At 33.6% G+C, this 144,179-nt stretch overlaps 8 protein-coding genes and 1 pseudogene across 11 annotated transcripts; all 9 read left to right on the plus strand.

The window, feature by feature from the left end:
• The first annotated feature begins 5,720 nt into the window (after window positions 1-5,720).
• On the plus strand, window positions 5,721-12,681 carry LOC115953397 (dihydroxy-acid dehydratase, chloroplastic-like). Of its 2 annotated transcripts, XR_004083690.1 has the most exons (15): window positions 5,742-6,352; window positions 6,776-6,847; window positions 7,394-7,441; window positions 8,837-8,991; window positions 9,085-9,279; window positions 9,365-9,476; window positions 9,645-9,714; window positions 9,804-9,862; window positions 10,041-10,164; window positions 10,274-10,344; window positions 11,192-11,293; window positions 11,822-11,902; window positions 12,069-12,227; window positions 12,313-12,442; window positions 12,547-12,681. XR_004083690.1 is itself a non-coding variant. In XM_031071032.1 (14 exons), the coding sequence occupies exons 1-14, from the start codon at window positions 5,822-5,824 to the stop codon at window positions 12,361-12,363; spliced, it is 1,830 nt and encodes a 609-aa protein (XP_030926892.1). In that variant the 5' UTR covers window positions 5,721-5,821; the 3' UTR covers window positions 12,364-12,681. The 2 variants fall into 2 exon arrangements, 1 of the variants encoding a protein (XP_030926892.1); XM_031071032.1 differs by having other exon boundaries at window positions 5,721-6,352; window positions 12,313-12,681.
• Window positions 12,682-24,123: 11,442 nt separating this feature from the next.
• On the plus strand, window positions 24,124-35,607 carry LOC115953138 (stomatal closure-related actin-binding protein 3-like). 2 transcript variants are annotated; one of them, XM_031070657.1, is made up of 13 exons: window positions 24,124-24,412; window positions 26,197-26,499; window positions 27,015-27,143; window positions 28,877-28,969; window positions 29,611-29,751; window positions 29,916-29,984; window positions 30,915-30,998; window positions 31,834-32,014; window positions 33,215-33,331; window positions 33,515-33,573; window positions 34,418-34,552; window positions 34,761-34,910; window positions 35,309-35,607. In XM_031070657.1, the coding sequence occupies exons 2-13, from the start codon at window positions 26,215-26,217 to the stop codon at window positions 35,339-35,341; spliced, it is 1,476 nt and encodes a 491-aa protein (XP_030926517.1). In that variant the 5' UTR covers window positions 24,124-24,412; window positions 26,197-26,214; the 3' UTR covers window positions 35,342-35,607. The 2 variants fall into 2 exon arrangements, with proteins under 2 accessions (XP_030926517.1, XP_030926518.1); XM_031070658.1 differs by lacking the exon at window positions 24,124-24,412 and adding an exon at window positions 25,046-25,112.
• A 4,515-nt stretch (window positions 35,608-40,122) lies between these two features.
• Window positions 40,123-43,010, plus strand: LOC115954271 (G2/mitotic-specific cyclin S13-7-like). The gene is made up of 9 exons (XM_031072182.1): window positions 40,123-40,227; window positions 40,847-40,988; window positions 41,075-41,135; window positions 41,230-41,469; window positions 41,556-41,681; window positions 41,789-42,037; window positions 42,120-42,278; window positions 42,396-42,568; window positions 42,670-43,010. The coding sequence occupies exons 1-9, from the start codon at window positions 40,191-40,193 to the stop codon at window positions 42,800-42,802; spliced, it is 1,320 nt and encodes a 439-aa protein (XP_030928042.1). The 5' UTR covers window positions 40,123-40,190; the 3' UTR covers window positions 42,803-43,010.
• A 327-nt stretch (window positions 43,011-43,337) lies between these two features.
• Window positions 43,338-45,959, plus strand: LOC115954272. 2 transcript variants are annotated; one of them, XR_004083870.1, is made up of 2 exons: window positions 43,338-45,236; window positions 45,808-45,959. XR_004083870.1 is itself a non-coding variant. In XM_031072183.1 (2 exons), the coding sequence occupies exon 1, from the start codon at window positions 44,475-44,477 to the stop codon at window positions 45,162-45,164; it is 690 nt and encodes a 229-aa protein (XP_030928043.1). In that variant the 5' UTR covers window positions 43,338-44,474; the 3' UTR covers window positions 45,165-45,211; window positions 45,808-45,959. The 2 variants fall into 2 exon arrangements, 1 of the variants encoding a protein (XP_030928043.1); XM_031072183.1 differs by having other exon boundaries at window positions 43,338-45,211.
• Window positions 45,960-61,503: 15,544 nt separating this feature from the next.
• LOC115951603 (protein FAR1-RELATED SEQUENCE 5-like) lies at window positions 61,504-62,043 on the plus strand. Its single transcript, XM_031068775.1, has one exon. It carries the CDS (start codon window positions 61,504-61,506, stop codon window positions 62,041-62,043), a length of 540 nt encoding a protein of 179 aa, XP_030924635.1.
• Window positions 62,044-74,789: 12,746 nt separating this feature from the next.
• Window positions 74,790-77,733, plus strand: LOC115953951 (pyruvate kinase, cytosolic isozyme-like). Its single transcript, XM_031071787.1, has 3 exons — window positions 74,790-75,026; window positions 76,006-76,467; window positions 76,790-77,733. Exons 1-3 carry the CDS (start codon window positions 74,790-74,792, stop codon window positions 77,579-77,581), a joined length of 1,491 nt encoding a protein of 496 aa, XP_030927647.1. The 3' UTR covers window positions 77,582-77,733.
• A 14,436-nt stretch (window positions 77,734-92,169) lies between these two features.
• LOC115951604 lies at window positions 92,170-93,700 on the plus strand (annotated as a pseudogene).
• A 26,079-nt stretch (window positions 93,701-119,779) lies between these two features.
• Window positions 119,780-125,110, plus strand: LOC115954026 (geraniol 8-hydroxylase-like). Its single transcript, XM_031071879.1, has 2 exons — window positions 119,780-120,730; window positions 124,228-125,110. The coding sequence occupies exons 1-2, from the start codon at window positions 119,852-119,854 to the stop codon at window positions 124,831-124,833; spliced, it is 1,485 nt and encodes a 494-aa protein (XP_030927739.1). The 5' UTR covers window positions 119,780-119,851; the 3' UTR covers window positions 124,834-125,110.
• Window positions 125,111-139,408: 14,298 nt separating this feature from the next.
• On the plus strand, window positions 139,409-143,942 carry LOC115952196 (geraniol 8-hydroxylase-like). Its single transcript, XM_031069273.1, has 2 exons — window positions 139,409-140,311; window positions 143,111-143,942. The coding sequence occupies exons 1-2, from the start codon at window positions 139,433-139,435 to the stop codon at window positions 143,714-143,716; spliced, it is 1,485 nt and encodes a 494-aa protein (XP_030925133.1). The 5' UTR covers window positions 139,409-139,432; the 3' UTR covers window positions 143,717-143,942.
• The last annotated feature ends 237 nt before the right edge of the window (window positions 143,943-144,179 follow it).

Below are 144,179 nucleotides of genomic sequence, written 5' to 3' on the forward strand. Positions count from 1 at the left end.
GGGATACAATCCTAGGAAAGGTGGGATCTGTCAACCAGCAGTTTTGAAACTTAAAAGGCCTCTTCCTACCCATGCAGTGAATAGGTAACATATCAAGCATAACAGGATAGTGATCTAAGTGACATCTTGTAAGGTGAACAACCTCAGCTTCAGGATACAAAGTACACCAGCTAGCATTAACAAAGAATCTATCAATTCTTTCTTGGATGAGGGCTTGAACTTCTCTTTTGTTAGTCCAAGTGAACCGAGGACTAGAAAACCCAATGTCAATCATCCCACAATTATCAAGGCATTCCTTAAAAAGAAGAGACCTATTCACACTCACCGCTCTTCCCCCAAATTTATCCTCATTAATGAGAGGTTCAGTAAAATCACCCGCTAAAACCCAAGGCATATTATACAGCTTAGCTACTTTATTTAAATTTTCCCAAAGAATGTGTCTTTCAGCAATCCTAGGACTAGCATAAAAAGCAGTAAATAACCAGCTTAAGTTAGAGTTTAATACCTTAACAACGGCATGAATTTCCTGCTCGATGCTGGATAAAATAGAGACCTCCACCCTATCAGAGTTCTATAGCATCTAGAGCCCACCAGCATAACCGATAGTGTCAGTATGAAAGGCCTCATCAAATGGGAGTCTACTCAAAATATCTTTAGCCCTATCACCCCCAATTTTGGTTTCCATCAACACTAAAATCGCCAGATCATGATTTTGAACCAGTTTTCAGACATGACTAAAAGAGGGCTTCAGAGAACCTCTGTAATTCCAAATGATAATATTCATTAGGATTCGATGATGTGGGGTGGGACATTCATCAAAAGGGGGCAGAGACTTCACCTTCTCCCTCAAATTCCATCCTATCCTCGTCCTCATTTCCCACACCACACAACGCTCCTCTTCTGGTGAAGGTCTATCAGTTAGGACTTGCCACCATGGAATCATCGCCTTTTTCCACGCTAGGACTATCAGAGCTTGTCTTCCCTCCCTTACACACGTTTCTATCAGCGATAATATATCTCTCCAAGCCTTCAAAGCTTCTCGTTGGACCAGTCCCTCACCTGAGTCAGTTTTGCACGGATTACAGCTATCACTACCTCCGCTAACTCCATAACCATCACTTCCACGTTGATTACCCATCGTTGACCCGGACAAACTTGAAAGCTGAAGTTCATTAGTAGTTCTCGGCCTTGCCATTACCTCCCCTTCTTGCTTTGAAACTCCATCACAACTCGGTTTGGGAGTTGTTTGCAACTTGTTTGCTTTCTTAAGCTTTTGAGGTGTGAACTAAACTAACTCCTCCCTTGCAGCATTTGAGGAAGAACCTTGTGAAGCCCTTGTACGTGCAATGGCCTTTTTGTCCTTAACAGAGGCATTATGCTTTAGGTTGGTAGGCCTTACCTCAAGTTCAGCCTGCAGTTGCTCATCAATCCATTTGGACACTTCTAGGCTTTTAGTCAATGACTTGTGGGCCTATTGGAAGCCACTTGGCCTTAAACTCCTGATTGAACTAGCAACTTGGGCTTGCTTACCTGCTTTGGTGGAGACAACTTCCTTTTGACTTCTCTATTCGACTCAACCCCAGTGCTTGGATTACTTGCTGTGAACTTGAACCTGGCATCACTTTCAGCCTTTCTTTGCTCTTGTCGTAGCCTATCGTTATCCATCACAACTTGGGACCCACCACTTCTCTGATTTTTCTACGTATGCCTTCTACGTTCCACTACAATCCACGGACCATATGTCCTTTCCTGCCCCTCCTCAGGCTCATTCCCATGCACGTTCTTGGTCTGCTTTGCTCCTATGTACAATCCCTCAGAGACATGCTTAACACATGAGCCATCCCTGGCCTCCCTGTCACTCTCCGATGCCACCTCTCTCATGTCTTTTGACGGCAAGGCTTGGCGAATCGTGTATGGATAGTTTCCCCTCCTATGCCCCATTCTTCCGCATGAGAAACAAAGTTTTTGGATGCCCTCATAGCAGACCAGATGTTCAAACTTCCCAATCAACACGGTTATCACCAAAGGCTTATCCATGTCTACCTAAACACAAAGTCTTGCAAATCTACCTGTCGCTTCATTCGTAGTATATGTGTCAACTCTAAGCACATTACCAATGGATTTTCCAATCTGCTAAAGGACTTCTGAATTGTAATATTCAATAGGTAGTGTATTTAATCTTATACAAACAACCACCAAAGTGACATTCATCGTTGTAGGCCGGAAATTCGATTCCCATAGTCTGATGGAGAGAAAATGCTCTCCAATAAAGCAAGGTCCCCTCCTGAGAATTGTTTCATAATCTTCCTTCAAGTAAAAATGGGTTAGGAAGAAACCCTCTTCCAAATCCACACAATCCAGTCTACCAGTAGGTTTCCACATAGAAAGCAGCTTATTTTGTAAAAAACTTAACCCAATAGCCCTTCCATAAACCTTCACAATAAGAGCTTTGGTCCATGGGTTGCGGATTCTCTGTTTAAAATCTTTAGAAAATTTAACAGCTACTAGACCTTCATGAAGGTTTTCAACATCCTCATCGAATCCATCTTCATCCTCCATGCTATCATAAAAACAAAACGCCTGAGTGTATGCACTTGGAATATCCCCAATGAGTTTATCCCTGAAGGAGCCTGAATCAGTCCTTGTTTCTTACTCATGAGTAGGACACTTCACTTTCTTGTTGCTTCATACCAGCTCTTCTTTCTCTTATGTTGAGAGCGTAGGAGAGCCCATATGCCACAAGTGTCAAATTTTACTTCTTCAGTTCTTCATTCTTATCCTAAAATGCGATGGGTGCTTGGCGTTGCTAGATACGGCCATACGAGCAACAACTTTAGTGGGCTCCCTTTTTAGTACAACTAGGTGATGTCTTGTACGATACGTGGAGTAATTTACAATTTTATTTGAAATTATATATATATATATATATATATATTAAGACTTGTATATAATATTTATTTTGTTGTATAATATTTATATTTGCCCACAATATTGTTGAATACTTTGAAACTTGATTTTCTTAATTCATTTTTATTTTTAAAAAATTGTATAACACTATAGGACTATAACATATTATAATATTTATTGTTAAAAGTAAATTTTTTTTTTTAAATTGATTAAATGATTTTGAAATCTGTAAATAAGAATTTAAATCATAAAGTACTTTTATATCCTAAAATCATATAAATTTCAGCAACCTTCCAAACACTTCCTTAAACACTTAATTCATTATCTAAATGAAATTAAGGAAATCATTTGTAAGTATCAACATAAAGAGAATGTGATTAAATAAAGAAAATGGATTGTCCAAAATGAGTTACAACTTGCAAGTGGGTTGGGTTACAAGTTGGGTTGATCGGGTATTTTTTCACATTCAGGAAAAAAAAAAATCTTCATCTTTCTTTCAATTCAATAAGAGAACAAATAGCAAATTACTCAAAAATAAAATTTAAATAATACATAAATTTTTAAGTTTACATAATTTATAATTCACTAATGATATTATGTTACAAAAGACGGAAAAAAAAAAAACTAAATATTGTGGAACATAATTTTTTTTTTCTTTTAGCTTCAGTAATTCACCACTATAGACTATAGATACTCAATGTGCATGTGAAACCATGAAAACTAAATATTGTAAACAATATATTGATATGTGGGGAAAAAAATCACTTTAAAAATGTGTCGAGTTTGGGTCAAAGATGGGTTGACCCAACTTGACTTATTAAGCAGGTTGGGTATAGGTTGACTTGATTTTATTTTAGGTTTGGTTGGGTTATCAGATTTGGGTCCTGTAGGGATAAAGGCCCAGAATGACATGTCAGGCCTTGGGCCTTTGTTCGGAACAGCTGAATTGTCCGAGGAGAAGCAAGTCGTTATCAGGATTTCCCATTGAGAAACATACAAATGAGGGACGAACGGAATGTGATCCGAGAAGAGGCTCCTCCTCGAATATGATAAAGACAGCTCAAGCACATATTCCAGCAACTTAGACAACCCTCCAAGAAGCTCCAGCAATAGGAACGTGTCTAATGAATGTGCAAGAAAGAAGGGAACTCAAAAATATCTAAGAGAAAGCTGTTACCACCGTATTAAATGCACTACAACTACTTTTCTGGCCGCATTTATGTGGAGAAGACTTCTGAACAATGTTATCTCGGCGAACGCAACTCACAGAAAGCCAAAGAGGGTGTCTAATGGGACAGGTATTTAAATAAGGGCTCAGATGAACAACAAGTGTAGGATCAAGATGGCCCAGGAGGGCTATATAATGTGAAAGACCCTCCATGGAAAAGGGGGACGGAAAAAACTATAAACAAATCTGTAATAGAACTTTAAGCAGAAAATATTTAAGAATCAGCATCCTTGGATCAATCTGAGAGCATTATTCCTTAACAAGCTTCTATTATCTTTCTGTTTTTAGCATTAAAATTTGTTTTTCTGTTACCTGGTTCATGCGAGCCCAGTTTTCCAACCCACTCTTTACAAATTTATTGTTTTGGGCTTAAGTCTATACATCTGTTGGGCTAGAAACCTAAACCTGGTCCGTACAGGTCCAATTTTGCCAAATCTAGCCTTTTTGTGCTTGCTTCAACAAAATAAATGAAAAATTACTCATTTCAACCTTCTCATTGCCCAATTACTTATCTTTTCTCAGTAATTAAATAACATCACGTTTTGGGTTTTCAATTAACTCAATTGGTAAAATCTCTGATGGTTGAATAAGAGATCTAAGGTTCAATTCCCGCCTACACCAAAAACCGACTGATATCTTGGTCTGATAATAAAAAAATTATTATTAGGAGCAAACGCCACATGTTAAAATTTTCTCTAAAAAAAAAATAATATCATCACGTCATATAATATAATATTAAAAAAACTTATCTACAAACAATATTTTTTCCAATCACTCATAAATTCATTGGTGATTAGGTTTGACAAAAATATTACTACACTAAAAAAATAAAAATAAAGTTTTTAAATATTTTACATGAGCCCACATAAATAATACAACTACAATAAAAATAAATAATAATAACATCACGTCATATAATATAATATTAAAAAAACTTATCTACAAACAATATTTTGTCCAATCACTCATAAATTCATTGGTGATTAAGTTTGACAAAAATACAACTACACTAAATAAATAAAAATAAAGTTTTTAAATATTTTACATGAGCCAACATAAATTTTACCAAATCCCCCAAATCCATAATTTTATTTGCCATTTTTTTACAAGATTTTCATTTTCGCTAAATTGACTCATGGAATTAATTTTCATTAGCTCTTATGGACAGAAAAATTATATGATCATCACGTAACTATTGACGTGAATCACCTTACGAGTCTTCAATTTGATTGATACAAAAGAATTGCAGCCCCAATTGCCCAAAAGTCCAAAGGGCATTTTTTTCAAGATGCTAACTATATAATATTTTTACAACAAATTATAGGTAGTTAATTGTTATTAGTTCAAATTTAAACCTATCACTGAGGTTACTTTTTTCCCCCAACAATAACAACCAATAATAACCTATTACTTAGAATTTGTTGTGAAAATATTGTAAACATAACATTTTTTTTTTTTTTTATCCACTTTCTACTTTTTAGATACACCTTTTTAAATCTCATAATACATTTTCACGAAAAAAAAAAAAAAAAAAAAAAAAAAAAAAAAAAAAAAAAAAAGAAGCTTCTTCAACAGTTCCATTTCCCCCTCATATATAAAACACAGTCAAACAAACAAATCAAAACCCCGCACGCCTCTTCAGACACCCTAATCCCCTCCCTAAACCCCCAACTCCACTCGCCCACAATGCAGGCCACAATCAAACCCCAAACCCCACGCGCCGCCTTCCTCATCCCCAGACCCACCACCAAAAATGTCCCCCACAACCACCATAGAAGACTCTTCACCATCCGAGCCACCTTAACCCAGCAGCAGCTGGATCAGGAGGCGAAGAAGACTATTAAGCTGAACAAGTACAGTGGTCGCATCACAGAACCCAAGTCCCAAGGTGGGTCCCAAGCCATGCTCTTAGGCGTGGGTCTCTCCGAAGAGGACCTGTCCAAACCTCAAGTGGGTATCTCCTCCGTGTGGTACGAGGGTAACACTTGCAACATGCATCTCCTTAAACTCTCCGAAGCTGTCAAAGAAGGTGTACGACAAGCTGGGTTGGTACCGTTCAGGTTCAACACCATTGGTGTCAGTGATGGTATCTCCATGGGGACCAGAGGCATGTCGTTTAGCCTTCAATCCAGAGACCTCATTGCTGATAGTATTGAAACTGTGATGAGTGCACAGTGGTACGATGCCAATATCTCCATTCCTGGTTGTGACAAGAACGTGAGTTTCAAACTTCACTAATCGCATTTCTTCTAACATTATTGCATTATTAAGTTAAAATTCAATTTTGTCCTTTAACTTTTATTTCAAATTGTCAAATTGAGTTCAATTTTTATTTTTTTCTGTTAGCAAATAATGCGGTTTAAACATTTTTTTTTTTTTGATTAATATTTTGACTGAAACATTCATGAGACGTGTCATTTAATATATCTTTTCGTTTGATGATTATTATTCTAAAAAGAAAAAAATTTAACTGGATTCATTTGCTAATATATTTGGACAAAATGATCAAATTGACTCGATTTGATGAAGCGAGAAACTAAATTGTCAAGGGACTAAATTGAAGGCTTGTTGGGCATGGACTGGATTAGTTGTTTCTTGTCTCATTTTACATTTTTAACGTAATATTTTTTTTTTTGGCAGATGCCTGGTACAATTATGGCAATGGGTCGGCTTAATCGACCAAGTATCATGGTTTATGGTGGAACTATCAAGGTTTGGGACTTCACTTTTCACAATTTTTTTGATTTTGCTAATATTGGTGTGCAGTTTTTTTTTTTTTTTTTTGGGAGCAAATGACTATTCTCCCGAGTTTGTACCAGTTAATTACAGGGAAGAATTGCTTGGGGGTGGCCCCAATATGCTGGTTAGGAATTTTGAAAGCAAGACCTCATAGATGTCATGAGGCCTTGGAAACCATTAGACCGACCCCTTGGGGTTCACTTTTGACTACTTAATAATGAAGTAGAAGTATCAATTATCTTTGAGCATAAATGGGAATTCTACTAATAAAACATAGAAAAGAATACACTTGATGGGAAATGTTTAAGATTTGTCTGTTTCTGTATTAGTGTTTTAATGAATGAGATATGATGATCATATACTGTATACTTGATCACATAGTTTCTGTTATTGTTAACTATTTACTAGAAATGTTTGACCTTTTTGTTCATTTATCCTTATTCAAATTGTAGCTGGTTGGAGAGTAGATGGATTTTAAGTTGCTAATAAAGTATCTTCCTTTGATTGTTTCTATTGCAGCCTGGTCATTTTCAAGGCAATACTTATGATATAGTGTCTGCATTTCAGGTAAGCATGCTAATTTTCAGGTTTCTGGGTTCAAGTTATAAATGGTTCAATGATGTGTATAACACAGACATTAATTTTTTTTTTCTTTTTTACTGTTATTTATTCTTCTTATTCTGCCTCTTGTGTGAAGCCTTTTTTGTCTCGAGTTGAAGCAACTAAGAGTGTTAAAATTTTCTCTTTAGGTCCAATAGATAACCGGAATATTTTATTCTTTTGTCTGCACAGTATTTTGAAACATAAACGTAATTTATTTTATTGTGTTGATTAATCTGGGTATTATAACTTTAGCAATATGAAGGGACAGGTTTGACCTTTTTTGGATTCTCTAGTGTAATCTGATAGTTGCCAATTGTCAACCCAGCTTAGGGCAATTAAGTTCGCAAAACTTCAGTAGAGGAAATGCTACTTTTATGCTACATTCTGTAGGATTTTGTGAGTCACAATCCTGTTTCCACAACTAGTTATGTGAGTCGGAGAAATGCACCAAAATGTAATAGTCCTTTTTCATTTTGTTTTGTGAAAAAGGCACTGCACCTGTACAAACTAGTACTGAACTGTGTTGTAGCACTTCTTTAACATCTAAAGATAATATATTAAGATTGCGTATATTCAGGTTATGCAGATGTATAATAGAAAGAAATAGACATGAAAAATAGGGCTGGGCATTTAGCTTGATGTGTCTTTCCCATGTTACATTTGATGTTTCATTACATTAGATATAGGAGTGGCTTCTTGCATGATAAGTTATATGGAAACTTAGTCTAAAAAATTTAAAAAAATGAATAATTAGAATAAATAAAAATAATTCAGTTTATGGAAACTGCTTGCTTTTGCATTTACACTTCATAGGTTATGTTATGACAACATATGGGTTGTGAAATAGTTGATAGGAGATATAATGTTTGACTTTAGCAATGTGAATGTGGTATGTTGGGAACTTGGAATCATATATTTGTACCTTCAGTTCTAAACTCAATGCAAAATCTTATAAGAGATACAAATCACTGACTGTTATTGCATTAGGAGGGAGGGACCTTAACTCATGTAGCTGTGGTGGACTGGGTGTTTATGTGTGATATACGTGTCCATGCTTAGAAAGGTGCCTTTGTAATGCATGACATATGCTGCTCCATTATCAAAAGCTTCTTTGGAAATCTACAACTTAATAATTAAATATTGATGGCTTAAGTAGCTTTATGCACTATTTGATCAGATTTTAATGTCATTTAATTAACTTGTTAAATACGTATATCCATTTGTACTTTGTGATTGTGTGGATATGTATAGCCATAGCTTATGAAAAATAAAAATAACATGTGACATGTAAAGGCTGTAACTCGTTCTTCTGTTACCCAAATAATGCAACTTGTTCATTTCTCATCTTAATTTCTGTAGTGCTATGGAGAATATGTAAGTGGATCCATAACTGAAGAGCAGAGGAAGAATGTAATCCGTAACTCCTGCCCTGGGGCAGGTGCTTGCGGTGGTATGTATACAGCCAATACCATGGCCTCTGCTATTGAAGCTATGGGGATGTCTATTCCTTACAGGTGGAAATTTGTCTCTGCCTGATCACTTGAATTGGCATCAGTTAGCATAGTTGTTCTTATCTTCTTATTTATTTATTTATTTTCCCCTGAAAGCTCTTCGACACCTGCTGAAGATCCATTGAAGTTGGATGAATGCCGTTTAGCTGGAAAATACCTTTTGGAATTACTAAAAATGGACTTGAAACCACGAGATATTATCACTCCAAAATCCTTACGTAATGCAATGGTTATTGTCATGGCACTAGGTGGCTCTACAAATGCTGTTTTACACTTGATTGCTATTGCAAGGTGAGGAGAGTCTTTGGTACCAACTTTCCAGTGCATACTATTGATTGCATGACATTGAAGTTTCTCATGGCAATATTCTTGGCAGGTCTGTTGGTCTGGACTTAACTCTTGATGATTTTCAGAAGGTCAGCGATGAGGTTCCATTTCTTGCAGATCTTAAGCCTAGTGGAAAATATGTCATGGAGGATGTACACAAGGTTGGCTTTTCAAAAAATATCTTGTCTTGTGCTTTTAATTCACTGCTTCTATTAAAGATGGCAGAAGACACTTCTTCTTTTTTGGTTTTTTGTGTGGATAATTTTTTTTTAATATACGTTTTGGTTTAATTAGTTTATCTATGTTTGGTTTAATGATTGTATTGATAGATTGGAGGAACACCTGGAGTCATTCGCTACCTTTTGGAGCTTGGATTTTTAGATGGGGATTGTCTGACTGGTACATATATTTGGGTTTTTGCAGTCATGAGAATATGTACTTTGTTGTAGTGATCTTATTATTAACATAAAGTTATTCTCTTTTTCTAGTTACCGGGAAGACTGTGGCTGAAAATGCAGCAAGTTTCCCTCCCTTGGCCACAGGGCAGGTTTGATGGCTTTGATATTTTATTTATTTATGAGAGCTAATGATTGCAATGTCTTGTTGCTTTTACTATTGATAAATGAAATGCATTTGAATTTTGAAGAAAAACATTTTATGCTGTTATTCCTTTGCTTTGCTTTGCTTTTCTTTTTTATTTATTTATTATATATTTTTTTATGCAGGATATAATAAGACCTGTGGAAAACCCCATAAAGAAAACAGGCCATATCCAAATATTATATGGAAATCTTGCACCAGATGGTTCCGTAGCAAAAATCACTGGAAAAGAGGGGCTTTATTTCTCTGGTATTATTTTATGTTCTACTTTTGGTCTGTTATTCTTGAAGTTGCATGTTATATAATTCAAGTTTACTGTTTGGTGTGCAAAAATATTTATCACAAAAATGCTCTCCAGGCCCTGCACTTATCTTTGAAGGAGAGGAATCTATGATCGCAGCTATCTCAAAGGATCCTCTGAGTTTTAAGGTTTGTGTTCTAGTCAATATTGTTGTATAATGCTCAAATGGCACCTGATTCCCTTGCAAGAGCGAGGTGGGGGGTAAGATCGTGGCTTTAAGGTCCACGGGGTACACATATAACATACCAATAAAAAAAGGTCAGAAACCAAAGTTACTTGATTGAATGCAAAGGTTTGGAGAAAACTGGGTCTCTGTTATACCTCATAGTTAACTTGGTTATGAAAATTTTTGCCCCTTTTATCAAAAGTAAGAGGAAAGAGGGGGGAAAAAAAACCTTCTTGTATACATGAGTTGCACCACCTTTTGTATATTTTCAATGACATGACTTAACTAAAAAAACAAAGAAAAAGAAAGAAAAGACTTGGATTATTAGGCTTGTTTCTTAGTGAAAAAAGAGCATCATAGCTGAGCACTGTTCTCCCAGAAATATGATTCTCCCAACTGATCTTTTGCGTAAGGATATCCATTAAAGTGATAAGTATATTAAAGTTCTCTTGAATTGTCTGAATTTTAGACATCTGCTAAAGGCTTATTATGCCCAAAGGACTAATTTTATTATTCATTTAATTATTTGGGTCCTAGGTTTTGCTCATCTACATTCTGCAAATTTTGAAAATTATTTAATTGCACCACGTGTGATGCTTTTTCCTGTGATACTATTATTTATTCTGCAATTAACTTATTGGTGATTGTCCATTACATCCAAATGTAAGTTAGCTGCATTCTTCATGGACTTTCTAGGATTATCTGTTCTGGTTTTTCATTTGTGCAGTAACAAGATGTTACCATGGAAGTTGGAACTCAGATGTCATGATGGGATTCCTAATTTATTGTTTTTGTTTGTCATATTCCAGGGAAAGGTAGTTGTTATTAGAGGAGAGGGGCCTAAGGGGGGACCGGGCATGCTTGAAATGCTAACACCAACAAGTGCAATAATGGGAGCAGGTCTTGGGAAGGTATGGTTTTATTAAATCTCAGTTTTGCCTTATGGACCGAATTTTCCTCCAAACAGTTAGGAGGAGCATTCCTCCAAACTAATACGTAGCAACTCAAATAACGATTTGTGTATGTTTTTAATCACATCACTTACTTAATCGTCATGTGCCTTGTTCAAATGACTTAATAGGCCATGTGATAAAAATGCACTTGGATGATCATCATTTGGGGGAAAACTGTCCCTGGCTTATTCTGTTCTTCAGTTCTTGTCATAAACTGTGTCAAATCATTAGCCTAAACTTTTCCAGATCGCGAGACTTCTTAAAATAAACATTACTTTGTTGTGTTCAAATTATAGTGATCTTAATCAATAAAGTGACTTCAAGGTCCTGAATCTGCTTCAATCCCTATGAATTGGTTACTTTTAGATATAAATATAACCTTCTCTCTCATCTGTTGTTATGATCATTTTATAAATTATGCAACTTGAGATAAGTGTTGTTTCCTGAGAATGATGTTTCTTTGGATTCTGCTTTTGAATGCTACAGGATGTTGCTTTGTTGACGGATGGTAGGTTTTCAGGAGGTTCACATGGATTTGTTGTTGGCCACATATGCCCTGAAGCACAGGTGCACTATCTTTTTATTCATACTAGAAAGATAACAACAGAAAATAAATAACAGAGTTCAATTTTTTTTTTCCCCTTTTTGAGGAAATAAAAACCAACAATTTTTCTTCTTTAAAAAAGAAAACGGATGACCTACAATACTAGAATTCATTGTGAATTGTTTACAGGAAGGTGGTCCAATTGGTTTAATTGAAAATGGAGACATCATCAACGTTGATGTTCAGAATAGGAGAATAGATGTTCAGATAACAGATGAGGAGATGGAGAGGCGAAGAAAGCAATGGACTCCGCCTGCTTACAAGGCCAAGAGTGGAGTTCTCTACAAGGTATAAGAGATTTCTGCATTGACATCCATATTTTTGTGACTTCTTGTTGCATATTTTAAAGGAATAACATATTGTTTCTTTCCAGTACATCAAGAATGTACAGCCGGCTTCAAGGGGATGTGTGACTGATGAGTAGTAGAGAGGACATATTATCAATGCCATATAGAGTGTGCACAGCGAGCTTGAATTAGTACGGTGCCATAAAACTGCATCAGGTACCATATTGCGGCTCCTTTAGGGTATCTATCTAGCTCTAGGTTGTCAATTTCATTGTGTTTTTTAATTGTCTTGAGAACTAGTTATTCTCCCCCTTTTGCAGGGCAGTTGAGGAGTTTTATTTTTGTGTGGTTTTTGCTTATTGCGTTTATGGTTTTTTCCCCTAAGTATGGATTTTGTATTAACTTGCTTTGAAGCTGATCAACTTCATTGCTTTGTGACTTTTGTTTTTCTCTTCCTTCACTGCTCTACCATTTCTGGTTTTTTTTCCTCCATATGCCGGGAGCAAGAGATACCATCCCCTTCCAAACACAAGCTAGATCTGGCCCCCCACCAAAAAAAAATCAGGTTGGCACAATTTCATTGGTCAATTGAGATGGAAATCATTGGCTCATGAAAATCCTTGGAAGTTGAAACATATTTTTATTAACAAAATTGGACAAGTGATATGTTAAGTTCCTTGGCACCGGGCGGAACACATAAATGCAATTCACAATTTCTACCTATTCCAAACTTGTCTTTTAATTTTTCACAAGAAAATTAGATCTCCACTAAATCTAATAGAGATTGAGAAGAATGCCACTGAATGGTGAGGTGAGGGGTGATGATGAGGTTTAGGAGGGATGATGATAGGCAAGATGTGCTTGAATTTGTTGGAAATTTGATATTTGATTGATGATTAGGGACTTAGACTTCAAGACCTACTCTTGTGAGAATTGCATCCTAAGCAAACAAAAATTATTCGGGCTTCTTCTTCTTGGTAACAAATCTCATGGAATATCAATTGTGGATAAATATTCCTAAATAAAGGTACTTGCAATAAGGTATCACTTAATTTTTCATAAGAAAATATGAGGTTTATTAAATTAAAATAAACTATATTGGTCCAAAAATGAAAACATGTGGCATTATATCGAAAGAAAGAAATATAAATTAAATTGTTATGATCCTAGTTACAATCTAACTAAATAAAATTATAGAGGAATTGTTACATGGATATGTTACCAAATCTATATTTTTCGAAGGCTACAACGGTCAATCCAAACAATCTTATGCAATTAATTTACATACACCCATAAAAGAGAACATAAAAATATGGTGTAAAATTATAATTAACAATAATAATAAAAATTATAATCCTAAAGCAAAACATAGCGAAATTCACAACCATTGTTGAAACAAATAGTAAGCTAACCATAATTTTAGTAAACAAACTATCTAAACATAAAGGATATGAGGATGGCTATAATGCTGATTATGTGAAAATACCAAAATGCAAGCTTAAATGTTATTTCTATGATACATGGCAGTTTTAAATATAAATTATTATATATAATGAAAAAAACATGTGAAAACCTTTTAAAACAATTATTTCATGTCACCCTGTTGCACATGTACCGATTTTGTTTCATGATTACTGATTTTCATCATTTTATGTGAGATGAATACATGATCCTATTCTACATTGTATATATGACATATTTATAATGCATGAGAATCGATTTTTATTTCACTTTTGCCATTATCTTACGTTACCCAATGTCAAGAACCTAATACTAGAAATTAAAGGCCTAAATGAAAATAACATTAGTTATATGAATTATTTTTGATGGATTATGAATTTTTCTGAAAAATATTTGAATTTGTTAAAGAGATCAGGTTAAGAAATCAAACAGACGCTAATACTAACTAATTACCAAACCCTGGTTGAATGGTTGCAAGTTATCATCTCAGTTATTACAAATCTTGGTACTTAGATAAAGTCAATTATTTTTTGTCATTAATTTTTCAAATTTTATGGTTTTATCCTAAAATATGTTATAAACATATAATCAATCACATAATAAAAAAATCTCTAACCATATCATTTATCACTAGATTCATGATAAGTTACTTGTTCTATATTTCCGAATTTGCAATTGTTTTAAAAAGCTGAATATAGGTTATTTCACCATCACTTCACCGTTGAATGCGAGTTACTTTGCTATTATTTTAATGTGAAATACTTCAACATTGAATGCATACTACTTTTGGTGTGCATGCAAACACAACACTCGAAAGGTGTGGCAGAATACCACTTCTTCAAATTTCTACTGCCTTCACTACCAAACTGTATCTCCTAGGATTCAATGTTTAGGTCCCTTTGCACACTTGGGTTGCTAATTAGACCTCCCAATGAGTATTTTTCCTGTGGCATGACCAGGATTGGCTTCCCCAAGTTTTATTGGACCTGCGGCTTTGGATTCATAGGCTTAGGCCACCATGGGTATCTGCTTATATTTCGCCTTTTGATACTTAGGCCTTGTTGGCAAATGTCTTAGTTTGGACCTTGTCCCTCTTAAGAGTCCACATAATTTGGGCTTCTTTTGAGTTTGGCCTTGTTATAGCGTGTGCAAAAATGATGTTGGAATATAGGTTCACAGGTCTTACTCAAAATTAATAGATATTATATAATATCGCATTTATTTATATAAAGACTATGATGGTGTTTATCAAAAAAAAAAAAAAAAAGACTGATGGTGGGAGTTTCTAGAATTAAATATTGGAAACTCTCCATTAACATAACAAAACTCCCACATCTTTTCATTTCCTTAATAAAAGTTTTCTTCCCTGGACCTCATGGTCCGGGTTCTCAAAAAAAAAAAAAAAAAAAAACATCAAGATGGACCAGCAGTTTAGAACCCATTACTTTTGATTTGGCGTTACCCCATTATAGTTTCTCAAAGCTAAAGCACCTTGAATAATAGTAAGCAACAAAGAGTATAAAGTAAATCAAAGTATAAAACAAGGTTCAACCTTCAAGGAGATAGACACACAATCCTCCTTCGAAGCATTTAATCGCCTCGAGGTAAAGAGAGTGATTTGCTTTCCTTTTCCAGCAAACTCAGCTTTCAGGGCCCATTTTCTCGAAGCTATACACACAACTAAAATAAGCTACAATTGTCAATTTCTCTCTTTTAATGCATTGGGGGCTAAAAATTCGGCCAGGGGCCACATATTAATTGGTATATACATATTTTCTTTTGCGTACATATTTCAATTGGAAGTATTTAGAGGCTCAGATGTGCATGTGACATTACCAGACATTTTTAGCAGAGTGTGACATTACTTTACTTGATCCCTTGAACAAGGTTGCTCCATTACATGATGAAAAGAAATTGCTTGGGTTCAGTACTCCAGTGCACTGAATCTTATACGATGCAAATACGTGTTTAAAATTTATCAAGTGTCTATGACTCTACGCCATGAGAGACTTCACTCAAACTCGGGTTTCAGATGTACATCATGGACCAGCAACTCGGTACCACCATAGGGATGGGACCTGCATTTTCATGGGTTGGGACCTAAAATATTGCAGCTTGGGGTTGGAGTCATAGGACCCTACCATGTGCTTGTGTTGAACATTGCCACCACCTAATGTGTTTTACCATAAGATAAAGCATTCCCGTTATGGAGAAAAAGGTTTATAGACCCAACTGACCTCTAAACCCCATAATTGCTTTTAGGACGTTAAATCAAGAAAAAAGAAAGAAGATAGGGACTTCTAGATTGCCACAGACTTTGAGCTGGCATTTGGGCATGCTTGGGGATTTTTGGTCAGTTCTAAATCCAAATTCCTTAATCCTAATCTATAGGCCCATAGGCCATATCCAATTTGTCAATTCTATAGTCTATAGTCTATACCATTAGGTAATTACACCATACTATAATTACTCCCAAGACTCGTCAAAATTATCTTACAAAAGTACAAATGCTTTGAGGATCCAAAAAAGTGGGAACAAGATTAAACGAAGAAAAATTGGAGCATCAACTTATATCTGTTTAAAACAATGGAAAATTTCAATGAAAAGTCATATTTTTTAGAAGTTAGGCTAATTAATATGTTATCAACTTATCATAAGTCAATAATCATAAAGACTAGTTTGAAAAAAAATGAACAAAATTGAAATTTGGTTGAGAATTTGAAACTCAAATTGACATTGACCTAACATATGATTTCATATGTAAAGAGACTTATAACTCAACTAATATTTTATAATATTTTTAACGGAAACATCACGATTTAAATTCTCATTCTCGAGATATTAACTAAGAAATTTCAAACACGGGATCTTATAGATCTCATGAGGCCTTAACAACTATTATATCAACCCCGTGATTTGGTTCAATTTATTTAGGACAAAGACAAAAAATTAGTGAAAAATATGCAGCCTAAAAATCCTAGATTAGCAAAAAGGTCGCAGCTTAGATACAAAACAAAAGAGGGCACACGGGGTTGATAAAACGTGAGAAGCAGGGGCCCGCGGCAACAAATTTTGGCGGGTTTAGGGGCATTTGGGTATGAACCTGGGATTCCTGGGGGGGGCCCACCATTGCTAGCGTTAATTATGGATGCAAACCCCCTAATGTTAGATACTCATGATTAGGAATAATAAGTTAAGTTATTTCTATTTTTATCACCAACCAAATGTTCCCCCCGCCACAACTCTCATTATAATAAATAATGAGGATTTAATTAAACAATCTTTTATCCTTAACCCTAAAGCATCTATCTATCTATGTCACTTTTGCCGTTATTATATCTATTACAACAATCATTTCAATTAGATACCTTACTTCCTTAAGGTCACGCGCCCTCTAAAATTATCAATGTGGGCTTGAGATATATTAATAGCTTTTTAAAAAAATAATTTTATTGAAAAACAAGCACACATAAGGGAGGCGATGAGATATTATGAATGGTTGAGATTGTCAATAATACATATAATACATATGATGTTATGGTTTTTTTTTAAAAATAGAGTATTATACTTTCATCTACGTTTATGTATGCATGACCTACGAATTAATTGACAGCTTCCATATTTTTCCAAATAAAAGATTATGACTAAGAATCTTGTTGTGGATATTATTTAATTCTTTTAATTCAAATCCCACTTATTGTATGCAGAAAAATTATATTATAAGGCGTCGATAGAGATAGCAATGGAGTGAAGCTACAAGATGGGATTGGATCATAGATGCATCATCATTGGCTTGTCACCTCTTTGGAGCGAGAGTGATAAAGGTCATTGGTGGGATGGGTTGGAGATGTTTTGCTTTCTTTTAGAAGGTGACTCTAGTATTGATGAGATTGAGATGTGAGAGAAAAGAGAGGAACGACGTTGCAAGAGAGAGGAATAAGTTATAAAAACAAAAAACAAAAAAAAAAATTTATATAAAAGAACTAAACTTATTAATTAAAAAAATATATACACACTTGGAATGGTGTGTGACTAGACAAAATAAAACAAGTAAAATCTATTCTCATGGTAACATCTCTTTAAAGCAAGGAAAAACTCGCGTGAAATGAAGCAGGTTGGACGGATGAGACTTTTTTGTTATTCCACAATTGATAGTGTTAAGAATGATTTGAAAAGTAATCTTAAGGAGAGGCCCATTCTATTGATTAAGTTGGAGAATAACTTGGATTGTACCCAAAAAAAAAAATGAAGAAAAAAGGACTTTATGCACTAATTAAACAGGTTTTACCGTGGAGCCAGCTATATAATGGACTATAGAATCCACAAGAAAAAGGTTTTACCGTAAGCCGACTTGTTAATCCCAAAATAACAAAGTTGAGTCACCTGTTATCTTATGATTGAAGGGTACATATCACGCGGTCACAAAGTGTTAGAATTTTCATTACCACCGCCATGGTTTTTCGTATTAGTGGGTATATACTCAATTGAATGTAATTACTAATTCGGTGGTTGTTCTCAAATTAATATATATATATATATATGAAAATTACTTGATTAGCATAATTACAGGAACACCACTGCCTTTTGAACCCAGATTATAGTGTATTATTGGCTCTGTCTACATATATTCCGGAGCCTGCAAAAAGGTGTAAGAAAGAAGAAAGAAAATGGAACAGCTGGAGTCTATGAAAAGTCCTTTTCGTGCTTTTATTTTATTTCGGACCCAAGTTAATTAAGCTAAGAAATTGACAAGAAGGTGCCAAGTTTTATTGATGATTATGTACCTAATTTTTTCTACAAACATTGATGATCATCTTTTAATCTTGAAGCCAACTTTTTTTGATTTATGGAAGTTTATGGCTTAAGTTGCTTATTCTAATAATTAGTGATTATGTACCTAATTTTTTCTTACTTTTGTTAGAAAAATGTCTAAGTTTTATTGAGGAATCTATCCTCAATATGATTACTTTCTTTTTTCTTTTCATTTCCAATTTTGACTTGACTTACGGGTCAAAATATTACAACGCAAGAGTGTTTATATATATATATATATATATATATATATATTATTTTTTCTATAGTTGGATAGTTCGGAAATGAGAGCTTAAATTTGGATATCTCCGTTGAAAAATAGAAAAGTTTTGGTTTAGTTACATGTTTCTTATTAGTGACAAGAATAGCTATAAGAAAAAAAAAAAAAAAGGAAAAAGAAATCCAATTGTAAAAATCATAATTGGCAAAATGGACTCTAGCCAATTGCTGGGAATCCATGCTTCATGCAAATTCTCTTTGTATTCTATGATCAATTGCGTATATGAAAGTATCAAAGAAAAAAAAACTTTACAGCCCTCTTGTATTATTATATTGTGTTAACTTGTTTCAAAAGCTCCTATATATATATATATATATATATATATATTTTTTTTTTTTTTTTCGTTCTTCTAATATTCTTTGATCTTTGCTAATCCTTTCGATGTATCTATTTTTTTAACCATGATATGGTAAGGTCACACTTTTTTTTTTTTAAAGAATCTGGTAAGGTCACACTTATTTGGTCAGATTTGGATTCTAGAAGAGGCTAACGTATAAGAAAAAACGCTTCGCTTCGCTTACCTTTTCACACCGTTTCCACAAAACAAGTTAAAAAAAAAAATTTGTAAAATTAAAGAGGATATCAACTTTGACCAGCGCATGTTCATTTTCGGATGAAATGAAAGTAGGGGTGGTCCGTTTGGTGCAGTTTGGGTCATTTTTAGTACCATATTTTTTGGTGCAGTTTAGCTAAATTCATAATTGCACTGTATTTTATTTTTGCGGTCATATATAGGGTGTGGTGTATAAAATGCGGTTTGAACGGTTTGAAGTTAGTATATTTTTCAAATTTTAGGTTTTTTCTATCCAGCTCAAAACTAATTTTTCCCTTGGGCCAAGTTTTTAACTATTGAGCTAGTTTTTCTTTAGGGGCTGGCTTTTCTAGTCAACACTTACTAGGGTTATCAAAATTTTTTTTTTTTTTGAAAACTAGGGTTATTAAACTATTAATAATATATTTAATGTTAAAAATAAATAAATATATTAATATATAGAGAGGATGCGGTGCGTTGCACTATTATTAAATATATTAATAATATAATTAATGTTAAAAATAAATAAATATATTAATATATAGAGAGGGTGCGGTGCATTGCACTATTACTTGCAGTGCAGTGCGATTATGCCATTTTGCGGGCGGTTTTGATGCGGTTTGGTGAACACCCCTAAATGAAAGTATTTTAAGGATGGAATCCTAATCATTTTTATCTTGTAATCTGACTTGTATAACCATAATGTGATTCTAATTATCTCATACAAAATTAACAATATGATTTGCGCTCTATTTGTTTCAATGAAAAACTTTATATGAAGATATTTTTTTCACATTTTTCTGCGTTAGGAGTATATATATATATAAAAAGTCAAAGGAAAATTATCTTTTAACTTCCCTTATTTAGCTTGGTGTGAGATATAATTTGTTTAAACTAAAATTTTTAAATAAAAAAAAAAACTATATTTCACACAAAGTTAAATAAAAGAAGACAAGAGACAGTTTTTCAACTCATTTTTAAGGCCATTACTAAATATAAGAAAATGACATAGTTTTCTAAAACATGCTTTTTTGAAAAATGATTTATTTTTAAAAAAATGTTAACGTCAAAACAAATCTTGATGAATGTAAACATATATAATTTTATATGACAGTTTTAAGTTCATTCACCCCGATGATTTTTTAGGTAGCCATCCTTTTATCTTTTCTAAAGTATAGGGGTTGCTTGATTTGAGAATTGGAAAACTTTCTAATTTCCAAAGTTGGTGTTCTTACCACTGTCCTCATGCATGAATAATGAATGAGATGATTCACATTTACAAAGTTTCTCTACCCAACATTTTCAACATCGACAGGAACGTTTTCCTAATAAAGTCATGGAAACCATATTGGTTCCTCATAATAAGGTATACGAGTCTATGAACAAGCAAGCTGGCAAAGAAAGCATATTTCATCTTTTCATATTTTCCAAAAGCATTTTATTGGATAGGAAATAGATCAGGAAGCGCCAAAATCCAACAACCACTTAGAGCGTTATCATTGGTGGTGGCAAAATTTTAGCAATTTGGTACTACAAAAAGCTATTTTATTTATTTTCTAAAAAAAAAACTATTTTATCTATTTTACCACACCACTTTATAAAACATCCAACATTAGTGATTTTATTTTAATATGCAACACAATAAAGTTATATAAACAACACAAAGATGGTTGTGCACAATAAAGAACCTAATATAATATTATTTTTTTGTTTAGCATTTGAGCTACAGTGCACGTACACGCAAATATGGCTGTGCATTGCAGCTCAATAGCCAGAAATTGTGGTTTTTCCTCCACTGATGCAGGAGCATTTTATCATATTTGATTAGTAAATTTAGCATTTTAGCAATTTGCCTCCACCAATACTAATACTCTAAGTCCAAACTGTAAACTAATTATTTTGTCACATTATTTAATCTATGGGTCTGTTTGGATACGACTTATTTTTGCTGAAACTGAAAACTGAAAATATTGTAACAAAATAATTTTTAAATGTGTGAATAGTATCGTGACTTGTGAGACATATTTTTAATATTTTTAAATGCATGAATAGTACATGAACAGTGTGTGAACATTGATGAACAATACATGAACAGTAAAATTTGTCTCTAAAAGCTGAACGTGTGAAAAAAAAAGAAAAAGAAAAAAAAAAGAGAGGAGCAAAACGTAAATGTCAAGCATGGACAAACGTGGATCCAAACGGCGCTTATAACCATTTTTTTTCCTCCAATTCCTTGGCAAAGTATGTCATTTGTCATCATATGTATAATCTCAAATAACAATAAATCTTGGCGATGGACTTTGACACAATCAATTCTAATACACTAATTATTATTGCACATGCTAAGTTATAAACAGCTGTATACACTAAACACAATTTCACAATTTTTACTAAAAATTATAGTATTTTCAAAACATAATTTCAGCTGCCTATTTCGTATATACCATGTGTAATTATCAGTTTATCACAGCTCATTTTAATATTCTCCAAGAAAGTAAAAGGAATAAACTTTGTAAGAATTGACCAATTACACCGATTGAGAGAGACAGGCTGTGTTACTACTCTCTTTATACCCTATATCCACATGCCACAAAATTCCATGCAATTTCTGAACCTTATGAGCATGTTACCTTGGACCCATCAGGTAGTTTAATAGCTGTAGTGTTAGGTAGCCTGTAAAATTCCCAGGTATCTCTTTCTTTCTTTCTGGTCCAACCAAGACTCTTTTATAACCTGACTACATAACAAACAATTTGATACCACTGTGACTATCCAAATCAATGCAAAATGTTGTTTTCGTAAATTCCGACATAACTATGGGTTGTAACATAAAACAACGCACTTTAACCAAGGGCACGCTCCGCCAAACCCTTCCAATTACTTGACCCACGCGCACTACTGCACGCGCCCACTATAGTCACTCATTTTTATTTAAAAAAGTTAACCGATATATTGATTAAGAAATATAGTTAAGCTAACGAGTACACTTAGAATATTAATTAATAATCAATTTTAGGAAAATTTTGACACTATTTTTATAAGGAATGAAAAGAATTGTTAAAATATTAATTTTTTTTTCATTTCCCATAAAAATTTTCTTTAAATGGATTATTAACCAATTCTTTAAGGGTATTCGTTACTATTTCCCTAAGTAATATTAGTGTGCTTCTGTATTTGAACCACTTTTTCTCTCCCTTGTATATGTGGGCAATTGTCTCACATTATTTAAGAAAGTGTGTTATGTGTAGTATAACTTGTCTCACTCTCCCTTAAAAGTTATCATGACTTTTGAGTGGAATTATGGTGTACCTTTGTGTTAGAACCTATTTCTTTCTCTTTTGTGTGTGCGTTTGTTTCTTAAAAAAAAAACTTTTAAATACTTTTCATAAATAAATAAACAAATGATTATTTTTTTGATAGCTTTTGATATTATCATAAAAGTAGTATCAAATTTTTTTCAAAATAGTTCATTAATAAATGCTTTAAGGGTACTTATCAACGAGAATATTTTTTTTTTTTATAACTAATTGATAATTGGTGCATGCACATGAACATAAAATAAAAATATTTATTTTTTTAAATATGAAATTCAATAATTATGATGATTGTTAATAAAAATTTATTATGATTATACCTTGCTCAAAAAAAAAAAAAAAAGAATCTTTAGTATTAAGCATTTATTATGATTGTGCTATTTAGTCAGAAATCCATACAATGTAGGAAAAAGTTCAACATAATATGATTTTTTAAACTTTTTTTCTAAATTTAAAATTTGATAATTATCTTTTTTTTTTTCCTTTTTATAGAAACAATTTGATAATTACCAGTTAGTTTAACTGGTAAAATCTCTAATGGTTGAATAAGAGATTTGAAGTTTAATTCTCATCTACACCAAAAACTGATTGATGTCTTGGTTTGATAATATATATTGAAACTCTCTAAAAAAAAGAATTATATTTTTTAGTATTATACATTTATTATAATTGTGTTGGACGTCATAAGTTGAAACTTTCTTTATTTCAAAAAAATAAAAACTTTCTTAAAAAAAAGAATTATATATTTTAGTATTATACATTTATTATAATTATGTTGGACTTGGACCTACTAGTATATGGAACTATATGGTCTACTATTTTTTTTTTTTAAAAATGATGTATTAAGATTCTAATAAAGGTTTTAAATATAGAATGAAATTTAAATTCAACATTATAATATCTAATATCTATAAGGCCTCAAAATATTATAAGATTAATCAAAAGTCAAATGACTTCTATTGATTGTAGGTTTAAATAAAAATCATTTGCCATAATTTTTTCACAAGAATTAAGGTTGCAAGTTAATAATTTTTAATAATAAAGTCATGTTATTCCATGAGTCTAGATAAAAATTAGTGGGTTTCAATTAGTTTAATTGGTAAAATTCTAATAATTGAATAAGAGATTTAGGGTTCAATTTTCATCTACACCAAAAATCAATTGTTGTCTTGATTTGATTATCAAGAATGAAAACTATACGTTGAAACTCTCAAAAAAAGAAAAAAATAGAATTAATACATTAATAACATATCATCTCAACCATACCAAATTTGTTACCAAAAATATTAAGCATTACTATAAAGTATAAACCAATAAACCATCGAATTCCCATTAACCAAAAAAAAAATCAAGTGAGGGAGGTGGGGACAGCGCGTGGGCATGACAGGCTTTTGCTTTTTACTGTTTCACCAGCAACTTTTTACAGAGTGAGCATGATGAGGTAAAACCCATAAAAGAAAAAAAAGCAAGAAAAAAAAAAAAAAGAGACATTGTACTCAAGTTGTTGGAGGAGGAGACAGAGAGGTCAGAGACAGAGACGAGAAGGCCTTTGCTTTGCTTTTCTTTTCCTTTTGAAAAAGCAAAGTTAAGAAACAACCCCTTTTAGATTCTTCTGCTGCTTCTTCAACTTGTCCTACTACTACTACAACCTTATTATCTCTTTACTCTCTCCCTCTCTCACATATATACTTACTTATCAGACTGCTTGGAGAATCTTTGTTAGCAATGGACCAGCATTAACATATATTTCTATGTTCTTGTGAAACATTGTTTTATTTTTAATCTTGGTAAGTGTTATTTCTTTTTTCTTTGATTGCATTGTGTTTATTTTTTCCTTTGTTCATCTGGGTTTTCAGCATTTGTTTAGTACATAAAACTTTGAAGCATTTGGGGTGTCAAAGTGGGGTTTTTGAATCTGTGCTTAACTTCTTTTTATGATTTTCTGTTTACTCTTGTTTGTTTTTCTCTCTCTGTTTTCACTTTTTAGTGCTGGGTTGTTGTTCTTTTGAATAAATTTATGTTATGCTTTATCAAAGAATTATGATAACAACTCTGGTTTCTTCTTCTTCTCCTCCTCCTCCTCCTTTTTTATTTCATTTTTTCCTACTGATGAAATTTTTGTAGATGGATTAAAAATTTGTTGTTTGGAGAAACTTGTAATTTTGGTGAAATGTAGTTGAGAAAATGAAATTTGATAGTTGCATGCATGAGTAAGAAGTAAGAATTTGTTGGGGGTACCAAATTCTCTTTCTTGTTAGTATTTCACATTCATGCTGATATCACTTCAATTAATGCTTTTACCATTGTTTTGTTATTTCTTTTTATTGGGTGAACATCTAATGGTTTTAATTTGATTTCTTATAAATTTTAATTGGGGTGTAATTATAAGCTTTTTTTTTTAAAAAAAAAGTATATTTGTGTTTCCTTTGTTTATATTAGGATGTGATTTTGAGCTCTAGGATTTTCTTGTTACCAAGAAGCTCCAAGGTCAGTGTTTTTCTTTTCATTTTCTTCTTAATTTTTTTTTTAAAAAAAATATAAATTTTAAGATTATTAGTGATTTGGAAGTTTTGAACGGGTTTTGAACATTCTAGTTCTAAAAGTAATATATATCGTGATTTAGAATTTTGTAATTTCCCAAAAAAAAAAAAAAATATTGGCAACAGTTTAATTGAAATTTTATTTGGTTCCAACCCCCATCATGAATACCAGTTAGCTCACTGCATCACGATGTTCTGTTTCACTAATTTATCTCCAAGTTGAGTGAGCTTCCTTATTCAATTATCAATATGACCTTCTTCTTAGTTATCTAGCACTCTTTCTGTTCAATCCCTTGGTTTCTTATAGCCTTTGTTCTTTTCCATATTAGCACGATGTGATATTCTTTCTTGTTTTGTATGCAAACGAAATAGATGCACTAGCACCAGTAACAGTACGGTTTGGTCTGCCATTCTCGCTATGATGTACATAATTACAATAATGGGTCTTATGCAAACTGATGATGCAACACATAAAGGGTAGAACAGTAAGGTTATAATAATTATAAAAAATGGAAAGAGCTTAGATCATGAATTTGGCCTTCACTTGAATGGAAAGTATTATTGCTAGAGTCATTCCTTATTTGTGAAGTTAAATCCCTTAAATCACGGTTCTGGCTTTCACTTGGGTGGAAAGTATTGCTGCCATTTGAATCATTCCTTTGTTGTAAGACCAAATCTCTTGAATCATGCATGCATTGGTCCGTTACTAGTATGTAAGCATTGGTTATTCAAAATCAACCAATCATGACTCATTCAAAAAAAGAAAAAAAAAAAAAGAAAAAAAGAAAAAAAAAGAGAGACCATGTGTGATGAATTAATGTCTGATTTAAATTTTCATGTTTAGAAAAAATGGGCATTTGCATAACTTTTGTGGTTAAATTTTGGTGCAGAATGTAATGTTGTCATTCACAATTTAACATGTATGTGTGTGTGAATGTGCTCTTACTTTAGATTAAGAGCATTTGATGATTCCAAATTTAATTGACAGTCTGACATATGATATTGTTGTTTATTTTGCTTCTGATAAACAGAGAATCTAAACTGAAACAATGACGAAGATCAGTCCTGAGTTTGAAGAGGAGATGCAGACAGAAGAAGTCCTTCAGGTTTCAGTTGATGTGAGCTTTGCTTCTAATCATTTTCCGAAGTATAAATTAGGAGCTGACAATCAAATTTTGGAAGAGCCAAAAGAGGACAACCATGGTCCATCCTTGAAGGAGGTTGTTGAACAGGAAACTGTCAGTCTGTCAGAGCAGCATAAGCGTCTCTCAGTTCGTGACCTTGCAAGTAAATTTGACAAAAACTTGTCTGCTGCTGCTAAGTTGTCTGATGAGGTTCCCAAACTTTGCCACTTGACTATGGGTTTTATTGTAATCTTAAGCTTCTTTCCATACACATATGCACATTAGATAATAATCAGTCTGACATTCAACATAGCTTGTTTCCAACTTCTTGCGATTAGCTACTCAATTTGCCCCATTCAGCTCCATATCGGACCTTTCCTGAGTTAAGGCAAAGGCTGGCTTTCTTTCTTTCTTCCCTTTTTTTTTTTTTTTCGGTGTGTTAAACTATCACGCCTCTGTTCTAGTTTGTGTATTTGTTCATTTAGCCTTCTATTTCTCTTGTGGAATATCAACTTCTGATAATGCAAGATGAATAATCAATTGCAATTATATTCTTGAAATGTATTTTGTTTTGCTTTGTGCACGAGTGTTGTTTTTTTTCCTCAGTCTCACAACTCAAGCCTAGTTTATATCTTTGTCCATTTTGTTCTCTTTTCCCCTGGTGTGGAAGAGTATGAACTTCTGATAATACTAAATGAATTGCAATGGGTTTTAATGAAATTCAGGCAAAGCTTAGGGAGGTGGCTTCTTTGGAGGGACATGTTCTTTTGAAGAAGCTTAGAGATGCATTAGAGTCTCTAAGAGGCCGTTTGGCAGGACGAAACAAGGAGGATGTGGAGAAAGCTATCTCTATGGTTAGTTCATACTTTTTCCTCTGTTTGTTTTACTTATTTAAAAAAAGAAAATTTTCTTATTCAGATTGGTGCTTTGTGTGATTTGTCCTGGAGGTTCAACTTGGATATAATTGATAAATTTTTCTGGTTCAATCTGTTTGTGTGTTTTTGAATGATGTATATGGTAGATATATATGGGGCTTGCCCTTCCATTTTGTTTGATTGATATATTAATTGTCTCTTCATTATTAAAATTCTAGCAAGCAATACATAGTGGTGGTTCCATTTGGAAGGGTTGAGCTAGATACTTTTTGGACCTTTGACATTTTAATGTAAAGGGACTACTCTAAAGGCTCAAACCTATGGGATTGAGATCCTCTAGAGTTCCTAGAGTAAATTCGTCTTAGAATTCTTAAAATCTCAACCATATAGTATGCACTTGTGCTTGCTCTTATGCATATTCGCAATAACGTTGATTAGGTAGACTACAAGTGTGTGTGTTTCTTAATTCCTAAATTATACATTATATTCGTTTTTTTTCAGTCATTCTTACTGACACATGACAGTTCAAGTGGAACAAGTACTTATTCGGTCACTTTAACTAATGTTTGTGAAATGAGAATATTGTGTTTATTTGAGGGTCAGCGTGGTGCTCAAATAACCAGACTCCTTGATGCAGCCATGGAAGATTCATTTGTTATTACTTTGCACCTTCATTGATTCCAAGATTTATTTAGTGGCTCACATGCTACATCATATTAGGTCGAGTCTTATATGGTTTTGAAAGTAAGTCATTAGGAGTCTAGGATTCAAACAATTTTCAATATGATTGCATAATATAAGGATTTAAATCAAGGGATTTAAAGAACAATTGCTAGTATATATTGCATGATATAAATTTAACAACAAAAGATTATTTGAGCTTTGGTAATTTGACTTTAATAATAAAAACTAGTGATGTTATAAATTTGACATGATATTTTACATCTAATCATTTCAAATTCTCATATTAAGAAAGCTCAAATCCTTTTATAAATTTCATCAAAAGTAAAAAAATTATTTTTTTGTACTTTATTCATTTCATTTAAAATAAAAATTGAAATACCAACCCCTCTTTTTAAATACTTCTATCCAAATGAATCATATGAGGAAAATTTTTTTTTGGTAATTGAGTTGAGCCTAGAACTTTGTAGGAGTTTCTAAGTGTCTTGGGTTTATTTTCTTCAAGTGCAAGTTTGTTTTCATCTGGATTTTATTAATTTTAGCTTAGCAGTCAAATTAGAAGTTATAATCCTAGTAAAAGAAACATAGTTCTTGTATATATGTGTGTGTGTGTGATCAACGTACTCAAATAATAGGAATGTTGATAATGGAATTATGAGTGTTTCGTGTTTTTGAAGGCTTTGGTGCCTATAATGTTCTCTCTGTTTCTTTTTCTTTTCTGCTTTGTTGCCCCTGGTAATGTTTTGTAATTGTTCACACAGCCCCTAAACAGTCGCAAAATTGTGCACCTCAAAATCATAACTTTTCCTATCTTAAAGCCACCACAAGCGTATGTTGATTCCCTGAATCTGTCCTATGTCACACCTCCCAGCCCCAAAAAAAAACTCTCTTTTCTTCTCTCTCTCTCCCCCCCTCCCTCTTCTAATGACATGCTCCTGAGTGCCTTTGGCACATGAGGATGTAATCCTCGATTATTGTGTATGCTATAATTACAATCTGGTATTGTCTTCAACTGTAGTCTCATTGTGCAGGTGGAAGCTTTAGCAGTTAAGTTGACTCAGAAAGAAGGAGAATTGATTCAAGAGAAGTTTGAAGTAAAAAAGCTAGCAAGCTACCTCAAACAGGTTAATTAATGACGTTCCATATATGCATATAGAATAATAGTTATTACAGCTCCATCCTTTTTCATAACTTATGTTTCTACTGCGATTCATCTTATTGAATTTAGAGCCTATAAGGATAATAATTACTCATTGGTTAGTGTCTTATATTCATATGATATTACACTCAGACTTGTTGGTTGGTGCATGTGGACTTGGATATAACTTGAGCACATTGCGTCGATAGTCAACCCATGCCCAATGGTCTGAGAAAACCAATTTTGCTTAGGTCCAAACTTGATTTTCTATTTGCTGAAGCCATCTTTATGACATAATATCAAATTTTAATATGTAAAGTTCTTATTCAATTTTTTTTGTTCATCTATCTTTTGTGTTCCTTTAATAGTATGCTATTGTTAGCTTCTACAAATGATTCCTTTTCCATCTAGCTTTTTCCATTGGCAATAAAGGAATTGAATACTTCAGGGATTGACTTTAACAACCATCATCCTTTTACTTTACTAAGTTATTATAACTATTATTCATGGAACAGTTTTTCGCAGATGCACACTTTTAATATAGCTTTTCTTATTCATTTTTATTTTCTTTTATGTATATGATATTTTATATTTGTCCTTGAATTCAGTTCATTCCTTCGTCTACAGGCTTCTGAAGATGCAAAAAAGTTAGTTAATCAAGAGAAATCTTTTGCTTGTGCTGAAATTGAGAGTGCAAGGTCCGTAGTGCAGAGAATTGGAGAGGCCCTTGAAGAACAAGAAAGAAATACCCAGGCTTCTAAAAAGCAGGTTTGAATGGGTTGTTTTAAACTTATATGTATCTTCAATTTTGCTTACCTTTTATGTATTCTAAATTTCTAATAATGAAAGGGACATTGGTGACAAATCAACAACGTGTTGTTTAGATTTGACGAGGATAATTTTGTTTTGTATTTGCTTTTCCATACCATCAGGATGTGGAGGAACTAATAGAGGAGGTTCAAGAGGGAAGAAGAATAAAATTGTTGCATCAGCCAAGCAAGGTGCAATACTTTTTCTACTAAGCTATGTTTTTGTGTGCGCGCGCGCGCACACACATATAGTCAAATATCATGGTTCAACTTCTTAATTTATACACTTAGTTGATAGCAAGTCTAATTAAGGAGTGAAACAATAAACTTTTCAAGAGTTTGTGCGCAATGTTCTTCACAAGATATTGTGCTAAAGGGTAGAAGTGGTTTTCTTTTGAAATAAAACATTTGCATGCTCATCTCAATTATGTACTAGTCTACAGACCTTCTCTCTCTCTCTCTCTCTCTCTCTCTCTCTCTCTCTTCTAACAATTGAGAGACACTGCATTTGGTTTTGGCTGATGGTCACAATTAGGGTCAGATTTTGTCATAGTAACGCACAATTGGATGAAAACATTTGCACAAACACTGACATTAGTGAATTTTTCATTCATTAATATATTTGATTAAGTTAGAATTATTTGATAGTTTATATATTTCGTTATCATAATTGTATTATAACTTAGTTACTTTATATTAATAGTATAAACCTACTCTTTTTCTTCCCTATCAAAAGAAAACCTACTCTTTTTATTCCAGAGTTTGTAGGTTTGCCTTCAAAAAATTGTGGCTACTTCCAGGCTAATGTCAGTGCTTGTGCAAATGCTTATTTATTTATTTAAAAAATTTTATTTTCTGCATTTTGCTCCCCTCAATATCTACCATTTATTATGATTGTACACTAAATAGGTAATAACGATGTATGCTGTTAACTGAAATTTTTTTACACATTCTTTAGCAATAATTTTATTCTATACATATTTCATTATTGTTGACATAATAAGGATATGCCTTACTCTGCATAATTTCTGAAATTTTTTAGTTACTCATCTGTGGTTCACTTATGTAGTTTGAGATAGATTTTACCTTTTCAAATTATGAAGAGATGCGTTATGTTTGCAGGTGGTTGACATGGAATATGAGCTTCGTGCACTAAGGGCTCAAATTTGGGAGAAATCTGTATTTTCGGTTAAGCTTCAAAAAGAGGTTTGTTAACTATCTTGTTTTTACTTTTCACAAATTTTATTTGATATTTTTTCCTAGCCTTAACTAAGAGAGTTTATGTTTGGCTATATCACTGACTTGGTTAATATATCCAAACACCTCTTTTGCTTCTTGAAGCTGAAATGAAGGTGAATAAGTTTGTTCAAATTGAGTTATTTTCAGATTTATCTGAATTTGTATTTCAAAAATAAATTCCTAAACCTTCAGTTCATGACATGTTTCTGTACTGCTTTGCTAATGTCTTGTCTAATTGTTCTAACAAACTTATGATCAACAAGAGTAATGGACCCAACTTCAACTGGTTACATTGAACTTGGTCTGATAATGACTACATTTTTTTTGCTTTGGGAAACTGTACACCAAAGGAGAAAATGACAATAAAATTTACAAAATAGTGTCACCTAGCTTAGTGCTAACATTACATACATCAAACAATGACATGTAACTAATGGGTTCGGGTCCTCCCTACCAGCTTTTCTCACCCTATGTTTAGTTACATGTTGGCCAATTATATATTTTAGGTATTATTGAGTTGGAGTATATGAGTGAGACCTCTGTCATTATGTATATAAAACTTTCTTTTCTTAATTATTGGGAAGGAAAATTATGCTAGCTGTATATTTTTCTAGCTGTGTAGTTCCAGACTATGTTTTGACATCTGATTAATTTTGTCAATCTGAGTGCAATTATGACTACATTTGACATCTGATCTCTTTTATCAATTGTTTAATCATAATATATTATTTAATAATTAGGAATGCAAGAAAATTTGTTCAAGATAGTTTTATGAAAGATCTCATATCCTTTCCATTTCCAGCTGGCAATACGCAAGAGGGATGAGGAGAACAAATTCCGTTTATATGTCTTAGAAGGTTCTGAAAATTTAGGTTCATATCTAAAACTAAAGCCTTGCTCAGACAAGGCTCCACAACTTCCAAATTGTTCAATTCAGTGGTACCGCCTGTCATCTGAAGGCACCTGGAAGGAAATTATTTCAGGTATTTATGCAATAATTTTTCTCCAACTTGTGATTGACCTCGTGTGCTCAATGTGAATTTTTCTCAGTAGAATCAGTTCATATGATTAAACATTTGACATATTTAGCATTGTGGTATATCCTTACCTGTCTGTAAATTATTCCTGCTTTAGTTATCTGTTTGATTATAATGTAGTGCATGTTGTTCCTTTTGACATTCACTTTATAGTGGCTTGAGTTAAGGTTTAATGAAAAAACCAATTTGTCTAAAATCGTCGGTTTGGACCTTCTCACCCTTGTTATAAGATGAAAGAAAAAAAAAAATTCTTTCACTGGTAGTACCCCATTACCATTTTCAGCATTAAAAAAATAATCCAAAGTGTTAACAGATCTAGGATTTCCTTGTCCCTTTAAGGAGGAAGATTTCATTTGCACAGCTGCTAATACGATCCTATAATCAAAAGCCATCTATTATGGAATGTCTTATCCAATTCTTCTCATTTGAAAACTCAAACTAGGCTATATATGTATCATATTATAATATCACACCAATGTTTCTAGCATCCAGCTAGTAAGTTATGCTACTAATTTTCTAAATATCTATTGGAGCTCATAACACCATTTATTATTTTGTAGATGTTATTCTAATGTTTATTCATAACTCGTAAAGTTGACTGTTTGCCATAAAAGAACACAATATTTTATGATATGAGCTCATCCCCCTTAATTACCTGTAACCATTTAAACGAAAGAGTGGAACTTTTTCTAGTGAAACAAATCTTGTGAAATAATCAATCTCAATATGATACCATGGCATAATGGGCCAATTATACGAGTTAAAGGTGAATTTTATGATAAAATGTTTATCAAACGTCTCCATTGGTGGAACATTTGCCCCAAATACTTAGATTATTAATAAGTGAGCCAAAAATGTATAACAAACATACACTAACACTGCTTCTCATGTGCAAACCCACCAAATAACCCTGAACTATAATGGGCCATGCAAATGTAGAACTGAAGAAATTACCAGTAATAGGGGTAAAAATTAAAATTCACTTAAATTTGATCACGAGGTAAAGAAACTAACAAAATAAAGTGCAAAAACCAAATGACACAGCATGCTAGTTGCAACTTCTAACTGGTAAAGTTTAGTTTCAGTTGATTGGGTATTTGGGTTACATCTTTCTGTCTTAAGTGGTTCATCTTTCCACTTCATCAGGTGCCAACAAATCCATCTATGCTCCAGAACCCTTTGATGTTGGACGAATCTTACAAGCTGAAATTGTTTCAAATGGCCAAAAATTGACAGTCACAACTTCTGGTCCCATTGATCCAGGTTGGTTTTGATCATAAATCTTCATGTAATTTCTGCAAATATTTTTACTTATTTCTGGTATTAATTTTGTAACCTGGATCAAATTGTCTGATTAGGGGCTCTTATAGGTTTTGGCTCGGTACATCCTATTTGATGCTTAGAGATGTTGAGAAAAATGAGGCTAACTAAAATTTCCTTTAACAGCTGCAGGACTTGGAAGTTATGTAGAGACGCTTTTACGAAAATCTAACACTGAATTCAATGTATGTTGTCCTACTCATTTTAGTTACTTCCAGTGCCTTATATGTGATGATTCTTATTGAGCTAATAATGAGTATTTATTGTTTACTACAAAACCAAAATATGCCAAAAAATCTAAAACAATGGTGTCTTGTTCAATTACTTTCTAATTGATTTGTCCACCACACACCTTTAATCCTTTTATGCTTATGATTTGTATGCTAGTGATTGAGCCAATGGTAATATTCTGATCTCTATGTTTCATGTCATGCATGTGTGTTCATTTCTTTAAAGACAGTTTTTTAAGATGGAGATTTGAAGACTCTCTCTCTCTCTCTTTCTCTTCCCCATCAGAAATTGCTCCAAAAGAAAGGGGAGTTTCTTTGACAGTACTATATATTTTGGGGCCAATCATGGTCCCAACAGGTGGTTTTCACTCCCTTATTTGGAGTGTTATCTCCACATAGATATAAAAAAATCAGATTTGATTAGGGATACTCTATTCCCATTTGCGATATTTAATTGGCAAGGGGAAATTATTGTCTCTGTGTAGTTAAGTTATTTAGAATGCTGAGTTCTGCTCCAGGACCATAACTGATGCAAAGTAGATCTTGGCTCAAAGACTGTCACGTATATAATGTGACATCTCTATTGTTATTTGCTTGGAATAATGTGGTTCTGTAACACCTTTTGGATGATCAAAACTTGAACATAAACTGTACAGAAATTTGTCCATGAATTCTTAAGAGTACATTGTTTTAGTTCTAATTAATTCATGAAAATGTGGACAGAGAACCATGGTATCGCGGCTAGGACTGGTCTGCGCAATTTAGTTCTTATCAAGTTTTGACATTTGTTGTTTTATAGGTAGTTATTTCCCAGATGAATGGACAAGATCACGCATCACACTCTGTTCATGTATTTCATGTGGGAAAGATGAGAATAAAGCTCAGTAGAGGATGGATTACAAAGGCTAGAGAAAATTATTCCTTGTCAATGCAGGTAATCTTTATAGCTGGCAATTATTTTGTCTTCACTGGATTTTCTAGTCTTTATAGCTGGCTAGAGAAATGATCTACTATTAACGGTCTTTCCTTTAAGACTGAGATTTTCCATTGAAACTTTTTGCCATTATTTTTTTCCATTGTAATTTGTATGAAGTATTCTCACGTAGAGGAATATCTTAAACTAATTCTTTCCTGACCTCTAGCTATGTGGAGGTAGAGGTGATATTAATAATTCAGCCAAGGCATTGTTTTGGCAAGCAAGGAAGGGCCTCTCGTATGTATTAACATTTGAATCAGAGCGAGACAGAAATGCAGCTGTTATGCTTGCCAGGAAATATGCTTTTGATTGCAATGTATGTATCTTTTTCCTTTTTGCATTTTACTAATGTCTACTTTCATTATAGGTGTCGTCAACTATTTCTTACATGTGATAGTGAAACTTAGTGGGACATGGGAAATTTAAGCCCCCACTGAGAGCCCACAGAAAGATTGGCTTAAGTTTAGGCCCCACCCCCTTTCACCCCAAAAGTTCTACCCAAAAGATGTGCTTCTAGCTTAGGTTATCATATCTTGTGAATTTTTATAGATTTTAATCACCATGATCAATCAAGTGCTTAGCCCTATATATTTTGCCTTTCTGTATGCATCACCAAATTCAAAAAAGGGCTCAGTGGAAATTATTTGCCAGTGTCCTGCTATGTTTTTTTTCTTCATATGGAGTTTGAAATGGGAAAACCTTTAATGATGACAGGTCATGCTTGCTGGACCGGATGATCAAGTATAGAAGTTAACATTACTGACTGAGTTTTTTTAATATGCAAGTACAATCAGATTTTCACTGTGTGAGAGTAAGATGTGTGCATTTGTCTTGTCATAAGATCCATCTTTGTTATAGTAATTGGGCTTGCACTAATAGGGTTGAATCATTTTAGGCATGGTTTTTTGTTTGCCTAATCATTTGTTGTAACCAATTTACCATTTCAATATTAATGGTTTCATTTGTGCGTTGTGGCTGATTTGCATATATTGGCAGTTGTGTATATGTTGGCACATTTGCACCATGAGATGGCAATTTCTTTTGAAGAATAACTGTTTAGGTGTCTGACAGCCCCTAATCAATTCGTTTTTGTTTTTTGTTTAATTTTTAATTTTTTACCTTCTCGTTTTTATTTGGCAACAGTAATTAATTTTTTAATTAGATGAATATTAGACATATATTGAGAAAATGACTTTTATTTGATTTGTAGATTATAGAAAGTTAACTACATTATTTGATTTTTCAAAAGAAAAAATGCAAATAATTCAGAAGCCAATGTTGATAAGGCGGCACTGCGAACTCCTGATGTTGATATCCCAAATTTGAAAATTCTCAAAACAATTTTTTTTATTTTATTTAAATTGAAATTAATGAACTTGATATTAGATCGTTGAAGTGTGATCCAGAATTGCATCCACAAATATGGGATTACCATGTTAATCAATGTGATAAATCAATGAATTTTTATGGGAAAAATGCCCTCATACCTCCTGAACTTTCAATTACTTGTGAAGACATCCCTTGGACCTTTATATTAGTCAATTTACTCTATAAACTATTCACAATTGCCAAATCAATACATTATTTAGTCTCCCATTAAATACTAATAGAACATACATGCAGACTTCAAAAAACCAAATCTAATCCATGAACCCAATGATAGAGGAGAGAGAAACCTTGGGGTCAGATAAGGTTTAGAGAGAGAGAGAAAGCCCATTAAACTAGACCAGCCATTTGTCTCACCGGAGCCGGAGTTTGTTTCCCACCCCGTCCAACTCCTATGCAAGTCAATTAGGCCAGCGTAGAAAACTCACAACACAAAATGCAAAATCAAATCAATATCAACACAAAACACACCCATTTGCATAATCAAATCAGCCATCTGCATTTTCAAAACAACATCAACTAAATAGTAGAAACCTAATAAAAAGTGAAAAAAATTAAAAGGAAAGAAAACCATAATAGAGGTAATGATTGAAGCAAACATAGATCTAACGTAATATTTGAAATTCCAAATAAAATACAAAAAAATCAAACACCAAATCCCTAATCGACATAAATGTCTTCTTTAGAGCTTACAACCAATTAAACCCAAGTCTTGCCACCAAAAAAAAGGAAAAAGAAAAAAAGAAATGCTCAATTGCAAATGCTAGAATCATTGAAAGCATCCAATGCTAGAATCACTGAAAGCATCCAAGGAGGCCAATGAGCTTGCTGGAAAGCCTTGCTCAAACTTGGCGCCAAGTATCTTAGACTACATTCTGATCTCATCATTGTTTACCATATCAACTGGGTACTTCTCTAAGACCATGGCCCTCACCTTAAGATGATTCACCACTAACATGGCATTATAGTATTGGTCACCCCTAATGGGCCATGCCAAGAGTGGGACCCACACACAATTGCTCTACAGTAGAGTTCAAAGCACAATGAGATACAAATCCACCTGTTGATGGATGACTCAGTATCAACAACTGTGGTGCCCATCCGTGTATTATCAAACCCTTCTTCCCTACTTTCCCATCCAACTCATTATTAGGAAAATAATTAGATCTTTTTTGGATGACCCATATTATCAAACCCTTCTTTAATTGAACTTGTTTTTCATAAATACAACTAAACAAAGCTGGTATTTGAGGTGAGTGTACTAAAATTTGGTTTGGTTCAATGGGCTTTGACTCTGGTGAGACAACAAATGGCTGGTTTTTCTCTCTCTCTAAACCTAACCCTAAAGTTTCTCTCTCCTCAACCATCGGATTCATGGATTAGATTTGTTTTTTTGAAGTCAACATGAGTCTTACATGACTGTTCTGTTAGTATTCTAATAAGAAACTAACTAATGTATTGATTTGGCAACTATGAATAGTTTATGAAGTAAATTAGCCAATATAAAAGTTCAGGGGGTATTTTGGCCAGTAGTTGAAAGTTTAGGAGACGTCAGGGCATTTTTTCCAATTTTTTCGATTCATACTTTGCCATTGTCTCAAGTTCAAATCCTGGTTATTCCCTTCTTAAGAGGGGATTCTAAAGCATTGAATGACTATGGTGCTAAGGGAATGGTCACTATTGTTGTCAACTGCGGTGATTGGGATGGTCTTTGGACAAAATTGACATACAAATCTCTTTACATAAATAAAACCCCCTCTTTCTAACAAAATAAGAAATAAATTAAAATAATTGTTGAATCAACTTTTTAATTGTTTAGTTGGCATTTCAATTGACATAGCCTTGTGTGATTGAACCAACTTATACATAATTTTAGGATTTGCACATTAAGAGACTGCATATGATATGCTCCCATTCAGATGATTTTCAGCCCATGTAATTGGTCGGAAAATATTGGGTTTTTGGAGGGTATTCTAAATTGTAAGGGAAGTCTCCCATTCAGATGGAACCTAGTAGTTGCAACAAATAAAATTAAGGAGTAATAGGATTTTTGTATTTAAGTAGCCATCTACTTTCCTTTTTTATTGCCGAAAGTACAATGAGTAGTTGTTCTCTTGAAGGTTATATCTCCCCCTTCTTTACAACAATGTTCTTAATTCTTATTTATAGCCTTTTGCATGCGGTTGATTTTAACATATTTACTAAATCAAGTGGAATATCATTGGATCACTTTGGTGGCACTAAGGGTTGAAGTTTTGCTGTTTAGCAAAAAATAAAAAAAAGGGTTGAAGTTTTACTGCTAAAATTTATATAATACAAAGCTGAAATTGGTACGTGTTCACAGCAAAGTCCACCTAGCAGATGCAGTAAAATCCAGCTATCAATTGTCTAAATTTCCAACACCTAGTTGCTTTTTCTAGAGAAACATATAACGAACACAAGTTAAATTATTAGACACCTAATTAGAGTATTCAACAAATATATATATTAGACACCCAATTGATAGTCTTGTGGGTCCTGGGATGTCTCTTATGAGATTAAAATTCTAAAAAAATTTTAGAATAATTTTATCATGGAGTTTCTAAAATTTTATTCATTCATATTGAAATAAGGGGATTTGATTTTGACACTTCATCAATATTTAAACAAATATCGGCAATCACCATTTTGGTATTTATTTAATCCAATCCACTTATTTTAGAAATGGATGGATAAGATTTTAGAGATTTCATAGTGGAGTTACTCCAAAAACTTTAGAAGATCTAATCTTCTCATGTGTTTAATGTTTGTATAAAAATTCTTTCCAATATCATCCCTTTTTGAGGACTCACAGAAATACCTTGGAGGTTAAAGCTTGCTTACATTCTTCTTGTGCTATAATGAATAAGAAGTCATCCTAAAACTTTAATGAAATTTTGTTGTTATTATTAATCTTTTAAGTAAGTTTCGATATATAAAATTTTATACTATTTTTCACAACTGGTAAGTTGGCATTTTGTTATTATTCGATAATAAAAGTGATGTCAATAATGTTCCTATATGAAAGTGGTACACTAATCATAATTTGTCACCTCCACACAAATTATGAAAATTGTTATGTATATATAACATTTTTATAATTTTTGTTAGGGTTGTTTTGATGTCTAAAATGTTTTTATTTATTTATTTATAATAATTTAATTATTAGAGCAATTGGGAGAAGGGGAGTTGATGTTTATTCTCTTAAACTCTCACATTTTTAGCATAGGTAAGATATGATCTTAAATTTTTTACGAGATGATAATAAATTTTATTATATGTTCGTTTGTAAATGTTTATAAAGTATCTTTTTTTAAAGTCCAATTTATTTTAATAATTGGGGTTTTAAACATTATACCTTTTTTTTTTTTTTTGTCTAAAAGTTGTATGTAAACAAGTTGGAAAAATAAATAAACTTAACAATAGACCATAATGAAAATGCACTAATTTTTTTTTTTTAAATGCACTAAACTTATTTATACCATTGGCCAACAATTTTTCTACAAATTAAATGGTCTGGTTTTTTATTAAAATATTCAACCCAAGGTTTAATGACTCAATCCCTTTTCAAACCCATCCTAAGTTTTGACCCACCAGTCCTCTTGAATAAAATAGTATTTTGCCCATTTGGCTAAGCATGAATAGACCAATTTCACATGCCTATGTTCTATTAATAGGAAAAATAATATTCACATTGAATTGGCAATGCCAGCGAAGCTCACCCCATTAACCCTGTCAAAATGTTATAACACCACTATACTATCCTTTTCCAAACCTGCCACATAACCCTACAAGATTAAACAGCGCTCCACCAATCCACGTGTCTCCATTTGACACTAATTGCACAGAATTTTTGATACCACCCCGTCTCCCAAAGACGCACGCCTTATTTTAACCCTAACACGCCAACGGTAAGATAAAGAAAAGTGAAGAGCCTCCAACGGCTAGAAATTCCATACCCCATCTACAGCCGTTGGATTAAAAACAGATCGAACGGTCATAATTCAAAAATAAATTCGACCGTTGGGCATAGCTCTCCTCCACTTCACAATACAAAAAGGCAACCGTTTCATTCATTCGAGGTTCTTCTCATTCTGTACTCGTCAGAGAGAGAAAAGTGACCCAGAAAGAAGATCGTAGAGAGAGAGAGACACACACACACACACACACATAATTTCTCAAGCACTTTGAAATGGCTTCAAGACCCATTGTTCCACAACAACCCCGAGGTATTCCTTTGCTCTCTTTCTCTTTTTCTTGAAGATTGGTAATGATTTTTCTTATGTGAATATGAGACTCTTTTTGGGTTTTCGATTAAAGGTTTGTCTTTTGATTAGTAGTATAGTTCATTTTTGTTTGATACCCATTTGTTAATTCGAACTCTTATGGGGAAAATAGTACGGATTTGATTATTCTCGGTGGGTTTCTTTCTATCTAAAATTATTTTCTTTATTTATCCGTTTTGATTTTGATTTTTTTTTTTGGGGAGTTGGCTAATCTTTGATTTGATTTTTAAATATTTATTCATCTTTCTTTGTTTTTCTTTCGCCTTTTTATTCAGATTTATCTGGGTTCACTGAGTTTTTATTCCCAATTGTTGATCTTGATCCAAAGGGAACGTTTTTCATTTTTTAATGGTTGTTTGTTAAAATTTTTGTTTGGCTGCTGAGAAACCTGACAGGAATTAAAAAAAAAAAAAAAAAAAATTAACTCAGGATCAAATTAAAAGACTGATGGGTCTCTTTCCTCTACTCCTGTCACCAATCTTTTGCTATCTGATATAACCAAATTGCTTTCCAGGTGAAAGTTATGTTCTTTCTTATTGAAATTTCCTTTCAATTTTTATAGGAGAGGCAGGAGTTGGAGGGGCTAAGCAACAACCGAAGAAGAATGTTGCAGGCGAAGCAAGAAACCGTAGAGCACTTGGAGATATTGGGAATTTGGCAACAGTTAGAGGAATTGAGGGCAAGCCTAATCGTCCAATCACAAGGTTTCTCTCGCTCTTCATCTCTCTTAATTTAATATTGCTGTTGTTTTTCTTTTCTTCTTGTTGAATTTTTCTGTTGCCCTTTTCAGGAGTTTCTGTGCCCAATTACTTGCAAATGCACAAGCTGCAGCAGCTGCTGGAAACAACAAGGTTCCATTCCCATTCATCGTTTCTTTCTTCGTTTTCTTTTTTGGAAATTGAGAGAATATCTGATTTTGAATATTGTGTTTGTCTGATTTTGCAGAAACAAGTTTGTGTAAATGTGGATGCGGGTAAAAAAGCCGGTGGGGCACCTAAGCCGCCTCAAAAGAAAGCCACCGTTAAACCAAAGCCAGTGGAAGTGATTGATGTAAGCCCGGATACACAGGAGGATGATGCTAAGCCTAAGCAAGAGAATAATCCTATCATCAAGAAAAAGGATGGAGAAGCAAGATCTGGAAAGAAAGCACATGCTTTTTCTTCAGTCCTCACTGCCCGCAGTAAGGTGAAATTTCAATTCCTCCTTCTATTTTGTTGTTTGACTGTTCTTCAAATTTGGGGTACTAAAAAAATCTGATCCTATTTTGTTAGGCTGCTTGTGGTCTGACTAACAAACCGAAGGAGAAGATTATTGATATTGATGCAGAAGATGTTGGTAATGACTTGGCTGCTGTGGAATACATTGAGGACATTTACAAGTTCTATAAACTAGTTGAGGTATATATAAATTATATACATATTTTCCCATTTAATTAACTTCATTCTATGTCTCTCAATTTGGTTTGATTGTACGTAACCTCTAATATATTATGTATGTAATGCAGAATGAGAATCGCCCTCATGACTATATCGACTCGCAGCCTGAGATTAATGAAAGTATGAGAGCAATATTGGTGGATTGGCTGATAGATGTGCATAGAAAGTTTGAACTTTCGCCAGAAACTCTTTATCTGACCATCAATATAGTTGACCGTTTCCTCGCAATTAAGATTGTGTCAAGGAGGGAATTGCAGTTGGTGGGCATCAGTGCCATGCTCATGGCCTCTAAGTATGAAGAAATCTGGCCCCCTGAGGTAATAATGGATTTCATTACTCATAAGATGTGCATATAAATTGTCAAGCTTGACTGTAAATTGATACTTGTGTTTTGTGCAGGTCAATGACTTTGTACACCTTTCAGATAGAGCTTACACTCATGAACAGGTTCTGACTATGGAGAAAACTATTCTTGGCAAGCTAGAATGGACCTTGACTGTGCCTACACCATATGTTTTCCTTGCCCGTTTCATCAAGGCATCCATTCCTGATAAAGAAGTTAGTACTCTTTTCTAATTCTAGCACATGCTTCTGAATTTTGTGTGAACCTAAAAAGTTTGTTTCTTTGTTTTCTTATTTTGCTAAAAAATGTTATTGTTTCAATTGTATGTATAGTTGGAAAGCATGGTCTATTTTCTTGCTGAGTTGGGTATCATGCATTATACCATAATGTATTGCCCCTCGATGATTGCTGCCTCGGCAGTCTATGCGGCTCGTTGCACTCTAAAGAAGACTCCTTGGAACGAGACCCTTAAACTTTACACTGGCTTCTCTGAACCACAATTGATGTAAGTTAAATTTGCCTATGCCTTACTTATTTTTGCTTTGTCCCTTCTAGTTTGTGTGCTCATGATTTATATATGGCTTTCCATTTTGTTTCTAAAACCAGGGATTGTGCTAAACAACTAGTGAGCTTCCATGCGATGGCTGGGAAAAGCAAGCTTCAAGCTGTGTATAGGAAGTACTCAAATCCGGAAAGAGGAGCTGTTTCGTTGCTTCCACCTGCTGCTCTTTTGCTGTAAACAGAACATTGTTTCATCAATCACATTGCTTTATGTGAGATGTCGCACCATTCACTTTGCAAAATTGTATTGGATTCTTAGATTCTCTCATTGTAAAGGCCCAAAGAAAGATTCATTCGTTTATGACTTTCAAGTTACTAGAGTTTATTGATTGTTAGCTGAACTGGATAATTGGAAATGAAAGAAACAAAATTGTTTTCCTCTAAAATGTATGGTCTCCACTGATCAAAAAAATCCAATTATTCCTTAATTAAATGAACTGTTTTTAACCCCATCTCAAACGCTAGATGAAAATCTTTTTCTCAATTCCTGAGTTTTGATATCCTAATCGAACCAACATTGCAGATCTCTTGTATTTAAAATTTGGAATTTCATAATTTTGACGATCGGTGACTTCTTACATGTTAATTTTTCTTTCTTGATTGGACCTTTTTTTTTGGTCAGTTTTTTAAAAACCAGAGATTTGGGAACTGTGCTGGTTAATGTTGCAACTGGACATAGGTCCCATTTGATAAAAAAATTGAAAAAAAAAAAAACTGGACCCCACAACTTATTTTAATATTTTTTTTAGCTGAACATATGTTTCAATTCCACCATGCTGCAGGATCTTAGGTAGTAATTCCAGCTAGCTGTACCCTCTCTTTATGTGGTCCAATGGAACCAGGATGCCCAATCAGTAGTTGGTAAGACAAATGGGCTCAATAAAGAAGATGGAGGTAGCCCAATGAAGCCCAAAAGCTATCCCAAAAAAAAAAGAAAAAAAAAGAAGAGGCAAATGGAAGAAGCGTATGGTAGTAATTCCAGCTAGCTGTACCCTCTCTTTATGTGGTCCAATGGAACCAGGATGCCCAATCAGTAGTTGGTAAGACAAATGGGCTCAATAAAGAAGATGGAGGTAGCCCAATGAAGCCCAAAAGCTATCCCAAAAAAAAAAAAAAAAAAAAGAAGAGGCAAATGGAAGAAGCGTATGTGTGAGGAAGGTAGGTACCCATGGAGATACAATCTCAATTGATGAAATGGCGGTGGTTGTTAAGCAGCACCGCCAAGAGCAATGATCGCCCTAGGATGGAACTGCTAAGTGCTTGGGAACCTTCGAACAGTTAGAGTGTTGTGCCAATTTGTGCAATAATGGGATCCCAAAATTGTTTTCTTATTGGAAACAAAGTTGAAGTTGAAAGCAATGAAGAAAGAAAAGGAAAAAGTTGGTTTCTCAAATGGATTGATTGTCCCTAGTTTAGGTAGAAGTGGTGGGTTAATTTTGATGTGGAAGCGAGATATAACAGTGGAGGTACAAGGCTATTCTGGTAGCCATATTGATGCGATTGTAACTGACTAAATGGCGTATTATTGGATTCTATGGGCAACCTATGACCCATTGGAGGAAGGAATCATGGGACCTTCTCAGAGCCCTGAATAGGCAGTATCAGCTCCCTTGGCTATGCTTTGGGGACTTTAATGAAATCCTGTTAGTAGAAGAAAAATGGGGAGGAGCCTGAAGACCCTAAAGGTAAATGGAAGATTTTAGAGATGCCATTCACCATTGCAAATTCAGAGACCTTAGGTACTGTGGTCCTGACTACATACGGTGCAATATGCAAGAGAGGAAAACAGAGTGTACCTGAGGTTAGACCGAGCTCTCGCAACCCCTGAATGGACTGATCACTACAAGGATATGAGAGTGCACCACCTGGTAGATTCTACTTCCGACTATTGTGCTTTCCTGGTGGCTGATTCTATAGCTATGCAACATCCTAGAAAGCGAAGATTTTACTTTGAAGCCATGTGGACGAGAAGGGAAGAGTGCAGAGAAATTATCAAAGCAGCCTGGGGTGAAGGTATGGGCCTAGAAACTCTGAATGATATAGTTGCAAGACTGAAGAACTGTGCTGATGATATATCAAGGTGGAACAAAGCTGTTTTTGGTCAAGTCCCAAAGAAAATTCAGAGCAAAAAAAACGCCCTTAATAATTTGGTACTCAGAGATAGAGATGGGAGCTTGGGCAGTGAGATCAATGACCTTATGGACAGTAAGGAAATTATGTGGCATCAGCGATCTAAGGTGCAATGGATGGGCTTGGGGGACCGAAATACAAAAAATTTCCATTCAAAAGCCTTTCAAAGAAAAAAGAAGAACATTATTTCTAGAATTATGGATGGGAATGGAAACTGGTGTGATTCTAATGAAGGCGTTGCAAATGTGGCTGTTTCTTATTTCACAAAGCTCTATACTACCTCCCACCTAAGTCGCATAATAGAAGTCACTAATGCAATTCTGACTAGAGTATCTGGGGAGATGAACCAAGACCTTATCAAAGAGTTCACTAAGGAGGAAGATCAAAGAGTTCACTATGGAGGAAGTTGAAAGAGCCTTAAAGCAAATGCACCTGACAAAATCGCCAGGACCCGATGGTATGTCTACCCTTTTTTTCCAAAGGTATTGGGATGTGGATGGTAGTGATGTTACTCGAATGGTATTAAATGTTTTAAAATCTAATATGTCTATGCTTGAAATCAACAAAACATATATCACCTTGTCCCAAAAAATAACAGTCCTACCAAAATGTCAAAGTTTAGGCCAATAAGCCTAAGCAATGTGGTCTATAAGCTCATCTTAAAGGTCTTGGCCAATCGCTTCAAGGTGATTCTTCCTCAAATCATAACAGAAAATTAGAGTGCCTTTTTATCTAAGAGATTAATAATAGATAATGTACTAGTTACTTATGAACTCATGCACTATTTGGAACATAAAAGAGATGGGAAGGATTGTTATATGGCAGTAAAATTAGATATGAGCAAGGCCTATGACATAGTAGAATGGGGCTTCATTGAACAAGTTATGGAAAAAATGGGTTTCCATGAAAAGTGGATAAATCTTATCATGCATTGTATTACCACAGTCTCTTATTCTATTATTATCAATGGTGTTGCACATGGTAGCGTTATTCCAACTAGGGGTCTTCGTCAAGGCGATCCCTTATCATCCTATCTCTTCTTACTATGTGCAGATGGCTTCTCCTCTCTCATAAATGAAGTTGCCAGGAACCATATGATCAATGAGATGTCCATTTGCAGAGGCTGCCCCATGGTCACACATCTCTTCTTCGCTGATGATAGCATTTTATTTTGCAAGGCCAAAAACCAAGAATGTCAAAAACTGGTTGAAATCCTTAATCTATATGAAGTTGCATCGAGACAAAAGATTAATGCGAACAAGTCTTTTGTTTTCTTTAGTCTTAATACTCCAGAAGAAAAAAAGAATGAGGTTCTAAATATCATGGGGCCCATGCAGGACTCTCGACACAATAAATATCTTGATTTCCCATCCATTATTGGTCGATCTAAAATTGAAGTATATGCCGAGGTTAAAGAAAGAGTTGGGAAAAAAATTATCCGAGTGGAAGGAAAAGATGCTGTTAATTGGGGAAAAGAGGAGCTTATTAAGGCAGTTACTCAGACAATCCCAACCTACACCATGAGCTGCTTCCAACTCCCTAAGGGCTTGTGTGAAGAAATTGAGGGGATGATGAGAAGATTTTGGTGGGGACAATGAAGGGAGGAATCGAAGATTGCTTGAGTCAGCTTGAAGAAAATGTGCAAATCAAAGCTTAAGGGTGGTATGGGTCTTCGAAACCTCCAAGCCTTTAATTTGGCTATGATGGCTAAACAAGGCTAGAGATAGGGGTGTGCAGTCAACCTGCCATCCCACCAAAACCAACCCGACCTATCGAGTTGGGTCGGTTTTTAAGGCTTGGTGGGTTGGGTTGGATTACAAAATTTTTTTTGATAGTGGATCGGGTTTGGTTTCGGTCATAAAATTTCAAACTCGCCAAACCCAACCCAACCCAACCTGACCTACCCATATATTTAATATATATATTTAAAATATATTATATAATTAATAAATTTTTTTAAATAACTAGCTCTTCCTATCCTATATAAAAGTCAATTAGTTCACACAAACCCTAGTAAATTACTATTGGAGTTACATTGATACTAATCTTTGAGTTTTTTTAATATATTTATATTTACATTTTTTCTATTCAATTTAATAATAATAATAATAATAATAAATTTGTCCAACCCATGGGTTCAACCCGACCCATGTGGGTTGGGTTGGACTTATGTGATGGGTTGAATTTTTTTTGACCCACCATGGTGGGTTGGGTCAAAAAATTCTCTTAACTCGACCCATGCACACCCCTAGCTAGAGATTGCTGATGAATCCACACTCCTTAGTAGCTCAAATTTATAGGGCTAGATACAATCCCCATGGAGATGTCCTCAAGGCCAATCTTGGATCCAGTCCTTCCTACACTTGAAGGAGCATAATGAGTGGACTTGAAGTAATTAAAAGAGGAACCCGATGGAGAATTGGGAATGGAAGATTGATCCACATTTGGGAAAATAAATGGTTGCCCACCCCCACAACATACAAAGTTATCTCCCCTCCTTTCACTTTTGATGATTTTCCAGTAGTCTTAGCACTCATAGACAGTGATACTAGAAGATGGAAAGCAAATTTGATCAGGTCGTTGTTCCTCCCTTTTGAAGCATCCACGATCCTCAATATTCCACTTAGTTATAACCTTCCAGAGGATAAACTTATTTGGGTAGGCAATACAAGAGGAGTATTTACTGTGAAAAGCGCTTATTATATAGCTCTTAAAGTGGTAGAATCTACTGAGGAGGGAGAAAGTTCTTCGGGAGACTGTAGAACTCCACTATGGAAGTGAATGTGGCACCTAACCATACTAGTGAAGATGCGTATTTTTTCTTGGAGGACATGTATGAATGAATTATCAACAATGCTAAACCTACAAAGAACAGGAGTGAATTGTTGTGAAACACGCCCCAGTTGTGGTAGGAAAGCAGAGTCCGTCTCCTATACGATTCTCAGATGTGACATTGCTAAGAAAGTTTGGGAGTATTGGATAGAATGCCCAGTGGTCTTTCAACTTGAACCTTTCCATATAGCTGACACGACCCTAATGATCCTTGCAAAAGGAACCTCCCAAGATCTAGAGATATTCTTTGGGACAACATGGTCAATCTAGTATAATACGAAACTCGCTGTGTTCGAATCCACTTGCCAATTCCCTACCAAAATCTGGAACTTTGTTAGAAGATATGTACAAGACTAAAGGAAGCTTTAGTCCTCTTCTCCCCAAACCAGCTCGTGTTTGAAAAGAAATGGAATGTGCCCCCTCCCGGAGTATTTAAAATCTATGTAGACAAGGCCACTTCGGAAGGAGAAAGAAACTCTAGTGTGGCAATAAGGGACTCTTTTGGGGAAGTTATAGCTGCTTGCTGCAAATACCTTCAAGGTAAATTTTTTGTTCTTGAGGTAGAAGCCTTGGCTATTGAGTGTGGTATCTTGTAGGCCTAAGACTTGAAGTTGACAAATGTGATAGTTGAGTCTAATGCTCTTTTAGTCATTCAAAGAATCAACTCCATGGAAACAAAAGGCTATTTTGGCCATTTGATTCAAAGCATCCTTGGTCTCCTTATTTCATTCAAAAGCTGGAAGTTTAAGCACTTGAAAAGGGACTACAACAGAGTCGTGCATGAGCTAGCCCAATTTGCTAGGCAAGCTGGAGTTTCACAAGTTTGGAAGGGGATTTCTCCCCCTGTTGTGCAACATCTTGTTCAAGCTGACTGTAGCTAATCTACTCCTTGCGAAACTTGTAATCCTCTTTGTTGTATTCCTTTTCTTGGTTGAATGAAATCACATCATTTTCCAATAAAAAAAAAAAAACAAAAACAAAGTGGTCCAACTATTCAATGATATGCTCATATCACTAGTGGCTGACCTCAACAAAAATCTATTGAAAGCTAATTTTATCTTCATATTTCAATAATTTCATAAATACTACTAGTATTGGATACACATGTTCTTGATTTTAAGGTTGATTGCGTAAAATATTAACAGTCTTTGCATCTCTTTTGCCATTGGTATAGATTTTCTTCTTTTCCTTATGAGATTGAGATGGAATTTTGTGACATGTTCCATGGTTAATGATGCTTCTTGCTGTGAACTGTTAGGAATTGGACAGTTCCAATGCTTTCCTTTCAGAAATGGATGTAATAACAGGAGCCAATATATTTTTTGGGATGCAGCCCATCCAATATGAGTTCTAAGTGGGAAAGGCATACAGAGCTCAGTTCACATTACCATCTTAACCTCCAAAACGACAAAAATATCTTCAAAATCTCTAATACAATTGAAATACCCTCTAAAACCACAAAAATGACATTAATACCTCAAATGCATTAAAATGTAGAAAATTATCCTTGAAATCTCTAAATAACCACAATATGCCTCAAAATTTCGGGAATCACCTTAAAACTTTTAAAAGTCACACACACGCACACAAACTTTCAAGGTTTATTTTGGAGGTTTTGGGTGTTTAAAAGTATAAAAGTGAATTTATAAGTTTAATTGATAGTTGTTGAGGGTCATTTGTGAGAATCCAGGTAGAAAGAAGAAAAGTGCAATAACAAGGGCAGTAAAGAATTGGCAAGCAGATAGCAAAACCATTAGGCCCAAGCGGCAGGGATAATGGGTCACAGACCCATGAAATAAACAAATGGGTCTTGAAGAGGCAAGTGGGCTTAAAGAAGCCCAGAAAGAGAGAAATAGCATCCCATGGGCAGTGTATGATGTAGAAAAGTGAGAAATGACTGCCGCAGGTCCAAAGTAATGCAAACTAAGAAAGTAAGGAGTTTGTGACAAGCCCACGAATCCCAAGGATGATAATAAGGTAATTGGGCCAAATAAGCCCAATGAAGTTAGTAAAAGCCCATGAGAATGCTGAATTAGTAAAAGGGCCAAAGAAGCCCAAAGAAAACAAGTGGGCCAAGGATGCCCAAGAGAAAGACAAAAGGGACACATGAGCCCATAAGTAAGAAAAAACCAGTGGCCATACCAAGCCATTGGGGGAAAGAGCAAATGGTTGGCCTAAAGAGGCCCAGCAGGATTGAGTCATTACAGCAGGAATAACAGAATAATATGGCAGGAAATGAGGGAAATCAAGAAGTGGGCCAAAGAAATATAAGGTTTATCATCAAATAAGGCCTAGCTTCTAAGAGGAGTGGGAAATCAAAAAACAGCCCACATAAAAGGTCGAAGAAAATGGACGGCAGGCTATGCAGGCAAGCCTCCAGACCACAGCAGACGAATGGGCAGCAGGTAGATTTTGGACACATATGGAGGGAAGGCACGCGCAAGGCCCAGGCACCACCAGCCTGTACCCAGCCAATACAAAGTATGGTGAGGTCGGGGGTCAGAGATTCAGAGGGAAATCAAGAAGTGGGCCAAAAAATATAAGGTCTATCATCAAATAAGGCCCAGCTTTTAAGAGGAGCGGGAAATCAAAAGGCAGTCCACATAAAAGGTCAAAGAAAACGGACTGCAGACTATGCAGGCAAGCCTCCAGACCACTGCAGACGAATGGGCAGCAGGCAGATTTTGGACACATATGGAGGGAAGACACGCGTAAGGCCCAGGCACCACTAGCCTGTACCCAGCCAATACAGAGTATGGTGAGGTTGGGGGTCAGAGATTCAGAGGGCATGGTTTGGTGCTGGGGAGAGGGGAAAAATCTATTTTTGAGGTTTCGACTCAAGCTCTTTTGGGGAGGTGTCCTGTTGGGATGACTTACTACCCAAAAGAGTCAAGCTGAGTTGGAACCACTAGGTGCATGCCATGAGGGATAGGGAGAGAGAAAGAACTCAGACCGTAGTAGGAAAGGGGTGTCACGGCAGACAAGCAAACAAAATACTCTTTTTTGTCTGGTGATGGGGGGGGTGGCATACAGATGGAACAGTGATGGTTGGCCAGTACACCCAGACCAAACAAAGGAGGTGAAGGGATAAAACAATAAAATCCGATCACGGTATGCACTATAAAAAGAGGGTCTTGCCGTGAACAGAAAAACAGAGCAACAACGGGACCTTGACTAAGAAATAGGAATTTGAAAAGAGAAACCAAGAAATAGAAAAGGAAACGAGTGGGAAAGAAAGAAAGAAAGCAACCAGAAAGAAAACAAAGTGAGAATTAGAACTACAGGCACGCACCGGTAGATTGATTCCTTCTCTCCCTCATGAAGTCCTGCTCTCTGTGAAAACCACAAAGAGCCTCTATGCATAAACCACTCAGGTCCGTTTCCCTCAGGACAGTTAATCTCCACGGCAGGACTTTTCCCTGAGAGATTAATTGCATTGAGAAGGAACGTTCTTTCCTCTCTGGCTTTGCTCTTGCGGACCGGACTTTAGTTGATTTCCTAACATTCTGATCAACCCATACATATTAATACTTGTTCACTTCTGTTCTGTTCTCTTCCTTCCGTAAAAATGATTATTATTGCTGCTGTAATTGTGTTCAAGGGTTGTTTGGTCATTTCCCACTGAGTGGCCAGATATTTTATTATTATTATGTCTGTTTGCCACAACTTGTCTGAAACAGTTCTGCCTGTTGTAAACACATTCCTGGCAAAGCTGGCCTAGTTTGCGCACAAGCCGGACTAACTTGAGTTGCAGATGGACCGGTCCCAACTCCCTTATCCAGAAAACTTGGGCCTAGTGCTACAGGAAGTAGCCCAACACCACTAGCACAACCCACCACTTTACAATAGTTTTTTTTTAAAAACTTGTTTATTCTTTTTGTCATTTCACTGTTATTTTCATTGGGCTTATTATTGTAATTTTCAATAATTTTACTTTGATTGTGCTTATCGTTTTAAGTTTTTTTTTTTTTTTTTTTGAGATAATATAGACAGAAGATATAGGGAATGAGGAAGGAGGGAGTGGGAAGACAAGACTTACCACACTAGCACTTACAAAAAGGCCTAATCTTTGTAAGTACTAGCGAGGCTTAATTTGCTTATCTTTTTAAGTTGATTTTAATTATTTTGTATTAATATTTTAAAGTTGTGAATTAAAGTTTTGTTTCATATCTATATACAAATATAATAAAATTTGTGATTTTTCATTCGAGCAAAATGTCTAAAAGTGTTTTTTTAGAGCATTTTCAAAAACACAACCAAATACCAACAAACATACATTTTTTTGCAAATTTTCTAACAAAACATTTATGATGGTTCTCTAGTAGAATTTTTATTTATTTATTTTATTTAAATTTTCCAAATACGATCGTAAACAAACAAGTACTTAAGACCATTTTAATTGTCCAAATACATTGATGAAACAAATATCTCCACTATAACAAACCCTGATAAAACTTGATGTTGGATTTCCAATTTTCAAGGACCAAGACCAAAGAATCCTGAAAGAAAGAAGAACTAATTTTTTTTCAATCAAATTGACCACTGTCACAAAACATTAACAACATGATGATTTTAAATTCATTTAAAAAATATTTGGAGTGGGGCAAATCAAGTACTCCTTGAGAATTCCGATAAAAAGAGAGAAAAAAAAAAGTGCTCCTTGAGAATTGAGATAGTAATATAGTATATCAATTATTGTATAACCCATGTATATGCACAGTATAATTAAAAAAATTACAATTACACACATATCTGGGTTCAAATTATACTTAATGTAAGAATGACAAAACTTAAATACAGTATTTTAGGTGTTGTTCCTTAAGTTCCTCTCTTAGGATTTAGTCTTGTGGCTACTTAATTAAAAAATACACTTTCTTCCCATAAAAAAAAATCCATGTGCTAAAATCTTAAAAAGGGAACCTAAAGAATCGCACCTAAGTATTGTACCTAAGTCTTGCTCATGTAAGAATTACACATTTTTTAAGTTATAGATGAGTTTTACTCTCTCTCTCTCTCTCTCTCTCTCATTTTTATTTAGTTTTTTTGATATACACATGAGTTTACTCTTTTTTATTTATTGAGTTTTTGATGGTTTATTTATATTACACTATTCATTTTTTGCACAACTTTAACTAACCTAAAAAAAAAAAAAAAATTAAATAGGACATGTAGCGCAAAATTAATTAGACAACAATTGGAATCCAATTTAGAATCTAATTAGATTTTCTCTCAGTTTTGGCTTTAATTATATATATATATATATATATATATATATGTATGTATGTATGTATGTATGTATATAATAGTAAAAATAAAAACTCAAACTTGCATAAGAAGCCCTTCTTATTCATCACTCCCCATTTTTGAAACAAAGAGGAAGAAAAATGCTCTCTTCTCCGCCCTGGTAATTATTATGGGGCAACAAATTGCATAGAGCTAGACAGAGGTGGAATGCTTGGACTCGATCTTGCGAATCTACCTTTAAGTCTTGGTCTCAAATCCACCATTTTTGCATTACTTATTTCACATGTTATTTTATCAGATGTCTCATTAGGTAACAACATTGGTTGGGAAATTTAGTTACTCTATAGTATGAATTGGTAACATACTGTGGTGTGAATGTGGTAACATTTATTACTCATTTCTATACAAAAACTTCTCTCCCGCCAAAACCACACTTAAGCCCTATAAATAGATTAACCTTCCTTACATTCCCATTCACACTCACTAAACACCTCTCTTTCACAAAAAAAAAAAAAAAAAAAAAAAAAAAAAAAAAAAAAAAAAAAAAAAAAAAAAAAACCTATGTTTCCAAAATAAGCCAAATTGATTTTTTTTTTTTTCTTTACAATCTCCATTCCTCAGGCTGTCACCGAGTAGGATTTAAGTTAGGGTTTGGTTACTTTAGTTTCATAAACAAGTTTACATTCATAAAGTTAGTAAGGGTGATGTAGGGACATCTCATAAGAAATACGTGTTCTGCGGTAGCAAGCCTGAGGAAATTTGGCAATCAACGAGAATAAATTGAGTGATGGAAATTCGTGGCATAAGTTTAAAAGCGAAATATTGGGAAACCAACATATCTCAAGGATTATCTCTCATAATTGAAGGTTAACAAAAAGCTGTCATTCAGAGAAGTTCTCATTAAAGCTGTCATTCAAGCCATACCAACGTACACTATGGGTTGTTTCAAGCTACCCAAAGGGTTGATCAAAGAGCTAGAAGTCCTTATTAGGAAGTTCTGGTGGGGCTATAATGATGATTCAAGGAAGGTGCATTGGGTTAGTTGGGAGAGGTTATGTGATGCAAAAGAAGTGGGTGGAATGGGTTTCAAAGAAATTGAGAAGTTCAATGACGCCCTCCTTGCTAAGCAAGTATGGCGGATGATGCAAAACCCGGAGTCCCTTTGCTTTAGGGTCTTCAAAGCCCGTTTCTTTCCAAACTGCTCTATTCTTGATGCCAAGGATTCCAATACCGGATCCTATGCATGGAAGAGCATTCTTGGTGCTCGGGATGTTATTAGAAAGGGTATGGTGTGGCGTATTGGGAATGGTCAATCTGTTCAAATTAAGGAGGACAAGTGGCTTCCGGTAAAACCAAGTAGAGTAACCCTCTCCCCCCTCCCCTCTGTTGTGGCGGAAACTAAGGTGAGCTCTCTTATCAATCCAGAGTTGGGTGTGTGGAAATCTGAGGAGGTTAACGGGTTTTTCTTCCTCATGAAGCTTCTTTGGTATTGGGGATTCCACTTAGCCACAGAAAACCCCCTGACCGTGTGACTTGGTCATGCACTCCATCTGGAGAATATAGCACAAGCAGCGCCTATAAATTGCTAGCTGCCTTGACTTCAACAGCCCATGCAAGTTCATCCAATCAGGCCTCTTAGAGAAGTTTTTGGAAAGGAATTTGGAAGCTGCAGGTGCCCAACAAGATTAAACACTTTGTTTGGAGAGTTTGTAACAATGCTCTGCCTACCAAGTGTAATCTGAAGCGGCGTCATATTACAGAGTCGGACTTGTGTGAGTTGTGCAAAGTCACTCCGGAAGATGCCCTTCATGCACTGTGCTTTTGCAGCCACGTAGCCCCTGTGTGGCAACCTTTCCACTGGTTCCAAACCATGATATCTCCCCCTCCCCTTAATTTCTGTGATTTACTTAACAAGCTTTTGCAGGTTCGGGATGATCTCAGAACAGAGTTGTTCGCAACAATTGCTTGGTGCTTGTGGAACAGACGAAATGCTCTTCATTTTGGACGCCCAGCTAATCCCATGGCGAATATCAGTTCCGTTGCTGGCGCACTGGTACAGGAATTCATTGCTAGCCAGATTCCAGAAATCCCTATCCATCAACCTTCTGCTCGGCATCAATGGCGCCCTCCAGAACCAGATATAGTCAAAGTGAACTTCGATGCGGCACTCTTCAAACGGACGAACTCAGCTAGTATTGGCATCATCGTGCGTGATTGGAGAGGAGTTTCCCTTGCTGCCTTGTCCATGCCTATTCCGCTATCTTCATCAGTTGCTGATATGGAAGCGCTGGCCTGTCTCAGAGTGGTCCAATTAGCAGCAGAGTTGGAGTTTCAATGCGTAATCTTCGAAGGTGACTTGGCCACAGTCATTTCTGCAGTAAACCAGGGGTCTTCACTACTATCTTCCTTTGGAAATATTGTTGACGATATTCGGTATTTACTTCCTAGTTTTTCCTCAGCTACTTTTAGTCATGTCAACCGCACTGGTAATTTAGTTGCGGATGCTCTCGCAAAAAAGGCTTGTTCCAACGTTGGTAGCCAAGTTTGGATGAATGCTTTACCTTCAGACATTGCTGTTTTGGTAGACTTTGATGTTCATTAGTTTTATTTTCAATTCAATAAAGTCCCAGGCTTGAGGTCTGGCTTCTCAAAAAAAAAGAAAAAAAACTTGGAATTGTTTGGTTTTTCCCACACTACAAATTTTGGGATTCTATTTGATATATATATTTATACAAATTGATACAAGCTTTTGTAGTGTGGGAAATCAAGTTTCAACTGCTCAGAATTCCAATTTTCTCAATCGATAAGAGAAAGATTTTTATTTAGAGAGTTTTGCAGAATTTTTATTACAATTTGAAAAGATGCATTCAAAACAATAAATAAAGATAAGATAGAAGATTTCTATTATCTAGTTACTCCTTGAATTGAAGATTTTTGGTACTCTTTATTAATTAACTTGTGTATTACGTGACTATAATCTTGATATCCAATTAAATTTGATATTCATCCACATGTCTACTGGATGCTACTTTAAGCCTAAATTAAACAATTAAATTTTGTACTTTTTTTTTTTTTTTGAATGATAGTACAAATAACACTTAATGATAGGTTCTTTTGTCACATTTAATGGTCCCTTCATATTATTGTCACATTCAATAGTACTAATATCACATTAGTAATGCAAATTTATTACTTACATCACATTTGATGATCCCCTAATAATGCAAGATACCAAATTACTGCGTAATTGGTTTGTAAGTCACATTCTTATCAGATTCCATTCCTATAATCTATCATTCTAATATTTGTTTATTTATTTATAAAATAATTATAATAATTAGTTAATTCAGAACAATCTTCGTAATAATTATAATTTTAATAATAAATTCTCCCAAAATAGTCAAAACATGAAAATTAAGAAAATAACCATGAAAATTAAGGATCTCCAAAAATGATATTTAAAATCTATATAATGAGAAAATACCACAAAACTTCAAAAATGACCAAAATACCCTCGTTAACATATAAAATGGCTACAATACCCCTAAAAAAATCTCTAAAAGGACTGAAATATCACCAAAGCATAGAAAAACAGTCGTTTTGCACATCAACTACTGAGAGGAAAAATGCTGCACAAGAGGGCTAATTTTGTAGCCAAAAAGCTACATAGTATGAATACTGTTAATTCCTTATATTTATTGTGTCAAATTTGCAATGCAACATATTAAGGTTAAAATTAGGGAATGGTGGGTCCAAAACACTGCCTTGGCAAGGCTTCACGTCATTAAAAATAATGACAGGCCTAAAAGTCGTACTAGCATTCCATCTTGTCCATTTCATTTAAGTACCTTTTATTGAACATCTGATCATGATAAGCATTCTAGACTTTACACAAATAGAACTCTCCCTTCCTAATTTTTAAAAAATATCATTTATTAGAACAAGCATCACAACATGCATCCAAATTATTAGAAATGTAAATTGAAATTTTATAATTGGCATGGTGTAACTCAAGACAACATCTTAATGTACAACTTAGGAAGAGGGATAAAACATGATGTGACAGTGATGCATCAAGTAAATATCTGATACTAGTGCCTCATAGATGCCATTGATTATACAGAGAATATGTAATTTACTCCTAAAAGAAAAAAATTATGTGCATGATAGTAAGGATGGTCTTTGGAAGGAATCTCCATAATAACTAGAAATTGGCTTGTTGTAGCTATCTACCAAAAGCCTTACCATATTTGCATCCTAACGATCAAAACATTCAAGATCCACAGACAACACTTTCAAAAATCAATCTGAAAGCTTTAGGCCTTTCTTCTCCTGATTAACCGAAAGGGTATCAATTTTCACAAAGACCAACATAAAGCAAAATAAACCCTACACAAGAACATGGGAAATCTAGCACAAATTCAAAGAATTTTACTCATCATTTTTTTTTTCAACAAACGGCCTTTAAATATAGGGATTGAAATATATGATAGTCAATGAGTTTGGATTGCTCTAGTTAACAATGGGAAGTATAGACCATATTGCAGTAATAGGAACACAAATCTAGAATATTATAAAAGAAAATTATGGCTTATAGTTTAATTGTGAAGAGAACAGATAAATCCAAATATATGTAGGAAGGCGATTTCTCCCAACAAGCAAAATGAATAATAAATTCATAATACTTTACTTAGATGTCCTAGTCAATATAATTCATGTACTTTAGAAAACTGAAGAACATATAAATTCTTGGCACATCTGGATATGGCATCTCTGCTACTGTCGAGATGATAATTTTAATTAACCAAATAAAGTAAAATGAAAAAAACTTATTGGATTTGGGAAGGATCGTCGTTTGTCAATATTAAAAAAAACTTTCGGTTATCAGATACACCTTTGACCTCTAATATCTTCTCATGGATTGACAATCCACAAATAGGAGTTGAGTCATAAGGTTGATTCCTATTTCCCATATCTTTCCATTGCTCCATTCGACGGTAGTTGCATGCCTCACCTATCTCGCATTAAGGATTAAGAGATTCTCAAATAACAATGACACGTGAGAAAACTTTGAGAAATACCCTATTCTTCTAGATTAATTTGAATGTTTAATAAGTATATAAAACACTATAAACGTTTAGACCTCCAATTTCCAAAATATCAATTCAAGCTTATTATCAAACAATTAATGTGCGGAATTTGAACATAAGCATATAACAGAATTGATAAACAATTTCAACCAAATAAAATCATATTCACAACAGAAATTAAATGGCAAAGATTAAGGGAAGAGAGATGCAAATATAAGGACAACACAATGTTGTGTTATCGAAGAGAAAACCGAAATCCTCGGTGTAAAACCTCTCAGCTGCCCTCTAAACGGTAAATAATCCACTAAAGAATGTACTTGGGATACATGAACAGCAGAAGACTCTCCAAGCCTAATCTACCTAGTGTACCTAAGCCCTCCAAGCTAGTACTCCAATGAGATTACGCTGAACCTATTTCTTCTTTAGCTTATCGGATTCTTCTATAGCCCATAGCATCAACCAATATGAAATTGGTCCCTTCCTAATTGTTTCCCAAGCACCAAATGGCCTTCTCACAAATGTGGGTATGGTGAGAAAAGGTTTTGTTAATGTACCTCTCAAGGTTGTAACAATGGAGAGGGTGAGAGTAAAGGAATTTGAAGAGTCTCTATGTGAAGATTGAGGATGAGTCAATCTTGTTTTTCTCTAGGGTTTCTCTCTCAAAATTTTCTCTAGAAGCTCTCTACATTTCGTGGGTATAAGGGGTATATATACTAGGGTGAGAGTGGAATGCAAAGAGTTAGTTTTTCAAAACAGAGTTGGCTGCCGGCTTGGCCTCGCGACTTGACTGAGCCGTGAGTTCCAGCTGCGAGGCAACTGAATGGCCAAACTGGATTTTTTGTCCTGTAGTACTACAGCTGACATGACGGTTCAGCTTCTCTACATACTTGGCATGTGTGCAACTTCTGGCGGCTTGCAAGTCACGAACTACCCGCGAGATCCAATTGTAAGTCCTTGCTTCTTTGCACAATTTTGAGCATTTCTTCACACTCTTTCACACGCTACCCTTACATGATTCCCATCTAAATACAGGGTTACTAATTGCTAAAATACAAGTAAATTTGGCACGGAATTAAGCCAATAAGATGGTTGATAAAATTCAATCTTACATAATTGATCCTTGTACGAAAAAGATTAATTAATTGGAGACTAAATCTTGACCAATGTACAGTATTAATAAATTGATTGAAGACTTTCCTTATACTTCTTCTCCTAACATGCACTATAATAAAGAATATATAATATAAGAAGGAATCTTAAAAAAAAAAAAAAAAAAAAACCCATATACTATATAATAAAAGTTGAGTTATAAAATTTGTGGTTATGCTATGTGACCATCTTTGCTTTATAACAAGTGTTTAGACTCTTATTAAAACATTGTATTACCTAAATTTTAAGAAATTTGAAATTCTACTTCAATTAAAATTTTATTTCCAAAACTTTCAAATAATGTAAACTAAATTTAGTATTTATTTTACTTATTTTGGTTTTATATCATAATTATTTTTAAATATCATAAAATTTACGTATATATATATATGTACACTGTACTTACGCGAAGTGACTCTCTCTCTCTCTCTCTCTATATATATATATATATATATATATATATTCTTTTTCCAACTTGCATGTATGCATTTCAAAGGGCTATATGGAATCAAAATCTTTCATACCATTTGCCAACCTCTATCTTTATCACTAGCCAAATACCACCACACCAACCTTTGCCATTGCCATTGACAAGAGACGACCACCAACCTCACCAGCACTATGAGATGATTCAAAAGTTGTTCGAATAATACGTTCAACCTTAGACTAATCAAACTTCCAACAAAACCTTATACAATAAAATGGGATCTATATCTTAAAAAAAAAAAAAAATTAGAAAAAAAATTTAAATATTTGTTTAGGTAAAAATAAATTTTAATATTTAATAATATTTTATAGTAATAAGAATAGTTTGTTACTAAATACCGACCATGCCTAGAGTTTAGAAGGATTCGATGTTACCAGATCTAACGTAGTTTGAAAAAGTGATAAGAGCAGAATTGGACTAATTTTTTGCTTTGATTGCGAATGCTTTTGGACCGGCTTTTGATAGAACCAGAGGATGTATACCTAACTGATTCAATCTTTTGCATATGTTTCAAAAATTAAATATTAAATAAGAGAGAGTGTGTGGCGGAGATTGTTAGTGGTGTAGATGACAAATTTAACCTTTTTTTTTTTTTTTTTCTTATCTTTTATTTTAGGTAAGTAAAATAAAAGGTTTGAGATCCTGTGCGATACCTAGAGTATTGCACGGTTTGCAATAGCACAAATCCCAACCATCTATTTAATCTAATGACTCATTATTTTTATACCTCACCAAAATTAAAAAGACGCTTTTACCCTTAAAATTTTTGGAGTCCGGCCGTTGTTGATACGTGTGAGCTGTGTTCATATTTGATAAAATCAAATTTCTCTCTCTTGCATTTGAGCTCCTCTACCTCTCCCTCAACCCGTCGTCATTGCTGCCAGCATCACCCAACTCAGATCCATCAGCCAAAACAAAGAAAATACTGCATCTTACCATCTGAAATTTTTTAATCCCTTAACACTCACACTCACACTCCCTCTTTCTCTGTCTCCAAGTGTCTCAACCCGCCGTCACTGTTGCCAGCATCACCTAACTCAGACCCATCAGCCAAAACAAAGAAAATACTGCATCTTACCATTTGAAATTTCTTAACCCCCAAATAGTCACACTCACACTCTCCCTCTTTCTCTGTCTCCAAGTGTCTTAACTCTCAAGGATTGAAGCTCTCTCTGAAGCGACGCAGCCAATGGCCATATTGGTGGTTCCAACGGTTCTTGGCCATTGTATTGTTGGAAAATCCCTAAAATCCCCCAAGTCATCGCGGGCCTATCTTTGATTCCTAGGTTGCTTCCAACATCAAATGACTCAAGGAGGTGAGTTCTCTCTTTTGTATACATTGAATCAAAATAAAATTATTTTTTGGGTAAGTAGAGAGTTGGGTTTAGGGTTAGGATAGTTGGGGTTTGATTTTAGTTCAACTAATGATATATATTTCACCATGGAATCATTATTTAGTTTATGTTTTGAGGAATATTTTTGGGTAGTTTTTTTGCTGAAACTTAAATATTGTACATTTTCAAATGGATATGTGAAATATGGTCTAGCAAAATTATAGAAATGGATGGTTAGTGGTACAGGGGATTTAGCTAAAATCCCTATTTTGCTTAGTTAGATGTTACATTTGTTGAATTCTATGCTTTTAGGTCTTAGATGTGTTTAAATTATAGTGTTTTAGGTATGATACACTTAAACAGTTTATTGTGAAATTTTAGCTTGAAACTGTCATTTATCAATTGGGTCATCATCTCTCATGATCATATATTGGTCTGTTGTAATTCTTATATATGATAAGCACAATGCTGGTACAAAAAATTTCAGCTTTTATTTTCAATGAAAAACATTCATTCTTCTATATTTATAATAGTAGATAATTTTGTACATTTGTTAATTACAGGAGTATTCTTTAATTCATTGCATAGTGTGGTGAGAGAATTCTCTTAAAACATGGATGCCAATGTAGATTTGAATCCTAGAGTTGGTATGAAATTTGATACGTTAGAAGATGCATGGGAATTTTGGTTAAAATATGGAAGGCAAGTGGGCTTTGATGTTAGAAAACATTACATAAATAAAAGTAAGAATGATGGTAAGGGAACATCAAGGGGATTTGTATGTGCAAAGCAGGGCATTCGAGGTAAAGAAAAAGAAGATATGATTTGCACTCGTAACCGAGATGAGACAAGGACTAATTTTCCTGTAAGGCTATATGTTTCATTAGTGCGAGTAAGTGGAAAGTTTAAAGAGTTTGATTTTGTTGGAGAACATAATCACACTCTTCATCTATCAGAAATAGTTTATATGATGAGATCTCAACAAAAAATTTCAGAAGTTCATGCAGGATTGATTGAGTTAGCATCCTCTTTTGGAATCAAGCCAAAAGCAGCACATGAGTTGATAAATAGAGAGGCTGGTGGGAGAGCTAATCTTGGATTCATTGAGCTTGATAAAAAAATTACCTTAGAACAGGACGGCAAAAAAACTTGATATATGGTCAAGCTGCATGTTTATTAGGGTACTTTCAGGAACAATTAACTAAAAATCCATCCTTTTAATATGGAGTACAATTAGATAACATTGAGCAGATAACTAACATTTTTTGGGCTGATGCTAGAATGGTTATTGATTATGCTAATTTTGGTGATGTGGCGACATTTGACACTACATATGGTACTAATAAAGAGCTAAGACCATTAGGGGTGTTTACCGATTTCAATCACCATAGAGGGTTAAAGGTTTTTGGGGTTGTTCTTTTATATGATGAAATGGCAGAATCAATTAAGTGGTTGTATGAATGCTTCTTAGTTGCACATACAGCTAAAAGACCTAAAACAATTTCTATGGATCAAGATCCTGCAATGGCAGAGGCATTGAGTGAGATAATGCCTAACACTTACCATGAATTATGTTCTTGGCACATAATGCAAAATAGGATAAAACATTTGGGGAATTTTATGAAGGATGGTCTTCTTTTTTTCAAGTTTTTAAAACTTGTATGTTTGAGTTTAATGATGAAATTAAATTTGAAAAAACTTGGGAGGACATGATTGACACATATGCCATACATGATCGTAGTTGGTTGGATACTATCTACAAATTGAAAGGAAAATGGGCAAAGTGTTACATGAAGAATGAATTTACATTGGGAATACGAAGTACCCAACTCAGTGAAAGTTTGAATGGAGATTTGAAAGATTACTTGAAATCTGATTTGGATGTGGTAGAATTTTTTGAACATTTTGATTAGGTGATTGAGCAAAAACGAGAAAGAGAGTTACAAGTTGAATTTAATGCTAGGCAAAAATTTCTTCAGTTGGGCTTGAAAAATTCTCCATTGTTAAAGCAAGCAGTACAGGTGTACACACCTATAATATTTCGAATGCTTCACGATCAAAATGACCTTGCATCAACAGTAAGGATAAAAAATCGCCAAGAGGAGTTGTTAGTGCATACATACACTATTGAGTTTATACATAAGCCTAGTGAGTTCATAGTCTCTTATGACACTTTAGATAAGACATTTTCATGTAGTTGTAGAAAGTTTGAAATTGTTGGGATTTTATGTTGCCATGAAGTCTTCGACTTCCTTGATATAAAGACAATTCTTGATATGTACATTTTGAAAAGATGGACAAGAGAGGTAAAAAGTGGATATATCTTGGACAATAGGAGAACAAATGTGGAAAATGATGTCAATTTGAGTGTTACACAGTGATATAGAAGATTATGTCTCAAGTTGGTATGATTAGCTTCTTGAGCGGTAGACAATGAAGAGGCATTTGCTTTAATAGAGAAGATGATAGAGGAATATGAAAAAAAGGTTGAAGACATTGCAGCAAAAAATGCGGTTAGTCATCAATTGCCCCATCAAATGCCATTATGTAGTGGAACAGAAAATCTTGATCTTAACCAACATTTGGAAGATTTGGTTGAAAGAGAGAAAGGTCTTAAGAAAAAAGAAGGTCGTAAGGGTGGAAAACGAAAGAAAAGTTGGGTTGAGAAGCAAAAAAAAAGGGGGGGGGGGGTAGAGTTGAATTAAATGATGAGGTTAGCCAATAGTTTTCCAAAGTAAATTTTATTTATTTATTTTTATCTCTTACTAAGTTTCCATTGTTTGTAAACTTTTATATTGTTATCACTAATAATATATATATATATATATATATATATATATTCTCAGATAGGAACTTGGTTTTGCTCCTAACATGCAATACAATAATTATGGCTTACATGGAGAACAATATTTGCATCAAGTAAGAGATTTTTTTTTTTTTTTTTTTATTTGTAGTGGAATAACTTAATCATTTGTGAAGTTGGAGGTTGTACTACACTTGCCTTTTCATTTGTGAATTTATTAATAAGGTTTTCTTTTAGTGATATAGTGGACTTATCCTGTCACTTTTTCCACGCCAATGATGACATCTGAATTGGGACCAATCCATAGTTTCCAAACTAGTTTCACGTCATTCTTAAAGGTAAACATACTTGTTTACATGTTTTGCACTTATAAGTAATTAGATGATTTCTTAAACTCTCTCTTATAATCATTGTGATTACATAGGCACCATTAACTCCATTATTGTCTCAAGTATCAAATCTTGCGGATGTTAGTCAGGTAAAATGTAAATGTTTTCATACATGAAATTTTGAAAAAACTTACATGTTTACTTGTTTTGCAATTATAAGTAATTAGACGATTTCGTAAATTATTTCTCTTATAATCATTGTGATTACAAAGGCACTATTAACTCCATCATTGTCTCAAGTATCAAATGATGCAGTTGTTTGTCAAGTAAAATGTAAACATTGCTTTAAGTGACTATCTTCCCTCAGTTAAGCTCTGCCAATCTTCCCTACTTTTTTTTTTTCATGAACTAGTAGATTTGTGTAATGTATATTCATGTTTTAAGTGACTATCTAGAAAATTTTGAATTGGTGGATTTGAAGTTTGTTTTTCTGATTGATTTGTATTACGAAGTTTCTATTGAAGTGGCTTTATGCGTAAGATTTAAGTAGGTCTTGGTTGCCAATCAGGTAGTTGATGGGTTGGGATATTGTTATGGCTTGGCTGTGTGTTGTCTTGTTGACTAGTGATTTGGGTTGGCTCTTTGATGGTTGATAGTGATGGATGATTTAGGTGTGGCCGGCTATTGATTGTCTCTTGGCTATGCACACCTGGCAATGGTTGATTTGGGTTTTGGCTTGGCCTATGGTGAGTGACTTTTTTAAAAGGCCATTCCTAACTGGCCTTTTGTGTGAGTTCCACCTATAACAATTTGGTGAGTGACTTATATTTTTGGTTGAGGCTAGTTTGGTTTTGGTCCCTCAAATTTAAAATATTTAGTTTTAATTCTTACTCACCAAATGAATATTGGTCAAGTAAAAAATAAATACATGTGTTTATATCCTCTCTACTCACCAAATGAATAAACTTATTTGTTTATATATACACATAGGGATATGAAGTTAGGTTCAATTAATTATGGACTAACTCCATGTGTTGTAAATACAAATGCTTGCTTGCAAACACCACACTCTTTTGGTATGTAAAAAAACTAATAAATGGTAAGTTCAATTATAGTGAAATTTTCTCATGTTTGTTTAAGTTTAAAATGTAACTTGATTTTTTTTGACATATTTTTAGGCTAATATTGATTTTGCAGTATGATGGATAACATTTTTTGGCAGTTTGTTTGATAGTATATTGCAAGGTGGACATGGTAGCATATTGCACAGTGAACAACATTTTTGGAAAACTTTGTCTTGGACAGTTTTTTGGACAGCAATCTGACTGTTTAGACAACTGATTGCACATGAAGCAAATTTTTTGGATAATTTTTTGTAACTAAAGAAGTTAGTCAAACATGTTAAATATATTAGATTGTACAAGTGCATGTTTGAGTAACTTTTAGTTAAACATTAATTATATATTCAAGTGATTAATATTTTTAAATGCAATGTTATTGTTCATTTTTAGATCCCTTAAAACACAACCAGATTAACATAGTTAATTAGCCAAGTGATTACTTAGTCAAATTATCATATCTAGGTTAATATAAATATATCATATTATGCAAAGCAGCGGAAATATAAATAACACAATGATATGATGACCCAGGAAAACCAAATCGGTAAAAAACTTGTGGAGGATTTAACCTAGTTATCTTCGAGGTAAAACAAATCCACTATGAAAGAATTGAAGTTTACATAATAGCGACTTAGACAACTAACATCTTATTGCTACCTCGAGTAGGAAACTTACTACCACAACCGTGTGATAGCTCCGAGTCCACGGACTACTTCTTTCTTGGATTCACAGCAAGTACAAGCATTCCCACTTATGTATCTTTAAGCTCTTGAATCAGCAACTGAATTGATCATCAAACTCTTGACGTCAATCTTGAGATTGGAAACACTAAGTGTATGTGAAGACAAACACTTCTAGATCTCACAAAAGATTCACACACATAGCATAAAGAGCAACCTCAAAATGTGGCTAGGGTTTTCCCTTTTATACTTAAGGCAAAGCATAAAACCCTATACTTCAAACAAGCTTGGGATGAGTTGGAAAATTCTGCAGAAAAACAATCTGTACAAACCTCGATCAATCGAGTCTAATCCTCAATTGATTGAGCCAGGCAGATTTACGCAGTAAATCCTGCAGAACACTTGATTCCAACTTTACACTTAAACACACTTTGAGCAAGTCTAAAACAAGACTAAACATTTTGATCATGATTTGCCAACATTACAAATTGAAGTTCTAATACATTTAAACCTAAATTCTTAGAACCCAACAGTTATATACTAAATCCTGTTCCTTTTTTTCAAATGCAAGTAATTAATACTTTTATGCTTCAACACATATACATGCTTGATTCTAGAAGCTCCTTGAAGAGAACTTGTTTAGGAGACGGGTAGAATGAATGAGAGATTTCCAATTTCATATTAGATTTGGTGCTATTAAGGGCAAAGCTGGTTAAATAAACTAACATAGCTCTAGAACTATAATAGGAGAAGTTTGATCCAGGACTTGATAGTTCCTAACTCTGAATATGGCAGAGAATCTATACATTACTCTTTGAATGTACATCGATTTAGCATAGAAAAGAAATTCAAGGACAGATAATAGATGACCAAAACAATATTATATTATTATTTTCAATTTTTATTATCTATAGACATATATGATATATATAAATTTTTTTTAGCAAGAATGCTTTCTCTGGCATTAAAGTACTGCTAAGCAAGTTTAGATTACTGTTGTAAACATATTTGATTTAATCCACTGTCACTATTTTTGGAAGATGTACAATTCTATTATACTATTTTTGTATCGTGTTGGTAGATTTTTAATTCTAACAATAGAAAGAGTAGCAATATGGGATGACATGCAATAAACCACATTTTCATTACTGTGGCAAAATGAAATTGGCTACTAATTATTTGAGGCACTAAGAAACAGAACCATCTCCAAAGTAGAGAGAAAATTATCTGACTACAATCAAGTAGTAGTTTGTTAGACAGAACTATTCTATGCACAAAAGGAAATGCATGAACTGAAATTTCCATTGAGAACCATGTAGATAGCTAAAAAGGATCTGATTGACAGAGTAAAAAACTCAGCCAGCTAAGTGTTTTCCCCATTTAAAATTCACTCAAAACACTAAAAACTATAGAAAGATGATACAATAAAAATATGAAAAATAAAAATAAAAATAAAAATCATGAATAAAGCCAGCTTCACAGTAGGTTGAGTAGGCTTCATGGTAGGGCTTGGGCCACTTGGTTCTATGTCATCTTGCAATGTTGAAAAAAAAAATTCAAGTACTTCAATAACCATAGATTTTTTATTTCTATTTTTTTTTTTGTTACAATCATTGCAGTTAATAATAAAATCACCAAATTTTAGAAGATGATTTTGAACCAAGAACCTAGAATATTTTGGACATGCACAAACAAACATATAAAAATATGTAATTCATTACCTAAAATTTGAGCTGGACTTATAAAGTATGACTAGTAACAATTCAAAATAGCAAAAAAATTCCTCACAAGTTCTTCTTTCAAAAGCCATAGATTTAATGTATAAAATGAACTACAACTGGCCAAACATATTATCCTACCAGAATAATACATTGCGGCATAATGCATGGTCAATCCAAATTTAGGAAAATAACACGCACTTAAGAAAAATTAGGACAAAAAAAGAAAAATGTCATAAGGATTTTTAGAATAGCTCGTGACCAAGCAATAGAATTTCTAGTTTAAATCAAAGAAGAAAAAAAAACTCCTAAAATTGCTCAAGAGATAACAACAACAACAACAATAACAACAACCACAAGAAGCAAGGCAATAGCAAAAATCAAAGCAAAGGGAAAAAACATCAAGAAGATTAATGCACTCACCCATTGCAACTTTTTTACACTAATACATGCAAAGCCCATCCAACCACCATTCATTGGTTTCAAATCCAAACAAAAGCTATAACCATTACACCAAGGACACACAGTCTCACCATCAAACAGAAATTCAATCACAGCATATTCAGCCATTATAGAACCAATTTAAATCCAAAAAGACTAAGGTTAAAGAACCAATTTCATTATAGAAATTATAACTAACAAACTTCATGGCTAATGATTTGCATCTGTAGCAGTTTTTGAGGATGCCAGGAAAATTGAAAATCTGAAAAAGTAAAATTTGTATAATTAAGAATTTGCTACCTATTTAGTTTCTTCTATATCTAAGGAGTGACACTTGATATGAATCATTCAACACAATAAAAGCATGCCTTTTTAACAACACATCTACAAGAAGTCCTTAAATTCAATTTTATGTAATTAACTCCAAATGAGATTATGTGCTGTCAAAAATTTTCTGTGAAAGCCTTTTAGTGTATTGAACATTCATGCTTTGGTTAAATATCTCATAAAGGTTCAAACTTTCATCATTAGGAACCTGATAATAAGCCCATTGAATACAAATTACAAGGATTCAATCATTTTTAAACAATTGACAAAAATGCAAGCAATATAAGACTTGATTTCAATTCCTAAGCTAAAAACCCAAAAAAGAGAAAACATAATTAAATTCAGCCCCAATGAGACCTTTGAATATTTTCAATATCCATGGCAGTTTTCATCAAGCATAATAAAGCTATGTAAAATCTACACTAAATTCCTCCAAAGGCCTTAAGTTGAGCAACCACAATCACTATTTTTGGAAGATGTACAGTTCTAATATACTATTTTTGTATCACGTTGGTAGATTTTTAATGCTAGAGAAAGCATTTTTAATTCCACAATCACTATTTTTGTATAAAGCATTTTTAAACAATTGACAAAAATGCAAGCAATATAAGACTTGATTTCAATTCCTAAGCTAAAAACCAAAAAGAGAGAAACATAATTAAATTTGGCCCTAAATCAATCAACAAAATTGTGACACCATTATTTACTTTCCTTCCTTTCCTAGCAACCAAACAAAGTTTATTAAAAAAAAAATAGAGATAAAAGAAAACCATATCGAGTGGTGGTCTCTCTCTAAAACAAGCCCAAATCAGCAAGGATAATTTTCATCACAACCACCACCTCCGATGGTGGCTTCTTCTTTCCTTCAACCAAACTCCCTTTCTTTCTCTCTCAATCTCATATCCCTCATAGATCAAACCTGAAAAAGCATCAACTTCTCTCTTGTCTGATTCTCTCCAAACCCAAACCCTTACTTTCTCTGATTTGGGTTTGAAAAGTATCAAATTCTCCCTTAAACACCCGATTCTCTCCAAACCCCAACCCTTACTCTCTCTTTGATCCGGGTCTAAAAAGGGTGCAAGTGTTTGGGGGTTGGGATCTCAGATGGTGAGCTGCCGTTTTTTCTTTATTTTTGCTTATGGGTCTGAGTTGGGTATACAGGAAGCAGTGATGACGGGGTTGAGGGAGAGGCAGAGAGCAAGCATGGATGTTGAGAGAGTGGTGGAGGCATAGTCGGGGTTGAGAGAGTGGAGCGTTAGGGAGAGTGACGGAGAGAGCTTGACTGAAGTGAGAGAGAGGAGAGAGAGTTTTAGTGAAATTAAAAAATGGGAAGATGAAATGAAATCTTGAGTGAGCACACGGATTGCCAACGTGTTCTGGTGAGGTGTCAAAATAATGAGTCATTGGATTAAATGGATGGCTGGGATTTGTGCTATTGCACACCATTCAATACCCTAGGTATTGCACGGGATCTCAATCCTAAAATAAAATGCATAAATTTGGGAATCAGTAGACATGTGTCAGATTTGTAGACATCTTTTTTATCTTTTCAAGATAAGGATATGAAATTATTCTTAATATGATTGTTAAGGTGAATACTAACATACATCAGTAGCATCTGCATATCTCTATTTTCTCAATCTACATCTCTTTATTATTTCCCTGAATATAAACAGCAGAACTGTTAGTGATTCCGAGAGTTCGAGACAAAATTTTTGACGCCAAAATCCAATTGATAAAATTCCTAACAATTCACTACTGCTGGTTATCAACTAAATTGGCAAGCACCCACTCCTCTTCTATATAATGAATTTAGTTTCCACCAATATCACAATTTTTTTATTAATTTTTTTTGGAAGAAAAAAAATTAAATATAACATCTAATCTACAATATAAGTGATAATTTTGGGATATCAACATAATGCTTATTTCTTTTCCTCTCTGCATATAATGTTCAATCACAAAATCCTTAACTTTTTATATAAGGTACGTTGTAAAAATAAGATAGGCCAAAATTACATGATAATTGATACCACTATTGCATGATAGAAAAGAAAATCATTACATGATTTCAACCATCAGGAACTTGGAGACAAGTTTATAAATAATTAGATTAATTAAAAAATAAAAGAGGCTTAGTTACAAATTACACGCTCTAAGTTTATGTTGTTTACATTTTCACCCCTAAAGTATTTTTTTTTCTTTCAATTTGGTGCCTCAACTTTTATTTTGGTTTCAATGTGGTCCTTTCGTTAACTTTTATCTAGTGAATTTTCCTTAAACCAATTATTATTTTTCTTTTCCATTTTACAGTCAAATATTTTTTACCTTTTTTCACCGGTGATGTCTTCGCTTCAGACTCAAGCATCGAGCACCTATCAACCACCCCAAGATACCCCAAAAAAAAAAAAAATTAGGTCAAAGCTTCTCCACTCCCCCACCCCCAAAACACTAATTTGGCAAACCCCACGACAAATGTAATCACATTAACTAGTTTTCAACCCTATAATTTTAGTCACGGCGCACCCTAGGTGCGGTGGTCACTTCACAAGTATAAATACTTGTAGGGTGTGAGGGACAAGGGTCGGAGTTCAAGTCTCCAGGAGGGAGTTTCACACACATATACACTTTGATTAGACTAGAGTAAAAATTCTATCTTATATAAATAAATAAATAAAAACCCTATAATTTTAACTGAGACAATATCATTTGACCAATCGAAATCCACAAATACACCAAAATTTTCTCAAAACCCAGCATCCTAAAACTACCATTTCATACCTCAGAAAGAACTCAATTCAAATTGGCAAAAGTTTCTCAAAACTCACTAAACCAATGCATATATTCATTTTATTCACCGTAAAGTTCATATTTATTTTATATTCTAATATCTGATTTCTTTATAAGATCTGTGCTGGATAAACATTTTATTGTCACATGTTTTGAGTTTCTAAAATTTCTTAGGAAGTAAAGTTTGGCAGATTTTGTGACAAGGCACAAATCAAAACCTGACAATATGTTCTTTTTCATGTGTATGCATGGGTGTGCTCTTATACAAGAAAAATTATTGTATATTCTAAGCACTATAAATGTGTACTCTTCCCTCTAACATGAATTGTAAATTCTATCATAAATTTAATTAGTGGGACCCACAATTATGTGAGAGGGGAGAGTACATATTTATGATACTTTTACTCAATAAATAACCCTTATATAGGACTAAGTGAAAAATACAAAAGCAATTATTATTAGATTTAAGGGTAAAAAAACCCTTATAGTAATATCACTATTAAATGAGTGATTTAGTCATTAACTCTTCTTATTATTTTCTCAAAAAAAAAAAAAAAAAAAAAAAAAAAACTCTTCTTATTAAGGGGGGAAAAATACAGCATTAACTCTCCACTCTCCTTTGTGTCAACGTCTTCTTCCACTCATCCTCACTCACATCTTTCTTTTTGCACTATGTACATTTAGGCCCGCCATTGATTTTTTTACAATATTGTTTTAAAGTACTGGAAAATTTTAGAAATACATGGCCAAAGTCACAATTTTTTTAGAGAACGATTGTTGAGGTTGACTATTTCCAAAGATAAAAAACACTCATGGCCAAAGTTAGGGGCGGAGCCATGAAGTTTTATTTGGAGGGGCTAAGTACTAATATATTTATCAAGACAACCCCTCTCCACACATACACATATATACACACACACACACTCACTTTTTAATATATACACACACCCAACAAAAAAAAGAATTTAGTATTTTCAATCAAAATTATGTTTGATAGCGATCTTTCATAGAATAAAATACATTTTTACCATTTCATAGTGAAATTCTCTAAAAGTTTCATTTTCAATACAAATTATCAAATTTTATACTAAAGTAAGTAAAAATATTTCAATTGAACTAATGAAATTTTCAAAAACATAAATGATCCAAAACTTAGGAATAAGTTAGGCTCCAAAAAAATTTGAAGCTATCTAGCTCTAATCCATCATGTGGCAATTAAAGAAACATTTCATATGTAGTTTTAGTGATAAGAATTTTTTAATGAGTCAATAATTTGTTGAAAAAAATAGATCTAAACATGTTTGGTGTCAAATTTTATCAAGTATTTAATAGGTATAAGAGCACATTTTACAATAAAAAATAAAATTGTGAAAAATAAAGTTATGTCTCTATAACTATTATACCAAATATTTTTTTAAGATCATTATTGGATTAATTCAAATATTTGGGAGAGCCAACTCTTATTTTTGGAGACTAAATTTTAAAAACATTAAAATAAATATATATATATATATATATATGAAAATTCAAAATTTTGGGGGGCCATGGCCCCCTAACCATGTACATGGCTTCGCCCTGGCCAAAGTCATTTAAAAAATTAGTGCAATAATAACGTTATCTCTCAGCCATGTCATCATCACCCACCATGGTCTTTAAAAGATCTTAAAAAAGATGGGCTCTCTTCCATCAATATATGCAAAGCATCATGGTTTATGGCAAAATAGACTAGTACTTTCGTGGCGTTATTTGTCTTTGGATGATCAGTAGCGACATTCCAAGGACCACTACCTTGGAGTTGAGCTTGAGGCTTAATGTCCTTCATGATATGGCCCAACAGTCTCCTCCAATGCTTGACACACTCCAAAATAACAATTTAATTGCTAAGCTCTACAGTGAAAGTCACAGCAAACCTAAGTACCTAAAAATACAGCAACATCTATCTTGCTCCCTTATGAATTACGATTTGTTTGCACGAGGGCAAAAAGATGATGTGAGAGAGGAAGAGAGCTAGGAAGAAGAGGAGGGTGGAGTAGTGTTTTTTTTCCCCTTTATTAAGAAGAGTTAATGCCTAATTGGGTAATTTTTAGAGAATATTAATAATATTACCATAAGAGTTTTTTCACCCTTAAATCTAATAATAATTAATGGTCTAAAAAATGTGTAACTCTTATGAAGTTATACCAAGTTTATACATACATACATACATATTTATTTATTTAATAGGGAGCAAAGTAAGAAAATTGGTTGCCCTAGTTCTAGGTAGTTTTCTTCTTTTTCGATCACCGTACACCTTTGGCATAACGGTCACTTCACAATTACAAAATTCTTGTGGGATGGGGTGGGGCAAAAGATTAGAGTTTAAGTCTTTAGGAGAAAACTTCATACACATGTACACTTAAATTAGACTAGAGTAGACCTATATTGTATTAAAAAAAAAAAATAAATAAATAAAGTGGTCTTCTTCATCAATGGCTCTAGCATTTGTTCCTAAGTCATTCACAATTGGACTAACCAAAGATTAGACGAGCATGAAGCATAAAGGAATTGGTCCACGGGTAAAGCATGAAGCTCAACCTATCATTCACAATGTATTGCTGCATGATTGAAGTCTCCAAAATCACGCAGCAATAATACAGATTTAAGCTAAAGCTTCTCAAGCAATAAAGTTTGTTAAGTAACTACTTAGTATTTTTCTAAATTCTAAGAAGTGCAACGGATCTAATTCCAAAATAAATGATAACTACCTAATAACTCTTGCATATACACACGATGCAAGTAAGAAGAACCACAATTTACGATGCAAGTAAGAAGAACCACAATTAAAATTAACTTCCCTTCAAAAAAAAAAAATTTTTAAATTAAAAATAACTTTAAAAAAAATAATAATATAAACTTAGGTGCATAAATTTGCATATAAATATAATTGATACAACATTATAATACAATTAGGAAGCATAATATTAGAGTATTTAGAATATAAAGGAACTTAAACATCAAATTATAACAGAATTAAAAGGACACTAGGCAGGAAATTTGAGTACAATTAAAACCTAATTTGGATTCTTTGATGATCTGATGTTGTGGGTTTAAAAGTACAATTCTTCGATAAACAAGGGGAAAAACACTTTAAGGGAATATTATTTTCAGAGAATTTATTTAAAATTGCTATAAAACAGTAATAACCTAAAGTTATGATTAATTTTAAAAGTAATATCATAATATAATATAAATGATTTAATATTTTTATTATCATTGTTGTTGGTGCTTATTTATATTTATTTATTCACTTCCTCAAATAAGAATAACAATAATGTTTTTTCAAAAAAAAAAAAAAAAAAAAAACAATAATGTTGGCCAAGGACAACTAGGAGTCTAGGACTGATTGAATTAATCAAGTGAGTCCTTTATCAACAGGTCACCTAGATCAACGGCTGAGCCAAATTTCTTGCATGATACTCCGAATTGTCGTTTCGGTGTCAAGAAAAGTAGAAAAGCACCGAACTTGGTATTCCTAGTACAAGTTGAAAAGGGTTGAATTTACGAGAAAATAAAAATAAAAATAACACTTTCAAAACCCTATAAAAGCCCAATAGGTCAAGCGGCTTCATTGTCTCAACTCTCAACCAGTCTATTCTCTCTCTGTGTGTTTTTGCTGTTTCTGTTACGTGAAAACAGTAGTATAACAGCGCAATGGAGAAGATACTTGGTGTTGCAGCCCAGGGCAGGCCAAAGACAAAGATTGTGTGCACTTTGGGACCATCATCACGGTCAGTGGACATGCTAGAGAAGCTTTTAAGGGCAGGGATGAATGTTGCTCGCTTCAACTTCTCTCATGGCACTCATGTTTACCATCAACATACCCTTGATAATCTCAGGATTGCCATGCACAACACTGGCATTCCCTGTGCTGTCATGTTGGACACTAAGGTACATACATGACTTCCACTATATATCTTGCTTATTTGTTCAACAATGTTGGTGTCTTTGAGTTTTTTATGGCTAAATCTTGCTGGGTTTTATTTATTGAAGCTTATACTCTTCTTAGTTCTTTAGTCTGTGTTTTGTGTGTGTTTGTGTCTTTGTTCCGCTCATCTCCTATCTTAAACTAGCGTTTAGGAATAGGTAATTTGGTGCTTGGTGATAGGGTTGGATCTTTTTAATTTCTTGACGTAGATTGTGCTCAATAACGATGTCATGTAAAAGTAGGTTGGGTTTTATATTGGTTTTAGTATTGGGTTGTTAGCTAGAGTTCCTTCTTCTTGAACAAGAGACTTGAATTGAATTTCACCTATTCCAAAAACCAATTGATACCTTGGGTTTTTTTGTGAGAAAGAGAAGCGGACCAAAAAAATGTGTTGGTTGTTACTTCTTGGCGAGTTATATACTTTTCTGGTCTTTGGAGAGCAACTGTATGCATGGGTTCTGAGAAAAACAAAGGGTTAGATTGTCCAAACAATAAAAAAAATTTCAATTTCAAAAAGCTTTCACAGATCTTGTCTTTTGGATCAAAATAAAATATATTTTTTTATGAATCAAAATCATTAATTTTTCTAGATTAGTGAAACAAGATGCACAAGCAAATTTAATACCTGAAATTCAAATGAAAACCTTTGTAGTACTAGTACCACTCAAATTTTATTTTGATAAAGATACATCATAGAGAGTTGCGCAGAAAAGCTCTCCAGGATTCTATAAACAAATTTTATTTGGTTCCACTTGAAAGTTCTCATTCTGCAACCAAAATTCCCCACCAATTTATTTGTGTTTGATGATGATGATTCTATATATTAGCTCCAGTCCCACTTCAATAAGTCATCAGTTTTTACTGTTTTGAATGTTACTCTATTATAAGGATTTTGACGGATAAGTGATAATTGCATTTTGGAAATTACGAATTATATAACAGGGGCCAGAGATCCGAACTGGATTTCTAAAAGATTCAAAGCCCATTGAACTCCAGCAGGGTCAGGAGATTCTCATCACAACAGACTACAACATAAAGTGTGATGAAACTATGATCTCTATGAGCTATGAGAAGCTAGCTAAAGATTTGAAGCCACAAAGCGTTATTCTGTGCGCTGATGGGTCAATTAGTCTCACAGTTCTTGATTGTGACAAGGAATCGGGTTTGGTTAGGTGTCGTTGTGAAAACTCTGCAGTTCTTGGTGAAAAGAAGAATGTCAATCTCCCTGGGGTTGTTGTTGATCTCCCAACCTTAACAGACAAGGATGTAGATGATATACTGAACTGGGGAATTCCAAATAAGATTGACATGATTGCTTTGTCTTTCGTTCGAAAAGGTTCAGACCTTGTTGAGGTTCGGAAACTGCTGGGAAAGCATGCAAACAATATCCTTCTCATTTCAAAGGTATGTTATCCGATATGAAAGAACCTAGTACATATTAGGTTCTCCAATTAAATACAAACTCGTCTTCCCATATAATATTATGTCAATTGTTGAAGTTAGCAAAACAAAAAATTAGTTTTCTTTTATACTTGTCCCATGATTTTGTATCAGCTGGATGACTTCTTTTCTGGAGATTGATCATGTCTTCGACACACAGACACAGACACACACATATATATGCTGAATTGCAAGTCTAGCATTGTTTGACAAAGACAAATACTTCAAGTAGGCATTTTTTCGTAGTTCTGAACTTTCTACTGACTAATTTTTGGCATTCTGGTAGGTTGAAAATCAAGAAGGGATTGATAATTTTGATGATATTCTTGCAAACTCGGATGGGTTCATGGTGGCAAGGGGTGACCTAGGAATGGAAATTCCAATTGAAAAGATATTCTGGGCTCAGAAAATGATGATCCAAAGCGCCAACATACAAGGAAAGCCGGTAATAACAGCCACTCAGATGCTGGAGTCCATGACCAAATCTCCCAGGCCTACGCGTGCTGAAGCCACTGATGTTGCCAATGCTGTTCTTGATGGAACTGACTGTGTGATGCTCAGTGGAGAAACTGCCGCTGGTGCCTATCCTGAAATTGCTGTTCAAACTATGGCCAAAATCTGTGCAGAGGCAGAGAATTTCATAAATTATGGAGACCTTTTTAAGAGGACAGTGGAAGCTGCACCAATGCTTATGAGTTCATTAGAGAATTTGGCTGCTTCAGCAGTGCACACAGCCCATTCAATGAAAGCAACTCTGGTTTTGGTCATCAGCAAGGGTGGAAACACAGCAAAGCTGGTAGCTAAGTACAGGCCAAGTGTGCCAATAATTTCTCTGGTGGTTCCACAGATAACAAGGGACGTAATTGACTTGTCATGGTCTGTTAATGCTCCACTAACACATAGCCTTATTTATAGGGGTCTGGTGCCTGATTTATGCCCAGAATTGGCAGACAAAGAAGCTATAGAATTGGCCATTCAAAATGCAAAGGGTCAGGCACTTTGCAAGACTGGAGACTCGGTTGTTGTGTTGCATGGACTTGACACTGATTCCATGATCAAGATCTGTACTGTTAAGTGATGTTTCGGAGGTTAAGGGTACTAAAATTTTGCAGCAGTAGAATTTCTTTCCAAGTTTCTTTTTATTTTACTTCTGGTTATCTTTGTTGTTGGCCATTTTATGGTTTTCCTTCCCTGTGTTAGAAAAACAATTTGACATACATGGTAATTGAATTTCGGTGAGAACTTTAGAGAAGAATTAATGTGTAACTGATTTCAAATGCAGTGTCACATAATTTTTGTCAATGCTATGAACTTTATTTTAAGTGCAACAAATTAACATTTTCTTTGTGTAGGTGCATGTCATTCAAATTTTTTTTTTTTTTTTGAATTGATTAAATAACCAGGGCTTGTATATTTGTGGTTATCTAGGTTATAACTTACATTTTCCTCTTCCAGCACAAAACCAGTGAGATTTAGGTGTCACTTGCAACACAGGCTGGTGACATCCATCTCTTTCTAATGATCCTTTTTTTGGGTTCTCAAGACTCATGAGAAGTTAACAAACACACAGGGAACCGAAAATATTTTTACCTCTTATAATCAATAATTTAATCCTAAAACCCAAAATTTCCTCAAAGTATGAAGTTATACACATTCAATTGGCTTAAATCCTTCTAATTATAAAAAATTCCCAAATTTCAAAACCCTGGGTTATGAAATTTTGAAATTATTGAAAATATTTGAAAAACTTTAGGGAAAATTTACAAATTACACCATGTAAATTTGACTTGTTTTCAACTCATTATATTAATTTTTTATTTTTTATTTTTAATCTATATAGTCATTGTATCTAAACGGCACTGTTAGGTCCACCAAATCAACGTCATTTTGGACGTTGAAAATTACTGCACCAATGGTGAAATTGGATGGGACTATATGTAATGACTAAATTAAAAACATATAAAGTTAAACGACTGAATAGAAAACATCTCAAAATTTGAGAGTGTAGTTTGTAACTGGCTAAAGTGCAAACTAAACCACTAAAGTTTAAGGGTATTTGAATTTTATATCCTGAAATTTTAGAGTTTAGATTTTACCCCCTTAAAGTTATATTCACTCCATTTATATTTTCTATTAAGACTGCGTTTGGCAATATTTAAAATATTTTTCGAGTATAAAATATTTTTTTAAAAGGAAAACATTTTCAAGTGTTTGGTTGCATTCTAAAAAATGTTTTGAAAAATATTTTATGGTGTTTAGTTGTGTTCTTAAAAATGCTCTAGAAAACACATTTTTATTAGGTTTCTCACATTTTCCCAAGATCCAAACAAATATTATTATAGAAAATCTCAATATATAAGCACAAAAAGAAACAAAAATCAAAACAAAAGAATCAAAATCCCATGATTGATCATGAGAGAGAGACTGAGTGATAGAGAGAGAGATCGATTCATGGGTGACTTGGTAGTGGTGGCGGTAGTGGCGACATGGACATAGTGGATCGATCTAAAGGTTATGGCTCGATTTAGGGGTGGGTCGCCCCCGATGGTTCGATCTAGGAGTGAGTCGTTCACACAGTGGTCAAATCAACTTAAGAGTGGGTTGCTCACGGTGGTTCGATTGGCTCCAGGGTGAGTCATTCACTGGGTCGACATGGTGGTCCGATCCATTTTTTGGGGGCTCCTACTCCGTGCTCCATTGTAAGTGTTCTCTCTCTCTCTCTCTCGGGTAGAAGAGGAAAATGGGTGTAAATGGTTTAAAGGTAAATTAGTAGTGTAATTTATTTTACATCTCAGGGGCTAATATTTTACAATCAACAAAAAAGATTTTCTGTTTGACTGAGTTTTCTAGCCAACCCAAACACTCATTATGGTGTAAAATATTTTCCCTATTTTTTTACACCCGAAACAAACATAACCTAAGTACCACATAAACTTAACGCATGTGTTTAGTGCGTCCAATAAAATGATGTCGCATCATTTTCATTATGCCATGTGGCATCATTTTATTAGAAAATCTAAAAAAAAGTAGCAAACTTATGTGATCTTTACTGTCATATATGCCCAAGAGCTCAATGGGTCATCTGAATGCTTAATTTGTTAGTGCTACCAATCTAACAGACACTTTAAACTGCTTTACACAAAATGTAGCTCATTAGTCATGGCCCAAGTCCATGAAATTTAAATACGAAATAAAGGTAGAAATGGCTTAACAAGTACACAAATGGATTTTAAGGAGCTGACATGTCAGCTAGACACAACAAACAGATCAGGACGGTGGGTTGACGTACATTTTTTCATATATATATATATATATATATATATTTTGAAAACATGTATTTGAAAAGTTTTACCACAAATTGTTTAGTGCGAAATGCATTAATTTAAATTCACCAATGTCAAGAAAAATGTCTTGGCCTTGTATCTGAAAGAGACCAATATTGCATTAATCTTTTTTAATAATAACATCGCATTATTAATATAAATAAATTCTAAAATGGGAAATAATAATAATAATAATAATAATAATAATCTTTTTTTAGAAGAGAATAATAATAATTAAACACATCACATACCACAATTAGTGGAATATAAAATGGAACACAAAAAAGTGGCAACGGAAAATTTATATTCATTATAATTGGTATATACATGTAAAAATAATGTTATTCAATCATAACTTACTACGCTAATAAATTATGAAGAAAAAAAAATGTCTGTTTGTTTATAATACAACTTCACTATTTTATTTTTTCTTATATTTGGAGATAATTTTTTTTTTTTGGGTACTTTTTATATGTCACTATTTCTCTTGCTCATTTGTTGTACACCTTAGAAAAATTAAATCTATTTCACATGACAAAAACTGTTCATGATTTCAAGAATTCTAACCCTACCCGTCCAAGATTTTTGGATCCAATATATAATGTATATAGTTTCCACCAATATCACAATTTTTTAATAATTAATTTTGGAAAAAAAAAACATATAACATCTAATTAATCTACAATATAAGTGATGCGTTTGAGATAACAAAATAATGCTTCTTTCTTTTCCTCTCTATACATAAAATTTTCAATCACAAAATCCCCTTAACTTTTTATAGGATAAATGGTAAAAACAAGATAGGCCAAACTTACGTGATAAATGATAACACTATTGCATGATAGAAAGGAAAATCATTACATGATTTCAACCACTTGTTGGAAACAAGTTTAATAAATAATTAGATTAATTAAAAAAAAAAAGAAGCTTAATTACAAGTTACACCCTCTAAGTTGTTATTTTTTTTTTTTTTTTCATCCCTAAAGTTTTAATTTTAATTTTTTTTTCCTTCTAATTTGGTGCCTCAACTTTTATATTAATTTATTTGCAGAGTCAAGGCGGGCAAGAGAGGGGCAAGTCCCCCCCCCCCCCCCCTTTAAAATTTTAAATTCTTACCAATGAAGAGCAGATAAAGGTCTTGACCCTCTTAACATGAGATTTTTTTTTTTTTAAGAAAGCATTTCTAGTATAACCAAACTGGCGGGGAAAAAGCCAAAAACCTATCCTCCGACAGTCCTTTACTTTTTTTTTTTTTTTTTTAATGCCAAATAAACATATATTCATAAAAGGAGAGTACCAAATATGGCCAGTTGGCTTACATATAGTCTGGATTTAGTCTACAGTGGTGAACATGGAAACTAGTGGTCAAAGTAGATAGTTTTATTACATGTGAGACCACTGTTTTGGGTACAAAAATGGAGTGCATGACCAATCCTTGTTGTTGCAGTTAATTAAGGTCAAATGTGAAGGTTTGTTCCTGCCACGAGGGAGTTCATAGGTGGTTGCAAACATGCTCTAATCTTCTGCTATTGCTAGGAGTTAGTATTCTGCTGAATCCTAATTCTTTGGCCTTGAGGATGGCCTCAACTAGAGCATCCTGGACTGCAAGGTAGTAAAGTTTCCTTCCACAACTAGCTCCTCCTTTGAGAAGAGTTCTCCCATCCAGCTTTATAGCTTCATATGCATAGCCACTTCTTTTGGATCTTCTATTCTTGTAAGCTGCCACCTTGATAAGAATTTGCCAGTCATGGTGAGTAAGAAGTTGTGATGGTTGATGTCTAGAGTTGTGATCCTGCTTTTGATTTTCTTGGGAGGCTTCTTGGTACCTGCAAATGAGAGTTTAAGAGGTGAGGATAACTTCCATAGGGTTAGGTAGTTTCCCTTGGTGTAGAACTATATTTCTGTGGTTCCACATTGACCAAAAAATGGTAAAGAGGGATTGTAGAAAACTCACCTTGTTTTGTTCCATGAATTTGTTTGCAATGATACAATCTACCATCCACTGCTTAGCTGAAATCTGATTTAGATCAGAGGTTCTAATTTCCAAGATAAAACCATGCCAAACAACTCTTGCAAAGGGACAATGTAAGAAAAGATGAGTGATTGTTTCTTCTACCTCATTACACATAAGACATTAGTTAGTAGCTGAGATTCCTCTGCTATTTAAGATTACAAAAATAGGAATATTGTCATATAAAATTTTCCAAATGAAAGTGATTATTTTCAGAGGTAGCTTGACTTTCCAAATCAGCTTCCAAACTACTTGAGGGATATTAGAGATTCTCTGATTTAGCAAGTGAGTGGAGCTGTGGTTTTGGTGAAGTAGAGAGTAGGCTGCACTAACGTTGTATTCTCCTGAAGATGAATGCTTCCATAAGATTCTGTCAAAAATGCCATCAGTTTTTGAGATTGGAAGATGCAAGACTTCCATACAAATGGGGTATGGGTATAGTTTTTGAACGAGGTCATATTTCTAGGATTTTGTATTTGCATCAATGAAGTCATCCACTGTGCCTTCAGGGAGTCCATTCTCCATTAAGATATGGTTTGGACAATGGAACCAAGATGGGTGAGTGAGAGGGATTTGATGTCCATTTCCTATTAGCCATTGACCATGGTTTAAAGAAGAAAACTGTGGTGTTGTAACATTTTTCCAAATCCAAGAATGATGGGATTTTGATTTATAATCCAGAAAGGAAGATCTAGGGAAATATTTGGCCTTGAAAGTTTTTGCTAATAGGGAAGTGGGGGAGTTTTGGATTCTCCAATATTGCTTAGAAATCATAGCTTGATTAATACGACTGAATTTTTTGAGTCCACGTCCACCCATATTTTTTGGTTGACATATTGTATCCCAATTGGTCAAATGTAATTTCTTAACTCCAGGCTCATGGCCCCACCAGAAGGCTCTGGTGATAGAGTCTAGCTTGTTACAAACTGTTTCAAGAACTCTAAAGTAGAAGAAAGTATACAAAGGCATGGCCTGTAAAACCGAGGAAATAAGAGTAGTCCCGCCAGCTTAGTATAAAAGCTTGGCTTGCCAACCTTGGAGTTTGGCATAAACTCTATCAATTATATTCTGGAAATTTGCAATTTTCCTCCCTCTAAGTTTAAAATTGATTCCCAAATACATACTAGGATTCTGCACCATGTTTACCTGAAGGGTCTGAGCTAGGAATTCTTGTATATTGGGAGATATATTAGGATAGCAAAAGAGGTCAAACTTATTAAAATTGAAACTTTTTTTTTTTAGATTAGTGAGGGAGCAACTATCATTTTGGGAGAAAAATAAAGAAAATTGTTGACATCCAATTTTGCAATCCACATTTAACCTCACATGGAGGGTAAAATGGTAATTTTTCCTTGGAAATAGACATCTTAATTGTGGCCACTAGATCCTTAATTTCATTTCATCAAATTAACTGATCATAAGCCTTAATCAGACCATCAGATTGAAAGTTATTATCAAATCAAGTTTTATTGGCCGAATCTACTATATGTGTGATTAAGAACAATTGATTCCAATTGGTTATAATTATATTAATTTGAAATTAATAACGTGTCATAATTTGATTGGTTAGGACTACATCTTATGGTAAGGTTGCACACACTTGATTAATTAGATAATAAAACATTAATTATTCAATGAGTAATTTGTGTAATTATTTTTTTAATTGGGGTAAATTTGGGACTGATTAAGTCTGAAATGAAAGTGATTAGAGCCTGTTAATATTAATTGGAAACTAATTTGGAGCCTATTAATGTTAATTATGTTAAAACTATTTTTTGACAAATAACCCCTGCTCACCATTTCATTGATATATCTCAAAATATTTTGAGTACAAGAATGAGACAATTCTGATCAGAATTGAGAAAGATATTATTTTTCAAAGTTAGCTCTAAAAACTATTACAAGAGCTACCAGAAAAATCGAGATTTTAAACATTTTGTTTGCTCATCACTCCCAAATTTAATGCACCAACTTTCTCTAAATATTGAAATAGGGTTTAGATTCATGATTCTCTTTGATATTTTGTCAAACTTCATTAAATGCCATTCCATTCATATTTTCTTCACCACTACTATGTAAACTCCCTTTCTCCTCCATTCCAAGATACGAAAACACTCTCTCTCTTCCCTCTTGAGTTCTACTGAAGTAAAGTAGTCTTATCATATCTTAGTCTTCCTGAGACTCAAAGTATTGGATAATACTCACTTTCCCTCTCCTAGTTCTTTTCTACTACACCCTTAGGGCCTCCACAAAAGCCTCCTCCTCCACTATGTGGATCTTGCATGTAGATATAATCTCTTTCCCCAACTTGTTTTTTTATATTGCTATGTTGAGATTAAGATTAGAGTATGCTAGTGATTATTTAAATTCCTTGAATATGTTTGAATGTTCTTAAATGTTCATATGCGTTTTTCACATGTTCTTGATTGTTCATCACATGTTCATGCATGACACTAGCTTTGATCTTAAATCAACATCTAAAATATGAAAATCATGTTAGTTTCATAATCTTCTCAACTCCTTGAATCTAGGATGTCACCATCCACACATATTCACTAGAATTTATTTTTTCAATCAAAATGCAATGCTTAATAAATGGAACTAGGGTTTATCACATGCACACACATTAAATTCAAGCAAAACAATGAACATGCAATTAATTGATAACATGTTGGATGATATGACATGAATGTTGGCCACCATAGTCTAGAAGACCGGTTTCACCGGGGAAGATGGGTGCCTAACACCTTCCCATATTGTAACATAGCCTCTGAACTTAGATCAAAGGTTAATAGATCAATGTTTGTCCTTATAATTTTCAAATTCTAGATTGTAACTAGGAAACAAAGTTATATACTTTATCTTAGATTGTATCTAGAACTAAAGTCATGTAATTTCCTATGATCAATGTAAATTCAATTTCAAATTAATAGAATGATAAATTTTTCAGTTATAGTTTTTTTTTTTTTTTTTCAATAATTAAATAAGTAGCGGCTCTATTGTAAAACATTTAATCTAAAGGGGAAAATATAATTAGTCAAACCTTCATTTTAAGAGGCAATAACATGACTCCACCTATTCACGTGGGTTTGGCCTAACACCAAAACGGGTCGGGGGTGCAATCTCTCACAAGAATCATTTGCAAAAAATAGGTGTGTGAGAGAGACACCATTCCTTCCCCCTTTTATGCTTTTTAATTTTATTCTGATTCTTTGCTTGGATGAGAGCTATAGAGAGGATGTTGGTATAGAACAAGAACACGTATGGGGAGATAGGGTCATTTTGTCTTATGCCTCTAGATGGACAAAAGGGTTGTGTAGGGCTACCATTAACTAGTTAGGTATATCGGACTGAAGTGACACATTCCATGATCTGTTACTTTATCTTAGATTGTATATAGGACTAAAGCCATGTAATTTCCTATAATCAATGTAAATTCAATTTCAAATTAATAGAATGATAAATTTTTCAGTTATGATTTTTTTTTTCCCAATAATTAAATAAGTAGCAGCTCTATTATAAGACCCTTAATCTAAAGGGGAAAATATAATTAGTCGAAACTCTATTTTGAGAGGCAATAACACGACTCCACCTATTCACATGAGTTTGGCCTAACACCAAAACGGGTCAGAGGTGTAGTCTCTCACAAGAATCATCTACAAAAAATAGGTATGTGAAAGAGACACCATTAACTAGTTAGGTATATCGGACTGAAGTGACACATTCCATGATCCAATTACCCAAGTATGACTGAAGTTCATAGAAATTAAAATAGCCCTTAGGAAATTCCAGTTAACCTTATCATAAGCCTTACACATATCAATTTTCAAAGCTTCATAATCGTTCTTTCTTCCTGAATTTTTCCTTAAGGTATCAAAAATTTCATGAGCTAAGACAATGTTATCAGTAATGTTTCTACCTTGTATAAAAGCATTCTGGAAATGTGTTATGAGTTTATCCATGAAAGGTTTAAGTCTAGACACTAGAATTTTAGAAATAATTTTGTAGATAACATTGCAAAGACTAATAGGTCTAAAATGAGATACGTCCTTAGGAATATTGACCTTTGGAATGAGATTAAGAAAGGTTTGGTTAAAGGATTTGATGAGAGAACCTAAATGGAAGAAAGCATGAACAGAGTTGAGTATATCATGTTTGAAAATGGTCTAAAAATCTTGATAGAAGAAAGCTGGGATCCAATCTGGCCCAGGTGCTTTATGTGGACCAAGTTTATAAATTGCCGGTTCAATTTCAGCATCTATTATTTTGTTGTTCAGGTAAGTTTGTTGGTGTTGACCAATCTTTGGGATAGGCAAAGTTGCTATTTCCTCCAATAAGTTTTGGATTTATTTGGTGTCTGTCTCAGCATGCTGATTTTTGAAATGCTCCACCAAAGTACTCTCAATTTCCTCTAATTCCTCAATTGTATTTCCATATGCAGTTTTAACATGTAGGATTCTACTTTGAGCTCCTCTTTGTTTCACTACAGTTTGGAAATATCTGGTATTCTGTCCCCTTGAATAATCCAGTCACTCCTTGCCTTCTCAGCCCACATAATTTCCCCTCGTGTCATTAAATTTTCGATCTCTTCTCTAAGCTCTCTTTCCTTTCTGACATCAGCAAAGGTTTGAATGGAGTCTTGGAGATCTTGGAGTTTCTTTTGCTTGTCTTTAATTTCATTTTTCACCTTTCCAAACACTTGCTTGTTCCATTCAATGTGTTAACGTGTATTAGGGTATGTGGGCTTTAGGCCCACCTTGTTTACTTGTATAACACACTTACTTGTACTGCACACTCTGCCTCCTATATAAAGGCATTTATGTATATTCTATTACTTGAGAAATACAATACAATCATTCAGTATTTCTAACATGGTATCAGAGCCATTGCTCTAATTTTCTTGTGTCTTGTAGTCCTATCTTCGTTGGTATTTTCCGCTGCCTCGACTTCATCGGTCAGTAAACCTTTTCCGTAAAGGTTGAATCTTCACCGCCAGAAGCTCGATAATCGCCACCAAGATCACTGCTTCCGTCGGATCTTCCACACTAGATCTCCGATTAAGACAAAAGACCTATCACCGGGTAGATATTCAACCGATCTACACAAAGCCACCGGAATCATCATCAGCTAACCATTCACGCGCTTCCACGCACCGATCAAAGATTTTGCCGCTAGACCACGCACCTCACGCGCCATCAGTATTGCTCCGATCAACTCACCGCCGCCGCCATCGAAATCGTATTCCTCCGATCTATATAACCGGAGAAAAATCGGCCTCATCGGACTCTCTACGCGCCCTCAAGTTCCAACCAAAGTTACAGCGGAGATTGACTCACGCGCCTCATGCGCTTCACTCGCAGCTATGCACCTGCTGACGTCATCGCTGACGTCATCATCCACGTCAGCCCTAGCTGAGGTCTTCAGCTTACGTCATCCTGATGACATCATCATAGTGGTTGACCGTTGACTTTGACTTTAACCGTTGACCGTTGACTTTTTCTCAGAGTTGACTTTTTGTAGTCCAGGTGCTCCTTACCCAGTTTTTCGCGTAGATTTCATTTTTGCAGTCCATTTTTTGCATATTTTGCTTCTAAATGAAAAATAAGGACAAGTCTTCTTCTTGTTACAATATTCGTCGCTGACAATCCAACAAACGTTTTGGCCATAATATTGAGACTTGCTATCATCGTAACAGATCAGCTGTGTCAATTTCCGCTGCTACTGTTGCTAACACTGAGAGTGTCCAACCAATGGCTCCCATCTCTGCACAAGTTGAGGACGAGCTACCCAACCCTGAGCTTGGGTCCCCTGCTCCTGCTCCGCTTGAAGATCTTGCACAAGACATTCCACCTCGTCACTCAACTTGAGTAAGATCCATTCCTACATATTTACTTGATTATCATTGTTACACTGCCCTTGCTACACTGCATGAGCCTCACACCTATCGTAAGACTTCCAATGACCCTTTGTGGCAAATTGCAATGAAAGAGGAACTTGATGCATTATCTAAAAACCATACTTGGGATTTGATGATTCTCCCCCCTGGGAAATCTGTGGTTGGTTGTAAGTGGATCTACAAGATTAAGACTCGCTTTGATGGGTCCATTGAGCGCTACAAAACTCGTCTTGTTACAAAAGGTTTTACACAGGAGTATGAGATTGATTATGAAGAGACCTTTGCTCCGGTTGCTCGTATCTCATCTGTTCGAGCTCTCTTAGCTGTTTTTGCTGCCAGAAAATGGGACCTTTTTCAGATGGATGTCAAAAATGCATTCCTAAATGGGGATTTAAGTGAAGAAGTTTATATGCAACCTCCTACTGGTCTCTCTGTTGAATCAAATAAGGTTTGTTACCTTCGGCATACTCTTTATGGCCTTAAACAAGCTCCACGAGTTTGGTTTGCCAAATTCAGCTCTACCATCTCTCGCTTAGGTTACATGGCTAGTCATTATGATTCTACCTTATTTCTTCGTCGCACTGACAAAGGCACTATTTTACTTCTCTTGTATGTGGATGATATGATCATAACTAGTGATGACCTTAGTGACATTCAAGAACTCAAGGGTTTTCTCAGTCAGCAGTTTGAGATGAAAGATCTTGGACATCTCAGTTACTTCTTGGGTCTTGAAATCACTCATTCTACAGATGGACTTTATATTACTCAAGTCAAGTATGCCTCTGAACTCTTGTCTCAATCTGGACTCACTGATAGCAAGACTGTTGACACTCCAGTTGAGCTTAATGCGCATCTGACTCCTTTAGGGGGGAAACCGTTGTCTAATCCCTCTCTTTACAGACGCTTGGTTGGCAGCCTAGTTTATCTCACTGTCACTCGTCCAGACATTTCCTATGCTGTTCACTAGGTGAGTTAGTATCTATCTGCTCCACGATCGACTCACTATACTGCTGTTCTGCGCATTCTTTGATACCTAAAGGGCACTCTCTTCCATGGTCTTTTCTACTCTGCTCAGTCTCCTCTTATTCTCCGTGCATTTTCTGATGCTGATTGGGTAAGAGATCCCACTGATCGCAGGTCCACCACTGGTTATTGCTTTCTTCTTGGTTCTTCTCTGATTTCCAGTACTGAAGCAGAATATCGTGCCCTTGCTGATACCACATTTGAGCTCCTTTGGCTACGGTGGCTTCTCAAAGACTTAGGTGTATCCACATCCTCTGTTACTCCTATTTATTGTGACAACCAAAGTGCCATTCATATTACTCACAATGATGTCTTCCATGAACGGACTAAACACATCGAGATCGATTGTCATTTTATCTGTTATCATCTTATCCATGGTGCTCTCAAGCTGATCTCAGTTTCTTCTAAAGATCAACTTGCAGATATCTTCACCAGGTCACATCCTAAGGGACGTTTTTGCACTTTGGTTGACAACCTCAAGTTGGTCTCACATCCACCTTGAGTTTGAGGGGGGCTGTTAACGTGTATTAGTGTATGTGGGCTTTAGGCCCACCTTGTTTACTTGTATAGCACACTTACTTGTACTGCATACTCTGCCTCCTATATAAAGGCACTTATGTATATTCTATTACTTGAGAAATACAATACAATCATTCAGTATTTCTAACACAATGAATTGTTTCTTCACATTAGTAATTTTGTGCTGCAATTTGAAAGCTCAAGAACCTTGAGTATGGACATTCCAAGCATTCTAAACCATATCCTTATCATGCGTAAGCCACATTCTTTTAAACCTAAAAAGCCTCCTTTTGAATGGTTGTTGCATCTCAAAATCCAGTATAATTGAGCCATGATCAAATCGTAAGATAGGTTGAATCTTAAGCGCATAGTGTGGATATGAGTTTATCCATTCTACAGAGGCAAAAGTTTTGTCCAATCTTTCCATAACAAAGGCTTCATCTTCTCTTTTGTTCATCCATGTAAATCTTTGACCCTTAGCCTCAAGCTCACAGAGTTCTAGATCAGACAAAGTTTGTTAAAAAAGTTTAGCTCCTACAATGTTTCCATTATTAAAGGAGAATTTGTCCTCATGCGATAAGATTTGGTTAAAATTTCCAATACATAACTAATTTGGATGAGCAGTGGTTTTAAGTTGTTTGAGTTCAAACCAGACTTCTTCTCTTTTGGCATGATCAGGTTGACTATAAACAAAAGTAATTGATAGAGGGTTACCATTGTTATCAAGGAGATCAGTATGTATCAGGTGCTTTGATCCATACTGGATGCTGATATTCATTTTTGGTAACCACCCTAATAGTACAGTCGTCTACTATACTGCCTAGCACATAATTAAAAAAAGAAGTACCGTCATGTTTTTAGTTTTTACCATATCACTATTCATGCAAACTTCTCCCACCCCTCCCAATCCCATTTTTTTCCCTTTCTCATGGGTTATGGACCCTTAATCAATGGATCCCATATTAAGTTTTTACACAACAAACAAACAAATAAACAAAAAATATTTTTTGAAATTAATAAAAAAACGTCTTTGTACCATACTTAGGCAACTCTTAACACTTTTGTATTAATTTATTTTAAGAAATAAAATAATTTTTATTTCTTAAAACATATGTTGTTCCTTCCATAATGATTGCTCTTATCATTTATTGTTTATCATCAGGCTAAGATATAATATTTTTATTTTCAGGTCTTTTTGGTAGGTTAGATTTGAACCCCAGATCTCAAATCCGATTACATGAAACTTTACCAATTGAGCTACTTGGACCAACATACTTTTATTATTAATAACTATGAATTGGTTACTTTTTTTCTTAATTATAATGACTTGGAAATATATATATATATATATAGAGAGAGAGAGAGAGAGAGAGAGAGAGAGAGAGAGATAATTGAGATTAAGCAGAATCTTGAACTTAATAATGAGTTCAAAATATGAAAATATTGTGGGTTTCAGTTAACTCAACTGATAAAGTCTCTAGTGGTTGTATAAGAGATTTGAGATTCAATCCCCATCTACACCAAAAACTGATTGGTGTCTTGGTCTGATAATAAAGAGCTATCATTAGGAGCGGATGTCATAGATTGAAATTATCACCAAAAAAAAAAATGTGGAGGGTTATTGAATAAATTAAACTAATTATAAAATAAATAAATTATGGCATGCTTTTATATTAGATTTTGCATCTTTTACTAACTCATTCACAATTGGACTAAACGAAAGATTAGAGGAGCATGAATCACTAAGGAATTGGTCCACAGATAAAGCATGAATCTCAATAATCCATCATTCACAATGTGTTGTTTCATATAATAATTTTACCTAGCTTGCTAGTTTGAAGTCTCCAAAACCATGCACCAATAATACAGATTTAAGCTAAAGCTTGTCAAGCAATAAAGTTTGTAACTAGTAGTTTTCTAAGAACTGCAACGAATGTAATTCCAAAGTAAATGATAACTAGCTTATAACTCTTGTATACCACCGCACACCCTTGATACGATGATCACTCCACAAGTATAAGTGCTTGTAGGGTGTAAGGGGTAAAGGTCGGGGTGCAAGTCTTCAGGAAGAGGTTTCACACACATATACACTTAAATTAGGCTAGAGTATAATTTCTATCATATATAAAAATAATAATAATAATAAAATAAAATAAAATAAAATAAAAAACTCTTGTATATACACAAATACACAAGGTAAGAAAGAACAACCACAATTAGAATTGAATTTAATTATTATTATAAAAATACTAGGTGCCTAAATTTGCATATAAATATAATTGATAGAAAATTACAATAAAATTAGAACATGCATAAAATTAGAGTATTTAGAATATAAAGACACTTAGCAGCAAATTAGAGTAGAATTTAAAAAAAAAAAAACACTTAGTTGGAGGTTACTAGTACTTGAGGTGTTATCTTTCCAACAAACATTAATTATTACCAAAAATTATAATTAATTTTAGAATTAATATCATAATATAATATATCAATGATTTAATACTGTTAATATTTATTGATGTTGCAACTTATTTATTTATTCATTCACTTCCTCAAATAAGAATAATAATAATATTGACCAAGGACAACTAGAACTGATCACGTGACTCCTTTATCAATAGGTCAACAAAATCAATGGTGGAGCCAAATTTCCTGCATGATACTCCGAATAGTTTGTTTGGGTGTCATGAAAAGTAGAAAACCACCGAACTTTTGGTTCTAACTTTTCCTAGTACTAGTAGAAAAGGGATTAGTTTTCAAGCGTCAAAACCCTATAAAAACCCAACAAGTCAAGCGGCTTCATTGTCTATTTGTCTCAACCAGTCTCTTGGGTGCCTCTGTGTGTGTGTGTTTTTGCTGTTTCTGTTACGTGAAAACAGTAGTGTTATAGTGCAATGGAGAAGTTACTTGGTGTTGCAGCCCAGGGCAGGCCAAAGACAAAGATTGTGTGCACTTTGGGACCCTCATCGCGGTCAGTGGACATGTTAGAGAGGCTTCTTAGGGCAGGGATGAATGTTGCTCGCTTCAACTTCTCTCATGGCACCCATGCTTACCATCAACACACCCTTGATAATCTCAGGACTGCCATGCGCAACACTGGCATATTGAGGTGTTTCATAGTTAAATTGATTAATTAAAAACTTTCAATTTTGAAAAGCATACACAGATATTAACTTTTGGTTCAAAATCACCTCTTTTTTTTCTTCTTTCTTTTATGAATTAAAATTAAAATTCGAATGAAAACCTCTGTACCACACACGAATTTAATTTTGATAAAGATTCTTCCAGGAGAGTTGCACATAATAAGCTCTCCAAGGTTCTGTGAACAAATTTTATTTGGTTCCACATTAAAGTTCTCATTCTGCAGCAAAAAATTAGCTCCAGTTTTGAAATATAATGGATAGTCTCCCACTTCAATAAGTCATCAGTTTGTAGTGTTTTGAATGTCAACCTATTATAAGGAATTTGACTAACAATTGAATTTTGAAAATTGCGAATTATATAACAGGGTCCAGAGATTCGAACTGGGTTTCTAAAAGATTCCCGTTGAACTCCAGCAAGGTCAGGAAATTCTCATCACAACAGACTACAACACAAAGTGTGATGAAACTATGATCTCTATGAGCTATGAGAAGCTAGCTAAAGATTTGAAGCCACAAAGCGTTATTCTATGCGCTGACGGGTCAATTAGTCTCACAGTTCTTGACTGTGACAAGGAATTGGGTTTGGTTAGGTGTCGTTGTGAAAACTATGCAGTACTTGGTGAAAAGAAGAATGTCAATCTCCCTGGGGTTGTTGATCTCCCAACCTTAACAGACAAGGACGTAGATGATATACTGAACTGGGGAATTCCAAATGAGATTGACGTGATTGCTTTGTCTTTCGTTCAAAAAGGTTCAGACCTTGTTGAGGTCCGGAAACTACTGGGAAAGCATGCAAACATTATCCTTCTTATTTCAAAGGTATGTTAGCTGATATGGAAAAACCTTAGTACATTAGGTTCTCCAATTAAATACAAACACGTCTTCTCATATAATATTACTTTAATTGTTGAAGTTAGCAAAACAACAAAAAAATTGTTTTCTTCATTCTTATCCCATTATTTTGTATAAGCTGGATGACTTCTTTTCTGGAGATTGACAAAGACATATACTTCAAGTAGGCATTGTTTTTGCAGCTGAATTTTCTGCTGGCTAATTTTTGGCATTCTGGTAGGTTGAAAATCAAGAAGGGATTGATAATTTTGATGAAATTCTTGCAAACTCGAATGGATTCATGGTGGCAAGGGGTGACCTAGGAATGGAAATTCCAATTGAAAAGATATTCTAGGCTCAGAAAATGATGATTAGAAGTGCCAACATCCAAGGAAAACAAGTAATATCAGACACTCAGATGCTGGAGTCGGATAGGCAAAAAATGAATTGATCCATTGTGATAAATTAACCAATTAATTTAGCCAAGTGAATTAATTAAGTTAATTAACATGTAAACGCATGGTAGCACAAACAAATTACCAGTAAACTAAGTGTGCAACTGAAAATAAATTTGACACAGTGATTTGTTTACAAATGGGAAAAATCTAACGGCAAAAACTCCATCAGGTGATTTTCAGGTCACCACTTTCGAAATTTCACTATTATCACAACAAACGGTTACAAGTAAAAGAATCTCAGTACCTTATACTAACCTATAGTTGAACCCTTACCCCAATACCCAATTGGACTTGTTTTGTAGTGACAATTTTTTCTTTCGATACACGACTCCTAAGTATGTGACTAACCAATTGCGCAGATCCTAGTACGCAACTTCAATCACCAACTAGAAAAGATTGTTGGCTACAAAGTTCTTCAGTTCATCTCAACAATTAAGATCAAGAAGATGCTTGATTACAAAACCCTACGATGCACATACATAGCAACTTCTTCAGAAGAGATGAACAAGGGCAAAACTTTGTTTCCGATTAAACACATAGGGTAACAAAAATATTGTTACCTCTTATATTGCTCGAGTCATAAGCAACAAAAAGACAGTTTGATATTAAAAAACATTCTCTCCCCCCTTATGAAAAACACAAATCGACCTGAAAAACAATTTTTGACAACTTTCAGGAAAGTATATAGAACGTTGACTTTGAAAGCGACGATAGTTCATATCAACATAAACATCCTCATCATCGCAACACACACACACACTTAACACCATATGACGTACTTACACGTGTAAAAGAATCACAAATCCTTCTAATTATGAAATTTTGATCTTAAGATCAAATTTGGGGCTAATTTACTCTAATTTCCTCCAAAAATCAAGATATTAACATCCTATAATTAAGAATCTAATCCTAAATCCCAAAATTTCATCAAACTATGAATGTATTCACATTCAATTGCCTTAAATCCTTCTAATTATGAACAATTCCCAAATTCCAAAACCCTAGACTATGAAATTTTGAAAATAAAAAAAATATTTTAAAATTTTTAAACAAAATTACAAATTACAACTTCTAACTTTGACTTGTTTTCAATTCATTATATTAAGGGATTTTTTCTTTCTTTCTTTTAGGTCCACCAAATCTATGTCATTTTGGAAACTAAATTTACTAAACTAAGAGGATATTAGATGGAACTATATGGAATGACTAAATAGAAAAAAATAGTAAAGTTAAAGGATTGAGCTGAAAACATGTCAAAATTGAAAAAGTGTAGTTTATAATTAATGGTGCACAAAATCGATAATGAATCAATAGTCCATATGCGCAATGACTGGAGGTACATAAAGAATAAAATGTGAAGAACCTACAAAGAGCACCGATGGGGCGCTAGCCAAAAACCTTTTGAAAGTTAAGTCAATGATTGAAGGATCTCCAATAACTCTAAAAGTATGAGAGCTAAGAAATTCACGTATTTTGGAGAAGAAGGAGCTTGGTGCTTATATAGTGGTCTAGAGTTGACTAAGATCTCGAGATTGTAGGTTCTTCCCTTATAGGGAGAGCATGAAATTAAGACTTCGAGATCTTTGGGCCTAACTTCTCATATTTGGAGGATACGAATATATAGAAGGATATCTCGGTGTGGCGTGCAAGTTCTTTCCATGTGGAGATATTTGAGTGGAAAGCACACAAATGGTGTGGAGCTGAGTACAAATGGTTGTTGGTTTGTGACCCTTTGTCGGTCGTACAAGATGCCCAACAATTGGGCATCTGACAGCCATCTTGAGCCTTATCAAAGGCATGGGAACTTAATGATGCCTTGAAAGCTAAAGAAGTCAATAAGCCTAATGATGCAAGAGGATCCGGACGGAGCCAATGTGGTGTCGCACTTCTTTAGTGACTGAAGAGGCTTTAGTGACCAAAGACGCTTTAGTAACCGAAGACTCTTTAGTGTTAGACAAATTTTTTGAGACTGTGAAAATCTTCCCTATCAATAATTTAGCCAAATATTTATTTACTTAGGGATGCTTTAACTGATCTTGATTCCAAAGTTTCCACCTAAGAATATCCTTCCTTAAGAAATCTGGGTTTGTACTCAATTAACTTGCAACTCTAAATGAGGCTAATACAAAAAGTTAACTAACATTATACATTAAGATTAAAGTTTAAAAATATGAACAAAATTTAATTACAAAATTGGTTATAGCCTAAGGCTACAACCTTGCTCAATATCATTAACATTACTACATATTTTAAAAATCTAACTATTGGATTGCATATTCTTTATACTCTTAATACACATGACAAATTTTGTATCAATCAAATATTATTTACTATATGATCTATAAGATTATATTTTATGCATAATTTTAAATTACAAAAAAAATTGTAATTTAAGTAATTTATTGATGACATAGCTATTGATCTTTAATTTTATAGAAATTTTGCAAAAATGTAAGGTATAAGAAAAAAATGTAATCCAATAGTGGATTTGTCAAAATTCACCTCTAATAAAAAAATATTGAGTAAGGTTATAACCTTAAACTACAACCAATTTTATAGTTAAACTGTCCTAAAAATATACTCATTGACCCCAATTTAATTACTAATTAAATTTTTGGTTCAAATATATACATCCCGCATGTATGGTAGAATGGGCTGCTAGGAACTCTGGTATTTGAGAACTTAAAATACCTAATAATCTGTACCAGTATGAGAAATCGCTTTCAAATTATACCCATCTTTGCAAAACTTCTCAAAGACTTCAAAATCCAAAAATGGGCAAATGCAAGGTGAGAGAGAGAACACATTGCCTGAAGGGATAAGAAGAAGAAAGTGGAAAAAGAAAAAAAGGGGGGCAAAATTTTTAGTAAAATTGGGCCAAACGTAAATGGTATTGTTCAAGAATGTGAAGTTTATTTTTGGGCCAAACCAGTTTGGGACTCTATTAACAAGGTCATATTTACTTTTATAAGCCCAAGTACTCAATGGGCCATCCAGATGCTTAATTTTTAAGTGCTACCAAATACGAATGGTAACAAACACATTAAAATTCCTTACACCAAATGTGGCTCATGGCCCAACTCTAAAATTTTTTTTTTTTTTTCTTTTTTTTTGGAGAAACAATAATATAATAAGCTTTTTTTAGGAACACATCATCTTACATAAAACTCTAATTAGTTGTCACAACATTGCTAATAACTATGATGGGCCTAGTTATGAGTGATAGCGAAAAAATAATAAGTCAATACAAAAGTGATAGACCACTAATTAGAGTTTTCCATGTAAGATGGTGTGTTCCTAAAATTACTGTGCTTTTTTTTTTCTCTCTATTACTCACTGGACACATCATAGTTTTTTGAGGGGGATGGACACATTATAGTCATAGCAATATTGTGACATAAAATGATGTAGTCATGGATATTTTTCTAACAAATGCACAAGTGGATTTTAAGGGGCTGACATTTCAGTGTCTGTGACAGAAAATGATGTAGTCCTAGATATTTTTCTAACAAATACACAAGGGCTGACATGTCAACGTCCCACTTGGTCAACATGTCAGATTAGGACACACCAGCTAGTAGTCAAGAAAAGTGGTTCAATATTAGATAGGGCTGCATTATAATTTTCCCTCAACTACCTTCATTAATTTAACTGCACTGTGCAGTTGGCGCCCCAACTACTAGGAGAGAATCGTCAACTATCAGCAATGAGGATTCTCTCCTCCTTTTATAACTCTTTTTTAAAAAAAATTCTTTCTGCACCAAACAAAAGTTACAAAACACTTGAAAACCTCTGATACAAGTTGATATTTTATCTAACATGTTTTAGGGAAGGTATTTGTATCAGTTTAATGGCCAGTACAATACTATCTTTCAATATAACTGGTATGGTATGATAACAACATTGACAAGGGATATCAAGTATTACCCCTACGTCTCATGAAGAATAAATGACTCCCCAATATTTGTTTCTTCATCAAGCTTCCAAAACATATCATCATAGTCCAAAAGAAACATATGTCTAGCACGTCATCTTAATCTCACCCTCTTCCTTCTTAACCTGTTCTTTTCATGCTACATGGTTTAAATGTTCACTACCACTTGATAACGGCTTGCATCATTGCGCCAATAATCTAGTTTTTAAAACTTGATTTTCAAGACAATGATACAAATCATTATGAGTTTCATGCTCTACAATCACGACGTACAGATCTAAGTTCAATTGTTGTTGTGCTAATTAGAGCACTCACATCAATGAGTGCATGGGTGGCGCTACAGGTTATTCAGGGGGTTCAAATGAACCCCCTGACTTCAATATATATATATATATTATACAAAATATTTTTTTTAGTTTAATACTTTAATTTATTCTTAAATTTTTTTTTTTCACCTTGACTTAAATCTTGTACACCCTTGTTACAAGTATTTCAGCCTCTAAGTAAAGATAATAAATTTATATCATATGTGTGTGAGTATGTCAAATATATTACTTTTTACTGTAATGTTATTTATGTGAATTATGATATGTGTATAGTATAAATAAACGATATAATTTTATATAATTTAATAATTAGGAAATAGAGAGAGTTTTTTTTACATGTTTGTATCTTGTTATCATGTTATAATAACTTTTTTTTATTATAAAGTTAGTAAAATTCAAGAAAAAAATTGTAAAGTTAGTGATTGTTTAAGCATTTGATTGGTTAAGTAGACACACAGTGTATAATATTATGTAATATGAATAAGTATGGTTGTTTGTGTTAATAATTAATACGGAGTCAATGAAATGAGAATTGAGATTAGTCATTTATTTTAAAATATTTTTATAAAAACAAAGACAAATAGATAATAACAATTGCATAAAGATAAAAATGTTAGGCAAACTTAACAAAATAAAATGGTCATAGGCTCGTGGCTACCCATATTAGCAATAAACACTCATAATGAACTATCACATAACAATTCAAAATTTGAAAACCTGTAAAAAGAAATTGTAGAACTTCATGTTTTGTTATTATTTTTTTGTCGATAACTTGTTATATTCAAATTCTCTTTTTATTAATTTTTTTTTAATTTAAGTTTCTTAATGACTCCCCTAAACAAAATTTCTGGAGCCACCACTGAATGAGTGTATAATAAAAAAATGTGTAAAATTTACACAGTTTTGCCTAAAAATGATATATATCAATCTGTGTATAATTGTGTTAATATACAAGTTTGCTAAAGTAATTGTGTAAATTTACACTAGCACTATTTATTTTTGTATTTAATTTTTTATTCTTTCTTTATATATTCCGAGGATGAATAAAGAAAGTGGATGATGGTTATTATGTGTAAAGAAAAAAATACAATTAAAAAAATCAAGAAAAATTAATGAAATCTAATATAAAATAAGTAATCTAATATAGATGTTTTTGCACGAAAGGATGGAAATGCTCATAAAGGGCAACCTTTGTTATGACCCCAAAAGGAAACCCTAATTGTTTTTTTTCCAAACAACGGATTTTTTTTTTCCCCCATTTTCGTGAATACAAGCAACTAGTTCTAAGTTAGAAGTCAAAAATAACGCTGAAGCAGTTTTATTTTTTATTTTTTAGATATGATATTTCAAAGTTCAAACCTATGAAATTTTCCCCTCTTCGGTAAATTGCATAAAAAATTACAGTTCTGAAACGTGCATTTCAAATTTTTTTTTTTTAATTACACATTTGTCCATACCCCAAAAGAAGGGCCTGGAGATCAATTTCACTTGGGTCCATCGATTGAATTGATCGCCATATTTGAAGTCTAGACTCTAGAGACGTAACAATTCAGAGTATGACCTTCAGATTAGCCAAAGTTTTTAGATATGACTCCCATGAAAGTTGTATATGTACATGATTTATTTAAAAGCTTAATACCAACTACTAAAGAAGAAAAATATTAATTAATTTTGCAATAACCTGTCTCCAGACGAAATCGAAGCAGCTCAGATTGATTTAACTAAAATATTTTAGAGTTTTCAACCACTCCATTATAAGTTGTAGAACGTGTCCATTTCATCTTGCACACAAAACTATTTATTCAAAGTAAATCTCTCCGGATTTAGAAAATGTAAGATTATATGTATATGGACAGGTTGTTTCTGTAGTGTGAGCTCCATTATTTAAATCTTAGTAGTCTATTTCCAAAATTTGACTTAAGGTGTGCTTGGACATGCAAATTAAGGTTAAGAGAGCAGTTTCTATTGAATACTTTTTGAGCCTTTAGAATTAATTTTATAAATAAAGATACCAACCACAACCCATCAAATCATTATTCCATTAAAAATTAATAATTCTTTTCTTAATGTTCTGTCAACAATTATATATTATTAATGGAAATGATGGTATTATCATTACTATTATTATTAAACAAAAGCAGAACGTCAAAACTCTTTTCTGCCGAGTTAAGAAACGATAAATGGAAACATGCTACTGGCTAGTGGAATTTTACAACCTGGATGTCAAATGACTCACGTCACGTGTTATATTATATATATATATATATATATATATATATATATATAAATATAAGAGCTTGATAAAGGGCGGGAAAGAGGGGCTGCATGCCTCATGAGTCCGGCATACTTTGTCACAACTTTTGTGAATGAGAAAGAAAAAATAAAAAATTTAGGTAATAGTACTAAACAATCGATTATAATTTGCTACGTAGTATAGTTATAATAAAGTAGTTATAATAAACTAGGTAGTATTAGCATTATTGGGCATGAGCACGACCCCTCCTCACTCGACTAGTAGATTAGACCAAATTGAATACTTTTGGAATCACAATTTTTATATCACAACTTTTATCATTACTCTTACGTAATATACTATAAATAGTTATTTATAATTTTCAAATGAGTCTACCTCTTTTTCACCAATGCTCACAAACTGGCACATTCAAGTCATAGAAAAAGTCACAGGCTTACAACGCAAAAGTTGTTCACCAATTTTCTTCAAGAAATTAGAGACGTCTTGCAGACAACAATCCAGGAGTTCTACCAACCATTCCAACACTAAATTTTACAATTTATTGACTTATATAATTATAAGTGGTTAATGTAAAGTAGTAGGTTATACAAGACAGAAAATATCAATTACTTATAATCGTAAAAATTAACATGTTTTAAACTTGAGTATGTGATTGACCTAGTCTTTAGAAATATTATTATTATTATACTTTCTAGCATCGAGGTTCCAGCAGCTTGCAGACACTCGGTGCTCAAACAAAAACAAGCTTTCCCTTTCCTTATAAATATATCATTTAATAGAAAATTATACCCGGTACTTCATTTCTATGTAGTGATAATAACACTGAGTCAATATAGACATTAATTTAATATATAGGACCTCATTAATTATAAATTGCATTAGTTGGTGGCTTGGCGTTCTGTCTCCGTTTAATATTTCACCTTGGTTTTTTATAATTCTGAGTTGGGAGGGAGATTTGAACTATGAATATCGATTTTCATTAAAAATACCAGAATGTGCCATTCTTAATATTTCACTTTTACTTTTATTGACCGTACAATGTCTCTTTTTCTTCTTCTTGTTCTTCCTTTTTTTTTCTTTTTTTTTTCACATACAGCTTAAAATGAGAAAAGAAATCCTCTATCATTTCCAGTATTAGAGCATAAAGTACAACACTAAAAGCATAATAGAATTTATATTTCATTTTGTCTATAGTTCATAATAGAATTTCTCTTCCTTTTTGTCTATAGTTCTTTCTTTGATTCAGTTTGCGTTGGAGACTGTCATTTCTAGTAACATTCCATTTTTGACATTTCTTCAAGAACCAAATATAGTAAATAAATGAAAAATTGCTCTTCAGAAACAGTAAATATCAATGTATTATAAACAAAAGTTGTGTATTCCCCTAGGTGGCTCGTGGCCAGAACCCAACAATGTACACAGCACAATGGTGAGTGCCTTTGCAATAAAATTGTCAACATGATGTTTTTATATCCAATTTCATACAAAAAGAATAGTCATCCTTTCTTTACAGTTCCAATTCCCAAAAGCATATATACATATACTATTGCTATTGTGATATACAGCCAATACACGTAAATTAAGCATTGAAAGCAACTTGCTAACTTGTTTGGACATAGTACTTCGTAAGGAGTTCATTGTTAAGTCTTTCCTCAAATAACAGACTTAAAACTATATATGCTACTAAATTCAACAACATGCATGGTGCAAAAGAAACAAAGAAGCTGGAATAAAACATATGCATGAGTTTTGGCCTACGTTCTTTGAATAACCTAAAAGAACTACTCTTTTTTTTCTTTTCTTTTTTTAATATATATAGAATCAATGACATCAAAGAAGTTGACACAATATAAGACAACGCAAGTTTCAAATAATTAGTAGATTAAACAATCCAAGTATAATTAACTAAATGCAAACAATCACTATATTGTAAATTAAGGGAAAATCCTAGGAGAGTAATGACAAAGCACATATTATGTATGCGTTAATATCATAAATATGTAATCATCTACCAACAATATTCATGTAATGATTGCCATAGCATAATCACAAGCATGCCAGATTTAAAAAGTTTAACATGCGGCCTAAAATGAAATAGGATTGGTTATCAAATCAAACACCAAAGAGAACATTAACAAAATTAATCAAATAAGGTCGCCTATCATGCACAAGGATCTCTATTCTTCGTAATCTAGGATATACCTCTTAGGGGGCGTTTGGTTTGCCGTAATTTTACATTACACCATAATATTATATTATTGGAATTTTACATTAATATAATTTCAATACAAAAAAACAACATAACATTTTTTTTAAGAAGGTGATAAGATTAAGATCATATGATATATTTTGTAATTTTAGATTATAGTAATGTTAGAAAAAATAAAATAAACCTAAAATCTTAATGTCGCATTATTGTAATGTATATCACATTAAGGATACATTATAGCGAATCAAACACTCCCTTAAAAAGTTCTGCCAGCAACAATGCATGCGTGAAAATCTTAATTAATTGGCGAACTCTTAAATTAATGTCCCAGTGTGAGAATCCTGTCTAGCAATCATTCTTAATTTAACTATCGAGATAATGTTGTTTAGATTGTGTAGATGGTTTGTTAACAAGTTTTATTTTCATTGTTATTGTCACATTCGGTTACTATTTTCATTGTTTTACTGTCACATTCCCTAATGCTATAGCCTATAGTTATACACTTGTATCAGATTGATCAGCGAATTTTGCTTAGTGCTAACGTTTCGGATGTTGATTTTTGTTTTCCCTCACCTTTAAATATAGCTAGTCGATTAATCGAGACCTTAATTTTTCCATCGATCAAGCCATTAATTTGATGAATCGAGCTACCTAAGATAGATTTGAAAATTCAGCCATTCCAGTCTCTAAGGTTTTGTGCTCTAGTAGAGCATAAAGTGCAATACTAAAAATGGGATGGAAGATTTTTATTCTTTTTTTTTTTTTCATGTTTTTGGATAAATTGTGTTCTTTGATTCAGTCTGCATTAATTGGACATTGTCATTTCTAGTAACCTTCCTTTTTGACATTTCTTTGAGGACCCAAAAAAATAAAATAAATACAAAACACTCTTTGCCCTTCAGAAACGGTAATTATCACTGTATCATAAACAAAAGGAGTTGTGTACTCCCCTAGGTGGTTCATGGCCAGAGAAGCCAACAATGGTGAGTGTCTTTGCAATAAATTGTCAACATGCATAATGTTTTATAATCCAATTTCATAGAAAAAGAATACTCATCCTTTCTTTACAGTTCAACTACCATTGACAAGAATGCATATATATATATATATATATGTATGTATATTTATAAACTATTGGGTATTGCTATTGTGATGTAGCCAATACCCGTAAAGCATTGAAATCAACTAATTCCTCAGAGATAGAGAGGGCTTTTTCGTAAGGAATTCATTGTTGTAAGTTTCCTCAAATACCAGACTTAAACAATGCAACTAAAATCTACAAGGTTCAAAAGAAACAAAGAAGGAATACAAGTATAAAACATACCCCAAGTTGTAGTTTGAGTTTTGGCCTACGCTAAGTGAATGACATCAAAGAACTTGACACAATAAGACAAATAATTAGATAAGTAGATCAAACAATCGAAGTTGTAATTAATTAACTAAATGCAACCACACTATATTGTAAATTCAGGGAAGAAAGAAACCTAGGAGACTGATCATGCATATATTAATATCACTCATTTTATAACAATATTAGTTGTTCATACAATGATTGCCATAAAAATAATCATATGCACACCGGCCAGAATTAAAAAGCTTAACATAATGGGTGGCTCTAGGTATAGTCGGGGGTTCAAATGAACCCCCTGAGCTGGGCCAAAAAAATAAAATTAATATATTCTTTTTTTTATTTGACCCTCTTAAAATAAAATTTTGAACCCCTTGAATCTAAAAAAAAAAAAAAAAAAAAAAAAAAAAAAAAAAAAAAAAAAAAAAAAAAAAAACCATTTAGATCTCACTTGGAGTTCACTTAACAACAATAATTAAAAGGTTTATTGTATTTAAAAACAATAGATAATTTTAAAGATTTAGTCTTAGTAATAACAATTAATATGTTTATTGTATTAAGAAACAATATGCAACAAACTTATAGTTTATCTTATATGAAAAAACTATGTTCACAACTCCTAAGTGACAGATTGTTACTAATTGTTACGACAAAAAAGTAATTTCAGTAATGTGTTTAAATTAAAACTAATAACAATTTATCATTTATAATTTATTGAAAAATTATTGTAAAAATATTGTAAATATAACACTTTATATCTTTTATTCTCTTGCAAGTACTTACTGGTTACTACGAACAAATTAGCAGTAAAAAAATCACATAGACTACAAAATTCTTTTATTTTTTTTACCCAAAATACAACGCCTAAAAATATATCCTGAGCCGCACCGCATATATACCATCTAAAATGAAATAGGGTAGGCTATCAAATCAAATGCCAAAGGAAAAACAATTAGCAGAGTCAGAACAATAAGTTCGACCACGGCACACACACGCAGGGGCGGCTTGATGCATTTAGGGGCCTAAGGTGAAAATTGATCATCTTATTTAGATGAAAAATTACTACTAATTAACATGAACTACATAGAAATTTTTTTTTTTTTTTGAATTTTTAAGACAAAAAAAATTTGACAAAATTTTTCATACTTGTTGATGTGGTAGATTGATAGTGGTAAGTAAAACAGTGGTGTTAGTGGTAGATTTAGATGAAAACTAGTAAAAGTTTGCTAATTAAACTCTTATTATTATTCTTTTTTTTTTTAGAAGTGCAACATTCACAATATTTTTTACAACAAATCCTAGATTTTAAACTGCTTTTTGTTTTTTATTTGAAAATATCACTATAATTATTTTTTTGCCATCAACAATAGGCTGTAATAACTTGCTACTTAGCATTAGTTGTGAAAATGTTGTGAAAAATATTGTGAACGACGTTGCATTTTTCTCTATTTTTTTATTTGTTTTTCATCTAATAAAAAAAATTATTTTATTTATTGATTATAAATAATCCTATTGGTTAAAATTTAGAGGCCTTTTTTTTACTTGGGGCCTTAGGCGGTTGCATTTTTTGCTCCACATAGAGCCGGCCCTGCACACACGTGTACTTAAAACTTCACAAGGGTCTCGTTTCTTCTTAACCTAGGAGAGACCTCTTAAAGAGGTCTGTCTTACGAGTAACGATTAACAATCAAGGTGTATTTTCATTGTTGCTGTCACATACGGTTACACAGATGTACCTTTTAAAAAAAAAAAAACATAATAATAACAAAATAAAAATAGTTGTAAAAATAAACTTACAAAAAAAAAAAAAAAATTGCACAAATAGAATTACCTCATCAATTTTTAACCTGTTTAATCTGAATTTAAACAACAATTTTTAATATTTAAACATTAAAAATTGTGAGTCCAAAAAAAAAAAATTTGTGCATGGTAGAAATGTTTGCTCTTGAGTGTTTGACATGATTGTAATTATATAGAAAACTATGGGACTCACCAAACCTGACACTACATAGAAACCACTATTTCTCTCTCTTTCACATCTCCTCTGTCACCCCTCTATTCTCTCACCCCAACTCCATTATCATCTTTGTCTTTCTTTTCACCTTCTTCACAACTCCACCAACACACTGTAACTGGGAAGGAAAAAAAAAGCTGATCTTACCCAACAAAAACCCAACCACGAAAACAATTTCTAGTACCAATGATACAATTATTATACTCCAAACTATTAGATCCACTAATACCAGCAATTGCCATTATTCATTGACGCCAACAACAAATTAAAAAAAAAAAAAAAAACATTTGAATTTAAATTGGAAGTTCAGACCGGAGGGGAAAAAAAGAGCAGGGAAACATTTTGTGTTGGGTTGTTCTCAAAAAATAGATTTAGGGTCCGTTTGGATTGAGCTTATTGTTGCTGAAACTGAAAACTGAAAACACTGTAGTAAAATAATTTTTAAATTTGTGAAAAGTACCGTAGAATCTATTTTTAATATTTTTTAATGTATGAACAGTATTACTACAATACATAAACAGTATTAATACAGTACAAAACAATAATTTTTGCCTACCAAAGTCAACATATGCGGGCAAAAAAAAAAAAAAAACAAAGAAAACGTAAAACCAAATCGTGAACGTAGAAAAACGGAAAATCCAAACAACCTCTTAACTAATTAGTTGGAGATGCTCTAAAGCTATAGAAGGCTGCACAATAGCTTTTTTTTTTTTTTTTTTTTTGTGAGAAACAAGCTACACACTAGCCTAGCAGCGGGGACAGAGAGGAAAAGCTGAAAGTACACGAGCAATACACTATCAAAAGAATCTTTTTTTTTTTTTTTTTCATTAGGAATATTTCAAACACATATTTTCATAATATTTTTGAAATTATAATTTTCACGTCATTTTAAACCACCGTAAAAATCGCTACCAAACAAGGTATTTCATTCTAGATAAACGTGTCCTGAACATGTAATTATGACCATGTCTAGTTGTCTACGATGCAGAGAGTAACTCCAATGCAATGAAGAAAGTATTTTGTAATAAGTTTTCTTAAAAAAATCTTCTTACTTTTTCTTTATAGTATGTGTTAAAAATATTTATTAAAAAAAAGTATTTTATAATAAATGCTACAAAGTCTTAATGAGTTCAGACAAGCCGATGTCATAGTTTGATCATGTCTGGCTTTGTCAGTTTTGTAAGCCATTTTAGTTATCTTATTGAGAAGAATCTGAGCTAGGATACATACCGAGAGATCCAGGATTGGATATTAAATTATTAATATTATATATATTATGTACCAAATAATTTGTTGAGGATAATTATGTATAGGGTGCAGTTAATACGTGCCCTTAAAGCACAAATTAACAAAATTCTTATGTATAATGTTTGGCTGATTTGTGGTTTATTTTAATTTTACCTTACCCACCCCGGGGTTTAAAAGATAGCTTTGCACACATGAAGTCAACACTCTCACGCAATCTTAATCCACTTCTTTGTCTGACTTAAAAAATACAATAAAATATTAAAGAAATATATATTTGAGAAATTAAAATATTCTCATTTTGTCTCTTTCTTCACAATATTCTAAGAATTTTTTTTTTCTCTCTTATATATAATAAATCAAAAATCAACAATACAATAAAATAATACATTTTCAATTGTTCAAAAATTAAAATCTTTGTAATATTCTGAACCTTTCATAAACATCACAATAAATATTATTAAAATATTTATAGCTACAAACAAGTATCGATCCTTCTTTTTTCTCCATTTATTTTCTCCTCCAATATCTCTTTCACTTATTACCACTCGCCTTTTTTATAATCTCTCACTTTTTCCCCACAATCCTCACCTTCTCCCTTTGAAGCTTGAGCGATGAAGGGGATGGCTTGGGTTTTTGGTGAAGAAACCAAGTGATTTAACCAAGAGGTAATTACCTCCATGTAAGCGTTGCAGTTATACATGTGGTGGTTACTTGTGTTTTGGAGTGATTTGGGTGAGATGAGTGTGAATGTCTAGGGTTTTTGTTTGTGGTGTTTTAGGTCAAAGGAAGAAAAAGAAGTAAAAGACAAACTTGGAGCTTTTACTTTTGTGACAATTAGGAAATAAAAAAATAAAAAAATTAAGATGTTGCTTTTGTTTTTGTAAAATTTAAATTGTTGGTTAGAGATTGAGAGATTTTAATTTCTCAAATTTATGTTTTTTAAATGTTATACTATGTTTTTTAACAAAAGGTATAGAGTTGGATTATCAATGAAGAATTTTAGGTTTTAAATACCTCCCTCTCAACTATCAAATTACTAAAAGAGTATAAAAGTGGATTATAAATAGCAACAAAGTTAATCTCAATTGGATAATATTCAAATTAGTTTTTAATTATAATATAATTTGGCACCAAGTGTTCATTTTAATTTTTATAATTTTGGTACTAACTGGGCTGGTTTTTAATATATATAGCATGAAAGCCAAGAAGACCACCTCACACATATAGGTAGAACCATCTCATTATCACTATTGTTAAATGTTTCAATGCTGAAAAAGGTGTTACAACCTAGTTTTGTTTATATTCTAGTAAGTGTCATTATAGAAAATGAGGTTATCTAAAACGCGTCTTTAAATTGAGCTTACCTTCTCCCCATCTTTTCTACTCTCTGGTCCCCATATTTCGTTTTTTCCTTCTTTTCATAATTTAAAATATTCCGGTTCAAGTGGGGAACTCAAAATTGAATTGTCCATTAAAAAGGCTCATCTCTCATGTAGAAGAGAAGACTGAGGAGATGTATAGAGCCAGAAAAGAATGGTAAGACAACCAACATGTGGGTCGACCCAAAAAAAGAAAACCAGAAGAACTTGCCTCCTGTCAAATTCTAGACGGTGGGTGAGACTTCCATGTTCATTTCGAAAGTGCTTTTTCACCAGAAGGCCAATAAAAAAAAATAAAAAGGCATAGGGGGATTGTGCATTTGTACTTTTAAAAAGCATGTGTGTTAATAATATGTGATCAGCAATAGTCGGTAATACTTTTTGAACAAATATTAAGTTAATTTCTTTTATTAGCAAGAAAAGGTTAACTTGGGTTGGTGCTTGTCAATTTTTCAGGACAAACTCGAGCAAGTTTCTAGAATACTTATTTTTAAAAATAAAAAGGTTTCTAGAATATTTGCTGGTATTTGAGATGAGGTAGGCAGTGATTTTTTTCTACTTTACCAAAAATAAGAGTTCAAACTAAAAAAAGGAAAAAGCACCCAAAACATCAGGTGGTTTTCCTTAAAAACATGAAATTCTTTGGAAATTTTGAAGAATAATGCTACAGATATAAAATATTTTAAAAACTACTGATGTGATGAGTGATTATTGATAAATGAAAATGCAATATTAATGGTGGGTCTAAATGAAAACCAATAAGAGATTAGTTACATCAATATTTTGTAAAAATGTTGTAAAATAGTTTATAATTGTAGTATTACTCAATTTTGAATATAACACAACTTTCAAGCAATTTCATAAATAAATAAAACACAACTTTTGTGTGCATTTGTCATTGTTTGAAAAGTTAACTTTTTTTTTTATTCGGCTTATTTTTATTACTATTCATGGATTTTATTGAACTTTTTGTTACTATTCATAGATCCTATTGTACTATTTCAGTTACCTTTTAATTTTATCTATAGTACTTTCAACAAAAAAAATTTAGTTTCAGCTAAATAAATTACTCCCAAACAGACACTTAACATTGTTTATGTATAAACTTTTGTTTATATCCCTCTATGTGGTTTTGGGTGAATACAAAATACTCTATAATATTGTGTTATACAAAAAATGCGGCTTTAAATTAGAACTGTGTTATTATATGAGCACCATATTGTTAATTTTAACGAATGTTTAATGGTTTATACATAAAACAATACTAGTAACTACAAGACAAATTGTTGCTTAAAAAATTGATGCAATTCTATATTTTATGGATATATTACATTGAGGGTTTGTAATTTCATCTAAAAAGGAAGAGAAAGTAAAAGAAAGAGAGAGTTTAATTATGAGATTAGAGTATAATTATTTGTGTTAAGTTATGTATTGTGGAATTGGGTGATGATATTGAGGATAAGTTGGGTCTTTTGAAGAAGATGACTATTGGTAAAAATATAACTACATAAAGAATAATAATAATAAAATGAACATTTAAATAGAATGTGGGGGGGGGGGGGGGGAATGTTTAGTTTATTGTTGGAGAGAGTGTATCTAAAAAAATAGATAGGTAAAAAAAAAGACTTTATAGCAAAAACTTGATTAGAAGTTTAGAACTCTGTTGAGTTCATTGTGAATGCTCGTGTTTGAGGAATCATTGAAATTATTTTTTGGTTGACTGCTTTTAACTATTTACATGAACTTACGTTTTTTTTTTTTTTTTCAACCGAGTAGACATGACTTATTTGATATTTCGCTACTTGACAAATTTATTGCACCAAACACAGAATTTTACATTGCCATGACTAGCGGAGTTGTTCCAACTTCTAGGACAATATAACAATAGTGCTAATTTGGTTCTTCATTAATTAATCAATTTCATAATCTCATATTCAAATTTGGAAAGATATGCTCCCTTTGAAAGTTTGACCTAATTTTCTTTTAAAATTCAGCATAATGTTAACGTGCCTCTTTTCTTTTTTCTGTACACAACTCAAAGTCAACATAGTTTGATTTGTAGCCAAATAAAGTAATCAATTTTCAACTACTCGTGCTGATTAAAGTGCCAAAAGTTTGTAGCAACTTGCAACTTCAATGTTTTATTATAGTGCTTTCTTTTTGTCGGTGACTATAGTGCTTGAACAGTGAACACTGAGATTTCATTTGCTAATAAAATTAGCCGTTTATCATATATATTATTTAATATAATGTATCTAATTATTGTTATTTTTTATATACATCCATACATATGCATAGTTACAAACTAGTTTAAGTACTTCCTCAAAAAAAAACTAGCTTAAGTATTAAAGAAGGCTCTAAATATTATTATATATAAGCCTTAATAAGTCTTAATTGTTTTAAAATAAGTACAGCAAAGGTTTTTTTCTTCAAAAGCTCTAGGAATACTATAATCAATTTTACACTTATTTTAACAACTATTTTATGTGACTATAATATGAGTGATAGAAAAAAAAAAAATTTGTGAGTCTATATGAAAATAACAAGTGGCCAATTACAATCTGTTACATAAGATAATTATGAAAATTGGTGTGAAATTGGTTGTGGTTCTTCTTAATGTAATGATGCTCTCATCATAGTTTTGAACTTGATTTCAATGAAGAGGACCCCTAAAGTGTAACACTTTGAAAAACTAATAGAAGTTCATAATGAAAATCATGACTGTGGACTTTATTCGTTTCACACAACATTCTCTCAAAGTATAAAACTATTTCCATACCAACAAGATATCAATTTGTCTCTCAACCAAAATATCCATCCTTTTTCTTTCTCAAAATAAAATATTCCTTATAATACGGGTCAAAAACTTTATAGTGAAGGTGGAAAAAGCAGAATTGGTCGCAAAGAAAATAATTAGGCCACTTCTCAATTAATCATAACTGCTCCCACAATAGCGTAGCAAATCAAACACGAAATTCATAAAATAAATGAAGACGTTCTAACTTAGAACTGCTCCCTCAACATAAATTCTGTGCTTTCCTCCCTCCCAACTGACTGGTCGACTTAGTATTCATGCTAATCGAAAAGGCTTAAGTTATTATACGCAAAACTTTTTTTTTCAAAGTTAAAAGATATTATATTTTTTTAACACACAAAAAATTTAACAATAATTAAGTTGGCAAGTTATTACTGATTCTTATTTGGACTCACCATTAACATCAATTTTTTACCTACCACTAATAATATGCTACATCAACTAGATGTGATATTTTTTTATGTCTAGACTTTCTCTAAAGTTTGAGATCAAATTGGTCCATCGAGTATGAAAACTTAATTATATTATAAAGCCTCTTTAAGTATCACAACTTCACAACCCAACTTGCTCATTGCATCAAAGTCCTACAGCTCTAAAAATAGAATTTTATATATTCCCCCCCTCCCCCACCATTTTAGAAAAATGACATCAAAACTAATCAGGTAGGTGCAGTGGTGGAGCCAGAATTTCAATGAGGCAAGATAAAAAGATAATAATTAAAAAAAAAACTTAAAAATATTAATTGATATTAATAATAAAATTATAAACAATAGTAATTGTCATAAAAAAATATATTAAAATTTAAACAACTGTAAAATAATTAAACAATTGTAAAACAACCAATTCATAGTTACTTACGATTAAAGTAAGAGATTATAATCTATATACACAAATTTTAGACATCTAATTTGATTCCTTATAATAATTTGAAAAAAATAAATTTTCAACTTTCTTTCTTTGCACTTCTACTTATTTAAAATTTAGATTTATGGTAAAAACTCAAATTTTGAAACTATGAAAAAAATAAGAGATGAAGGTGAAAAAGATAATAGATGCTTTACTGCTTTAGTATCATACAAGAGATTATTATTATTATTATTATTATTATTATGTGTAAAATTTGAGTTCCACGGGTGGTACCTGAAATGAAAGGAAGGAATTTGGATAAGTGAATAAAAAAAATAAAAAAAACCCTTGAATGTTGGTCAAAGTGTACACAGGCTTTAACTAAAAATAAAAGGTGATAGTCGGTGGCCATTTATTTTGGTGTAGGCTAATTGATAAAAGTGGTGGTGGTTCTTTTTAGTAACATTACAAAATTTCATAATATTTTTACAATAAATTGATATGTTAATATATTATATGTCAAAATAAAATAAAATAAAATATTCTAAAATTCATCCCAACTAAAAGTGTGAATGTTGTAAAAATATTGTGAAGTTTTGTTGTGTTTCTAGACTTATTTAAGTGGGAGACGTGTTTTTTTATTTATTTTTTCATATCATGATATAGTTGTATATAGTAGAAATAGGAAAATATTTATTCGTTTTACTATTCTAATGTCAGGAGGGGCAAAAAACTACACAAGTAGAAAGTATATAAATGGTTTGTTAGGTGGAGTCTCCGCTCATGGGTAGGTGAAGCTCTATTAAGAAAGCCTCTCTCTAAAGTCTAAACCTCCACCTAGGAAGTAATGAATATAGTCCTCGAATTGCTCTCGTTTTTCTTACCATAGTGATGCTACTGGATACACTCTTCTAAATTGCTTCAAGCTTAAATCGCTAAGCCAACGTCTCACTCCACCTACCCAGGAGCAAATAGGAAGGGTCATAGAAATCATGTTTGTCCAACACCAAGACAAGACTCTTTGGAAAATTATTGAAAAGTTTTGAGTTTTCTTTTTTTGACCGATTGGAATTCAAATTTGGAGCTCACCTCATTATCAAAGGAATGAGAATTCCTCATCATAAACACTCCATTTCCAAAGAATGGGTACGGGTGAAGAGAGATTCTCAAAACTTCATATCTATTGAAGGACAAAATTTCATTGACTACGTACGTAAGCTGTTTCACAGTTCACTGTCCCATCATTCACCTTAGGAATTTGAGTGCTTTTGTGTTTTCAGTCGTGCATTATTGTTCATGTTTTATTAGCATTGCATTTAGTTTTCTTTGTCAAAAAAAAAAATGAAGAAATAAAATAAAAAAGTGAGGAGAAATGAATGGAGAAAAAAGCATAAAAGACCTTGTATGCACGAATCAAGAATGAGAAAATATACTATGATTCAAGACTAAATTAGTAAATTAAAAATAAAATTAGTATCTATTAATTGTTTCTAAAATATAAAGAAAAAACAAGATAGTTTTTTTTTAAATAAATAATATATATATATATCAACTCAATCATCCATCAAAATGGAACTCAATCTTTTGAAAATTTCTAATATTATAGTTGGCTTTCTTGTAATCCGTAGATCAAATAAAACATATTTATTATTATGTTATATGTCTATTATTCTTCTAACTCATTAAGAAATGAATGATTTTAAGATCACAAAATATTTCACAATTTTTTACTACAATTCTAGTGTGATAGATTGTTAGTAGTTATCTATCATTTACATATAGATTTTTCATTTTTTTTTTCAACTGCTCACACTTTGTCACATCACAATTATAACAAAGAAGTTGTAAAATAAGTTGCGATACTATATTTTTTAATAAGAAAATCACAAAGCATTATTTTTCATTGACAATAAATTAGAATCATATATAATATATTCTTCTTTTTTTTCTTTTTCTTTTTTGATAGAATATACAATATATTCATAACTAGAAAAAATCACATCAAAATATTTCACATCCATAAATCAAACTCATTACTCATAAGTTAAAAGAGCAGATTTTACCATATATATATATATATATAAAGAAATCTAGGAAAAGATAGTACATCGTAAATTGATATTAGCCCAGCTTCTTTTCTATAAGTAGGATGGATAACTTTTATTTGCATTGAATTCAATAAAAGTTTGCTAAAAAGTAGATAAGAAAATGAAGTTGAGTAGATAACAGAAAAAGTTGTGCTTTAATTGAACTCTTTCTTGGAGAACAGCGGTCAACTAGGTACACCCTCTTTCTCTCTGAGTCTTAATTAGTCACAACTCACAAACCACAAGTGATCTTTTGTCTTTTCCCTTTGTCTCGATCTCTAGCACAACCTATTCTTAAGGATCGATACAGCTGAAAACTAAAAATTGAAACTAAAAACTAAAAAAAACTGTAGTAAAATAATTTTTAAATGTGTGAATAATACCGTGAGACCCATTTTTAATAAAAAAAATTACTAAAAAGTAAAATTTGTGGGTTCGTTAATAGTAAAATTTGTGCTGAAAAGGTAAAAAAAGTCAAACTTTACGGCTACTGTTCATGAACAGTAGCCGTGTTGGTCTCTCAAACGCATGCAAAAAAAAAAAAAAAGAACAGAAAAAGCAAAACGTGCATTTGGGAAACGCAAACGCGCTTCCCAAACGCACACTAAGGGCTTGTTTGGTTTAAAAAAATGGTCACTCATCACTTAATTTTCGTCACTCTTCACTCATCACCCATCACCCATTACTCATCATTTAAAATACCCCAATTTCTTACACCCACTTGTTTGGCACATATTTTCAATTTCCCTACACTCAATTTTTTTTACTTTTTGGGACCTATGCCTGAGCACCTATCATAAATTCGGTTAACCTACCCGCCTCACCCTCACTCTCTTCATTTCATTTTCTTCCTCTTCAATACCAACAGATGTTCATTTCAAAACCCACAAATACCCAAACCTCCAAACCGGCTAGGACTCAGCCCAGCCGTCGGAGATGCCGCCCAAAACCTCTAGAGATACCACCAAAATCCAACACAGAATCCGCTCATCCTCCTTCCTGAAGATCTCGCCGACCGTCGTGCTCGTCATGAGCCTCTGCTTCATCGGCTTCGTCATTGCGCTCCACGTATTCAACAAGCTCTACGGCCGATCCGTCGCCACCGCCGCTTAATTTTCTGCTCTCAATTTCGGATTCGGATCTCTTTGATCGATGTTCTAGATTCACACTGATCTTCGGTTCTTTGACTCGGTAACTGAACGCTTCATTTTCCTTTTCGCTTTTTTTTTTGGCTCTGTAAATTTTTGTCGGTGCTATACTTTCTTCGTTTTTGTTAATTTCGGATTCTTCGAGTTTTATTTTTTTCTTTTTCCCGAACCCACTGACCTCTGTAAGTTACTGTTTTAATTTTCATAATTTTGTACATGTGGGTTAGAAAGATATCCAATCTGGGTTGTGTGCATATGGGTTTTTGGAATTTGGGTTCTTGGTCAATTGTGTTTGTGGGGTTGGTTTTTTTGGTTTTTGCTTTTTAAGGTTTTGTAAAATAAAATTTAGGGAGAGGTGGACTAGTGGCGGGTGAAGTCATCGGCGGCTTCTTCAGCTTCAAAAAATTTTGATCTTGCCAAGGAGATACAGAGAACTCTGCAATCCGATGGAGGGTAGTCTTTGGTTGCTGGGTTTCATTCTTCACAATTGCTGGGTTTTTGAAGAAATGTTGGTTTGTTGCTGGGAGAAGGAGAAAGGGGAAAGAGAGAAAGAGAAAGTCGTTGGTGCTGAGGACTTGATGTAGACATATCCCTAACGCGGGTCCCACAAAGGGGCCACAATCTTAGCAATATTACAAACTTGCCACTGAGTAATGGAAAATGAGTTATGAAAATAGGTGAAATGTGTTTTCACTTTCCCTCTTCATCACTCATTTTTTGAGTCACAAAATCACCAAAACTGAGTCATGGATGATGAGTGATATCATCCAAACAACTGCTCTTCTGTGGTCCCATCAGTTTTGGATCATGAGTGATGAAAACAGGATCATATCACTCAAAACTCACTACATCCAAACATGCTCTAAGTCGTTTTCTTGTTTTTTCTCCTTCTTCCTTGGACCTGCATCTCCTGCCAGACCACCACAAAACAAGTGATCTTTCACATTTTTACTCATTTTATATGAATCTCCGACAATTATTTTTAAAGTGGTGTTAATGGGCACCTTACATTGCCTGTTAATAGCAATTTTTAACTTTTTTATGGTACAATTTTTTGTTCTTTTTTTACAGTTTTATATCATATTTTTCAGTGTGAGATTAGCTTTGTAGAGAGAAAAAAAAATTAAAATAACCAAAAAAAAAATTTTATGTCATTTTCATTTATTTATTTAATTTTTTTATTAAATGAGACTTATTTTTGTACAACCTTACCAAGTGTGCCGTGCTTGTTAACATTTGTCATTTTTTAATGCATTTTTTTTTTCACAACATGTACTTTACAGTCCAATTTTCCTTCATTTTAAAACACACATATAAATATATAAATCAGTGTATTGCCAATTGCCTACAAATTTTCAAACATGTTCTGTTTGTTTTTTGCTAAATAAATTTTGTTAACTTGGAACATTATGTTGTTTTATCTGTCCAGGGGAAAAATAAATCCTTTTATTTTAATCAAAATATTTTGGCACTTTTTTTTCTTAATCAAAATTATAATGCTTATTATTATTATTATTTTTTTAGTATCTCTGGAATCGGACATTACAAGGACTTGACTCCTTGATATTAACTTTAAGTCATCCTGAAGAATAGTATAAGGTTTTAAATTATTTCATATATCATATTATTTAATTCTTCAACAGTTAAAATCACATCATCTGGAACTTAAAAAAAAAAAAATCTGGATATTAAAATTATTAATTTTTTATTTGAAAAAACTTTGATATTTACCACGGCTTTTTTCCCCCTTAAGAAGAACAAAGAAATTTTGCATTTTATTTTAATCATAGTTTTGCTTAGGAGAGAACCGTAGAATTGAGTTCATTACACCAATGCCTTTTAAACAAGATGAGGCCTATAAAATGAATAGATCTAACTACTAAGTATATCTAACTAAGTCATGAACTTAATTGGGTTCGATTCGTTAAGATGAGCGTTTCAGCTTAGTTATTAACTAAATGAATCAAAATTAATTAAATTTGAAGCTTTTTTTTTTTTTTTTTTTGAGAAACAAACACACACACACAAGGGAGAGGAAAAGGGGTTCTAATTAAATTTAAAGCTTGATTACTTAATGAATCAATCTTGAACAAATCCAAGCTAATTAATTCAATATGTACGTCCATGGTATTTTCATAATTAGTATAGTATGTGTAATTTTAAAGAAAAGTTTTGCAATAAAATACTTTTAATTCATGTTTTATAAAATATTATCATTGAAGTGTAGATGAATTACTTCTTCTTTTTTTCTTTTTCTTTTTTATATAAATGAAATGAAATGGATGAGTTACTTGGTTAATTTAAGTATATATTTTGGTAGCTAATATGCACTAACAAATATAAACATATGTGTTTCTTAAGCAAAAATTGTATGAAAATAGTTTGTAAATAAACTCTAACTTATTCAAAAAATTAATGAATCAAAATAAAGAATTAAAAATTTAATGCTAGACTCGACTTGCCTGTTTAAGCTTTGTAATATTATTTTTTTGTCACCTTGATAAATGAGATATTTGCTTCTAACCTTTTCAATGATTTTTTTTTCTTAACTCTTAAATGAAAGTTTCATACGGCTAAATATGAGACATGCAATATCTAGATTCTTGACACACTATTGCACCTTTTTTTTTTTTTTTTTTTTGAGAAACAAACACACACACAGGAGAGAGGGAAATGAGTTCTAATACAAAGGCACACTACAACTCCACTCAAAAGCCATGGTAACTTTTAAGGGAAGGTGGGACAATTGTCCCACATTATTTAAGAGAGTGTGTTGTGTGTAGTATAACTTGCCTCACATTGCTTAAGAGAGGACATGCACACTGCCCTTTCCATATTGTAGTAGGTTGAAAATGCATGCATGCATCATGCTTGCGCAATGTTAGACAATGTGAAAATAAATCAATGAAATAAAACCTTTAATTAATATACTTATTTATCATTTCTTTGAAATGACAACAAATAGAGAAAGATGATAGCTAGAGTTATAAGCATAATCTCAAATTAACCTTATCACTTGAGGCTTGAAACAACAATATAAATTTATAAACTCACATTGTGTCATTTATATAATTTATTTTTGTTGATTAATTTTATTTAAAAGGTAAATTCGCTATTTTTTTTTAATAAATAGATATATAGCGAGGAGGAAGAAACAAGGTTAGAATCATAAATATAACACACCACAAAGCATATCCTTACTACTAGATTATCACTTGAATCCCAAAATAGGAATATACTTTACAAATTTAGATTTTATAATGTTGAACATTGGCTAACTTTAAAAAATAAATGGACAAATATGGTTGGAACTAAGTGTACTAGACTAAAAATATATATAATATAAATGAAAGTTTTTGACCTTTTGCTAACTTCCTTTAATGTTGTCACTTAAACTTTTGTTTTGTACTTTTTTTAAATATAGATTCCTATTTTAAAGACCCAACCGATGAAGGAACTGAAAAATAAAGTGAATTTTGGTTTTTAAGTTCAACTGGGAAGTCTGGGATTAGATCGATGGTCGAACCGATAATTTCATAAATAATTGAATTAATAGTTTACAAAATATATTTAAACCAATATAAACAATTTCAAATAAGATTTCATACCTTATATAAAATGAGTATGAAAAAAAAAGTATGAACAATCAATCAAATTAACATTACAAAAAAAAAATTGTTATAATATTATTTATTTATTTATTTACAACATAATTAAGAATAAATAATTTAATTGGACTACCCTCAAATTTTTTTTTTTTTTGGACTACCCTCAACTTAAAAGGATTGAAAGGTTTTTTTTTTCTTTGGGTAGAGATTTATTCCAAAATAAAAAGGTATTAAATTAGATGCTAATCAATATTTCGAACATAAAAACCTAAAACAAATACACCTGGCTGCCATACCGCGTCATGCGTGAAGTGCATCATCCAATGTCCCCAATGTGCCTTTCAAACTATTATAGTATTATTATGTTTTTCTTTATATTTTGGGTAGGTTTTCACGAGTACAGATAAGTAAGTAATAATTTTTAAATCCATATTTTGCCCCAAAAAAAAATATCTTGTTCCTTCGGCCTAAAAACCGCATGATTGCGTCATATCACAACAATATCCTGTGCCCTCTTTCCCCAAAGATTTATTATTACAGTAGTTAGATTTACTCCTCTAGCCGCAGTATGCCTAGGCTTGTGCCTCCATTGAACCCTCTCCTCAGCTACTTCAATTCTAATCTTCTTTCTTTTGTTCTCTTTTTCTACTCTATTCACTATTGTTCACCTCTATTGTTCACACCCTAGCCGGTTGATCTGGTCCAACTGGCTGATTTTTAAAACTATACTCTTCTTCTTCTTATTATTTCAATTAAAAATATAAATAAATAAATAATTTTCTTTATTATTTCAATTAAAAATATAAATAAACAAACACTTTTCCCTGTCTTATTGGACCGAGTCCTTGCTATCATCACACGCTAAGCCTATATAATGTCCAGCAACTTTCATGAAAAAACACAGCCTCTCTGACACTCAAACACGGAAATGGAAGCAATACACATCTTCCTATTCTGCATTACTCTCGTCTTGTTCTTCATCCGACCCAAATTTCTTCGCAAATCCAACACCAAAAACCTCCCACCAGGCCCAAATGGCCTCCCTATCATTGGTAACCTTCACCAACTTGGTCCTAGACCCCATGAAACTCTCTCCGCAATGGCTAAAGAGTTTGGTCCCTTGATGACTCTCAAATTTGGCTCTGTCACCACCATAGTTGCTTCCTCTGCTGAAACCACCAAAGAAATCCTTCACACCCATGACCAAAACTTTTCTAACCGACCTGTCCCTGACTCAGTAGCCACTCAACCACACCCAGAAGGCACTCTTGCTTGGGTCCCCGGTGACCACAGGTGGCGCAACCGTAGACGCATATGTAGCACCCAAATGTTCACTTCTCAACGCCTTGACTTGTTACAACACTTTCGTCACAAGAAAGTGCACCAACTCATAGCTCACATAAACAAATATAAGGGTACCCCAGTTGATATTGGGTCCTTAGCGTTTGCTACCACGTTGAATCTTATATCAAACACTATTTTCTCGGTGGATATAGTGGACCCGGATTTTGAATCAGCTCAGGAATTCAAGGAACTTGTTTGGAGGATTATGATGGATGCTGGGAAGCCTAATGTTTCGGATTACTTTCCGATGTTGAAGAGGTTTGATTTACAAGGAGTGAGACGCCATGTTCAGGTTTCCTATAAGAGGATGCATGAGATATTTGATGACATCATTGCTACGCGTTTGAAACACAGAGAGACTGATAAGACAACCAGACATGGTGATTTCTTGGATGTGCTTCTTGATCAGATGCAAGAAGATGGGTCCGACTTTAGTATTGACACCATCAAGCCCCTGATTCTGGTAAGAATTTAATTCTAGTTTCTTGGATTTATCATAATATATATATATATATATTTATATATATATATATTTATATAATTATCAGTTGCTATTTTTACCCTTTTTTTTTTCTTTTCTTTTTTTTTATAAATTATGACTCTATAACTTTCTTATGGTAATTACTAATTACTGGGAATCTGTCACATGCACAAAAATGATTGTGTCACAAAATTTTTAATTTAAGGTATATATAGATCCGTATATTTTGTTGAAACTAAAAATTTTTATTGAAAGTACTATAGATAAATGTAAAAAATAACTAAAATAGTACGGTGAGACTTATAAATAGTAGTACTAAAAAGTACATTAAAATTTATAGTAGTAAAAATAAATTAAATAGTAAAATAAGTTGGATTTTTAAGTGTTGCCAAACACTCCCTTAATTAAAGATTTGGTTTGTAAATGGGACTGGATACGTGTTTAAAAATGATTCAACTCAAGATAGTGTTTTGGGTCCTTGTATGGTGTTTGAGTACAGTGAATAGAAACCTTACCTTTTTCTGACTGAAAAGTCCCTATTGATTCAATCCCCATCTTGCAAATTGCATAGGGGTGCGTATATAACTATATATTAATGCCTTTTGAGGCATTTAGAGGTACATAACCCTCGATGTCATGAGCTCGAGAGCTGGCCCAGCTGGTTTGACAGATCAATATGTAAATTATACAAATCTACCAAACATATTATAGTTCTATGTTTTTCATGAAGTAGGTCGATACTCAATATTATAATTTGCTTTTATATCATAAAGTGTAAGTTGTACTTAGCATGAAAATCATCATAAAAGCTATTAAAAAAATAAATAAAATAAATCATCACGAAATGTAAAAGGTTTTTTTTTACAAGATAAAAATTTTACTCTAGCGTAATCTAAATGTATATGTGTAATCTAAATGTATATGTGTGAAGTTTCAATTTAGAAACTTAAACTCCGACCTTTACTTCACACATCCTACAAACACGAATAAGTCTAGTGCCACATATTTTGGCACAACAAATGCCACAGCTCACTCATGTGATAAGTTGTGGTTGATGGAAGGGTGATGGTGAGTTTATGTAATGTGAGGATATTTCTCTACCAACCACAACTCATCATATAAGTGAGTTGTGACATTTATTGTGTCAAAATGTGTTACACTAAATTTATTCTACAAACACTTATAGTTATCCTTATGAAGTGCTTATTGCACTAAAGTGTGTGGTGTTTATAAAATTTATTGACGTGTTTGATTTGACTCTCTTTCCAAAAAAATCTAATGAGCACCAATACCCTACACCATCATTATTGAGACAATAAAGCCACGTAACTGCACCCAAGACTTCCTCTTTTGAAATCCTTTTTTGTTCATTGAATGGCCAAGAAAAAGATATAAGAGTTTGAGGGCTACAAGTATGTCATCATGTCCGTAAGGAAGTCGTTGTCTGAACTGTAATTGACGTTAAGAATTACTAATTACAATATCTAATTTTGTAAAGGTTTACACGTGATAACATCTTCAAAAATTAGACTGAAGATTAGTCATTTTAGACATGAGATTAAAAACTTTTCTATATATTATTAAAAAAGCTAAAACTTAATTGTCAAATTATAACTTTAATTAATAGAAGAATTATTTTAGAATCACACATTTAGACATACATGGCTTATATATGTTTCAATTCATAATTGAATTACTTCATTTACATATTAGTTTTTCACTTAAAATATATTTAATCTAAGATCACATCATTTCCTTCAATTCTCATATTTGGCTGACTATGAATTGCAAAAAAAAAAAAAAAAAATTATATAAAAGTAATAATTAAACAATTATAAGCTACCACCATGAAAAATGACATAATCTTATTAGAATAACTCCTTAAAACACTCTTATGACTAGTAACACCCACCAAACAAGTTGTGAAAAGAAGTGTTTAGCCACACGGTGTTTTCCAAGACTTTTGGTATTGGAACGTGACCCAAATCAAAAGTCATGGGGAAATTTTAACATCTGTATTCTGTAGTCTGCATAGTTTGACTTGGGACTTAAATGACAGTGATTGCGACATAATGCTATTGTTTACGGGGATTTGGATTCGGTGCAATGCTTAGAGTATGACACCGGATGCAATTAATGTTCAATCTCAACCGTATCAGGCGCAATACCAACTTTATCTTAATTACAGTACAGACACGTTGTTGGTGTCGTGCCGGTCCGTCAGTTGGACCCTTTGAAAACCCTAGGGCCCGCTTCTAGAAGTGAATTATTGGCTTTTTAGCCAGCTGTACCTGTTTCCCCTTTCCACAGGCCATAGGAGTTAATTGGCCTTTTGTAACCATGGTGGAGATGATATCAAAAAAAAAAAAAAAAAAAACCATGGGAGATGGGACACAAAGTTAGATTCATTTTTTTTTTTTTTTTTGCTGAATAGGAACAAAGTTTTGATATTTTAGAGAGGACAAATTTATTAAACCTTTTCAAGATATTTTGATTCAAAATAAAAAATATCATCCCTGTCATCTCACCTACATATTTTCATGCCTTTTGATGGGTTGTGGTTAAAGCCAACAACCTGCATATAAATAATAATAATAATATACACAACTTGTTTGTATTAGTTAGTATATTATTAATTATTTTTTATTTTTAAAAATATATTAAAGTTCTTAATTGAGGATTTATTAATTCTTAATATGTTTACATTATATATATATATATATATTTATGGGCTTTGGTGACCATTAGCCAACAAATAGGTATTATTAAGACATTCAAGATACCAATTCTTGAATGAAAAAAGGGGTGGTAACTTACATGATGGAATGGCTAAGATCATTTTTTTTTTTTTTTTTTTGCTGGGTAAATGTGGGGAATTGAACCCCTCGTTAAAAGTTACCATCGAAATCGGGTACTACTAGGCTACAAGACCCAGTGACAATGAAATGACTAAGATTGATGCTGAATGACGAATTCAACTATATACCTTAATTATATCCTTATCTTCTTTAAAAAAAAACAAAAAACAAAAAAAACTATAGACCTTATCTTAAAAACTTGAAACAGATCTTGTCTCGTGTTCTCTTCTTTAAATGCCCTTTGTTTTATTCGTGATTATTATGTCTGACATTTATGTATGAATATTATATATAATATAGTACAACAACAAGACTGATCAACCACTTCAACTATTAAACCAATGTATCCATTGGTCATAAATAGGACAAACTTTTACTTAAATTGGTTTAAAAGAAAGTTTCATTACATGAAAATTTTAAAATTTTCATAATATAATTGTAGTCACAATACCTATTTAAAAATTATTTGATTTTTTAAGATGATTTAATTAATCATGACTAAATTTAAACAATCTTATAAACGGTTACGTAGAGTAAAACTTTGTCCATATTATTTAATCTTAATGCATGTTGTAGTGCTCAATTTTCAAGTCTACTTCTCACACATGAAAACGTTTGCAGGATTTGTTTATTGCTGGTAGTGATACATCTGGATTGACTACAGAATGGGCAATGGCAGAGCTTCTACGTAAGCCTAAAACATTGCAGAAGGCAAGAGATGAAGTTCTGCAAGTGATTGGTACTCACGGTGAAATTAAAGAATCAGACATTGATAGATTTCCATATATCCAAGCAGTTGTGAAAGAGACATTGCGGCTTCACCCACCTGCACCACTTCTCTTGCCTTACATAGCTGGAAACGATGTTGAAGTATCTGGTTACACCATATACAAAGGAAACCAAGTTCTAGTAAATGCATGGTCTATTGGTAGAAATCCCAAATATTGGATTGACCCTTTGTCATTTGAGCCTGAAAGGTTTGTAGGATCCAACTTAGATTTCAAAGGAAGGGATTTTGAGTACATTCCATTTGGTGCTGGTAGAAGAATTTGCCCTGGCTTACCACTTGCTCAAAGAATGGTTATACTAATGCTGGGTTCAATTTTACATTCATTCAATTGGAAACTTCCCGAGGGAATCACCGCAGAGAACCTTGACATGTCTGAGCAATTTGGAATCACTTTGAAGAAGGCTAATTCTCTTTGTGCCGTTCCTTTTGTTGAGTAAAGGAATGGATTTTAATTATTGGAGTTTGCATATTACCATGTACTTTATGGCCCTTTTTCTTTTGCTTCCACGTTGTTGGTTTTTTTTTTTTCAGTGTTGTGTGCCCAAAGGTTTGATTCCTTTGTGCAACGTTCTGACTAGGATACAAAAATTTGATCACCTTATAAGCTTTGTACTAATATCTTGATCAGTATATGAAAGCCTATGTGCTCAATAATGTATATTTTATGTGTCCAGCATCTTGTTAATGCTCAATGAATGTGGTAGGTTTTTGATACCTTTATACTTGGTTAAATTCAAAGATGGAAACCATAATCTCCCCGTGGAGAAATTATTTACTATTAGGACCCATACCTCATATTAGGGGAAAGAGGATTTTTCCTGTAAAAGTGAATAATTTCTCATTTCTCAATCGCTTTATGTCAAGGACTTTGTCAAACCATATATGCTTCCACAGGGGCGGCTCCAAGACCAACCCAGGAGGTTCAAATGAACCCCCGACTTGTTCCTAAAAAAAAAAAGTTATATAATATATATATATATATATATTTTTTTTACTCCAACAATAAAAATTTGAACACTCTAACTTTAAATTTTTTGTTAAACTTATTTGAAATAAGTTTGAACATGATCCTTAGTTTTTCTCTATGTTTGATTTGTATTTATGTCTTCTTAGTTTTTCTCTGATCAAATATTTTGATGAGTGCTCTACACATTTGCAAGCCCAAGAAATCTTTTACTATTTATACTAATTCCAAGAGAATGACAGTGTGCATATTTAAAAAACCATTCACTTCAAAAGTAAAATTTTATTACTGGAGTATTATTTTTCTTAGTTTCATCCTTACTCCTAGGCCCAGCCCTACTCCTAAATGTGTTACTATTCTTATTTATTTAATATTTTTTTATTCAATTGATATAACTTATAAATATAAATTATATAATAAGTTATTATTAATTTGATAAAAATGTATAATTAGTTATTTAAATCTATTTGTTTACACATCCAATGATTGTTATCTTAACAATCTTTTGAATGTTAATATTTTTAAAGATTATTGTACAATATAGTTGTGTTATATATAACATAAAAGTTATATATATATATATATAGAAAAAAAAAAACAAAAAAAAATCATTTTATTTTTTACTCACACTTCTCCCGCCAATAAATTCATGGCTCCGTTATTATTGACTCCCCTAAATAAAAATCCCGGAGCTGCTACTGTGCCTCCAGAGATAAAAAAAACAATGTAATCTCGCTTGGGAAGACAGGAAAGCTTTCAATTGCAGTAACGTCAAGGTACTGTCAAACCATGCCCCAAAAGAAGACTAAAGATATGTGGACTAAACAGCTCAAACCACAACAGTAAATAGGTTCAGCCATGTGATGATATCTACTAAGAACAACAATATACATCATTTTCCACAGCAGGCTCTTACCCCTAGTGGGACTGTGAGAGGCTGTCTTCCAAAAGCCACCATCAAAATTCAACGCAAGGACGCATTTTTCCATTTCATGAGATGTTGTATTTAATTCTCTAGAACACCAGACAACATAAATATCACAGAGGTTATTTGCCATTGACATAATATCTTCCATAATATTTTAAATTTCCCAATTAAATTAAATCAGATAACTGTCCTGACTAATGCAATGTTACCTTTCAAGATAATTAAATTCAATCAAAATGATATAAACACATGGTTGAATTTAAAGAAGAACTTTAAAGTTTAAAGAACATCACATGGAAATTTTATGCATTCAATGATGAGAGAATCTGAACAGAGAGGGATATATAGAGGCAGTTTGTATAGAGAAAAAGGGAAATCTCAACCTCAGTCGACAATCATAAGTGATTATTTAGTACTTTTTAGGAGTACAATCCACTTGAATTTCAACTCGCCACCTCAGTCCCCACATGGTGTTGTACTCTTTCCAGTTTTATAGAGAGCTAGTATATGCTTAATTCCCTACATCTAAAGTATTTTGAATTTTAGTGCTTCTTTATTTGTTGAAGTGTTCTCCCTTTCCAGATGTATAAGAGACATTTGTTGGACAAATCTTATATGGTCGGTTTTCACTTCAGCCTAACCACTACGCAGTAACGCACTAGACACGCGATCTCTACTCGGTGCGGTAGACAACACCAGTTCAATGCAACTAATCAATTACAAAATTGAAAAAAAAAAAAAAATGTAGACGAAAATCAATGGTCCAATACACTCATTACTTCTAGATATTACTTTAGTTTCCCTCATTTTCTCAAGAACCAAATACTGTGCATTCATCACACCCAAATTGCATCAGAATTAAATTCATCAAATACTAGAAGCAGTCAAAATTGGAACTCGCCTCATTATCAAAGGAATGAGAATTCCTCATCATAAACACTCCATTTCCAAAGAATGGGTACGGGTGAAGAGAGATTCTCAAAAATGAGTGTTCACTCCTTCGTTTCCTTTTTTTCAATACTTCATATCTATTGAAGGATAAAGTTTCATTGACTACGTAGGCTATTTCACAACTCACTATACCATCATTCACCTTAGGAATTTGAGTGCTTTTGTGTTTTCAGTCGTGCATTATTGTTCATGTTCAGTTAGCATTGCATTTAGTTTCCTTTGAAAAATAAACTAAAAAATGAAGAAATAAAATAAAAAAAGTGAGGAGAAAAGAATGGAGAAAAAAGTGTAAAAGACCTTGTTTAACCTTTTTACGTAATAACATCATTGCATCAATACGCAGATGTTGTAATATAGACTTGCAATTTTAACTATATATGCACGAATTAAGAATGAGAAAATATACTATGATTCAAGACTAAATTAGTAAATTAAAAATAAAATTAGTATTTGTTAATTGTTTCTAAAATATAAAGAAAAAACAAGATAGTTTTTTTTTTAATATATATATATCAACTCAATCATCCATCAAAATGGAACTCAATCTTTTGAAAATTTCAAATATTATAGTTGGCTTTGTCGTAATGTAAATCAAATAAAACATATTTATTATTATGTTATATATCTATTATTCTTCTAACTCAATAAGCAAATAGTGATTTTAGAATCACAAATTATTTCACAATTTTTTGCTACAATTTTGGCGTGATAGATTGTGAATAGTTATTTATCACTTCCATATAGACTTACCTTTTTTTCTCAACTACTCACATTCTGCCACATCACAATAGTAACAAAGAAGTTGTAAAATAAGGGCAAAATTTGCCGAATAGTATATTTTTAGAAAAAAATTTGCTACATAGCATGCGGATGAAACATTTTAGTTAGTTGGATTGTTTTTGAAAATTGAGTTTAACAAACTCGAGTTCCAACCTATTCCCTCTCAGATAAAGTCTGACATGGACAAAAAAAAAAGGTGGAACTCGAGTCTAAGAAACTCGAGTTCCATTTGTACAGAACTCGAGTTTCCCAAACTCAAGTTCCATGTGAAAAAACTTGGAACTCGAGTTCCATTTTTTTTTAAAAAAAAACAGTCTAACTAACTAAAATGTTTCCTCCACATGCTTTTTTGCTAATATTTTTCCAAAAAGATGCTTTTCTACAAATTTTTCCTAAAATAAGTTGTAGTACTAATTTTTTTACGAAGAAAATCACAAAGCATCATTTTTCATTGACAATAAATTAGAATCATATATAATATATTCATAACTAGAAAAAATCACATCAAAATATTTCACATCTATAAATCAAACTCATTACTCATAAGTTAAAAGAGCAAATTTTACCATATATATAAAGAAATGTTGGAAAAGATAGTACATCGTAAATTGATATTACCCCAGCTTCTTTTCTCTCTAGGTTTCTTCGAAACTTTAGAGGTGAAACAAGAGGCTTGTTGGTGGACAAGAAGTGTTTCTCCAATCTGGTAGAAATCTAGCTTAACACTCTCTATCTACCTTGTTTCTTCCCTGTTCCATCCCAACCTTGGCAGGTACCCTTTCCCTATGGAAGAACTATTGAAGCATTGTGAGAAGTTGCAACTAACAGAGCATGAAACTGAAAGGTGGACTTAGACGTTGTGGAGGTGACTAAGGGATGGGTATTAGCTGGTAACTTCCTATCCAAAAGACGTATTAATTTAGAGGCAATAGTAAAGGCGCTGAAGCCAATATGGAAAACAACGGTGAATTTCGAGATTCAGGACGTTGGAGACAACACAACTCTCTTCCTATTCCAAAACGAAGAGGATATGAACTGGGTGCTATGGGCAAGTCCGTGGTCTTTTGATAAATACCTTCTAGTCCTCCAAAAACTGGGAAAAGGGGACTCTGTCTCCTCGTTAAGTTTTGACAAAACCCCTTTCTAGATTCAGATACATGGCTTGCCTTTGCGAATGCAAATAACAGAGGTGGCCAAAAAGATTGCCGGCTCGATGGGGGTAATAAAGAAGGTAGATGTAGGGCCAAGGGGTTTTAGCATGGGAAAGTACTTAAGGTTACACTTAACTATCGATATTTCAAAACCACTATGTAGAGGAAGAGTGGTCCACATGGGAGGCAATGAAAAGGGATGGGTGGATTTTCGCTACGAGCGCCTCCCCATTTTTTGCTATTGGTGTGGCAAATTGGACCACAATGACAAAGATTGCCTGCTTTGGATTGATAGCAAAGAATCACTAGCATTTGAAGAAAGGCAGTTTGGACCCTGGCTTTGGGTAGACTCGGGAAGGCTCCAAAAGCCATAGGTGGCGAAAGTTACCAACCGGAAAAACGGAGAGGAAGGAAAAAGCAAGGAAGGGGCATATTAGTTCAACACCCGAGATGCGAAGAACAATCGGTGGTCACCTGGGGTGGTGTGCGACAACAGTGAGATATCCCCTCGGCCAAAAGAGGCAACCAATGTGTCAGACTTGGTAATGGCGGATGTGACACCTCAAGAAAAGAAGCCAGTAAACTTTGAGGAGCAATGGCAGGAGATAGACAGCGCCATAAATGATGATGTTATAGTATAGGAACTAACGAGAATCAATGAGCTAAATAAGTTTAACAAAGGTGGCTCAAGATTTTCGAATATTGAATAACCCGAGGTGTTGGGGATTGGAGTGAAAGAAAAAGTTAACATGACCCAAATACAAAACCCAGATTCAACTGCTGACCCAACTAGTCCATATGGGCTTGCAAAAGAGCTAAACGAGGCCCAAAAAGGCCAAGGCTAGTTTGCTTTGAAAGTAGAAGAAGAGGACCGAGTTTTAAGAAGTAGAGGGTGAAGTACTCCAAAAGGCCCATTCTCAAGCCCCACACTTAAGAAATGACAACACAGGGAAGCGCACGAGTACTCCCCAGAAACTTCCAGAGAAAAAGAATCTCATTGAGAGCAGGGGAAAAGAAAACAAGCCGCCATCTGGGGAGAATGAAACCCAGAATCACAAAGTGGAAAAGGGGGGGCATTCAAGGTACGTGGAAAAGATTCCGGAGAGATGGTGAGACAGCAACAAGCTACAACATTACCGTGCCTTAAACCGGTTTGAAGAGGAAAGGGACGACGCTGACAAAAGAAGTCCAGAAAGAAATGGAAATCGGAAAACGGAGCAATAAGGAGGAAGAAGTGGCTCTAATGGGTCAACTCATGGCAAGACACTTGGGATTGGCGAAGGCTACGGCGCAGCCCCGCTGTCATCAATGAGTACTCTGGCTTGGAACTGTAGGGGGCTTGGGAACTGGCGTACAGTTCGTGCTCTCAAGAAGGTAGTGTCTTCTGAAGATCCCGATTTTATTTTTTTAATGGAAACAAGGCTTGTAGTTTCGAAAATGGTTGGTATTAAGGAAGGTTTGAATCGTACCCAAGGGATGGTAATACCGAGTAAAAGGCGAAGTGGGGGTCTTGCCCTCCTATGGAAAAAAGAGCTAAAGGTGGATGTCCAATCCTATTCGGACAGCCACATTGATGCGATTATTGGTTAAGGGGATGATAGGTTGCAATGACGATTAACGGGCTTCTATGGAAACCCTGAAACAAGCAAACGGGAGGAGTCGTGGCTATTGCTCAAGCAGCTTTCTTCTCTAAACTCTTTACCGTGGGTCTGTCTCGGAGATTTTAATAAGTTGATGAATGGGGGTGAGAAGGAGGGGGGCAAAGCTCGCCCACTAAAGCAAATGGAAAATTTCTGTGAGGTAATCAATGCTTGCAATCTTCGTGATTTGGGTTATACGGGCCAGGATTTTACTTGGTGTAGGTGGTTGGGAAACAGAGGGTGGGTCAGGGAAAGGTTAGATAGAGCGTTAGTCTCAACAAGCTGGCCTGCTAGATTTTCTCAAATGCGGCTGCATCATAAACCCGATTTCTCGTCTGACCATTGTATCCTGGTCCTTAAGGATGTCTGGAAAAACAACAAGAAGCGGCATCAAAAAAAACTCTTCCGTTTTGAAGAAATGTGGCTTAAGGAAGGAACATGTACAGAGGTGGTGAAAGAGGCTTGGGTCAGAGGAGAGAGTAAGGATTTGATTTTCTCGCTTTTCTTTTGTTTGACTGAATGTAGAGCTTCCTTGTCCTCTTGGAATGAGATTTCCTTTGGGCATGTGGGTAAAAAACTTGCGGCTCTACAAGCCAGACTAGAAGTTATAGAATATAACAGGGGGTCCGCAGTCACTATGGAAGAAATTGAATACACAAGAAGGGAAATAAACAAGCTACTAGAAGCGGAAAAGGTCATGTGGTGACAGAGGTCGCAGATCAGCTGGCTGAAGCATGGTGATAAAAACACTTCGTTCTTCCATACAAAAGCCTCAAGCAGGTACCAACGTAACACTATTCAAGGGGTGATGGATGAAGTAGGGTTTTGGAAGAGCGAGGAAGATGGGATTGGCAAAACCTTCGAGGATTACTATGTGAACCTGTTCTCCACTTCCCACCCAGAGATAAATGAAGAACTGATCCACTCTATACATAGGAAAGTGTTGGATCCAATGAACATCCTCCTTTCCCGGGACTTCCGGGCATCTGAAGTGGAATCCGCACTGAAACAGATGTACGCCACCTCTGCCCTAGGGCCAGACGGAATGCCTCCAATTTTCTACCAAAAATTCTGGCCAACGGTAAGCCTCATTGTCACTAAAACTGTCTTAGATTTTATAAATTTAGGCATCACTCCACCGAATTTCAATGAGACTCACATTATTCTAATTCCAAAAGTAAAAGATCCAAAAAGGGTGACGAACTTCCGCTCGATAAGCTTGTGCAACGTTGCTTATAAAATTGCATCCAAGACTATGGCCAATAGGCTAAAGTAGGTCCTACCTCAGCTGGTGTGTAAGAATCAGAGTGCTTTTATGGCTGAAAGGCTCATTACAGACAACGTACTGATGGCTTCGGAGACAATGTATCACATTAGCCAGAAAAGAACAGGAAAGGTGGGAGAAATGGCTTTGAAGTTGGATATGAGTAAGGCATATGATAGAGTGGAATGGGGATGTTTGGAGCAGATTATGCATAAAATGGGGTTCTCAGAGAAATGGGTCGCTCTTGTTATGCAATGCCTCAGCACAGTCACTTATGCCATTAGAATTAATGAAGTCCCGAGGGATCACATCATCCCTTCAAGAGGGTTGCACCAAGGGGACCCACTGTCACCCTATTTATTCCTCCTCTGTGCTAAGGGTCTTTCGGTAGTGCTGAGGGTCTTTCGGCAATGCTTCACCAAGCAGTCCATGAGAAGAGACTAAGGGGGGTGTCTATTTGTAGGAAGGGACCAAAAATCTCTCACCTCTTTTTCGCAAACGACAGCATAATCTTTGGGAGGGCTACCGAATCTGAGGGGTTGGAAATGCTGAGAATTCTCAAGGTATATGAGGACTCTTCGGGCCAGTAGCTAAACAAGCAGAAAACTTCTCTATTCTTCAGTAGGAACACAAGGGGGGAAATACAGAACAAGATCAGAATAATGTTTGGTTCCCAGGTGATCAAGCAACACGAAACTTACCTCAATCTTCCCTCCCTTATCGAAAGATCCAAAACGAATTCTTTTGCTCAATTAAAGACCAAGGTGGCTTACAAGTTGTCAGGTTGGAAAGAAAAGCTTCTTTCGGCTACTGGTAAAGAAGTGCCCATCAAGGTCGTGGCCCAAGCCGTTCCAACCTACACAATGAGCTGCTTCAAGCTCCTAAATAACCTTTGTGATGACCTCACTAGCATGGTAAGACAATTTTGGTAGGGGCAAAGAAAAGGCGAAAAGAAAATGGCTTGGGTAAGCTGGGAGAAAATGTGACAACCAAAAGAAAGTAGAGGAATGCGCTTTAGGGACTTGAAAAGTTTTAATAAAGCACTCCTAGCAAAACAAGGGTGGAGGCTCCAGACAAACACTTACTCTCTGTTCTCTAGGGTGTTCAAGCAAAGCACTTCCCGGATTGTGATTTTGTTCAGGCAACCATTGTCAAGCATCCATCGTTTGCCTGGAGAAGCATTATGTCTGCTTAAGCAGTAGTAGAGAAGGGCAGATGTTGGAGAGTGGGTAATGGCAAAAGCATTCAAATAGGGAAAGATAGTTGATTCCCCTCCAAGTCCTACACTCGGATTCTCTCTCCACTAACAGACTCATGGGCAAGTGCAAAGGTCAATGACCTTATTGTTGAAGAATTGGGGGAATGGAACTCTTCTGTAGTCAGACAACTCTTTTGCCCTGAGGAAGCGGATTTAATCCTGAGCATCCCATTAAGCCTAAGACTCCCAGTGGATAGGATTATGTGGAGGGGTACAAAAAATGGGAACTTCTCTTCCAGCAGTGCTTACCATTGTATTAGAGCAATGGGGAACAACAGTGGGGAGAATTGCTCTGAAGGAGCAGGAATGAAACTAGTATGGAAAAGCATCTGGAACTTAAAACTCCCCAATAAGATTCAAAATTTTGCCTGGAGGGCATGCCGCGAAGCTCTAGCAACCAAATCAAACCTGAAGAAAAGGCAAATTACAAAGGATGATATCTGCCCCCAATGTGGGAAAGGGGCAGAAACCAGCCTTCACTTATTCTGGTTTTGCGACCGTGCTAAGGAGGCCTGGTGTAACAGCAAGACTGTGTTTCCTTTCGCTATTGATAATGGTTGGAGTTTTATTGATGTTGTGTGGCAATTGGTGCACCACAGACCAATTTGCTCGAGTTTAATGGAAAAAGTCATCTCCCTGTGTTAGGAAATCTAGAAGGACCGAAACACAGTCCGCAATGGAGGTAAACATCGCACAGGCAAAACCTTGGTCAGAAGTTCCGCATCTTTAGTGGAAGAGTACAGAGAGGCAAATGAGAGGGAGAGCTACTTGAACCCAGCAGTGCCTGTCAGGTAGCTCCCTCCAGACCCTCCTCGGTTCAAAATGAATGTGGATGGGGCGATTTTCAAAGACCAGCGCGCTACTGGGTTTGGGATGGTAATACGGGACCCTCAAGGCTTGGTTTTGGCTGCGATGAGCAAAAGAATCCCAGCCACTCTGGCTGCGTTAGAAGTTGAGGCAAAATCCATGGAAACTACTATCCATTTTGCGTGGGAGATGGGGTTCAGAGAAGTCTTCTTTGAGACGGACTCATGCACCCTCAAAAATATCCTAACAGGCATCTCGGTGGCCCCGGCTTCTATAGAGGCTATCACGGAGAGTATATTGGCCCAAGTGGACAGGTTTCGTTTTGTCTCTTTTACTCATGTCAAAAGGGATGGCAATAGGCTAGCCCACATCTTAGCCCAATTCGCAAAACAAGTGGGTGACTTTGTTGTATGGTTGGAGGAAACTCCCAATCTGATTGAGGATGGATGTTCTCAAGATGTATCTTGCAACTTTTCTGATGATTTATAAAATTTCAGTATTCCAATAAATTAAAAAAAAAAAAAATAGTAGGATGGATAACTTTTATTTGCATTGAATTCAATAAAAGTTCGCCAAAAAAGTAGATAAGAAAATGAAGTTAGTAGATGACAGAACAAGTTGTGCTTCAATTTAACTCTTTCTTGGAGAACAGCGGTCAACTAGGTACGCCTTCTTTCTCTCTCAGACTCTTAAGTGACAACTCACTCACAAGTGGTCTTTTTCCTCCATCTATGCCACAATCTTATTTCTTAAGTCGTTTTCTTGTTTCTTCTCCTTCTTCCTTGTACATTCATATTATTTAAGGTTTTAAATTATTTCATATATCATATTATTTAATTCTTCAACAGTTAAAATCATATCATCTGGAACTTTAAAAAAAAAAAATTCTGGATATTAAAATTATTAATTTTTTTATTTGAAAAAACTTGGATATTTACCACGGCTTTTTTCCCCCTTCAGAAGAACAAAGAAATTTTGCATTTTATTTTATCATAGTTTTGCTTGGGAGAGACCAACCGTAGAATTGAGTTCATTACATGCACCAATGCCTTTTAAACAAGATGAGGCCTATAAAATGAATAGATCTAACCTACTAAGTATCTAACTAGTCATTAACTTGGGTTTGATTCGTTAAGATGAGCGTTTCAGCTTATTTATTAACTAAATGAATCAAAATTAATTAAATTTGAAGCTTGATTACTAGCTTAATGAATCAATCTTGAACAAATCCAGGCTAATACGTCCATGGTATTTTCATAATTAGAATAGTATGTGTAATTTTAAAGAAAAGTTTTGCAATAAAATACTTTTAATTCATGTTTTATAAAATATTATCATTGAAGTGTAGATGAATTACTTCCTTTTTTTATAAATGAAATGAAATGGATGAGTTACTTGGTTAATTTAAGTATATATTTTGGTAGCTAATATGCACTAACAAATATAAAAATATATGTTTCTTAGGCAAAAATTGTATGAAAATAGTTTGTAAATAAACTCTAACTTATTCAAAAAATTAATGAATCAAAATTAAAAAAAAAAAAAAAAAAAACTAAACATTTAATGCCAGACTCCACTTGCCTGTTTAAGCTTTGTAATATTATTTTGTTGTCACCTTGATAAATGAGATATTTGCTTCTAACCTTTTCAATGATTTTTTTTTTTTCTTAACTCTTAAATGGAAGTTTCATACGGATAAATATGAGACATTCAATATCTAGATTCTTGACACAATACTATCTAACCTTAGGTTATTAATGTGTCTGATTTCTCCACCCAAAAAAAAATTAAAAGCCTTAAAGCTCAAGTGACACCTTCAAATATTTTCCACGAAAACATTTATAATTTAAATTCTCCTTATTGTAACTATTAAATTGTATATATAAGAAATTTATTTATTATACTATTAATGTGTCATCAATTACAGTAATTATCACTTGAGTTTGTGAGTTTTTTTAATTAAAACTACCTTTATATTTTCCTAATTTATAATTGAATATGCAATGATATCAAAGTTAGACTCTATATTTGTGGTACCTAAGGTCACACTATTTGTTATAATTTAATAACATGTGTAATTGTGATCGGTGAATATCCACTTTCACAAAATTTTACTACTTTTTCTCTAATACTCATAGTCATATGTCTCAAAATTGTAATATAAAAGTTGTATCCACAAACTTTCTTGTATTAAAAGGGACCAATGGGCCGGTAATTGTTGTAAGTTTGTAACACTCTTAGCAGTGATTGGGTGGAGAGAGAGAGAGAGTCCCGAAGCAATTGACAATTATTCGTTTGAAAAAGTATTAGGGCGGAGCCGTCGGTAGTCGGTACAATTTAGCATTGCATGCACTGCCCTTTCCATATTGTAGTAGGTTGAAAATGCATGCATGCATCATGCTTGCGCAATGTTACACAATGTGAAAATAAATCAATGAAATAAAACCTTTAATTAATATACTTATTTATCATTTCTTTGAAATGACAACAAATAGAGAAAGATGATAGCTAGAGTTATAAGCATAGTCTCAAATTAACCTTATCGCTTGAGGCTTGAAACAACGATATAAATTTATAAACTCACATTGTGTCATTTATATAATTTATTTTTGTTGATTAATTTTATTTAAAAAGTAAATTTGCTATTTTTTTTCATAGATAGATAAATAGCGAAGAGGAAGAAATAAGGTTAGAATCATAAATATAACACACCACAAAGCATATCATTACTACTGAATTATCACTTAAATCCCAAAATATGAATATACTTTAAAAAATTAAATTTTATAATGTTGAACATTGGCAAACTTTAAAAAATAATCGGACAAATATTGTTTTAACTAAGTGTACTAGACTAAAAATGTATAATATAAATGAAAGTTTTTGACCTTTTGCTAACTTCCTTTAATGTTGTCACTTAAACTTTTGTAAAATCATATTTTCTTACATTATTATTCGAACATATATGTTTTAATTTGTTTATAGAATCACAAATAATATTAAACTATTTTAAAATAATTAGTGTTCGTTAGGTATTTCTTAGTTTATGATAGTGTATTTGCTAAATATGAGAAAAAGATATAGTTTGGTTAGTTTTTATGCTAAATGCATTACAAAAAGATAAAAGTTGAAAAGCTTTACTTTCAGCTTTTTGCCAAATGAACATTTAGAATGCTAAATCATGTTACACATTTCTTATTACACACTTCCTGTAAAATAGTGTTTTGAAAATACGGTTAAAATTGTGAAATAGTGACATAATCTTTTACAAGATTTCACAGTTTTAACTGAAAACACAATTTCAACCGATGTAACAGTATGTGCAATAAATGTGTAATAGCTTGTGTGTGATAACCATTACCCCAATTTAGAACTCACCATTTTTTTTTGAATAAAACATCAATAAATTTTGTGGATAGCATCCTCCAAATTCAAGGAACTCCAGAGGCAAACTTCCTTTTCCAAATACAAACTTCCTTTTCTTTTTGGTAATGATATGAAGTGGTTGAACGCTATTAACAGGGGCGGTTCAAGGCCTAGGGTTAAGGCCCCAAATTTTAAAAGATTTCACCATTAAAAAAATAAAAAATAAAAACCTCATTTCATTATAAAAATACCCAAAATTGTAGAATAATGTTAGAGATATTATCGAATATTTTTGACACCAATCACAAAAAATAAAATAAAATAAAATCAAACATTCATTTATTAGATTAGGGGTATCCAACCAGACCCGGAACCCGACCCACCCGCCCAACCCGGCCGATCCGGTCCGAGAACCGGTCGACCCGACGCCGGCAACGGTTGGCGGTGGATCCTCGATCCCAAAATCCGAGACCGACAGGTCGGTTGATGGGTTAGAGCATGGAAAACCGATTTCAACCGACCCGACCGGAAAACACACCGAAAATAGTTTTCTCCGCCGATTGAAATAGTTCGCCGGTATGATCTTGTCCAATCTGTTGACATCTGGTGAGATCTTGTCGTGATCTGCCAAGATCTCTTCAAGTTCGGCCTAATCTCGTTGAGATCAGCTAAGATCTCTTTGAAATCTGGTCAGATCCAGCAAAAATAAGCAGATTTTGGCAAAAATCCGGTGCGATTCGCATAATCCGAGCCCGACCGAAAACCGACCGGAAAACTTTGACGTCTGACTACTCGAACCGTTGCCGTCGGCGGGTCGACGGCGAATCCATTTTTAGGAGACCCAAAGTAATCGGGTCGGTTTCGGGTTGGGCACAAAACCGACCCGAACTGACCCGTGGACAGCCCTATATTATAGTTGAAACCAACCAATTATATCCATTACTACATCAAATCACATTCATTATCACATCAATTTATGTGCTCTATGTAATAAAATTTGTAGTAACTTTTATATTTTGTAAGATTGTATGATAATAAATGGTTTAAAAAAAATGTTGTGTACTATTTTTCTGACCTCCAAATAGGTCTCCAAATATTATAACAACAAAAACTCAACCCAATTGAAAGCCGTATATTATTTGGTGGGAAAAAAATTGTTTTGATACTTTTAATAATTTAATTGGACTACCCTCAACTTAAAAGGGTTGAAAGGTTTTTTTTTTTTTCTTTGGGTAGAGATTTATTTCAAAATAAAAAGGTTTTAAATTAGATGCTAAACAATATTACAAAAATAAAAACCTAAAACAAATACACCTGGCTGCCATAGTGCGTCATGCGTGAGGTGCATCATCCAATGTTATGTCCCCAATGTGCATTTCAAACTATTATTGTATTATTATGTTTTTCTTTATATTTTGGGTAGGTTTTCACGAGTACAGATAAGGAAGTAATAATTTTTAAATCCATATTTTGCCAAAAAAAATCCTGTTCCTTCGGGCTAAAAAACCGCATGATTGCATCATTTCACAACAATATCCTCTCAAAAATCCTGTGCCCTCTCTCCAAAGATTTCTATTACAGCAGTTAGATTTGCTCCTCTTGCCGCCGTATGCCTAGTCTTGTGCCTCCATTGAATCCTCTCCTCAGCTACTTTAATTCTAATCTCTTCTTTCTTTTTTTTCTCAGTGTTTTGGCGATTTAAGCAAATCGCTCTTTATCTGATTAAACTGGTCGAATCGGATCGGTCTGGTATTGTTTTTAAAACTATACTCTTCTTTTTATTATTTCAATTAAAAATATAAATAAATAAACACTTTTCCCTGTCTTATTGGACCAAGTCCTTGCTATCATCACACGCTGCTGTCTATATAATGTCTAGCAACTTTCATGAAAAAACACAGCCACACTGACACACGCACACATAGAAATGGAAGCAATCCACATCTTCCTATTCTGCATTACTTTCCTCTTGTTCTTCATCCGACCCAAATTTCTTCGCAAATCCAACACCAAAAACCTCCCACCAGGCCCAAATGGCCTCCCTATCATTGGTAACCTTCACCAACTTGGTCCTAGACCCCATGAAACTCTCTCCGCAATGGCTAAAGAGTTTGGTCCCTTGATGACTCTCAAATTTGGCTGTGTCACCACCATAGTTGCTTCCTCTGCTGAAACCACCAAAGAAATCCTTCACACCCATGACCAAACCTTTTCTAACCGACCTGTCCCTGACTCAGTAGCCACTCAACCACACCCAGAAGGCACTCTTGCTTGGGTCCCCGGTGACCACAGGTGGCGCAACCGTAGACGCATATGTAGCACCCAAATGTTCACTTCTCAACGCCTTGACTTGTTACAACACTTTCGTCACAAGAAAGTGCACCAACTCATAGCTCACATAAACAAATATAAGGGTACCCCAGTTGATATTGGGTCCTTAGCGTTTGCTACCACGTTGAATCTTATATCAAACACTATTTTCTCGGTGGATATAGTGGACCCGGATTTTGAATCAGCTCAGGAATTCAAGGAACTTGTTTGGAGGATTATGATGGATGCTGGGAAGCCTAATGTTTCGGATTACTTTCCGATGTTGAAGAGGTTTGATTTACAAGGTGTGAGACGCCATGTTCAGGTTTCCTATAAGAGGATGCATGAGATATTTGATGACATCATTGCTACGCGTTTGAAACACAGAGAGACTGATAAGACAACCAGACATGGTGATTTCTTGGATGTGCTTCTTGATCAGATGCAAGAAGATGGGTCTGACTTTAGTATTGACACCATCAAGCCCCTGATTCTGGTAAGAATTTAATTCAAGTTTTTTGGATTTATCATATTATATATATAAAATTACAAAATTTAGATAAAATAACTTAGGTTATGTTATTTATTTAAGTTTCATTCTTAAGATTTAACCATATAACTACTTAATTAAAAATACACTTCTATCTTATGAGAAAAAATTCACATAATAAAAGTTTAAAAAAAAAAAATCTAAGAAACAACACTTAAATATTGTACCTATATATTACTTCATAATATAATTATCAGTTGTTATTTTTACCTTTTTTTTTTTAATTTATTATAAATTATAACTCTTTAACTTTCCTATGGTAATTACTAATTACTTGGAATCTGTCACATGCACAAAAATGATTGTCCACAAAATTTTTAGTTTAGTTAAAGATTTAGTTTGTAAATGAGACTGAATGAATACAACACGTGTTTAAAAATTATTCAACTCAAGATAGTGTCTAGGGTCCTTGTCTGGTGTTTGAGTACAGTGAATAGAAACCTTACCTCTTTCTGACTGATAAGAGCATCTCCAATGGTTTTTTTTTAAGCCAATTTTAGAGCATCAACAACCTAAAAATTCATTCCAAAAGCCTCTCTATCTCTATTTTTTAGAGTATAGTTGCTACAATGTTTCTCTATAAGTAGAGAACACTGTAGTTTTTACTATTCATCCTTCAAATGTTTTTTTCTATTATAATAATCAGGTATTGAATAAAAAAAATATTGAAAGATGTGTAGTTGTTAAAAAAATAATAAATAATAAATGAAGAAGTAATATTTAAAAAAGATAGAGAATTTGTTAGAAAGTGTATTTAAAAAAGTAGGTAGCTAAAAAGTTAAATTCTCTGTTCATTCTCTAAACATTATAAAAATTTGAAGAATTTGCTGAAGCTGCTCTAAGTCCCTATTGATTAGATCCCCATCTTGAAAATTGCATCAGGGTGCATATATATTAATGCCTTTTGCGGCATTTAGAGGTACATGACCCTCGTTATCATGGGCTCGAGAGTTGGCCCAGCTAGTGTGATAGATCAATATGTAAATTGTACAAATCTGCCAAACATATTAGAAAAAGTCTGGCGCCACAAATGCCATTAACTCTTAAAAAAACGTCTCGTGTCAAAATAAAATGCATAATTTGTAAAATGCATAATTTGGATCATAACTCGTCCATGTGATGAGTTATGGTTGGTGAAGGGGTGATGATAGGTTCATCTAGAGACATCCATCCACCAACCACACGGGCGAGTTGTAGCATAAGTTGTGCTTTTTGTTGTGGCACTAAAACCGCTCAACATATTATAGTGCTATTTTTTTCATGCAAAGTACAACTTAACCTCATTCAGCCAAAAAAAAAAAAAAGAGTACAACTTAAATATGATATAAAAGCAAATTATAATATTGAGTATCGATCTACTTAGCATGAAAATCACCATAAAAGCTATTAATAAAATAAATCATCATGAAATGTAAAGTTAAAATGAGTTAAAGTTAATTGGCCTTTTGTAACCATGAGACACAAAATTTGATTTATTTATTTATTTTGCTGAATAGGAAAAAAGTTTGATTCAAAATAAAAAAATATCATACCTATCATCTTGATTAGGTATAGTGTTACAAATTCTGGCACAAGTTGTGACACTAGATTTATTCCTGTCATCTCACCTACATATATTCACGCCTTTTGTCGGTCGTGGTTAAAGCCAACAACCTGCATATAAATATAAATAATAATAATAATATACACAACTTGTTTGTATAAGTTAGTAAATTATTAATTATTTTTTATTTTTAAAAATATGTTATAGTTCATAATTGAAGATTTATTAATTCTTAATACATGTTTACATTATATATAATATAATATATTTATTTATTTATGGGCTCTGGTGAGCATTAGACAACAAATAGGTATTATTAAGACATTCAAGATACCAATTCTTGAATGGAAAAATGGGCGGTAACTAACATGATGGAATGACTTAAGATTGATGCTAAATGAACAAGTCAACTATAGACCTTATCTTCCTTTAAAAAAAAAAAAAAAAAAACTGTAGACCTTATCTTAAAAACATGAGACAGATCCTGCCTCATGTTCTCTTCTTTAAACGCCCTTTGTTTTATTCGTTATTATTATGTCTGACATTTATGTATTAATGTGCAACTGTCTCTCACACACACATGCACACATGTACATATATAGTATAAAATAGTATAACAACAAGACTGATCAACCACTTCAACTATTTTTTTTTTTTTTTATCACAACCACTTCAACTATTAAACCAATGTATCCATTGGTCATAAATAGGACAAACTTCTACTTAAATTGGTTTAAAAGAATAGATAGGTTTGTAGTTGGTTTAATTTTATAAGAGTTACATGTTTTTTAAATCATTAATTTATATTAGGTCTAAGAGTAAAAAAAAACTCATAATCATGTATTTATTATTTTCTAGAAATGAGTAACTAAATCATTAATTCTTCTTATTAAAAATAGAAAAATAAAAAACAGCATTAACTCTCTACTCTCTATCATCTTTATCTTCAAAATTAACTAAGTCATTAATTTTTGTGAAGTTACACCGGGTGTAATTCTTGTGAAGTTTCATAATACAATTGTAGTCTCAATACCTTCTAAAAATTATTTGATTTTTTAAGATGATTTAATAAATCATGAGTACATTTAAACAATCTTATAAACGGTTACGTAGAGTAAAAATTTGTCCATATTATTTAATCTTGATGCATGTTATAGTGCTCAATTTTCAAGTCTATTTCTCACGCATGAAAATGTTTACAGGATTTGTTTATCGCCGGTAGTGATACATCTGGATTGACTACAGAATGGGCAATGGCAGAGCTTCTACGTAAGCCTAAAACATTGCAGAAGGCAAGAGATGAAGTTCTGCAAGTGATTGGTACTCACGGTGAAATTAAAGAATCAGACATTGATAGAGTTCCATATATCCAAGCAGTTGTGAAAGAGACATTGCGGCTTCACCCACCTGCACCACTTCTCTTGCCTTACATAGCTGGAAACGATGTTGAAGTATCTGGATACACCATATACAAAGGAAACCAAGTTCTAGTAAATGCATGGTCTATTGGTAGAAATCCCAAATATTGGATTGACCCTTTGTCATTTGAGCCTGAAAGGTTTGTAGGATCCAACTTAGATTTCAAAGGAAGGGATTTTGAGTACATTCCATTTGGTGCTGGTAGAAGAATTTGCCCTGGCTTACCACTTGCTCAAAGAATGGTTATCCTAATGCTGGGTTCAATTTTACATTCATTCAATTGGAAACTTCCCGAGGGAATCACCCCAGAGAACCTTGACATGTCTGAGCAATTTGGAATCACTTTGAAGAAGGCTAATTCTCTTTGCGCTGTTCCTTTTGGTGAGTAAAGGAATGGATTTTAATTAATGGAGTTTGCATATTACCATGTACTTTATGGCCCTTTTCCTTTTGCTTCCACGTTGTTGGTTTTTTTTTCAGTGTTTTGTGCCCAAAGGTTTGATTCCTTCGGGCAACGTTCAGACTAAGATAAAAAATTTGATCACCTAATAAGCTCTGTACTAATATCTTGATCAGTATATGAAAGCCTATGTGCTCAATAATGTATATTTTATGTGTCCTGAATCTTGTTAATTCTCAGTGAATGTGGTAGGTTTTTGATACCTTTATACTTGGTTAAATTCAAAGATGAAAACCATATCTCCAAGCGGAGAAATTATTTACTACTAGGACCCATACCACATATTATGGGAGAGAGGATTTTTCCAGTAAAAGTGAATAATTTCTCATTTCTCAATCGCATTATGTCAAGGACTTGTCAAACTATATATGCCTCCAGATAGAGCTGAAAAC

This window comes from Quercus lobata, chromosome 7, assembly GCF_001633185.2.
Source record: "Quercus lobata isolate SW786 chromosome 7, ValleyOak3.0 Primary Assembly, whole genome shotgun sequence".
NCBI classification, from domain to species: domain Eukaryota; kingdom Viridiplantae; phylum Streptophyta; class Magnoliopsida; order Fagales; family Fagaceae; genus Quercus; species Quercus lobata.

Excerpts from the sequence above, each read along its gene's own strand:
- LOC115954272 (XM_031072183.1), top strand. The coding sequence starts at position 44,475 with ATGAGAGTGCACCACCTGGTAGATTCTACTTCCGACTATTGTGCTTTC.
- LOC115951603 (XM_031068775.1), top strand. The coding sequence starts at position 61,504 with ATGGATGCCAATGTAGATTTGAATCCTAGAGTTGGTATGAAATTTGAT.
- LOC115953397 (XM_031071032.1), top strand. The coding sequence starts at position 5,822 with ATGCAGGCCACAATCAAACCCCAAACCCCACGCGCCGCCTTCCTCATC. Across the intron at positions 11,294-11,821 it reads TGGGAGCAGGTCTTGGGAAG|GATGTTGCTTTGTTGACGGA; the intron begins GTATGGTTTTAT and ends TGAATGCTACAG. Across the intron at positions 11,903-12,068 it reads ACATATGCCCTGAAGCACAG|GAAGGTGGTCCAATTGGTTT; the intron begins GTGCACTATCTT and ends AATTGTTTACAG.
- LOC115953138 (XM_031070657.1), top strand. The coding sequence starts at position 26,215 with ATGACGAAGATCAGTCCTGAGTTTGAAGAGGAGATGCAGACAGAAGAA. Across the intron at positions 29,985-30,914 it reads TGTTGCATCAGCCAAGCAAG|GTGGTTGACATGGAATATGA; the intron begins GTGCAATACTTT and ends TTATGTTTGCAG. Across the intron at positions 33,574-34,417 it reads AATCTAACACTGAATTCAAT|GTAGTTATTTCCCAGATGAA; the intron begins GTATGTTGTCCT and ends GTTGTTTTATAG.
- LOC115954271 (XM_031072182.1), top strand. The coding sequence starts at position 40,191 with ATGGCTTCAAGACCCATTGTTCCACAACAACCCCGAG. Across the intron at positions 41,136-41,229 it reads CAGCTGCTGGAAACAACAAG|AAACAAGTTTGTGTAAATGT; the intron begins GTTCCATTCCCA and ends CTGATTTTGCAG. Across the intron at positions 41,470-41,555 it reads TCCTCACTGCCCGCAGTAAG|GCTGCTTGTGGTCTGACTAA; the intron begins GTGAAATTTCAA and ends CTATTTTGTTAG.
- LOC115954026 (XM_031071879.1), top strand. The coding sequence starts at position 119,852 with ATGGAAGCAATACACATCTTCCTATTCTGCATTACTCTCGTCTTGTTC. Across the intron at positions 120,731-124,227 it reads CCATCAAGCCCCTGATTCTG|GATTTGTTTATTGCTGGTAG; the intron begins GTAAGAATTTAA and ends AAACGTTTGCAG.
- LOC115953951 (XM_031071787.1), top strand. The coding sequence starts at position 74,790 with ATGGAGAAGATACTTGGTGTTGCAGCCCAGGGCAGGCCAAAGACAAAG. Across the intron at positions 75,027-76,005 it reads CTGTCATGTTGGACACTAAG|GGGCCAGAGATCCGAACTGG; the intron begins GTACATACATGA and ends ATTATATAACAG. Across the intron at positions 76,468-76,789 it reads ATATCCTTCTCATTTCAAAG|GTTGAAAATCAAGAAGGGAT; the intron begins GTATGTTATCCG and ends GCATTCTGGTAG.
- LOC115952196 (XM_031069273.1), top strand. The coding sequence starts at position 139,433 with ATGGAAGCAATCCACATCTTCCTATTCTGCATTACTTTCCTCTTGTTC. Across the intron at positions 140,312-143,110 it reads CCATCAAGCCCCTGATTCTG|GATTTGTTTATCGCCGGTAG; the intron begins GTAAGAATTTAA and ends AAATGTTTACAG.